The sequence below is a fragment of the Harpegnathos saltator genome, unplaced genomic scaffold (genome assembly GCF_003227715.2).
Source record: "Harpegnathos saltator strain DR-91 unplaced genomic scaffold, Hsal_v8.6 scaffold104, whole genome shotgun sequence".
In the NCBI taxonomy this organism is placed as follows: Eukaryota; Metazoa; Arthropoda; class Insecta; order Hymenoptera; family Formicidae; genus Harpegnathos; species Harpegnathos saltator.
In genome coordinates, this window is record NW_020229878.1 from 1 (window position 1) to 127,500 (window position 127,500).

The window sequence follows — 127,500 nt, forward strand, 5'->3', positions numbered from 1 at the left end:
CGCTATACAACATCTAGAACGGTCAAACCAGGAGCTGATGCAGAGACACCAGCACAATATCGACGCGCCATCCAGGCGTCAAAGACCAGAGGCATTCGTCGATCAACCAGGACCTTCAAGGTGGACGTCGGCCACGAGCACACCCATAGCTCCTAGACATCCGATACAATACGACGAACCGCAACCTGGACCGTCTGGTATGCAACGACCAAAAACCCAGAAGACGATCCACAAACGAACATTGGACACCAGCGAAGAAGAGACACATTCCGAACAGGAACAAATGAAGCCAGCTGAAATAGCAGCGTGGATCAGGCGTCGAAAAATTCCGCCACAATACAAACTGTCGCGCAAAGAGACACACGAAGGCTCAAGATCTGAGCGATTCAAATGCACCGATGACGCCCTACATCGGGCACGCGACGCAACAACGGGACGCTTTACCAAAAACATCCCGAGAAAAACCAAGAAAAGCAAAACTCGCAAAAAGCTCCGGCCACTGCGATACGCAAAGAGCTGGACGACTACTTCGAAGACAAGCAACCGAAGAAAAGAAGAGGATAAGGAAAGTGCCGACGGAATCCTCCGACGCGTCGTCCGATCAAGACCAACAGGTAACTCCTGAAACAACGGGGGCTAAGACTAACAAGAACCTCCATAATATGGTCATCGATGGTAAAATATTAACTATCGATCTTAACGACATAACGCGAGTCCACAAAACAATTTGTCCTAAAAAATTAGCGACACAGGAGCAACCACAACACAACAGCGGCGACGACGATGACAGTCACCACACTGACAGCACTCACGATTCATCCGTCGAGCTACAAATAAACCTCAACACCCCGAAACAAAAAACTAATGAAACAAACGGGGGCTACAAGCCAAGACGAAGCAAATAACAACAATTACAGAATCAACGGCAACGCGGACGGCCCACGAAACACCCATCAGCCACAACACCCGCTTCCGCCCACGACGATTTATCTGCCGACCCGAAAGAATACCAATCTTCGTCGGTTATAAACCGGTCATTACCGATAACACACCAATCTTCGTCGGCTACAAACCGGTCTTTACCGGAAATCAACCAATCATCATCAACCATCAATCAAAGTCCAATAGAAGATAAAACTGACGATACAACGCCAGATACTGGACTTAACTAAAGTCAAAAAGGACAACAACGACAACATATCACTGTCGTCCGTAATAATACTGGATTCATCCAGTGACGAGGCACAGACTGAGGGCTTAACGGCACAAACCTCAACCCAGAGAGACATCCTCAACAAGGAAACCTCACACGATAACACACACCCCCATAACCGACTCGACCGCTATCTTCGGCTCGACAAACGGGGGCAGTGTGACCGCCCGGTTACAAGGAAGCGCAGCCGACAACCAACTGGAGGATGCGCGGGAAGTAGCAGGGGAGCAGCACAACGACGATTTAGCTGCCGAGCTACACACCAAGGCAAGGAAACCCGCGGAGTAACAGAAGACACTCAACGGGGGAACGCCGAAATTCCGTAAGCGGAAAGCTAATTTTAGTTATTTTGTACCGACAACACGGATATTTATGTTTCCTTAAAGGGTAATATATTCACCCGAAATTACATTCCTTATTCTTTTAACGGGAGTAGTGCAAATCAAGGACAACAGGGGCGATAAGACCACCTGTCATAATCTCCCGCTTAACGGGACCTTATTGATCTCGTTTACTTTAGTCTATTTTTGTCGTTTAGTTTTATAAGGCCGTAATAAAGAGACAAGGCCATTTACATATGTATCTTGCACGATACACTTAGGATAAGGTAGCATGTAAGAAACCTGTCACGGTAAAGACGAGAAGGCGCCTCACAGCACTCACGCCTTCGAACAAAATAATATGGGTGGGTAAAAATCAACAGTAAAAACTGGGGTGGGTACGCAAAACAAAAATAACAGCCTAACCCCACCAACCGACGAAAGTCGGGAAAACTAGACAAACACGGCGCAAGTCAAAACTGACTGTGCAGGGAGCAGGAAAAATAATCCTGACCAGACGGGTAGGAAGATACCAGTAGGAACCCATCCTAACTTCCACATTCCTGTCCGACTCCGACAAATGGTCCAGAAGACCCAGAAAAGAACCAAACTTCGGTCCTGTCAAATTCCAATGACAGGACGAACCTAACCGGCTGGAACCCAACTGAGGGACCAGTTTTTCCTGTCAGACAACACTGATAGGACAAACCTGACCAGTCAGGATCCTGTGAGAGGATCCTGTCCCACCTGTCAAAACTTTGCGACAGGCGGACAACTGGTATGACAGGACCCAACTCAGGGCCCAGTATAAACCTGTCAAATACCAATGACAGGATGGCAGGAACCAGCAAGGAGCAAACCAAGGCTCCAGCACTCCTGTACAAGTCCAAGGACTGGATAACCACAAACCTGGGAACCATCATCCACGGGCCCAGCTTCAGACAACCAACTGGTCGTCAGGTATCCGAAGGGACCATCAACTGGCCCAGTATATCCTGTATGAAACCATTTATAGGCGCCTGAGCCCCATGAAGAGACATCCACTGGAAAGCGTGGAGTAAGGGGATGACGCATATTTGATAAACGCGAATTGAAGAACCAGACGCGAAAACTGGCACACAGGTCTGAACCCCTTAAGGGTCGAAATCTGGAGAAAATCTCCCATCACGATCCTACCACTGGGGTTACACGCACATACGATAAAAACATTCACTTAGCGCACCGATGAGTACTGCGAGACGCGCTCTCGATTTAGACCATCGTGCGTATGACTTAACACTGCCTAGACGGTGTTCCCGAGCGTTTACGAACGCCTAGGCTTAAGCTACTGAACCGCGTGGCTCAGCGTATACGCCATCCGAGCGGTTCCTAATATTAAGCGTTTTTATTGTTTGCGTTAGTTATGCGATTTTCCGAGTAGTAAGGAGCTTATGTTTAAGTTATCGCAGCGTACTGGAACATGAAAGCGACACGAGATGCTTGTATAAGTGTAACTCTAAAAGAGGTGAAAAAGGTCCACCGTCGTTATCCATTAACTGGATCTTATAACCAAAATACCCCTGCGAGCAGCAAACGACAGGGTCAAAAAGCGTCTCGGGTCGTCATAGCAACCGGCTGGCGGCTGTGACTGGCTCGAAAGCGTCAAGGGTCGTCATAGCAACCCGCCATGTTGCCCGAGCGGTCACGTGGCCTCACGGTACAAAGGGGACTGCGTGACGAGGCTCGAGGAGAGTCGGACAGCGGCAACCGCCGCGTACAGACCGAACCCGTGCCGCTTATATTCGCGCCGGTGATCGCGTAGTTGCGTCATCCTGTGTAATTGCGCGTAGTGATTAGTGCTTGTACCGACGTGCCTTTACGGATTAGCCGCCATCCCAAGGGGTACGAGACACCGCTGACGGAGGGATTTAGCCCGCGCAGCAGCTCTCAAGAGCTACCTCTACCCCCAGGTAGCGGTAAGCGCGGCGTAGCCGTCTTAATTATCCGGGCCGTTAATTAGCACCGCGGTATCGCGTGGTCTCTGTGTCCTCCTCCCGGCGCGTACCGCGTTCAGTGCGATTGCGTAGCGTCGTTATCATCGCGGACCGCCGTCGCGAGCTGGCGTGAACGTGTCGCGACAGGAACGCCGCCATCTTGTCCTCGTGTTATACGAGGAGGCGGCCATCTTGGACTCGTATCGTACGAGGGAGCCGCCATCTTGGCTACGTCGCGGTGGAAGAAGCCGCCATTTTGGCGAGCTGTCAATCAAACGTCCGCCATCTTGAATCAGCGACCGGAATATACTTTGTCCGCGTGTAGAGTATAGATAGCTCATACTATAGCGTTCACCGTAGCGTAGAGACACACACTATAGCGAGCCGACCTTAGTGTACGTCACTGGTCTTGTAATATTTTTTATAATAAATTTATATTTTTTTTAACTGTCTGGTCTATTCGATCCGGGAACTCAGTGCCTCCTAGTTCGCCGAACGAACCAGCCGATCCCAGTCTTTTTCGGAATTTTACCTGTTTTTCTGAGTTTTTCCAGAATTTGTCCGTGACTGGTAACTCGCTTGTAGTCTCTTGTTGTTCCTACGTGAATATCTAACTCTATAGCGTCTCGCGAAATCGCAGCAACCCAGTCGGTTCGCGAGTTATACTTAAATTGTAACTTTAAGCTACCAGTCTAGTTCCAACTACTGGTGGCCGGTATGAATACCGGAGCCTTCCGCTCATTTCGTAACACCACCTACTGGTGATAAACGCTACAGGTCAATCCGTTTTCTCACGTGTACCGCGTGTGGCCACCCACTGGCCATCAGCCCGGACCCTAAGTCCACAGGCTTACGCGGACGACCATACACCGGACGATGATAGTACGTCCTATACAACTGTACGGTTCAGTGACCGTACCTGCACTTCGGAAAGTGGAATAAGTGGATATTTCCACTTTGTTGGAATCCACTGGGTGTCGCTGCCCATTCCTATAACAGCGACTGGCGACCGTATAGGAGGAGATGTGAGCGAGGACCAGTTCGAAGCCGATCACTGGGTCAAGTTACCAACTTTTGGAAGTCACTGGTCAGGGCCGCCGGGGAGCCCCTTTTTATGGGTCAATCGAAACCCGGTCACAACCTAACCTAACCTAACCTAACCTAACCTAACCTAACCTAACCTAACCTAACCATACTAACCAAACCCAACGCACTGATACCAGGCCTTAAGCCTGAGTTATTCTGAACCTGACCAGCGTCCAGGTAACCAGAAAGATCCTAACCGCTGGGATACGATAGACTTCGGCTAGAAAGATCAGCCGAACCCAGAAGTACCAGTCGGTGTTCGATATGGTGCGAACCACCAGTCGGAGATCGACGAGAATAGGGATACATCGGTCACTGGTCGACTGGATACTCGGAAGTCGGAACGTAATAAATCGACCACCAGTAAAAATGGTGTCGACGGGCCGACTGGATGCGTAAACATCGAGAGTAAGCGACTGGAATAACGACATCCCGGTTAAACAGCGACGACTGGTCGACTGGATGTGCGAGAATAGATCGAAGAGTACAGGTAGCTCGACGCCCGTTAAAAGGTGTCGACAGGATAAAAGCTATAAAAATAGCAATAAACAACATCCCAGAGAATTGGGAGACCCGCCTACGCTTAGCGAGCGATCTGCCGAACAGATCGCTATTTTTGCATGCCTTTTGCGAGCCACGGGGCGAATGTAACACCCTCCGAGTGGCTCATTGCGAGATTATTATAATTTCCGTAATACCCGTGCAATCAGATAGACGCAACTAACGTTTTTCAAGTTCACTGAGTGAGCCATTAACGATCTGATAGCACGCGAAGCGTTTAACATATCGGCGGAAGCGAGAACCCGCCAATTGAACAAACGAGAGAGACCAGTAATTCGGTTACTCACTGGCTTCGCGGGCTAAAAACGGGGATATCCCTACCGAACGAGTGTCACGTGACACCTAAGCTATAAAGGGAACCCCCGGACAATGGATCGAGGAGTCGAGGACAGGCAGTCGCCTCACACGGATCGGAGAGCGTACCGTACTGCCTGCGTTAGATTGCGTCATCCGGCGTAATTCGCCATCGCGTACGTCCGCGACGCGTGTGCTCGGGTGATTAGCGTGTTGAGTGCTTGAGCCTGATTGGGATTACCGTTCAGAGGGTCAAGGGTAGCAGCCGTGAGCGGAGACTTGAACTCGCAGGGCCACGAAGGACAGCGTCCTCCCCTTCCCCGCCGTACGGGCGGTAAGTGCGGCGTAGCCGTTACTCGCATTCCGCGCAATTGCATGCCTTTGCAGCACCGACGCAGTGTCCTCCTCCCGGCGCCCTAATTACCGCGTGAGCGTGTAGCGTCGTTAGCCGAGTGCGGTGTCGGCACGCGTCAAAGATCAAAGGCGGCATCGGGTTTCTCAAAGGCGGCCGCCATTCTTGTCGCGTCATCGGGATATTCCGCCGTCCCCGCGCTTCCTAGTGCCCGCGCCTTTCACTAGAAGTTCGTTAACAATTTTGTAATCACTTTAATCGACCAGCGATAACGTTTTTTAGTTAGTAATGTTCATGTAGCCAGCCACTGGTAAAGTGCAATAAATTTTGTCATTTTTTAATTACGTGTTCATTCGACTCAGCGAATTATTTAATCCCTAATAGTTCGAGCAGTCCACTGAAAACCAGTTGTTTTAAAAGTTTATCCAGTTTTACATAAATAATTAGTGAAAAATACCCAGTCCTGCGGTCATCACTGGTAAATACTGTAGATAGACAAAGACACAACCAGTACAACGGTCATCCCTGGCACACACTGTAGATACGTTACCAGTCCTTCGGCTGCAGCAGGCCGAAACTGTAGATCGCTAGAATAGACTATAGAGACAAGCCCGGTCATTCGGTGACGACTGGTAGAGAGTATAGATACCCCTAGTCATAAAGTCACGACTGGTAGATACAGTATACGTCAAATTCCGGTCATAAGGTCACGTCTGGTAGAAACTGTAGAGGAAACTCCCGCCATTCGGTGGCGACTGGTAGTAACTGTAGAGCGCGTCCAGTCTCGAAGCGACGACAGGTAAAAAGTATAAGTACACGCCCAGGAACACGGTGATCACTGGTCTAGACTGTAGATAGCAATCCGGTCATTCAAAGACAGCTGGTAGAGACTGTAGCAAAGAGCTAGGGATTCCGTCATCGGTATCAACGGTCCGAAGCCAATAGACACGAATAAACGGCCGATAGACGAAGAGCGTAAGTGACTAAGAACGACGTCCAGTATACGTACGGTCCAGTGATACGAACTTGCAATTTCGGATAACAATAGAGTCTTTAACTTTCGAGTAGGCTCATCAGGGTGTCGCTGCCCCTCTTTGAGAATAGCGACTGGCGACCGTGAGCGACGAGGAGGCCCGCGTGAGAATAGGCTAGTTAGTAGAGTAGGCCAGCAATTCGGCACTCACTGGCAAAGGGCCACGCGCGAGTGCATGAGTGAGCCCGTCATCGGGCGCTCACTAGTAGTGATAGGATAAGTGTGGCGAGTGGACCAGGAATCTGGAATCCACCGGTGGGTTAGTCCAGGAGCGGACCGGTTAGCTGAGACCCCCTGGCCGAGAGTCCACCAGTCCCAGTATTCCGACTCCGACTGGAGTGCTGGTTGACAGGATCCAGATTATTACCACGCGATCGAAACACGGTTACAACCTAACCTAACCTAACCTAACCTAACCTAACCTAACCATACTAAAAAACTTAAGTCTTCACTAGAGGTCCGGTTACAACCTAACCTAACCGAACTGACCGATTCGTTTACAGACAAAGGAACCGAAATGGCGACCCAGAGGGAGAGCCGTCCGGAACCGGACCAGCCGCGCGAAAGACCTCCGGAGCCAGACCAGACGCGCAAGAGCGGCCCAGAGCCGGACCTGCCGGTCCTGAGCCCTCCGGAACCGGACCAGCCGCGAAGGAACACCCAGGGACCGGACCGGAAGCGCCCGAACCTGGGAGAGCCAGGACGTGACGGACCGGACCCCCCGGAGATACCGGTCCTCGAGGCCCAGAAGCCCGGGGAACGGGCGGACATATGAAAAAAGAAGAAAGAAGTGAGTCGGGTGATAAGATTCAATTTTTGTTTGCTAAAGATTTTAGTTGACTCGAGAAAGAATTTTCAGAAAAAGAGTTTTTTATGTCAAGCAAAAGATTTGTGATTTTACGTTATCTTAAGAAAAGGATTTTTTAATTTTGAGAAAAAGATTTAATTCGATATTTATCTTAAGCCAAAGACATGTTATTTTATGTTATCTTAAGAAAAGAATTTTTGAATTTTAAGAAAAAGATTTAATTCGATATTTATCTTAAGCAAAAAAGATTGTTTATTTTATGTTAATCTTAAGAAAAAGATTGTTTATTTTAGGTTAATCTTAAGGAAAAGATTTTTTATATTATGTAGCAGCTTAAGAAAAAGAATTTTATTGTACAAAACAAGCAAGGGAGCTGTCTGCGCCGGCGCGTCGGGGTGAATGAGCGAGAGGAATGGAAGAGTGAGAGAGAGAGAGAGGAGTGGAAGAGTGAGAGAGAGAGAGAGAGAGAGGAATGGAAGAGTGAGAGAGAGAGAGAGGAATGAAGAGGAGTTGGCTTCGAGCGTTCGAGGAGACCGGACGTGCCGGCTCGAAAACCCCGAGAGAGGCGACGCAAGGCGACGACGCGGCAGCTGCGTAAAAAGTGTAGTGCGACACGAATAAAGACTGGAAACGATAAAACGTGCAGTGAGTGCCCTCGAGGGTCCCCGTCCATCCTCCAGGGTCCTGATATATACTCCGTTCAGGACGGGTGGCGACCACGATCCGTGCTTAGAAAAGCGTGAACCTGCTATCTTCAACGGTGCGTCCTTGAACGGCGACAGATGAGCTGCGGGAGACGGGACGCCCTTAAGCCCCAATAGAGGTCCGGTTACAACCTAACGTATGATTGGGTGCTGGAAGTGAATCTGGAATCTGACTCCAGACTAACTTGTTATGCGGACGACACAATGTTACTGGTGAGCGGCAGAGACCCTGAGACTACTTGCATTAAGGCATCCATGTATGTAGCAAGAGTGACCAGGCGGATTGAACTCCTGGGTCTAGATATAGCGGAAACAGAGGCGGCCCTATTATGCGGAAAGGCGACGGACGGCTTATGCGTCCACATCAACGGAACGGAAGTACCGGTGACTAACGCTATCAAGAGCCTTGGCGTTATTCTTGACAGGGGTCTGACCTTCAAAAGGCACCTGTGTTACGTGGAAGAGAAAGCGGACCGAGTTCTGCGTGCACTGTGGCGCCTCCTTCCGAACTTAAAGGGGCCAGGGGAGGCAAAGCGAAGATTATACGTTAACATAATACATTCGGTTATGCTATATGCTGCACCCGTATGGGCGGACCAAGTGGCCATATTCAAAACATACCGGACTCCTCTCCTGAGAATCCAGAGGCACATGGCCCTCCGCGTTATTTCTGGCTACAGGACGATCTCCTACGAAGCGGCCCTACTTCTGGCCAGAATCCCCCCGGTGCACTTCCTGGCGTCAAGGCACCGCAGGGCTTACCAGCGCTTACAAATGGTGAGGGAAGCTGGTGAAGATGGGAATGAGACTAGACGCGAAATCGGGCTGGCAGCTGATCTCCTAATGTTTAGGCAATGGGAAGCCTCCCTTGAAGGAGAGGATTTACCGGGGAGAAGGGTCAGGGAAGCGCTTCTCCCGGTCTTCTATGAGTGGATGCACAGGAAAACAGGGGGTCTCCACTACCACCTGACCCAGCTCATGGCAGGGCACGGTTCATTCGGGGATTACTTGACAAGGATTGGAAAGAGACCCAGCCCGGATTGCCCACACTGCGGTGCGGGGGTTGACTCCGCGGACCACACGATTGGGGAGTGCCCTGCATGGGATGTACCCAGGCGTGACATGATTCGGGAGATAGGGGAGAATCTGAGTTGGCCTGCTATAGTGCGTGCCATGGTACAAGGGGGGGAAAAGAAATGGAAAGCGGTGTCCACTTTCGCCACAAAAGTACTTACGGCGAAAGAAGTTGCAGAGAGGGAAAAAGAGAAGAGAAAGAAAGAGGAGGAGGAGGAATCTCTCAGGAGGAGCTGATGAAGAAGAAGGAAAAGGAAAGGAAAGGAAGGAAGGGGATGGGAAGCATGCGTGTGTGTGTGTGGGTAGGCCGGTGCGTACGCGTGTGTGTGTGTGTGTGTGTGTGCGTGTATGGTGGGGAGGAGAAGAATGAGAGGGATGGCAGGATAGGATAGGAGAGGACGGCAAGTGGGCAAGTGTTTTCATGAGGAAGTGGGCGTGTGGCCCTTGCGTCGCTGGAGGGAACCTGATGTGTGGCCGTTAGGAACTTCCGGGTTTCCCCTGGCAGCAGGACGCGAAGAGACACGGCGGGGGTTTTAGTCGGTAAACCCTCCAGAGGAGGTCACCCTTCTCTGGGGGGGAGTCCGACACTACCCCGAGGCCTGATCGTTAGGATCAGGAGCCCACCTCGGGGTGTGCGTAACGCATTTCCCCCGCCTAAAAAAAAAAAAAAAAAAAAAAAAAAGAAAAGTAAGACTTATCAATCTAATCACTTAAGAATCAAGGGGAAATTTTTTGTTGAGACAACGTTCTCAAAAATGATTAAAAAACACATCCGATGCTTGGGACAAAACTAAACGTGACCAAAGAACTTACCTTAGGAAACCAACAGACGTAGACTTAAGAAAAAGGTGACAGCGCTGGGCAACCTGAAAGAGAAAGTAATCAGTATTAGTTGTTATTTCATTTTAGTTGGCACTTACCTAGATTGAGTGGAGAAGTCCCTCGAAGTCCCGCGATGCAGTACCTGAAAGAAAAGAAACAATTAGTATAAGTCAATATTTAAGTTAAACTTACCGAGTATGATCCGCAGCTGCACAGCGTTGTCCACCTTGTACCTGAAAAAAGAAAAAAGAAATTAGTAATAAGTCGCGTATTAATCGTAAGAAGTTTTATTCGGCAAAGATTTTATTTGACTTAAAAAAGGATTTTTTTTTTTCTTATGTTCGTATAATCTTAAGAAAGAGATTTTTTTATGTTTATCTTAAGCAAAAGATTTGTTATTTTATCTTAAGAAAAGGATTTTGTGTCAGTATAATTTTAAGAAAAAGATTTATTTTTATAGTATCTTAAGAATTGGATGTCTTATGTTTATCTTAAGAAAAAGATTTATTTTTATAGTATCTTAAGATTACGATTTTTATGTAGGGTGTTAAGAAAAAGATTTGTTAATTTTGTAATAGCATAAGAAAAAGATACTAGCTTTGTAAAAACGATCACGTGAGCTGTCTGCGCCGGCGCGTCGGAGTGGAAGAGTGAGAGTGAGAGAGAGAGAGAGGAATGGAAGAGTGAGAGAGAGAGGAATGAGAGAATAAAAAGAGGAGTTGGCTTCGAGCGTTCGAGCGGACCGGACGTGCCAGCTCGAACACCCCAGGAGACGCGACGCGAGGCGACGACGCGACGCGACGCGAGGCGACGACGCGGCAGCTGCGTGAGTGTGTAGTGCGAGAACGAATAAAAGCCTTGAAACGATCAAGTGCAGTAAGTGCCCTCGAGGATCCCCGTCCATCTTGCAGGGTCCTGCCGTATACACCATTTCTAGGACGGGTGGCGACCACGATCCGTGCTTCATAAAGCGCGAACCTGCAATCCTCATCCGGTGCGTCCATGAGCGGCGACAGAAGAGCTGCGTAAGACAGGACGCACTTAAGCACCAACTAGAAGTCCGGTTACAACCTCACGTGGCTGAGGCGTCAGCTGCGTGAGGTTAAAGAGGAACGGGATAAAACCAGAGAAAGGGAGCTTCGGTTGCAGAAGCGGGTTCGGAGTCTGGAGGATCACCTGGCGAGGTTGGAGGCAGCGCAGGGCAATGGCTCCGGTGCGCGGACCTCCGTAGCGTCTGATGGTCGACCCGGGTCTGTGGCCTCGGGCTTCACTTTGCCTTCGCTGAGAGGAATTGCAGAGAATGTCATGATGGAGCCCGACGTCTCTGCTCTACTTGCTCTACGTGCGACGAATAACGTGGACGCGGGGAAAACCCGCGCTGGCGAGCGAGCGCGGGAACGAGCGGGTGAACATGCGAGCGAGAAAGAGCGTACGAATGTGGCCGAGGGCGTGCGAGCGGAACCGGGTAGGCGCACGCCTGCGGCGGTGCTGGGATCGGCTACCGTGGCGCCACCCATGGGGGGGCTCCCGGTGATGAGGTCTTCCCCCCTTCACTGGGAGGTCGGCGCGGCGGGACCGACCGCGCTCGGCAGGTGAGATTCTGCGGGACTGCGAGCCCTGGCGTGCCGTACGGGTTGTGGACGTCCGAGGCGGTCGCGGAGGCCCGGGCTGCGGAGGAGCCGCTGGTTCGCCGACAGTGGTTTCTGCAGCTCCGGGCCCCGGGACTGCCGAGTGTTCGTGTACGTGAAGCGATCCTGCCGGAGTTTAATCTCTGACTGGATCGTCCGAATCGTGGCGGCCTGACCTTCCATGTCACGCAGTTGCTGACGGACCACGGGGTGTTCGCGGAGTTTCTCAACAAGATCGGGAAGTACCCATCTCCGCAGTGCCTTCACTGCGGAGACACGCGCGATGACGCGCAGCACACCCTGCAGCACTGCGTGGCGTGGCGGGTGCAGCGCGAGGAGTTGGTGAGGGTGGTGGGCGGGGATCTGTCCCTGCCAGCGGTTGTGCGGGGGAGCCTCCGCTCTCGTCGGGCCTGATCAGCCGTGGCGATATTCGCCGCGGTCGTGCTGGGCTCGGAGAATGCGGAGAGAGCTCGCGAGAGGGCCGCCGACCGCTAGGTCGTGGGCTCTTCCCCCTCTTCCACCTCCCAATCGGGGGACCGGAGTTGGTCCGCTCCCTCCCCCGGCTCCGCGCCTTTGTCCTCGTCTTCCTTGTCGTCGTTGTTGTCCGGGGTGTCGGGTTCGTCATCGTCGTCGTTGTCCGGGGTGTCGGGTTCGTCATCGTCGTCGATCGTCCGTCTCGTCATCTTCGCAGTCCTCGTCGTCGTCGTCGCTGTCCTCGGGGGGGTTTCTTCGGGTCCGGATGATGGCAATGGTCGTCACCATCCGTTTGACCCAGGGGGGCGGGAGTAGGCAGGGAGAGGTGCGGCTCTCCCACCTGAGTCGGGAGTAGCGGCGCGCATGTGTGGCGGGGAGTCCGGATGGCTAAGTGCCGTCTTGCATGGTGTTTCCCGGGCTCTCCGTACTCAGCACGCTGTGGGCCGGGGGAGTTTTAGTGGGTGCAAGCCCCACACTACCCTGGGATCACCCCCAGCACGGGCCCCAGGGTGTGCGTAAGGCATTTCCTCTCCTTAACAAAAAAAAAAAAAAAAAGCTGGACCGTGGAACCAGGTGATCCGTGAAGGACCCCATGTGGTGCATGGTATCCCTTAATCAGACAGGTTTGAAAGACCTTCAAATAGATTAGTAGATAATTTCAACCATCAGTAACCATAAGATTATAACATATATCTAGTATGGTTTGATATGGTACCAAATTACCAATCAAGGAAGCATTGCGATAACCAAGAATGGTAACTGAACCACCTAGCGTGGTCACCAGCGGAAACAAGGTCCTACCATAGTAGGCGACACCCGAGGAGAGTATTAAGATCGTGCTCCGGTCACAATAGGAGACTAGAACTAGATAGACTCGTCTACCATAATAGGGACCATAGTACCATAATAGCGGAAACCCTGGTCGAATCACCATACGACCATAATAGGTACTAAAAACCGCGATAGGCACCTTCTTACCATAATAGGAGAGAGCTCGCATATTTTTTCTGGGCAGTCGTACCCCGGTCACAACCTAACCTATATCTGAGATGCATTCGAATTGGAGCATCTATATCTAGATAAATTTTTGCCTGTCGGATACATTTCACATATATTTTTCAGATAATAAATTATAAAAGGTTTGTCCAGTATATTTTATACATTAACATTATATATTAGTCAAATATTCTGAATACAAATATATTGACGATTTTTAATTCTGAAGATAAAACCCCCATATTACCAGACATGTGTCAAACAATGCTATACAGATTCGAGCAGCGCGCGTAAACATTATTCCTATTAAGTGATGAAACTTTATAATTGACCAGTCGTATGCTACAAAATCTTTATTTCAATTTAAATAGCGGGCGAACAAATATGTTTGTTAAGTTGCGCCCTCAGTCGGCGACTTTGCGACGAACCCACCTGAAGCTACCACTGTACGGGACATTATAAATTTGAACCGCGCGTTAATACTATTAACGTTAAGTAATAAAGCTGTAAAATGGATTAACCGCTTGCTGGAACATCTCTAATTTTAATTTGAAAAGCGCGCGTTAATATATCAAGTATCCAGCAGAAATCCCCCGTCGCCTTCGACACTGTAAAGGCTCGTCTACAAAAGCTGTAAGAGTATGGCTGTAAGGTTGCAAGACACGAAATGAAATATTTTCATTCGCTGACAGCTTACGTTACAGCCTTACAGCCTTAAGGTGCGTTTACATAGGAGTGTCGAACGTCGAGCGTCAGAGCGTCCAACCAATCAGTTTTTCATTTCTTATTTCAGGGATAAAAAAAGGAACTTTGGTTGGATGCTTTGACGCTCGACACTCCCATGTAAAGGCACCTTTACTCTTCCAGCTATTGTAAACGAGCCTTAAGACCCGTTAAACAGTCCCTGAGGCTACACAGCTTGGGGACAATCACGAGTAGGCACAACGTACGTACCGAGACGGCAGTGGCCGGATGGGAGACCCCAGCCAATCAGAAGCCGGGAATTCGTCTCCCGCCGAAAAGCGGCTACATGCTGCGGCGAGGCAAGATGGCCTCCAGTTACACTCGGGCACTCGAGCCGCACGGACCGCGTCATTCTCGAGCAATATACTGCGTCATTGTCGCGGCGTTAGTAATGTTCGAACGCCTAATTAACGCGGACGCGAGGTCCTCTCATTAGCGAGTGTAGTCTGTAATCGACACGCGAGAATTTGCAGCTTCTCGTGTAATTCTGATGACGTGTCTCGACGAAATCGCGAAAAAATATATCGCGATCGGGCACGAATTACAAGCGTACGTGTACGCGGACGCGAAAAGCCTCTTATCCGAACGTCATTAATAGTTTAATTATGCAGTGTTTAATAGTGCAATGACAGTGTCCGTGACAGTGAGCGATCCTAGGGATTACATTCACAGTGAGAGATGAGGCGACGTTCCGAGACACAGGGATTATTTCGGTCGAAGATTACGGTGCCGCGAGTAAAAGATACCAGTAAGAAGACGACAATGTAAGTAAGTCGCATGCATTGAGTACCGCGTATTTATTATTTTCATATTATAATACATCTAAATACGTTGACATGAAATATTATTCAAATTTCTATTTTTATAGAAAATGATATTTAATAATTTACCCAAAAAAAATAAACCAAAATCAAATTATATCATTTTATTTCTATCTTCTACAAAAATAATGATATCACAAATTTTGCGCCAAGTATTACAAAATTTCAAGTTTCTTTACTCTCGTTACGGGATTCAAATTTAAATGTCCATTTGTAAAAGAATATTTTCGAGATCACACAACTGTTGTCTCCGTTTCTTGTTGTCATTTTTTTTCGTCAGCTCTTTCAAGAGCTCCATGTCCTGTCTAGACTTTCAATGTCAATGAAAAAAAACAATCGTAACGAATATTCTCCACTCATTCCGATCAAATATTCTTTCTCTATCGCAGCTTACCAACCAGGAATCTTCAATATTGAAACAAAAATATTCAGATAAAAATCCCATATCAAAATATTTCCGTATTTCCGATTTGTTTCGATCAAAGACATTTTCTCTGTACCGCAGATTATCAACTGGGAAAACTACATTTCTGTTTTAGTTGTTGCGGAAAGTAACAACAATCCGGCAGATGCGGATGCCGTATCGGAGGATCCGGTTCGGGCCAAGCAGAGTCGATCGGAAGGTAAAGTTTACAAGTTCCCTATACATCTGTCTTCAACCCTTTACGATCTTTGCCTTTGCAACTTGTTCCTCATCAGCTCTCTTGAAAGTTTCATGTCTCATTTAAATTTTCAATATTGGAACAAAAATATTGAGATAAAAATCCCATATCAAAATATTTCCGTATTTTCGATTCGCCCGATCCAAGATATTCTCTCTCTACCGCAGGTTATTAACCGGGAAATTATTTTTCTGTTTCAGTTGTGCGGAAAACAACAGCAATTCGGTGGACGCGGGTGCCGCACCGAAGGATTCGGTTCGGGCCAAGCAGAGTCGGCTTGAAGGTAAGTTTACAAATTTACTATAATCCTCTGTTTGACTCTTGGCGATCTAGAGCTGGGATATAATTTCCGACTCGACTTGAATTACGATCGCAAAGGGTAAACTACAATTTTACTCGCCCGCACTCGTTAGTCTGATCTCATGAACGAATGTGAATTTTTTGTTACAGAGTTGAAGCGGAACGTGGCCGGCTCTGACTGCAAGTCGTTTCGGTGAGTAAATGCAAAATAAAAAGAAAAACAAAATTCCGCATGATGGATATAGTGTGACTAGATGAAATATCGTTGAAGTCAATGCGAATTGCAAATAGATTCTTGCATATGTGTGTTTGTGACGTTGAATTCAATACATTGCTCGAAACAATTAGGGAATTATTTGATCGCGATATCCTGCATTACATACGAGATTTAAAATAGTGAATGATTCTCTATTGATATTCAGTCATCTGAATAAGAAATATTCTGTACAACCGCGATGTACAAACACGAAATCGTCATCAGCTGCTTTATTTTTATTTTTCAAGCGGGCCGCAGAATTATTTAACGATATAATTATTTGACAATATTCAATTGTCCGTGTAAAATATATTCATACGCATAAATGTCGATACCGTTGCTGCTTTTCTTTTATTTGCAAAACAGGCTGTAGAATTATTTGGCAATATTGTCCATTCATCACGATCCCTATTGTCTCGAGTAGCGTATAATGCGCGCACAGATTGCGCAAGTGCACGCCGAGCTTGAGATATCCTCGCTCGCGTGCCTTTGAATATCGCGACCGCGGTAATCAAAATACGCATTTTTACCCGTGCTCCAACAAAGAAAACTTAAATTCTCATTTCGCCAAAGTATCGCGAACGTAAACTTCGTCGTGACGGAATTATCATGCGTGAAAACGTTGCCCCGCTTCTCTATTTTTGCGTTCCCTTGAAGCGACCGGTTTTTGATTGTCTAATCTTTCCTCACGTGCATTCGTGAATATTGCACTCGTAGATATCGATAATACCGCATTTTCGTGACTTTTCCGATGCAATCGCGAAAAGCGCCGTAAAAGTCCGATAGACGAGTTGATAAATTTTCACACAGTTTTTGCTCCTTGCCGATCGAGTTTATAAAGTCCGTTTCGCAGCGCGTAAAAAGTTTCCACTGATGTCGACATAAAACGTTCGTAATTTGACGCAAATATCACCGCTCTAATACAAATATCGATTGCGTCATGAAAGTGTAGCAATCACCGTGGGACGCGCTGCAAGATGAATGCTGCGCGACATGGAGAGCGGTAGCGGACATGGAAGAACATTGGTAGACCTGGTTGGACATTGGCAACGGGACATTACCAACATCATCATTGGTGAGCGTTTGACTCAATACTTACAGAGCTCTTTTATTATTATATTGTGCATGCCGCAAATTTGCATTGACATTTATAACGAAAAATATATTCCATGAATTATTGCCATATATTATAGCTATATATTATTGCCATATATTGTTGCGATATATTGTTGCCATATATTGTTGCCGTATATTACTGCTATATATTATTGCCACACATTGCCACGTATTATCCCCATATTATGGCCACCTGAAATCGCGCGAGCAATCGAGAACACTGAATTTATCGGTAATAGCAAAAGCGCGCGGTAGACGTCACAGATTGATGCCAGCAGCCCGCATCAGAGCTATCCGATAACAATACTCTTGCTACAATTTAACTTTAAACTAAAGCGGTCTCCGATCGCAGGAAACTTTCTATCGCGGACTAACCCTTCGAGCAGAATATTCCCGAGAAGCGCTCTTCAGATAAACGCTAGTTATAAGCGAACATGCCCCGTTAGGGCCCCGACGCGGTCTTGTTGTCGCAGAAAATTAGGAAGAAAGGAGCTAAACATCCGACACCGTTGTGAAAAGAAGGACGATGACGTCCCTTCGCGAGTAAAATATTAGGCCCTTGCGAACGCGAACGTCAAATTCCACCACGGCTGCGAACGTCCTCCGACCAGTTTCTTCGCGGAAACTGCTGAAAACCTAGGAACGCGCTTTCGCCACAATATAGTCCTATATTAACCCTATTCACTCCATAAACATCGACTTCCAACTCCAAGTAGAAGCGAAGATATCAACATTAAAATTAAAGAATTAAATTAAAATTTATTTAAATTTAAACATGTAATCTTCGGTATCTCGTAAACGACTCAAAAAACAGGTACACGCTTTTGCCCTAAATCTCGACACTCAATTCACAATAGAAGCAGAGATATTAACGGTACAAGTTGAAAAATTTTAATCTCCGATATCTCCTAAACGGTTAAAGATACAGGCCTGTTTCTAGCACCAAATTAAAGTCCTCTCAAAACCCTACATTTTGCCGTAAATGGCGACTCTACTCCCAGTAGAAGCGGAGATATCAACGGAGAAAGGTTGGAAAACTTTAACCTTCGATATCTCCTAAACGGTTAGATATACAGGCCTAGTTCTGGCACCAAATTAAAGTCCTCTCAAAACCCTACATTTTGCCGTAAATGGCGACTCTCTACTCCCAGTAGAAGCGGAGATATCAACGGAGAAAGGTTGGAAAACTTTAACCTTCGATATCTCCTAAACGGTTAGAGATACAGGCCTAGTTCTGGCACCAAATTAAAGTCCTCTCAAAATCCTACATTTTGCCGTAAATGGCGACTCTACTCCCAGTAGAAGCGGAGATATCAACGGAGAAAGGTTGGAAAACTTTAACCTTCGATATCTCCTAAACGGTTAGAGATACAGGCCTGGTTCTGGCACCAAATTAAAGTCCTCTCAAAACCCTACATTTTGCCGTAAATGGCGACTCTACTCCCAGTAGAAGCGGAGATATCAACGGAGAAAGGTTGGAAAACTTTAACCTTCGATATCTCCTAAACGGTTAAAGATACAGGCCTGGTTCTGGCACCAAATTAAAGTCCTCTCAAAACCCTACATTTTCGACTACATGGACGACTCTCTACTCCCAGTAGAAGCGGAGATATCGACGGAGGAAGGCTGAATATCGACGGAGAAAGCCTGGAAAACTTTAACCTTCGATATCTCCTAAACCGTTAGAGATACAGGCCTGGCTCTGGCACCAAATTAAAGTCCTCTCAAAACCCTACATTTTCGACTACATGGGCGACTCTCTACTCCCAGTAGAAGCGGAGATATCGACGGAGGAAGGCTGGATATCGACGGAGGAAGGCTGGATATCGACGGAGGAAGGCTGGATATCGACGGAGGAAGGCTGGATATCGACGGAGAAAGGCTGGAAAACTTTAACCTTCGATATCTCCTAAACGGTTAGAGATACAGGCCTGGTTCTGGCACCAAATTAAAGTCCTCTCAAAACCCTACATTTTGCCGTAAATGGCGACTCTCTACTCCCAGTAGAAGCGGAGATATCAACGCAGAATGGTTGGAAAATTTTAACCTTCGATATCTCCTAAACGGTTAGAGATACAGGCCTGGTTCTGGCACCAAATTAAAGTCCTCTCAAAACCCTACATTTTGCCGTAGGTGGCGACTCTCTACTCCCAGTAGAAGCGGAGATATCAACGGAGAAATGTTGGAAAACTTTAACCTTCGATATCTCCTAAACGGTTAGAGAGAGGCCTGTGTTTTTTTTTGCCAAATTATAGTCCTGTAAAGACCCTATTCTCACCATAAATTTCGACTCTCAATTCCCAGTAGAAGTGGAGATATCAACGGTACAAGTTGGAAAACTTTAACCTTCGATATCTCCTAAATGGCTAGAGGTACGAGCCTGTTTTTTTGCCAAAATATATTTTTTGCCAATAATAATCTTCTTAGGAAAGGATTAATCGATCTGTATATAAGAGATTCTATATTAAAATAAATAAAATATGCATTGTACATATAACATCCCTCATATAATAATCTCTCTGACTTTAAGAATAACGTGTTTATAATATTTTCCTCTTAATCTTAGGGGAATCCTCTTGAAACCATATATTAGGAGCGCAAAAAAGTTCTGAGCCCTAGATTTCATACTACTGAAACCACAACTTAAATTGCATTAATTTTCCCGCCCTCTTGCGGTTTTAAAGCAGTGACATTTGGTCTTTCGAAACATGGTGCGATTTGGCGTTTGATGCACATTACCTTAAAATCAGCAGTGTTCACGATGGCAATAACAAAAGAGCATATTCGATTTTCCATCCACTTCGCGTTTCATCTGAAGAAAAATGCTGCTGAAGCCACTGAAATGATCTGTGTTGCATATGGAGAGAACGCTGTAAGTTATGCTACGTGTAAAAGGTGGTATCAAAAATTTCGCCAAGGAGATTTCAGTCTTGAAGATGAACCGCGTGCTGGACTCCCTCAAAAGATTGAAACGGACGAACTGCAAGCATTGTTGGATATAAACTCTGCACAAACTGAAAAGGAGCTTGCAGAGCAACTTGGCGTTACGCGACAAGCCATTTCCACACGTTTACATGCAATGAGAAAAGCTCAAAAGGAAGGCAGATGGGTTCCACATGCACTATCCGAAGACAACAAAAATTGACGGCGTGACACGGCACTCATTTTGCTTTCAAGGTTCCGGAAAACGGATTTTCTGCACCAAATCATTACAGGTGATGAAAAGTGGATACTTTATGATAATCCGAAGCGTAAAAAATCATGAGTTGACCCTGGTCAACCTTCGACATCGACGCCAAAGACCAATATCCACGCCAAGAAGGTTTTGCTTTGTATATGGTGGGATTAGAAAGGTGTATTGTATCAGGTGTAGTAAAAAGGAATCCATTATTTTTGCATGAAATTGAAGGCTTTAATTACCATAGTTTGAATGATCCGATTTAGGTCAAATATGCGCCGTTTTGTTCGATAACTTGTTGGCATTTTGAAGGTAATTTCATTATGCCTCTCTCATAGAAGCCCTCGTCCCTATTGGCAAAAAATTGAGAGTCGATTTTCACGAGCCTCTCTTGAAGCGAATTTTTCACCAGCAAAATTGTTCGCCATGGACAGGAACAGATGGTAATCACTTGGTGCCAGGTCCGGACTATAAGGTGGATGCATAAGAACCTTCCAACCAAGCTCCCGGAGTTTCTGGCGAGTCACTATCGATGTGTGTGGCCTGGCGTTATCCTGATGGAACACAATTCCTCTCCTATTGGCCAAAACTGGCCGCTTCTGGGCGATTGCTTCCTTCAGACGGTCCAATTGTTGACAGTACAGTTCCGAGTTAAGAGTTTTGCCGTAGGGGAACAGCTCATAATAGATAATTCCCTGCCAATCCCACCAAACACACAGCAAAACCTTCCTGGCCGTCAATCCTGGCTTGGCCACCGTTTCCGCCGGCTCACCGCGATTCGACCATGACCGTTTTCGCTTGACGTTGTCGTAAGTGATCCACTTTTCATCACCAGTGACCAACCGCTTCAGAAATGGGTCGATTTTGTTGCGATTCAGCAGCGATTCGCAGATAGAAATTCGGTCCATGAGGTTCTTTTGCGTTAACTCGTGTGACACCCATACATCGAGCTTCTTTTTGTATGCAGCCTTATTCAAATGGTTCCAAACGGTTTTTTGTGCAATCTTTAGCTCTTGGGCAATCGAAACAGTGCTTACATGACGGTCGGACTCGACAATGTCCATGATTTTATCGATATTTTCGACAATTGGCCTACCAGTGCGTGGTGCATCTTTGACATCGAAATTACCGGAACGGAATCGACGAAACCAAAATTGCGTGTGATTGGCTGTTACAGTATCAGGACCATAAACACTATTCACATTTTCAGCCGCCTGGCTTGCGTTTTCGCCTTTATCGAAGAAAAACTGTAAAATATAGCGTATTTTCTCTTTGCTAGTGTCCATCTTTGACGCGCGCTCAAACAAAACTGAGTCAACTAATCACAAAACTGTCAGAAAAGTTTTTTTACTACGAAATCTCATCTTTCTAACGCCATCTAGTGGAACCCGATCGGACTTATACAACGCGAGATACAGATAACTAAAGCCATCTATTGGAAAAATAATGGATTTCTTTTTACTACACCTGATATTACGAGTTGTTACAGCCGGGTGAAACAGTAACGGCAGATCGCTATCAGCAACAATTGAGCAATTTGAGCGGTGCGTTTGAAGAAAAGAGGTCATTTACTGGCAAAGGACGTCGTAAAGTGATACTGCTTCATGACAATGCCCGACCACATGTTGCGAAAGTGACTCAGGATATCTTTGCGTTAGGCTGGGAACTTCTCCCGCACGCGGCGTATAGCCCAGACATGGCGCCTTCCGATTACTACCTATTCCGGTCTCTGCAGCATTTCTTGGCTGATAGACATTTTGTGACACTTGAAGAGATACGAAAATGCATTGATGACTTTATCGCCTCGAAGCCGGTGAGCTTCTACCATCAGGGAATTCGCAAGCTGCCCGAAAGATGGCAAAAGGTCATCGATGCAAACGGGGAATATTTCGTTGATTAATATAGTTTTGTTTGTTTTTAAATAAATTTTGAATTTTTCAAAAAAAAAAGGCTCAGAACTTTTTTGCGCTCCTAATATAAGAATAAAATCCTCTATAATTTCGATGATTCCGCTTGTTCTAAAATTGCCTTTTTTGAGGTGTTGAGAGAAAGAGACTCGGGAGACCGAGGGTAGTGTTTATTGATAATAATTTATTATTAATGACGTGATGCATCATCCATACATTTCTCTTAATATCAACGGTTGTCTTAAATAACGTGTAAAGTGGGTGTATACTGCGTACAAAATGCGCACAGTGTCGACAGAGGCGTCCCCCCTACTTCCCTCGTTACTCCTCCTCTACGAAATTTGTGCATCCCTCGCTCTGTGAGTTTGTGTAGTACATATGTCCGAAGAATACGCGGAGGAATCGTTCCTCCGTTCGATCGTGTAAAAAACGTGTGCGTGAGAGAGAGAGAGAGAGAGAGAGAGAGAGAATATATCGTGATAACAAGGGATTGTCGGTCGGAACGCGTCGCGAAAACGCCTCCGACATCTGTAAGCTCACTGTCGGGCCGGTGGTGGTGTTATCTATTCACGTATATCACAAACATCGCAACGTGTATTCACGTGAATATGAATATACATGCTGTCTACTCGTATATTGCGTCCGTTACTCGCGGCGGTCGATCGCATCTGCGCAGGATGTGCCGCGAGAGCTCTCGTCGAGAGGAGTAATTTCGTATTTTCATATCTTGATTCCCTTTCTTCCGCAAAAAAGCCGACGAGAACTCAGCGAAGAGCCACCGATGTCGCCGTGATCGACGCGAAATTCACATCTCCGCTGCCTCTGAACTCTTCTCAAGGCTTCTCGCAAACTTTTATTTTTTCTCGTTTTTAAACGCAATGTTCCGCGAGGTTTGACGAAGCTCGGGGGAAAAAAACCAGGCGATGTTTCGAGTTCCAAGGAGAGACACTTGGTGTTCTGCTGTTTCTCGAATGTAGACCGGCTGACCGATTGAACGCAGGACTGACATACACTGAGAGCCTCGTCTCTCAGCGACCGCGTTGTAAACCAAATGCGAAATAACAATGGGAAATTGCACAGAGCACTTAGCCGGTCGCGTGACCGCCGGCCGGCGGTTCGGCGCAAAAAGGATCCGCTCCAGCGCTGCTGCACGCGACGCTATTACTGGACGGTTTGAAATACGAAGGACAATCCGCCCGACACACGTCGATACGTGGCGGTCGAGCGCGACCGCGAGAACCGAGCCCGACTCTTCGCATTCGTCCACATTGCTACCGGTTTAACCGCGACCGATCGCTATGCGCGCGAACGCACCATTCGCTCTCTGTGTGACGGTAATCATTAAATTATAATTAAATCTAAGACGCGTAGGTAGATAGGTAACTTGGTGTAATCACGGGTGAAAGTTCTACTGAGACGAGTACATGGGAAAAGAAAAACGGACCGATCGCGTTCTGCTTGAGAGAGACAGAATTCTTGGCTCTTGAAACCAAAATTGGTTCGCAAGAGCCAGAACTTCTTCTTCTTCTTGATTGTTGTCTCAGGATTTTTAGTCTCCTTGGAGTCGAATCTGCTCCGCAAGAAGCGGAAATTCTGTCTCCGTTGAGCAAAACACGCGTTTTGCTGGCTCATTCATGCTGTTCCATTAATTCAAACAATCTTTTCTCTTGAACATCAACCGACAGTAACGTTACGTCAATGTTATAAATAAGTTGCATCTGTTCACATATCACGTTCACATGGTCGAGTTGAAAACTGCAATATTGAGATAACGTTACCATTAATCGATGTGTTCACCGGGATAACGCAGCTTAAAATTACTTTCACGAGTATCACCGTGATCGAGGATCGCCTATGTTCAAAACCTAACTTCAATTTCTTGGACGCGTGACGAGCGAATGATACTCAACGTCAACGTGGTCGCTCGTCCAAGTCACGACAGTTATTTTACGATTTTCGCTCTCACAGTAAATGTTATAAAACTTGACGTCGTACGGAGAAGGGGAGTTGGTTGATCCGCCGCGTAAATGAGGATAATGATATGTTGCGTATCTCCTTGAATAAATTTTATACAATTAGACTACAAGAGAGAGAGAGAGAGAGAGAGAGAGAGAGAGAGAGAGAGAGAGAGAGAGAGAGAGAGAGAGAGAGAGAGAGAGACAGAGACAGAGACAGAGACAGAGACAGAGACAGAGACAGAGACAGAGACAGAGACAGAGACAGAGACAGAGACAGAGACAGAGACAGAGACAGAGACAGAGACAGAGACAGAGACAGAGACAGAGACAGAGACAGAAAGAATCTTTTTAGACTCTAGAAAAGGTGTATACACCGCGCTTCGCGCGTATAAAGTTAAAAAAGACGAGAACGACGAACAATCGAAAGAGACGCGCGAATGCACGCCATTTGGAAAAAACGCGCGTCGATGTTCCGCCTCTCCGATATCGGCTCGCATATCGGTATAAGCTCGTTATATTTCTCTCGCCCCCTTTTTTGGTTTGGACCGACAATTGATATTCTGCGTGTGTGTGTGTGTGTGTGTGTGTGTGTGTGTGTGTGCGCGCGCGCGTGTGTGTGTGTGTGTGTGTGTGTGTGTGTGTGTGTGTGTGTGTGTGTGTGTACGTGTGCGTGTGCGTGTGCGTGTGCTGTGCGTATGCGTGTGCGTGTGCGCGTGTACACCAACGCAAATATAATACACATATGCTCGTATATAAACATGCGTACGTATGTACGTAGCCGGTACATACGGCGGGTAAGAGACGTGTTCTTAGAGTAAGCGGAGTATTAGACAATTATTGCGTGAATCAGTGAGCGCGGTGCGACCAGGCACGCAGTCGGCCGACTGGCCAGCAACTTGGAGTGAGTCGCGAGCAAAGAAAATAGCTGTTTGTGATCTACCGCTACGGCGAACCATCATTCATCGTCACCGGGTTTGATGGCGAATTACGTCTTGGGAGTGACTCGTTATCGTTAAGCTCCGCTCGCTCGAGAAAACAACTCGTTGGGACCTTACTTGTTCGGAGAACTTAACTTTTCAACAACGTTACCATTTTAATGACGATGTCATAGTTACTCGACGAGTCGTTACAACTTCCGCTACACCCTTCGCGTCGAATTCTGGCGCTGCCGTCCGTTCCACGCATTCGCAAAGTAACGTCCCGGGTAACGACTACACTCGCTGCCGTTTCCGTCGCTGACGAAACAAATAAGTCGCCGAGTCGTTATTGAAGAAAGTGGCTTGTACTTTGGAATCAGTAACTTATAATTTGCGACTCGTGTAATTTGCAAGTTACAATCCTACAACGGCAATACTTCCTAATCCCGGTCGGTTAAATCAGGAATATGCGGCATGTCCGGTTTACTATAACGTATGGGTGCGAAACAATGCTCGACGAAGCTACCGTCGAGCGTATCGTGTGCGTGGCGTGTGTGCGTGCGTGTGCGTGCGTGCGTGCGTGCGTGCGTGCGTGCGTGCGTGCGTGCGTGCGTGCGTGCGTGCGTGCGTGCGTGCGTGCGTGCGTGCGTGCGTGCGTGCGTGCGTGCGTGCGTGCGTGCGTGCGTGCGTGTGTGCGTGCGTGCGTGCGTGCGTGCGTGCGTGCGTGCGCGTGCCGTGTGCGTGCGTGCGTGCGTGCGTGCGTGCGTGCGTGTGCGTGTGCGTGTGCGCGTGCGCGTGTGCGTGTGCGTGTGCGCGTGTGCGTGTGCGTGTGCGTGTGCGTGTGCGTGTGCGCGTGTGTGTGTGTGTGTGTGTGTGTGTGTGCGGGCGCGCGCGCGCGCGCGTGCGTGTGTATATACGGTGGTTTCCTCGCCATGTCCTCTTCCTCGCGACTCTTCGTTCCCGCGTCAACTCGCCGTCATCGATTACGATCCGCGAAGCCGTTGCCGAGGGAGACGAAGGCTCTCGCCCCGCGCATGACGATTCGCAGCCACTGTCCTCGTAGACGACGTCCCGACGTCCTCGATGAATCAAAGCCGCCTGGCATCTAGCGCCTTGTTGAGGTCACTGACTAGCATACCGAGGACGGATCTGTGCTCGGAATCGTATCTGAACACCGAGTCCAAAAACTTTGGGTACGACAGAAAGTCGAACACTTGATCGCAGCGCTGCGACGACTTGTCGGTGAGGTGCGGCTTTATCAGCTCCTGTATCAGCGCCCGGCAACGCTCCAGAGACCCCGAGAGGAATTCCTGGTCGTAGCTATAGTCCACTTCGTAGAACGAGACGACGGTCATCGCCATCGCTGCCAAGGCCTCCCGGATCTCCTCCAGCTTCTCCGCGTCGCTGGGACGGAATTGGTGGCTGCGTTGCACGAGCCCGATCTGCGAAACGGCGCGGCATAAACGCGCGTTAATAATTAATTATGACACGTACATTGCGTACATTACATCGTTCGTTAATACAATCGCGCTTGGGCAGTTAATTTCCACGAACGACGACGGAGCGATTCGAGCGAATTCTGCCGATCGAGCCGATGTAACATCGAAAATGGAATTATCCCGAATGTCGGAGCATCGATAATTTCCAATAGTAATAAAGATGGGAAATAACATCGACTCCAGATATTTTCCAGATATTTAATTATCTGAGCGAGTCTTTTGTTCGTCGAGCGAAATTGAGGAGAAAATTAGCCGATGCTCTCATCCAAGTATCGATAATTTTTAATATTAAAGAAGAGAGAAGAGGATAACTCTGGTCGACTGGTGGTGTGTGTGTGTGTGTGTGTGTGTGTGTGTGTGTGTGCGTGTGTGTTTCCTTTTTTCCAGATGGCCGGAGAATTTGGCCTCTCGATTTAACGGAATATCTCATGTAGTTGAGCGAAAACGAAAATTTATTACGTTTATTTGAGATTCGGCACTTTGCTGCATCGGCAGAGTTATGGTGGTCACTTGGACACGCGAAAGAATTACCTTGATGGACAGCTTGACGATGTTCTTCAGCACCTTCTCGGGCTCCTTCTTGTCCAGATGCGGGTTACCCTTGGTGATGTTCTCCATCAGTTTGTACAGATTGTCGAGCAACGACGCCGTGGCGTCGTCGATGAGGAGCGACCGGCCGGCCCCGGTGGACACTATGCGGCCCAGCAGCTTCTTCTGAGCGCGCAGCCCCAAGTCGCGAGTGCGACTTCCGGTCCCACCTCCGGCGGTGTACGAGCCGCCGCCGCCTCCGATTCCGTTCGCCGACTGCATCACTGCAATGATTTCCGCACGCAGTGCGATAAGCGATCTTGCGACTGAAAGTTCGCTTTTCGCGATGCGAAAAGCAGGCTTCGAGGCTCGCTGAGACTTGACGATGAAACCGCAGCCGCTGGCCGGCCGAGGTCGGAGGTCGGAGGTTGGATTAAAACATTCGGACTTGTGTGTCATTTATTAACACTGGACGCGAACTTGACACGTTGACACGTCGGGCATGCTGATTTCCGAGGTGGTGAAGTTGTTCCGAGGCTTGGGCAAGTTCGAATGACCGGAATTGCGCGGTGATAGCGCATATTTCATTGAGCGAAATTCCACGCGAGAAGCGGAGCCACTTGAATCGGAGTGACTTTTCGTAACTTTATAATTGATTGCTTGAAAAATTCTGGTCTCACGCCAAGTGTGTCACGCTCGGTGTGTTGGACACGATTAAAAAATGTCGGTTGGCTCAAATAACCAATGCAAGTCAACAATGAAAATTTATCGATCGTTATATACGTATGTCTAAAATAACTACGAATAATTTAGTCAATTGATGAAATTACTCATCGGTGTATTCATCGTCTAATCGACCGAAACAATCATGACCTGTATCACAGGGTATATCAGAAAGACCCGGGAAGACAGGCGCCCCGAGTTAACTTGAAGGGATGACGTTTTTGAAAAAAAATTTAAATACGAAAAAATGACCTGATCTAGGACCTGATAAAATTTTAAGGTCAGCACGACAACGGACAACGACGCGTACTTTCAGGTATGTCAATTATGCCGTTTTACTTCATCGAACGGACGTTTCACGTAGTCACCGAGAGCAGAGAGGAGATAATTGAGGCAACCAGCAGATTGAGAAAACCAGCCGACGGGTCCGCAGTCCGTTTTCTACCAGTTACATGTTCGTCGGACGCAACCGACGTCACACGATCTGTGCGTAAATTAACTATTAATAATAGACGAGACGTGGCGAAATCATCGGGTCGATCACCGGTGACGATCCCTTGGCAATCAACGTGTCAAACTGGCGCGACTGAATTTGAACGTCTCGCTCGATGCTAAATGTTCAGCGGCGATAAGTGGGTCGCCGGTGTATCCTCCGCGGATCTGAGACAGTTTAACAGCCCCCGCGACCGAGAGAAAACAAAAGAATCGTGCGGGCGACGCGAATGTGGCGCGAAGGTGGAAAGTACGGCGACCCGAGCGAAACGCTGCGCGCTGCGATTTCCAGCCTCCTGAGAACGGAGGCGAAAGCGACAGCCGCGGCCCGCGGCTAGGCTAGGCTAGGCCTAGGTTAGGCTAGACTTACCAGATTCGAGATCTTTAGAAAGATCTTGACAGACTTGAGGAAAGAACTGGAGAACTTGTGGTAAGAATTTTTTTTTTCTTTCCGAAGAATATATCAACCCACAAAAAAGTATTGTACTAAGTAAAGTGATTTTTCCCACAGTCTCATATTCTAAGGCTCTAAGCGAAGAAGCCTTTTGCAGGAAACGGATTCCTCTTTCGATCAAGCGATTAAGCTAAAGTGAAGTACTCATCTAAAATTTATTAGATATTTTTCCAACTATTTTTTTCTTGTTTCAAAAGGATTTTCTCTTATCTCAATTAATTTTCGTCTTATCGGAAGAGGAATATGTTGATTTGAATGTCGGCTTCTTTTGTTCAATCATGCTCTACCTCCAGATATGAACGAAAAAATAATCACATCATCTCATGGATCGGAATATTTGGAACGCTTTTTAAAAAAAAGTATATGTGTTGCTGTAACATATAACGAAAATAATTTGCGCCAAAATTTGGTCAAATACTGTTTACAATCTATTGCAAGAAGTTGAATAATATATTCTTTCTTTCAACTATGTTTCATACAATTGGTTATGATGTTGCGGTCTTTGTAGCTACGAAGACCACAACAAAACTGATTGGAAATTTACTTGTTATGATGATCTTGTTTTTGTCATTCGTGCCTACTTATTGTAGAATTTATTGTAGAAGCCAGAAGTACCATCCATATACATATCTTACTTTTCGCTATACACTATAATAACTTTTTCAAATTAACTAGTATAACAAGTAAGAACAAAATACAGTAAGAATAAATAATAATCCTCTTAAAAAGAGATCAAATAATCTGTGTATAAGAGGAGATTTATATTAAAATGAATAAGATTTGCATTATATATGTAACACATAATCCCTCTAACTTTAAGAATAATGTGTTTATAATATTTTCCTCTTGATCTTGGAGAAATCCTCTTGCCATATGTAAGAATAAAATCCTCTAGAATCTAGGCGATTCCACTTGTTCCGAAATTAATTTTTCTTTTTTTTTCTGGGTTAATTGATCGATTGGGGAATATTTAATAGTCTGGATATTTTGGATATTAGCTCGATCGCTGCACGTTAAAATCCGGAGACCGTCCAGCTAAAATCCAAACAAAATCTGGCGACCCTAAGTTGAATCCTTTCTTTAGATAAGGCGTGCGTATGCGTGTGTTAAGTATAAATGTGTTACTCACAAGAAGAACATTCGTCTTGTGTGTCGAACTCACCATCGAACATCGATAGACCGCCGTTTCCTCTGGCTCGTGGCTTGCGGGGATGATGGTAAACAATGAAATGAGAAAGCAGCGAACCGCGTTCGTGCGTTCGTGCGGGTCGGTGCGAGTCGCGACCCAAACTCAGGCAAACGTAACTAAAATCAGCGGACAACTTAAAACAACAACGAATGAGTCGATGATGAGTCGGGATGAGAGCAAACAAACGGCAAATGACATTCGAAGCGCGCGAGGGTGAGCGTCTCTCCTTACCTTGATTGCAGTCGGTGACGGCTACCAGGTGATAGAGTAGCCAGCTCTGCAATTCCATCACGGCCGTGCCCCACGCCACCTACGGAAATTACAATGGAGAACTGTCGGAAAGTCTGGGCGATCTGGGAAAATTACCCTCTCAGTGCATATTCCCAGAATTAATAACGTTTGCAAAAGAAAGAGAGGAGAAAAAATATCCTTGACGAGAACAGGTAGTGTTGGTGAGAGATGTCTGTGAGATTTCACGCGAGTTGCAGATTGGAGATTCGCGTAATAGATAATTTGAGCGACTCATTTCCGTGTGTAACTATATGCTATATGAGAAAATTCCTTGGCCCAAGGAGCATATGAGCTCCCGAATAGACAACAACGCTCCCAAGGAAGAGCAAGGAGGAATGTTTCCTACTCGCCTTCGGCGAAGAGAGATGTTGACGTAACATCGCAACGATCGAAAAGTTTTCGCGCGGGCGCTATCAATTGCGCCTCGTTACCGTCGATTAAGAAGTCGCCGCCGATTAAGAGTCGAGGATACAAATTATTATCCGCATCTGCGATACTCGCGGAGAACTCGCGGAGGAAGAAGTCCTGTTTCTCAGCGGCGGCGGGACGAGATAATTCCGCGAATATCTGCTCGCTCGCTCTCTCGGGGGAAAATAGCCACGGGCCTCGGCTTCACGTTCATTTCGTTCCTCGTAAATATTCTTGTAAAATGCCGCTCGGAATCTTGCATCGCGTCGCCGTCAGCGCCTTGACACCGATAGCTTTCTCAATAAAGTGATACCATCGAGGACATCGGCGACGCCCGCGCTTCTCTCTCTCTCTCTCTCTCTCTCTCTCTCTCGCGCGCGCGCGCGCGCGCGCGCGTTTGTATCAAACCTTCGAAGACGCGCCCGGCCGGTTTTATATATATAAAATTTATATGAAATTTCGTGACAAGGGATAGCCGGAGATCGAAGCGATGCGACGTTTCGACATCGCACCGTGTCGTCGACGAAACTCGCGGCGGCTCGACATGGCACGGTCGCGTATTCGATTGAAAAAAAAAACCCAACTAGAAATTTTTTCTGATTTATCGTCGCACTCACGAGAGAAACGGCTCTGTGTGAAGATGAAACTCGTTACATCACTCAACCTTTGTCTCCTGTTTGTGTTTTTCTTTCATTTCTTCCAACGAAACAGCCGATACAACAGTCCGTCCCGATTGCATTCAGTATTTTCGATTGGTGCAAAAGAATTGGTTTATTAAACGAAAATTTATCTTGCAGCAAGTTGCAGCAAGTTCGGACTGATTAAAAACGAAGCAGGGAAACCTCGTTGGATGTCTGGAAGAAAGGAACAATTATATCCGCTATATTCAGCCGCTAACGGAACAAGATTCCTGTTTTCGGAAAACTGTCTCTTTTGTCGGAAGTTATTATTATTCGGTCATTATGAAAGAGGCAGGAAGATCTCGTTAGGGAACGCGTCTGGTAGCAGAATACAAAAGAGAGTATCGATATCGCTTTTTCATTTTATTCGAAAAATTCAGCGATGCGATATGCTCGTCGGAGGTCGATAATTCCGTCTTCATTTTTATGAACACGACGAACTCTCGAAAACTCTCTCACCGGCTTGGCCTGACGTACGACATACGAACATCTGCGGAAGAGTCATCGAGAAGATGTATTCGCGCATTCTTGCGAGATCTCGCGTTTCGCAGACAGATAGCCCGATTTCGCGCGCGCGTTCTCGGCTGCCCGAACTTCGGCCGGCCTTCGGATTCGCGACGTGCAGAGAGAGGCAGCAGATGGCACGAGCCTCTCCCATATTTGTGCAATTTGTCTCAACGAGCACGAACGCTGTCCTAATGCTGGAAATGAAACGTAATGCGAGCCGACGCGACGCGTTCGTGTCGCACGCCATCCATACTGGCGCGAGCGAGACGCGCGCAGGCACGCACGCACGCACGCACGCACGCACGCACGCACGCCGTCGTCGCCGCGACGGCCGCGTATAAGCAAGCGCTATACCTTTCGCAGTCGGATCGATTTGTCGGAAGGAGCGTCAAGGCGAGCCAGAGACTCTCATTCACCTTTGAACGGGGCGAATGCGACGCGAGTGGCCGCGGCCGGTCGATTAGAGAAAGCCGAGCGACGAAAATTCACCTTCGACCTCGCTGAGGGAAAAATAATCAATCCGCTCCGACCTAACTTACGAATTGTAATTGTTGACGTCAGTCTTTTCTCGGTGTTCTACCGAGAAGGAAAAATTATTATGCTGCAGCGATATGTGTCAATCGTTAGCAATTTTTTAGCAGCGTCTAGAGACCACCAAAGAATATTGGTTGTTCACCTGTGGCTATAATTGTTTCACCATGATCATGTCGTTCGCGCGATCAGTCACAAGTATAAGACTTTCTCCCCGGCGCTACCGGCTTTGTCGCGAAAAGTTCCTCTGTGCCTCGATTTGTGCCTCAGGCGAGATCTCGCTAATTACTACCGACAACCAAGGCCAGTCAACGTCGTCGTACGCAATATCATCGCGCGCGCGCGAGGTGTTGTCGCCGCGCGAACAAGAAAATTTCTCATTTCTGGAAGATTCTCGTTTATACGACAGAGAGAGAGAGAGAGAGAGAGAGAGAGAGAGAGAGAGAGAGGGGGGGGAGAGAGAGAGAGAGAGAATGCGCTGTTGAAAGATTTAGGAAATTAATGACACGAGCGATATAAATTATGCATGAGCAAAGCTTTAAGCAATCAGGACGGAAAAAGAGAGAACAAAAAAGAAAAACGCAGACCTCAGACTGCGAGGAGCGCGGTCCTCCGCGCAGCGCACAAGAATGAAGAAAGAAAAGGAACAAAGAAAGAAGGAAGAAAAAAGAAAGACCCGACGACCCAAAATATATGATTAACATTACTGTTAGAATATTGCATGAAAAATACGACCTTCTACTTTAATTCAATTCTTATCGGAATTTCGATCAACCGCCCGTCCCCCGCCCCGGCCGCACGCGCGTTTCCCTATGCGAGGCTCGACCGTCGGGACTTGGCGCTTATTAATTTCCGTCTATTTTCAGCGATGACTGCCGAAACAGGATGCATTCTTATGTATAATAAAAGCGCGCCTTATCGTGCGCTTCACGCATCCTGGCGATACATGGCACAGCAGCAACACAGCCGAAACCATGAGAGCGATATGAGGAGACACGGGAGAATTCGCGGGGGAGATACGGTGAAAGAGATGAAAATGAAAGGAACGATAACTCGCGTAAGATAAAAATGTCCCAGTATACCCGGTATAACCGGTAACCGGTTGAAGCATAGGTCGTCACAAAAAAATACAATATATAATATTAAGAACAGTTTTGATATAAATATTTGCATTTATTCGAAAACTTAAGATTCCCTTAGAGTAGAGAAAAATTATTTAAACCAATATATATATATGTGTGTGTGTGTGTGTGTGTGTGTGTGTATCTATTATTAATGAAATATTTAAACAAATAATGAAGCGCATTAATGTAGATCAGTGACCGGACAACAGTTGAAATAGGTTATGGATATATTTATCCCCGTGTCTGACCGCAATTAGAAAATTAGTGCTAACGGGAAATTATATAAATACAGATCTGTTATCTGTTAATGAGTTTATCAACGACTGACGACTGACGATTATTTTGCCAAACCATAGGTGCATACTTATTTAATTAATTTTTATTTCAACACAAAAGTATCGAATCGGATGTATTTTTTTCCAACTGATCGTCAAATATTAGAGTTTTTTTACCGCGTTTTATTATAATTATTACTTTCATTCATTACTGTTAAAATAAAGAGAAAATATTTTTTTTCAAAATGGTCGTTCAAAATACTAGGTTGCGTGGCCGGCCCCATTGGGACGTTTACCTTAATCGTCGCCTCCGTCCGAAGCATCGAGTTCATTCCGGGCTTTAGTGTCGTTAATTTTCTCCCCGGGGCCCCGGGGCCACCGGGCGCGAATTTGCAATCTCGCTGATCGGGCGTGTCGCCTGTTAGCCCGACGTAGATAAATACGTAGTATTCTCGACGCTGGCGTGACTATATAATTGCGCGGTGAAATAATTATAGTCGCGGAAACCTATTTTCGCAACGGCCTGTCGCTACAATCTGTCATGCTGATAATAATGTACTCGTATGAATACCGCTGCCGCGAGCGCCTGCTACTTCTCCGCGAAAACGGCGAGAAAGAAACAATGTGGCTCGCGCGCAATGTGACACACGCATGCGCGTCGAAAATAGCGAGAGAATCGCCACTTCCTCCTGCGAGTGTGAGCGAAGGGAGCGGTGAGACACGCGAGAAAATTGCACAAATCCGTCGCCGAATTCGGACTTGCACGGATGCGCGGACTTGCGTCGTGCGTCTCGCGCCTCGCGCCTCGCGCAGGAAACGCTGCAGGAAAGTCCTGCTGAAAAAATTTCACCAAGACCAGTTGGCCAGCTTTTCTCCGCTGTGCGCGCGACGCGCGAGTCGTCGCGCGAGTAGCCGCGCCAGGAAGACGCGCGTTTCGTTACGAATGATCGATCGCGGATCGGGGGCGGACTTTCGCTCTCTCCTTCTCTCTCGTTTCCGTCGACAGATCGGGACTCGGGGGGGCCTCGCTCACGGCTGGCTAGGCGCTGTGCTTTTTAGGAGCACGAGCGCCCAGGCGCACCAGTTAGCACCGCGCCTGCTGCAGGCAGGCCGCGCGTGCTCCTCCTTCAAACGTCGCCGTGACCACGAACGGGGACGCAGACGCAGACGTTTTCGTTTCCGCGAGGTGACACGCCGAGCGCGAGCGCGTCCGCGAGCGCGGTTTTCGATTGTTTTCAGCCTGCTCACCGCCGGCTAAAAACAATCGAGCTATTCTTTCTTTCTCGATTGTCGATCGCCACGGGACGTTTTCGCAAAAGCTATTCTTGCCATCGGCTATCGGCCCGAAAGCAACGTTGCGTAATTTCGCTCGAACGAGCAAGAAATTCGACGGCGTCGAGCGCGTCGAGGTCCGGAGTGACGCGCGAGCGTTCTTTCCCAGCGTTTTATCGCAGCAGCGTCGCTCTATTTTGTCGACAAGATGACTAGGAGGTGGGGAAGGAGGGAGAGAATTCCATGACTAATCCGGAATCGGCTCCTCCTCCACAAAAATGCCAAGGTTCAAGCTCGCCGCTTAGATTTACTCATCGATCTTTCGACCATCAGACCCGCCCCTCTCTCGAGCGGGAAGATCGATGATACGTATTTCCAGCGGCCGATAATTATATTTCTTTTCTCGTCCCTCGTCCCTCGCTGTACAAGGAGATTCTCAGAATTATCGATGCGTTCAAACGTGCATCATCGAACTCGTTATTGGCTTCGAAATTTTGGAAATCGATTTCGAGCTCTTTCTCGCAGATCCCTGATCACCGCGAAATTCTAAAAACGGTCCCAAGCGGGACCGTTCTGAAGCGGCCTCTCTTCCCCTCCCCTTTCCTTTTCCACGATGGCTACTCGCAAGCTCGCGAGCATCCAAAAACAAAATATTCTACTTGTCAAGTGATTTCTCCCATAGTCTGGCGCCCATATTCTAAGCGAAGCCTTTTATAGAAAAAGGATTCCTCTTTTGCGATCAAGCGATTAGACTGAACCGTTCATCTAAAATTTATTAGATATTCTGTTTTCTTCTTCTATTTCAAGAAGATTTCCTCAATCGATTATCGATTAATTTTCCTCATGTAATCAGTAAGAACAAATAATAATCCTGTTAAAACAAGATTAAATAAGATCCGTGTCTATAAGAGGGAATTTATTATATATTAAAATCAAATAAGATTTGCATTATACGTACATACAACATATGATTCCTTTCAGAATAATGTGTTTCAGAATAATATTCTCCTCTTAATTTTATAAAATAAAAAAGGAAACCTCTTGAGGCCTCTATATAAGAATAAAATCCAGTAAAATTTAAATGATTCCGCTAGTTCTGAAATTACTCTTTCTCTAGATGAGACTCTTTTTAGGCGAACTGAATGAGAAAAGTTTCCAATGCGACTTTTCCTCTCTACGCCGCGCGACCTGCGACAGCCGGGCCGGCCGAGTTCGGCCGAGTTCGGCGCTTTCGGCGAAACATTGTCCCCGCCGCACAGTGGATCGAAAGATAGGAAAAAGCGGACATTGTGCTGTTGTGAAAACGAAATGCGACAGCAAAAGCGAAATAATTAGTAATATATAATCGTAAAGTATATACATTATTATTATTGTTGTTGTTGTTATTATTATTATTATTATTATTATTATTATTATTATTATTATTATTAATATTATTATTATATACGTTATTATATTATACATTATTATTTCGCGATCTTATTTCATGAAAACAAAAATTTTCCGAAAACTTACACTACACGGAAAAAGAATTTAGTTGAATTAACCAATTGACTGGTCGAATATGAACGACCCAGGAATTCTGCTTAAGGTAACCAGAACTCTGTTTAAGTTAACAACATTTCTGATTAACTTGAACGGTTGAAAGTAGTGGTTAACCAGAAATCTTGTTAATTTAAACAGAGTTCTGGTTGCTTCAACCGAAATTTCTGGATCGTTCGTATTCGACCAGTCATTCGGTTGATCCAACACAATATTTTTTTCCGCGTACAAAATACTAAATATAAGCAAAATTAATAGAACATTTCCGAGAAAAATATCTTACACAAGTGATTTTTTACGTAACGAAGTAAAATGAGGGAAAGATCTGTAAATTCAACAAATATTCACACATGCTTTATAACTAAAGAATTAATGTTTAAACTGAAACTTATTGCTAAATTTTTATTATATTTCAGATGGAATATGTAAAAAGAAAATGTTTTATGCTTCTCTATAAATTATACACGAATTGTGATATAAAAAGAACGTAATTCTGAAGCTAATTACAATTTTTGAGTAATACTCTACAGAAAAACCTTCATCTATCTTGCAAAGTTGCACCTAGTTGCAGCTACAATGTTTATATTTATCACGTGAATTACTTTTGGAATAAGTTAAAAACAGTTAGAACTTAGACAATGTTAGACATTTTTGTTTACACTAACTAGAAGTTGCGGAAACGATTTTTTATTCATTATTTCTTAGGAAGCTTGTAGATAATACAAAAATACGAAACAAGTCTGTATAATCAGAATTTTTCAAACTTAAAAGATGTGCGAATTATCGGAAAAAGATCATATTTTAATCTGTTGACTTTTGTAAAAGATATCGATATAGAAAATTGTACGGTAAAGGATGTTGGGAAATGATATTGTACGAAGCTCAACTTCTAATATAAATTTTATTTGAAATTTGAAAAGATTTCCACAAAATTCAATTAGTTTCGCATTTTATGATTCATTTACTGATAATAAGTGCAAAGAAAAGTCAAAATTGCATTAAATTATTTTTAAGCCAATGTCCGCTTTTTTATATAGTTCGACCCACTGTGCGCCGCCGCGGGTGGGCTACAGCACACGGGTGCGGCATACGACAAACGTAATTATCATCGGCTCTGCATACGCACGTGGCCCGTGACGCGTTTGCGTCAACGTGCTGTTTGATTTGACACAACCGCCGCGCCGGCGCGGGCGGCTCGAATTTTCGACGTCGACACGTCAGGTTGTCAGGTGGATCAGCTCTCGCCCTCTTCGAGGCCGTTCGAACACTTCCCCTCTTAATTAGCATAGCCGGTGAGTGCGTGGCGATGATGCGATAGCCGGCGAAGACTCTCTCCGTCGCAGACCGTGTTTTCTAAAATTAGTCGTCGGCGTTATTATCTATCTGCCACAATCGCCACGCGTCGAAGCACGCGGACCTGACACAATCAACAACGGTTTTCCCGATAGCCACTCGTGAATTTAGCTCTGCCGTTTCCACGCGAAACATCGCCGCGACGCGTGCGATCGCGTGCTGTGTCAGCTTTTCCGTCTCGCGGGACAGCGAGTTAAGGATACACGGTGCGAATATAGGCGGCGGATTCGCTGGATATTCGTATACACGAAGAAGAGGAAGGAGGCACTTTTCTCGAAAAATTGCTAACCCGAAATTCGAACATATTATCGAACTATTATCGCTACTATTATTATTATTACTATTATTATTATTATTATCATTCTGAGAAAAATTACATTTCGGAAGACTCCGTTTCTGGATTCAGAATTGTGAAAACAATTTTGCCGGGAAATCGTGTAGCCGCAGGACATTCCCTCAGCCGTCGATAATAAATAATTGTCATCATGAAAAATTGCTTATCCCCGCTTATCTTTTCTGAACGAGACGAGATTTTGATTCTTCGGGACGCTGCATCCAAAAAAAGTCATTGTATTCTACTTGAAAAGTGAATTTTCCCATAATCTCATATTCTAAGCGCAGTTTTTTACAGAAAAAGGATTCCTCTTTCGATAAAGCGGTCAAAATAATAAAACGCTTCATCTAAAATTTATTAGATATTGTTCCAACTATTTTCCTCTTACTTCAAGAGGATTTTCTCTTATATCAAAGAAGGACGCTTCTTGGAATTTTTCCTCTTCCATCTATTCACACAAAGACACACACACACACACACACACACACACACACACACACACACACACACACACACTCTCTCTCTCTCTCTCTCTCTCTCTCTCTCTCTCTCTCTCTGTGCATATGACGTGATCGTCGTCACATTTATTTTATGAACAACGTCTAGAGCAAAGGAACGAAGAAGAGAGATCGTTATTCAGTTTGTGTCGTTTTTCCCGTCATGAACGAAGTTGAAGAATTTTGGAGAAAATCAACTTCAAGACATATTATATTTCACATATTATACAGTCCACATTTCAGCGTAAATACATACATATATCCATTTATCGTATCGCGTTGCACACTATATTGAACACCATTTGGAGTATCTAAATTTATATAAAATTTATGTTTTTTTCTACTTTTTCAGCAGAAAGTAAAAAAAGCTTTAACTGAAATTTCCTCCCGGACAGTTTCATAGCAATTTTCTCTTCTTTCCCTGTAGCCTGTAGGAACGTACATATAGTATATAGCCAATAAGAATAAAGTACAGTAAGAATAAATAATAATCCTCTTAAAAAAGATTAAATAATTTGCGTATAGGAGGAAATTTATATTAAAATCAATAAGATTTGCGTTATACATATAACATATAATTCCTCTGAGAATAATGTGTTTATAATAGTTTTCCTCTTAATCCTAAAGAAATCCTCTTGAGGCCGTACATTCCGCGTACAACTCGCTGCGTACGTATCTCGCATCGATCACGGGACGAACGGAGGAGCCGGCCGAAGCGGAAATTCGCCGGTCAGCACCGAACAGCAAGATCGATTAACGAGCCTCAGCCGCCGCAGCCGTTTCCTCGCGCTCGACGAGACTTTCGCCGCTCGCGAAATCGATCGGCGTCGACGACGAGTCGGCCCTGGCAGTCGGCACTCGCGCGCGCGCGCGCGCTCTCCCGAGCCCGAGGTCGCATACACCACTCGGATACGACGCGACCCTGCCGCGAAACTGCCACTGCCCCACTGTTCCAGCTCGTTTTCTTCTTTTCTTTTCTCTTCTTTCCTCTTCCCTCTCGCTCCGACTGCTTGTGCGACTTTCTCACTCGCTCTCACCCCGCGCGGTCGCAGCTGCCGCGCATCGCCGACAGCTGTGCGACCGGGCGCGCGCTCTTACCCCTCCTCGTTAAATTGAGCATCTTTGCTCGGGATAACCACCACCTGCCGCCCCAGCGTGCCTACGCCGTACGCACACGCTCTCTCTCTCTCTCTCTCTCTCTCTCTCTCTCTCTCTCTCTCTCTCTCTCTCTCACACGCGCGTGCACGACCGCGCTGGTATCACGTGGTCGCGTTCGCGCGAGACTTCCCTCTAAACTCCGGACGCTGCGACGTTTTATGTGGAAGCAGCCGGACGGATTGTCTCACTTTCACAAAAACTCCGGCCCACCCGTTAGTCTCTTAAACGCGACTTCCTCACGCGCGAGGATCGTCACGCGCGAGAAGTCACACGGTCTCTGGCTCACCGAACCGGGCCAGCCGGCGATGAAGCCAGCACTCGCGCTCGAAGACGGAGAGTGCGTTTCGTGCACTCTGGGGTGCCGAAAGGTCGTTCCTTCCAAGATCGCCCGTTGGAATTCGATGATTCACACGTCGAGAGTCTGATGATCGACAAAATGCTGTCGAACGTCCCCTTTGGCGAAATCTCTCTCTGGACAAAACACACGCGACCAAACGGGGACTCATACACACACACACACACACACATACTCTCTCTCTCTCTCTCTCTCTCTCTCTCTCTCTCTCTCTCGCTCTCGCTCTATAAACGCGCAATCTTTTCTCTAAGTCATTTTCTTCTCGTGGACGTTGCGCGACTCCCGATGGGCTGTCGCGATGGGTGTTACTCCCTTTACGAGGGCGAGATAATACCCGCCGTCCCGCCGTGTGTGACGGCCAGCCGAGGCGTGGACTTTAAGAAGGAAACAGGACGTGAAAAGCGCCGACTTGCACGGGAGCGCGTTGTAAAACGGCACGGCGCGCTACTAAAAGAGAAAAACAGAATGAGAGATATTTTTACACGTGCTTCGTATGCTTGCTTCGACGGAATGAAAAAGAAAGGAGGGGAGGGGGGGAGCGACCTGCATGGAAGAGGAAAATCCAGGGGAGGAGGGTGATTCGCGAATGCCGGTCGCCGGTCGAAAATGCCTAATGCCTGCTACTCGCGATCCTCGCGAGCTCGTTTGCCAACGAATCGTCGCGAGATACTCCGCCGCCCCTCATTCCCGCGTCTGTTTCGTTGCACGGCCGCGAACGCGGCCTCGTGAGATCCAGCCTGACTAAACGGACCGGAACGCGAACGCCGTGGAAGATGGGAGGAAAATTTTTCCTCACGCCACTCCGACCGCGGTCGCTCGCGAAGCCCGCGCGAGCTCCGAGTTAAAGGTCCCTTCCCAACGCCCGCGTGCCGCGCTCACGTAAGCTACATAAATTAGAGAACAGGAGGCTCAGGAGGCGCAGGAGAGGAACGGGAGGAATTGGCCAATGGCAGCTGATCGCGACTTTTAGTGTCGCGCAAATTCTACGTCGAACGATGAGAAATCGTCCGTGAGGGATATTCAGGATAGTCTGGCTGATAACAGGCCAGGCCGGAATAACGGCCGCGACAACGTTCGTTCAACGACCCGCTCTCGCCACCGTGCCGTTCGTTCGCTCTGTGAAAATGCCGAGCTCTTCTTGCCTTCAGCTCCAGCAACATTCCGCAATCTTATATTACGAATCCGTACCGTTAAACGAAAAAGTGCTGAAAGAAGAACGCAAGCGTCTTGGTCCATGATTTTAGGACGTAATCTGCGTAATCTCAACTTGAAAATCATCGACTTTTTCGAGGCTCGACTACGCGCGATCACGCGTTAAGGGGGGAATTACACAAGGCGAAGCTGGCCGCCTTTTCAAGCAAGATTTTTACCACAATTTCTTTTAACAGAAACAGTCAGGAAGGATCAATGGACTTGAAAGACTTTCGCAGTGTATTCATTGATATCCAAGGTGATATAAAGTAGATTTGTTACTATCAGCATGGAAAGTGCATACAAAACTTTAAACATGTTTATCTAGAAACACCATTTTCCTAAACTGTCGACACGATTATGAACTGAAAAACTGAACTGAACCGAATAACCTGAAATTTTTATACAATACGCAATATACAGTGGACATGTAGTTTTCGCGCCCCTACCTCGAATACAGTTTCATTTTATTCATTTCTTTTTTTCTTAACATGATTACAAGTTGAAAAAAGGTTTCATTTTCGATACTTTTGTTTTTTGTACAGTCATTATTCTTCCAAACTTGATTTCACTGCCTTCATTTTGATACGGTCTATAATGACAACCGTATATATTTTAAAAATCCTTCTCATTTTTTGGTTTCAGAGTAGTGAGAGGCCCGGAATTGTGTCGATAGTCGAACACGAGCAGAGCTCGCAAACTCGGATGACTGCATTTTTATCTATAATTACAAATTGGATCGGTTCTTGTGATTCGATAAAATTCACTCTATACTTTGAATATTAATGAATACACTATGAAAATTTCGAGTTCATTGATCTTACCGCTTCTGTTCAAGAAAATTCATAAAAATAACCTTGAAAACGGCCACACTTCCGAATGTAATTCCTCCCTTTTGCAAAAATTGCAACCGCAAAATTCGCCGGAGATGAGCTCAAAATCTTAAATGGACATCAACATATATATCAAAGCACCGTATTGCGCGTGGTCACCCTGAACGCTGAAACACTTTCAGCGCCGTTCGAGCCGTTTGACATTTTCGCCTTAGGACGAAACGTAATCGAAAGCGAAATGTTATCATATAATGACTACACAAGAGACACGTGTTAAAAGATTGAAAGTCGAAATATGAAAAAATATCTAAAACAAAATTGCCCATCGCGGTGAGCAGCGAGCCACGTGAAATTAGCCCGGCATAAGCACGCATTAAACAGACGAAGTAGTCCCTCCCCTTTTTTCACACACGGGGTGTCCAAGATCTTTCGGAAACCGGAAGAAAAATTGTGAAGATTAATTAGATCAGACTGAGAGGAAAAGTCCCATTCTGCAAAAATCGCGATAGTTATCAGTGATCAGAATAGTTATCAGTGATTGAAGATGACCGCATTTAAACGCTCTTTGAAAATTTGCGTTCTTATTTGCAAAAAATTATTTGCAAAATATAGGAATCTTTTTTGTGTCCAGCGATAGATAGACGAGTATATCGAGCATTGAACTGTGAATCTTGAACGGACGTCATATAATTGTATTGTAGATTAGGTTCTGAACAAAAAAAGTTCTTTACCATTTTAACAAAATAAATACGCAAATCTTCAAGCTACTAATTAATAAAAGTTTCTAGATCTGGTCACTTTCAATCGTTATAATAACTTCAATCACTAATAACTATTGCGCTTCTTGCCAAATGGCACTTGACTTGTGGCTCTCACTTGGATCTGATTAATTTGCACTGATTAATTTTACGTTTCCAAAAGATCTCAGACACCCTGGTACATATAGATATATCTATCGCATATATCGCACACGATATATCGCACACGAGCGTATACGTAGACCCTCTAATTTAATCTGCCGGAATGCGCACGTGTCTGCACTCGGATTCGGAAACGGATTCGGAAACGGATAAAGCGTGTAAAAGGCCCTTAACGCGCGTCGTTTTATATTCCAGATGCGCTCGCGGCTCGCAAACGCGACGCGCAACGGTCGTGCTCGTCGTAGCACGTGTGCGTAGCCGTAGAATTGTGAAAAACCGGCGCATATCGCGTTCTTGCGGCAGTAATTGGAAGCGAGCGTCGGACAACGCGCCAACAACAGCCTCATTCATTCATTGCATAAGCGCGCTTACCCGTTAGCGTCTTCTAATTACCGGAGGAGGCGCACCTCGCAGAGACGCAGGCGCCGAGTGCGCCTGTCTGTGCGACCGCGAGGGATCAAACTTTCCTCGATTTCGCTCGAGATACTTCGCATGCTCCGGATGGAGTCGAAACGAAACCAAGCGGCATTTTTCATTCCGACTGTCGGACGATTGACTGTCGCCTATATGGCTCTCCCTGACGGTGTTAATATTTCCGATACTTTATTTCCCGCCGCTTCAAAATATTCCGATATTTCCCCTCAGCTCTTCGGAGCCAACAATTTTTTGCTTCATCAACCATTCGCCCCCGGCGCCGGACGCCGGGGAGTACCGAATTTATTACGGAATGCAGAAAGCTTCATCGCGTTATCGCCGAGTGCAAATTCGCATGAGACGACGGGTCTTTGAGTCGAGAGAGAGAGAGAGAAAGAAAGAGAGAGAGAGAGAGAGAGAGAGAGAGAGAGACGAGGAAGAGAGCATTTAAAAAAAAAAGAAGAAAAAAGAGATATGTCCTATCGTCCTATCCTGAATGCACAGCCAAGCTAAAATAGGCTCTTCTCGCGAGTTGACCGGAAAAACACGGCTTTGCGCCGTGATCCCAAAAAAAAGTAATTTCGAAATAAGCGGAATTTTAAATCTAAATTTTAGAAACTTTTATTCTTATATCTTATATGAAGATCCTCCTGAAGAGGATTCCTTTCTAACATTAAGAGGAAAATATTATAAACATGTTGTTCTTAAAGTTAGAGGAATTATATGTTATATGTATAATCCAAATCTTATTGATTTTAATATAAATTTCCTCTTAAACACAAATAATATAATCTTAATATAAAGGATTATTATTTATTCTCACTGATTATACACGTTCCTTTGTAAGAAAAGGAGAGAAAATTATTATGAAACTGTCCGAAAAAAATTCCAGTTAAATGTTTTTTCTTTTTACTTTTTGTAGGAAAAAGTAGGAAAAAATATAAATTTGTAATTTCAAGTACTCTAAATGGCACTCAAGTGTCGCAACGCGATACGCGATAAATGGATATATGGATATATGTATGTACTTAACGCTGAAATATAAGCCATTGTATCTTCAAGTTGATTTTATCCAAAAATTCTTCAATTTTTGTTCATGACGAAGCAACCGGGGAAAGCAACACAGACTGAATAATAATCTCTCTTCTTTGTTCCTTTACTCTAAACGTTGTCCATAAAATACGTAAATGTGACGACGATCACGTCATATGCAGAGAGAGAGAGAGAGAGAGAGAGAGAGAGAAGAGAGAGAGAGAGAGAGAGAGAGAGAGAGAGAGAGAGAGAGAGAGAGAGAGAGAGAGAGGAGAGAGAGAGGGGGGAGGGGGGAGGGGGAGAGAGAGGGAGGGAGGGAGAGAGAGAGGGAGAGAGAGGGGGAGGGAAGGAGGGAGAGAGAGAGGGAGGGAGAGAGAGAGAGGGAGAGAGAGAGAGAGAGGGAGGGAGAGAGAGTCTCTGCATGAGTAGATGGAGGAGGAAAAACGCCGATAAGCGTTCCTCTTGATATAAGAGGAAAATTAATTGATAGATAAGATTCAAGAGAAAATCCTCTTAAAATAAGAGGAAATCAACAATTAGAATAATATCTAATAAATTTTAGATGAATAGTTCATTTGAATCGAAAGAGAGCTTTATCGAAAAAGAAAAATCCTTTTCCTATAAAAGGCTTCGCTTAGAATATGAGGCTATGGGGAAAAACACTTTACAAATAGAATACTTTTCTTTGGCTGCCTCGATCAAGAGTAGCGTTAAGCGTCACACGTAGCCTTGCGCTTTCGCCTTTTTTTATCCAAGGCCCTATTACAAAGCACAGCTGAAAAATTTCACGCGATACATCGAGGTATCGAGGGCGCGGAATACACCGTGCACGCGTCCGCACCGATAAAATTCATGCTGTAACGATCATCGATTTCGTCCAGGCGGAGCCACCGGACGAACACAGCTTTCTGGTGTGTTTACCTTGAAATATTTAATTATTCGGCCGTATATGGAGACGCGACGGTGACGCGGCGCTTGAAAAATATAAAATAAAATGGGATAAAATGGGAAGAAATAATAAATGAAAGAAGAAAAACGAACAAAACCGTCGAATACAATACCGGCATCACGGCACGCGTTGCAGCAAACGATTCGATCGCGCGAACGACTCGCGACTTTGTCGTAAACTTCTCGAGCAAACTCCGGCTGCTCGGCCAATCGGCGATAAGCGGCAAAATCGCCAACGGCGACGTTTTAGCTACGTAATTTGTCATTAACGCTTGACTGGTGGAGGGGCCGGGAAGAGGAGAGACGCGGTGACTTTAAGTATAACGTAAAGAGATAAAACAAGAGAGCTTTCCTGCTCGTTTTAACAACCAACACCGCGTTACTTTCATATCAAATTGTCAAATTTGTAAGATAAATAAATACTGTTTCATTTTCCTTCTCGACGATTTCATGACTCGGCCGAGCTAATCGTCGACGATTGTCGTTTAATCGGAATCTGAGAGTAAGAGTCGTCTGGAAGATTCTCTATGCGAACGTGATGAGTGGAGGACGAAGAATGCGCGTGTCGCTTCAGTCGCTTTTATTTGCGCGGCTCACATTTATCGCGCAACTCGCACAATTCAGACTACCTTGCACACAATGACGGCGCGGGGCTATTGTTAATCGCGACGTGAAACTTTTCTACCTAGTGCGACAATTTTTCTCTCTCCTCCCTCTCCTTCTCTCTCTCTCTCTCTCTCTCTCTCTCTCTCTCTCTCTCTCTCTCTCTCTCTCTCTCTCTCTCTCTCTCTCTCTCTCGCTCTCTTTCTTACTGTCAACACGAGTCCCGCACGCTGTCTTCGCGCGCGGATAATGGACATGCATTGCATAATTCCTTTTACCTCCATCTATTATCGTACTGTCTATTATCTACTGATGTGACGTTATTCTCAAGTGAATCATCATCCGGGATCACCCGGGAACCGGTGATCATTCGCGTCGTTTAGCTGGCCTTCTCACCAAGAAGCTGGAAACCAAATCCACGACGCAGAAAGACTCAGGCAGTGCAACGCAAGTAAGTAGCGAGGAAATTGAGACTAATCAAGATTGATTATACTTGCTACGACTGAAAAATGCGCAACTGCGATCCGAGTCCTTACCGTTGCAAAAATGCCGAAGAGAGCGCGCGCCGCCTCGTGTACCGCCTCGGTTGACACTCCGCTTAACGCTCGCGCGCATCGAGGTCACGTGAGGTAATTATAATTTTAATCCCGAAGCGACCGATTTCCGTGTCCCACGCCACTGCTCTTACTATGCAGGTTACGTTCGTTACGCGACCGCGCCGTTACACATTTCCCGCGACTAATCGAGATAATTAATTGGCCGAGAGAGAGAGAGAGAGAGAGAGAGAGAGAGAGAGAGAGAGAGAGAGAGAGAGAGAGAGAGAGAGAGAGAGAGAGAGAGAGAGAGAGAGAGAGAGAGAGAGAGAGAGAGGTGGAGATCCGATCGTGGCGATTTCGCGTGGCGACGACCCGCATGCCCGGGATTTCCATTTGAATCACCCGAGATCTCGCGCACACTAACCTCTGTCGATGTGTGGGTCGCGGCAGCGACCCAATCGCGCACGTTCAAGTTCCCTCACGACGAACGCGAGGACAGCTGTGCGTGGCTCCGCGCGTGGTGGGTTCCCGCTGCTGCCTAAAGCCGTGAATCCGTGCGATTTTAAACTTCACTGATTTGCGCGGCAGAGAGAAAAACGCGGCGGAGAGAAAGAGAGAGACGCGGGACAGAGAGCGCGTTGACACAACACTTGAGCGGCGTAACGATGATATCGTCGGCACACGGCGATCCCGGATAATCCTGCGCGCTGCACGGCTCCGAGACGACTGCGGACTGCGGAGTACAAAGTATGGAGCACTGTGTGAACGACTGTCAACGACTGCAGTGTGTTGCGACGTGCGCGCGAACCCAACCCGGTTGCCATAGTAAAGCAGCGAGGCCCGCGATTGGTAGCGGCTCGACGCCGGCGGCGCGGCGGTCTCCGCTAAGTAGTGCGAATCGACGATTGGCCGGCCGACTTTCTCAGGTGGAACAAGTAACGCAGTAACGCGCGAAAATGACGTTGAAAATAATGGGAGAACGATCGGATCGTGATCGAGCGATCGAACGAGCTTTTCTATGGGTTTTCTATGCGTTTCCTTGTCGTCTGGACTTGTGATTCTTTTTTCCACTTGGACTCCACTTGATGCCTCCTCTTGCCAGGCAGAACAGGAAGTCATCAAACAGGACATCAAAATGACACCAAAATGAATGAGAGAATGATCAAATTATGGTGAAAAATGAATTTTCCTCATTATTTTGACGTCATTTTGATGTCATCATGATTTCCTATTCTGCCTGCATGGGCTCATCTCTTACTGTCAAGAAATAACAACCCGAATAGAAAAATTAATGAGGCTCCGGTAAGGCCCTAATTATTTTTCCCTAACATTAATCGGGCCCTAGTAGGGATAAATAGATAATGGACCCTACGAGATGTATAACGGGTATGGTATGGTTCAACGGGTCGTCATAAGGCAATATTTTTATTATTGCTTGAGTGAAAATATTCCTTCTTTTCATTCCAAGAAATTTAGACTGTAATTCTTAGACTTTATATTTCTTTATAACCTTGTTAGTTAGTATATGCAACAAGAATTTCTTATTTTTAAAATATAGCATACTTTATACAAATATACAAATCCTGCTATTGTTTTTATTAAAGTTTGCTGCATTTCAAAGCGAAGGCAATACTAGAAAAATCCTTAGACGAGACTAATGAATGAATGGTAACTGATAAAATTAATAAAATTTGTCTTTAATTGCGGCATAATTAAAAAATCTTTAAAAGAACCAGATAGAATGTACTTACTAAAACAATACTAAACTATGACAATTTTATTCAACACGATTTAATTCTTATTAATATTCTATAACAACATTTGATTTTGTATATCTAAAGCATCCTCTTAAAAGATCCTTCTAAGGCCTACATCAGTTTTCCATGTTAAAGCGTTATTTCGTAAAATCTAAGGCATCCCTGAGAAATCGTTCCAAGACCCTTCTCAGCTTTTCCCATCAAAGCCTTGTTTATTAAACCTAAGACATCCCTAACAAATTCTTTTAAGGCCCTCGTCAGTTTTCCTTATCAAAATCTTATTTCGTACAATCTAAAAGATCCATCTCGGAGCCTGATGTGACAATAATGAGGCATCCCCTTTTCAGGGCATTCTACTTTCAGCCTTTTCGGGGCCTTATGCTTCATAAGGATGACCCTAATAATTTGTTGCTTGGGATGACACGATTATAAACGATTATAGATAGTCATACGAAACGGGATGTTCAAGGTGGTCGCAGAGCAGTTTCAGTGAAATCCACAAACGTGACATAGAGCACACTTTATTTCTCAATTAATTATAATAATTATTTAGCATTGACCGAAATCGAATATACGTATATATATATCTATATATATATATATATATTTTTTTTTAATATTTATATATATCGTATATTCCTCTTTAATCGGAATTCAATAATCATAATATAGATTAATTTACCAATACAAGTGTAATTAATCGTAATGTATTGTCTGAAAGTATCACTGCGTTGCATCCATTGGTCGCCCCCTTCGCAATTCGTCGCAAAACGGGGATCAACGGAAAACGGCTCGGGGCCGATTGTGCTGCACATGGCGGAAGGGCACATGGAGGATGCGCATAGGGTGGTGAATCGTCGTCGAGAGAGGGCGCCTTTCCTTCGCGGTTTAACGATGTCGTCGTGCGGCGCGTATTTCGTGTCTCCCGCGCGAGTTCCGGATTTTCTGGCGCTTGCAAAATATAAGTGGGCCCGGCACGCCACGGGAGACACGAAATCCGCGACGACGCCTACATGAGTTTACGCGAGAGACGTTGACATAAATGGCGGCGTAGAAGGAAGGAAGGAAGGAAGGAAGGAAGGAAGGAAGGAAGGAAGGAAGGAAGGAAAAAAAAAAGGAAGGAAGGAAGGAAGGAAGGAAGAAGGAAAAGAAAAAAGAAGGAAAAAAAAAAAAAAAAAAAAAAAAAAAAAAAAAAAAAAAAAAAAAAAAAAAAAAAAAAAAAAAAAAAAAAAAAAGGAAGGAAGGAAGGAAGGAAGGAAGGAAGGAAGGAAGGAAGGAAGGAAGGAAGGAAGGAAGGAAGGAAGGAAGGAAGGAAGGAAGGAAGGAAGGAAGGAAGGAAGGAAGGAAGGAAGGAAGGAAGGAAGGAAGGAAGGAAGGAAGGAAGGAAGGAGCGAGAACAATAGAGAGAGTTCCCGAAGGCAGATCGAGAGGAAACAGGTAATATATCAGAAGCTTCTTTCTCCGTGACCAAGGATGCTCAGTGACTCGCAGGGATCGGTAGATCCGGCGTCCGCTCGCGATCCCCAAATAGTTAGATTACAATTAGAACGCGGAGAGTTCGCAGCGCCCGCGTGAGAAGCACGTATTCCGCATAAAGAATGTTGCCCTTCTCTCACTCTCTCTCTCTCTCTCTCTCTCTCTCTCTCTCTCTCTCTCTCTCTCTCTCTCTCCCCCTCTTCCTTCCCTCCCTCTCTCTCTCTCTCTCTCCCTTTCTCTCCCTTTCTCTATCTTTCTCTATCTTTCGCTCTCAATATTTCGAGAATACTACGGTCCGCCATTGCAGAATGAGGAAATCAAGGATTTTTTATTGTCGCGGAAACTATTCGTTCTCAATGAAGCGATTCCACCCATCCCATTTTCTTGGAAGAACCATTTGCGAATTCGCATGTATCAACTTTCGTAAAATTTTCCTCGAGAATCGTCCTCGAGAAACGCTCGGGAGATTAGATTAGACAATAGAAGTTCAATTATTGTCGTGAGGAGTGTCTCCGTTCTTATCGAGTGTCCATTTCCTTTATCGATACCGTCGAACGAAAGTAAAAACTACGCGAGAGGGAAACGTGCTGTCGGGCGGAACGCACGAGCTCTCCGCGGAACAATATTCAACATTTAACAATAGCCAACATTTATAGAGTAAGATACCGATTTGGTATTTATAGTTAAGTTCATTCTCTTGCAATCTCGCCGCCTTTTCTTGCTACTTTTGCTTGCTCTATCTCTCTTTGATCGCGCGAATCGGTCCGTAAACAATCGAACGCAATCGCGAACCGACGCGAAATCGTGTAAATTATTAATATCACACGACAATATAAACTTCCTCCCTACTCTCACTCTCTCTCACACTCTCTCTCTCTCTCTCTCTCTCTCTCTCTCTCTCTCTCTCTCTCTCTCTTTCTCTCTCTCTTCCCAGCGCAGTGTTTCTCAAATCGATTTCCACCCTCTGCCGTCCTGCCGACGAGGACTCTCGATCTCTCGGGAGCAAATTTACACAGAGACGAAAAACTACCCGTAAGCTCCGAGCCCTTGGCTATCGAGCGACCCCAACAATAACGTCGTTCGGCGATATGTATTCATCTTTCAAATCTTTCCAAGTATAACAGAGACCTTCGGGCCGCGAAAACTGCGAGATTTAGTCGTCGATACTTTTACTCTCTGACACATTCGAGTTAGAAAAGTCGCTCCCGTTTGCGTGAAACACGTGAGGAATCGTGTTTTTATTTTTTGTCTATAATATCACGCATCGATGTATTATTATTATATCGCTTCGCCGCGCCGGGGGACCGTCTCGATTAGCTTCGGGCCGCGAAGAGTCGCTATCCGCTCCCTTGTTCCTCTCTCAACGCAAGATAATTAGCGTTTTATTGCTGTCGTACGCACGAGGACGCGAGCCGAGTGTGATCTCGGGTCTCTCTCTTCTTCGCGCGTCGCTCTCGCGCGCTCTCCCTTATATACATCCATCGGGGTGTGTGTTGCATATACGGGGGATGTGTGTGTGTGTGTGCATATATGACGAAGAGGAGATCCGCACACCTCTCGGCGTCCTCCGCGTGCGTTCTAATTGACAAAACTTTACCGATCGTCACCCGACACGTCAGTCGGGAAGCGTTCTTCTTATTGCGATCGAGGAACGTGTAACACGTCCCCGTCCCCCTCCCCCGCCGAAACACGCGTTGAAATCGGCGGAGCCGAAATATCGCGGTTCCTCCCGATCCACGGTGATCGCGCCATCGACCCTCGCTCTTTCCCTTTCTTCCCTTTCTTCCTCACCGCGATGACGATTTGAGAAACACTGTTCTGGCGATGGCCCTCCTACCGGCTCTAAACACGGTGCTGTTAAACTTTTTAATATTGCGCAACATCAATAACACCTCGAGCTTCGAAAAGATTTTCGTTATCTCACAGCGATTATACGTAGGTAGGTTGAAACTCGTGCGGGCTTTTTTTCTCTACACTCCACAGCTTGTCTCCTTTGGTTATATTACTATACTCATCGTCTGTCTGTCTGTCTGTCTGGTAAGGACTTAACTGGCGACGGTGACAGCAGCAAGTGATGATGATGATGATGATGATGATGATGATGATGATGATGATGATGATGATGATGATGATGATGATGATGATGATGATGATGATGATGATGATGATAGTAATAATAATAGTAATAATAATAATATCGGTGGTATATATTAGTCGGTGGTGTGGGATGTGTCGATCGCGATGCAGTAACTTAAAGGGGGGAATTACATACGAAGCAGACCGTTTTCAGGGATATTTTTACGAATTTTTTTAACAAAAACGCTCATGGATCAATGGACTTGAAAGACTTTCACAGTGTATTTGTTAATGTTCAAAGTATAAAATAAATTTGTTACCATCTATATGAAAAGTACATATAAACATACTTTAAACGCATTTATCTGGAAACACCATTTTCTTAGACTGTCAACACGATTACGCAAAAACTACTGAACCGAATAACTTGAAATTTTTACACAATATATAGTATACATGTAGTTTTCGCGCCCCTACGCCGAATACAGTTTCATTTTATTCATTTTTTTTTTTAACATGATTACAAGTTGAAAAAAATTTCATTTTCGATACTTTTGTTTTTTGTACAGTCCTTATTTTTTCCAAACTTGCTTTCACTGCCTTCATTTTACGACGGTACGACAACCTTTGGTAATGGCAACCGTATAGTTTTAAAATCTTTCTCATTTTTTTGGTTTCAGAGTAGTATGAGGCCCGGAATTATGTCGACAGCAAACATAGAGCTCGCAAACTCGGATGACTGCATTTTTATCTGTAATTACAAATTGGATCGGTTCTTGTGATTCAATAACATTTATTTTATACTTTGAACATTAATGAATACACTGTGAAAATTTCAAGTCCATTGATCCTACCGTTTCTGTTAAAAAAAAAGTTCATAAAAATAGCCTTGAAAACGGGCTACTCCGCATATAATTCTCCCCTTAATTGACAAACTTACGAGCGCCTTCGTCACGGTGTATCGCGCTGTTTGACCGCGGGGCATCCTCCGATTTCGGTGCGCGCCCGTCTAGAGTGCATCGTTATCTAGAATGCATCGTTATCTAACGCGAAGAGAATAGAACCATGAGAGGTTGTCGCTACTATTTAAGCCATTTGTGTCTTTCTCCCCCCCCCACTCTCTCTCTCTCTCTCTCTCTCTCTCTCTCTCTCTCTCTCTCTCTCTCTCTGTCTATCGCAATAAGCTACGTAGGAAATTTGTGACTGAATTTGCGAACCCTTGAAGAAGAGAATCCTTTAATCCTACGACTTAGAGTATCTCTATAATTTATATCGGAATTATCGTCTGTGTGTGTGTGTGTGTGTGTGTATGTATAACCCTGAAAAGAATTCAACGACGAGCGAGCGAAATCACGTCGGAGCTTCGTGAAATCAGGATGACACTGTGTACATATTCACTATGTGTACTTCATCTTATTTTTATTAATTGTATAACTCACACTCGAGATCCGGAAGATGCCCACGGTCATCTCAGAATCCGTCGGTTTCAACTGAACTTCGTTCATCGAACTGAATTCGATGCGATCGTATATAGCCGGACGCGAGATCTCACCATCTTCGCGCTCGGCGATTACAAATGAGACAGAGTGAGATGACAATAATCAGTCACGGGAGAACAATGACGATTGAGGAAATGAAAGGTAACGCCGTGTCATGTTCGCCGTCGCCCTTATCGACGATATTATACGTGTAAGTTATTTTAGTCTAGTGTCATTACATTATGCTTAGCAGATATATCGCTCGAAGATTTTTACCTAAAATTCACGTGTGGCAACAAATAACCAAGTTCCTTAATTACTTTCATTGTTCTGGCGGTTGAACTCTCGTACAAAGTCAGAAAGGAGCGCGGGTTCGAAACTGATCGTCGGTGCTGCGCGAAAATATAATTACCGGTCGGGTCTATGTTAGACTATGCACTTAACGTATAAACACTACCGAGGTGCTCGTTCAAGTAGAAAGTCTGTTTGTTTCTCATCCTCGTGTTACTCTTTTGCGCTTGCGCTGTTATTATGCCGATGGGCTAATAATACTAATCGAAATTATTGCGTCTGTTGCGGTGTTATTTTCGTCAGGCGTGTGTAAAAAATGGAAACGCAACGTTTGTGTTCGCGGAATGAATAATTTAAAAAGTTGTTAAAAAAAGGATCAATCTTTAAATAAAAGGAGAAGGCTCGCTACACGCGACAAGCGTCATAAAGTATGTCGGAAAAATTTCGCTCGTTCCTCCAAGAATACAGTAAAACAGAACTCTCTCTTTCTCTCTCTCTCTCTCTCTCTCCCTCTCCCCCCCTCTCTCTCTCTCTCTCGGGAGAATTACGTTCTTCTTGTCCCACGACATGATTCCCCGTGGTTTCATACACACGACATTCTTGAGTCACGTCACTTCTAATATCAAAGGAATAAATTATATCATTGTTCCTCTCTATAAATTACTATCACTTTCCGTTACATAAAGACGCTAATTTTAATTCCACAGACGGGTGTTTTAAAGACAGAAGATACGTCACTTCGGATAGTAAAGACTCGTTGAACTTTTGACGGCCTAAGTGGCTCGCTTATACTCGTTCAACTCGAACGACACGTACGCATAAAATAATTTTAACGCGTACGCTAATTTCGACGTCTCTATACCGAGTATTCTTAGTAGGTATTATCAGCATTGTCACACACACATACACAGCATCAAGTATGAGTCTGCCAGCAGCGGGAACAACGAATCAGTGAATTTTTTCTCATGAGCATTCACAAAGCAATCTTATCTTTTCCATGCCGTCTGTGAATTGAATAGCAATGAGCAAGCTGCTTTCACCATCAAAATAAAAAATTTATCCACTACTGTCCGATCTATCTGTCGGTCTATGTTTATTAGAGATTTTATTTTCGCTTTCAAAGTAACGTATCCTTTTCTAAACACCCTATTCTAAACACTCACTTGCACACGCTTGTTCCGATCCCGAGTTGGGAGCACTTCGGACAATTGGCACAATTGCGAGTCCACCAGTTTGCACGGAAGATTCCGGAAAGTTGCAAGTTTTTTTATTATACTTTCATCTATCAGGTAAGAATATAATAAAGGGTCACTATTTACACCGCGCATTGTCATTCGACTTTTGTCATGACTGATCATCGTACAAGCACGTGAGAACCAGTGGCTCGCAATCGTGACCATTCGATGCGCTTCTAATTTCACTAAACGGATTAAACGAGTGCGAGTGCGTACGAGCACACACTTGGTTTCAATGTGCTTTGGACACTTTTTCTTCGATGCGCAGTCTGGAGCGCAATTCCAGTAGTCCAGCGAGATTAATTCGCACAAGATAATTCGCTCTGTCTCTCTGTCTCTCTCTCTCTCTCTCTCTCTCTCTCTCTCTCTCTCTCTCTCTCTCTCTCTCTCTCTCTCTCTCTCTCCCCCCCCCTCTTTCTCTCTCGTTGAACCATCGGCTGTGTCCCACGCTGTGCTCGGGGGAAAAGATTGCCCAAACCATATCGAGGTTAAGCGTTACATCACATTCGTCGTTCCGGAATTTTTCCGACAACAAATAAATCTCGAGATCATCGTTATCGAAAAACAATTGCCGGGAATTGCCTACAATAATCACTGTAGATCGAGAATAATGACTTCGTGGAAGAGATTCGCCGCCATTTCGAGGTTCGCTTAAATTAAGTAAATCCTAATTTCTAGCTAATGTCATCTAGCAATTAAAAAAGAAACGAAGAGGGAAAGAATGGAGAACGAAGAAAGGAAAACGGTATATGTATATACGGTGTATATGTGTGCGTGTGTGTGTGTGTCTGTGTGGGTATGTGTGCGTGTGGGTGTGGGTGTGTGTGGGCTGTGTGTGTGTGTGTGTGTGTGTGTGTGTGTGTGTGCGTGCGTGCGTGCGTGCATGCGTGCGTGCGTGCGTGCGTGCGTGCGTGCGTGCGTGCGTGCATGCGCGCGTGCGTGCGTGCGTGCGTGCGTGCGTGCGTGCGTGCGTGCGTGCGTGCGTGCGTGCGTGCGTGCGTGCGTGCGTGCGTGCGTGCGTGCGTGCGTGCGTGCGTGCGTGCGTGCGTGCGTGCGTGCGTGCGTGCGTGCGTGCGTGCGTGCGTGCGTGCGTGCGTGCGTGCGTGCGTGCGTGCGTGCGTGCGTGCGTGCGTGCGTGCGTGCGTGCGTGCGTGCGTGCGTGCGTGCGTGCGTGCGTGCGTGCGTGCGTGTGTGCGCGCGCGCGCGCGCTTTTGTGCGTGTGTGCGCGCGCGCGCGCTTTTGTGTGTGTGTGTGTGTGTGTGTGTGTGTGTGTGTGTGTGTGTGTGTGTGTGTGTGTGTGTACGGCCGAAAGAACGGTCAATCGACCGAGAAATGAAAAGGAATCGCTATAATATTATCATACGAGTACATTGCACGAGTTTAACGAGTTTTGCTGCGCCGCATGGACCAACGCAAAAAGAAACATGTGTGTGTACGTACGATTGAGTATGATCGAACCAAAAGTCACGAAGAAAGTCATGCGCTTTTCACGATTAAACGAGCCACAGGAGGAAACCTGCACGATTCGGCGGCCGCGAGTTTCCCCTTATGCGCAACTCGATGCAAAAGATTGCTCCAGCGACATTCACGTTCGGTCACGTGACGATTAAACTATCGCACCGATCAAAGAAAAGAGTTTCAAAATTCGTTTCATCCAACATGCGACGGTGCATGTAAATGTATATGTATACGTATATATATGTGTGTGTGTGTGTGTGTGTAACATATATATATATATATATGTGTGTGTTATATTTGGAAAGTGACGTGAATTTCTTTAGCCTTTACATCAGAAGTTCAATATGTCCAATTGTCTTCTCATAGGGATTAAATTACGACGTTGCTCCAAAGTGAATTAAATAGCTTCGATTAGCAATTTATCTCTCTTTTTTTTGTTCGTTTTAATCGTAAAGCGTCTATCGTATAAGTAGAAGGAAAAAATTCAACTAGGTTTCGAGATGTCGACGGACGACGCGACAACGCGATTGACTAACGTCGTTACTAAAACGTTCAGTGTTGTCGTTCAGTTAGCGAGAGAAATCAAATGTAATGCTGGAACAATCTCACCCCATCCGAATGACCCCATCGCGCAGGCAGGACGATCGCGCGGGCGCGATATCCTGCCTGTGCGGATGAAGTGCTGGATTCGCTAAAATAGGAAACAAACAACACCGAGAGAGCCTCGGCTCGCTTACGAGGAACGAGACGAACAACGCGCGTTGCGCACGTTGAGCGTAACTATAATCGGATCTCAGAGGGGGAACTACGTTTCGGTGAAATTCGCGCTCTGCCATAATCAATCGGCCCATCATGCGTATGCTCGACTCGGCTCGACATTTCTTCTTTCTCCTTTTCCGTGTTTGTTTTTCCCTTCCTTTCTTGTTCTTTCTTGTTTGTGCACTCGAACTGTAAGTAGTGAAAAAAATTTCGAAACTGTGTGTGTGTGGGGGGGGGGAGGGCGAAGCGTAATAAAAAAATGTAAAAAAGAAAAAAGATGAGGAGAGAGCCGCCCTTGACAGTGAACTGCTATCATAGGTACTTTAATGTGTGTGTGTGTGTGTGTGTGTGTGTGTGTCTTATTGAGGTAAGCGGCATGTGTGTCGATGTGTCTTTGTGTATAATACGTCTATATGTATCTATGCACATTTTCTGAGTATGCATGTCGTGTGTGTCTGCGCGCGCGAAGGTCCTTACGTCGATAAAAGACACTATAACATTATATATGTACATTAACATGCGTAATACAGGCTATTCTCGGAGTCGGGAGTCGAAGTAGATATCGAAGTAGATCGTAGGGACACTGCGGAGGGCTGTAACGCAAGTGATAAGTAAGTAGTAGGTAGATAGACTCGTCGATCGAGAACGGGGTAGTAGTTTCGGGTGTCTTTTAGGCTAGCTGAAGAGTAGAATATAATCCCTTGGTAGACGCTAGTGAACGAATGCTGGGTCTTTGGCTTCGAGATGCGCGGCGTCGTTCTAGGGTAATGGCACTACGACCTGCACGTAGGTGACGGGGAAGTAACCGATGCGGCCGTCCAGGCTGCCCTCGAACCAATTCTCGTCGAGCTTCTGGGTCAAGGTGATCGTGTCGTTCTCCTGCGAAGGAAACGCGATCGTTGAGTGATCGGCGAGCGATGTCGTCGATGAGGTTAGGACCCTTCCACCTTGGTCGCGCAAAGCCTTGGCTGCTCCGACGCTCGTCGTCGCTCGACGACGGTCGCAAACGATCGTCATGAAATGCCTGAATTACGACTAACGTAGAAGGGCCTTTAATGCGTGCGTGCGTGCCTTCGAGCGACGAAGTTTCCGAAAATGACGCGCCCGAACGAACGAACGAAGAGAGAAACGAAAAGAGAAACGTCTGCGAAAGCTTACAAGTTTACAAGAAAGCGGACTTTCAATTGAAACTCCATGAGAACGAGAATAGACCGAGCTCTCGAGATAAGGAAGGCTTAAGACGTCTCCCAGTCAGCCTTCGCGCACTTTCAGACCTTCAGTCCAGACGCCTCTCCAACGCAACCGACGCGTGTGATGTAACGTGGGATTTACCTTGAATCCAAGTTCACCGGGATTTTCAGGCTCAAAGTCGTAGAGAGCTGTGCAGCACGGTATTCTGATTATCGGCGTCCTCGCTGGCGATTTGCTCGGTGAGGGCAGAGGTGAAGCTGGAAATAGTCGGCATCGAATGCTAAACTACTGAAAGCCACGCTCGATAAAGAAAAAAAAAAGAAAAAAGAAAAAACAGGAAAGGAAATAAGTCGCCGCGTACGACCACCATGTCTATACTACCGCGTACCCGCGTGTTTCAGCTACGACGACAACATTCAAAACTCTCTCTCTCCCTCTCTCCCTCTCTCTCTCTCTCTCTCTCCCTCTCTCCCTCCCCCTCTCCCTCTCCCTCTCTCCCTCCCCCTCTCCCTCTCCCTCTCCCTCTCCCTCTCCCTCTCCCTCTCCCTCTCCCTCTCCCTCTCCCTCTCCCTCTCCCTCTCCCTCTCCCTCTCTCTCTCTCTCTCTCTCTCTCTCTCTCTCTCTCTCTCTCTCTCTCTCTCTCTCTCTCTCTCTCTCTCTACGCACCGAGCAACAATCACGTCGGGGTGAGCAAAGCGCGCGCGCGACCAGCTGGCAGCGGGCAGCTGCCGGTCTCTGTTCCGATGCGAACAACAAAATAAGTCGACACTCGACGAAAATGAATGAAAGTCAATCTATCGAAATTGACATGTAATTGCCGACATGAGCTAATAATGGTGGTAAGTCGGTGCGACGAGAACGAAGCCGAGTTTTGTGAAATCTGCGTAAAAATCGGAGCAACGAAATAATACAACAGAGTGACAAAAGTGATAAAATAATGTAACTTTTCAAAAGTTACGCCTTATGTTACCAACACAGTTGGACATTAGTCAGACTAAAAACTGATGAATGAAAGCACGAAAGATTTATATCCTCTTAAGCGGAAAGGGGGGAATTATCGTCGGCGGATCAGGCCGCCTTCTCAAACCTATTTTTACGAATTTTTCTTTTTAACAGAAACGATCAAGGGTCAATGGACTTGAAAGACTTTCACAGTGTAATCATTAATTAATGTTCAAAGTATAAAATAAATTTGTTCTACCATCTATATGGAAAGTACACGTAAAACTTTGAACATTTTGCGAACATTCTGGAAACAGCATTTTCTTAAACTGTCGACACGATTGCGCAAAAACTACTGTGAACCGAACCGAATGACTAGAAATGTTTATGCATATGCACAATATACATAGTGGTAGACATTAGTAATTTTCGCACCCCTACCTCGAACACAGTTATATTTTATTTTATTCATTTTTTTTAAACATGATTACATGATTATACGGCCTGCCTGCTCCGCATGCAATTCCCCCCTTAACAGATTTTACTTAACAGGTGTGACTTTGCCTTTGTTGTTACGAGCGAAACCCAAAGTTCAAGCAAAGAAAGAATATGGATCACAAATCATCTGCCGTGATATCTCTCCCAAGCGATCCCTTCCTTCTCATTGCAGAGAGACCGTTCGAAGTGATTACTTAAAGATCACGTAATACAACCTTCTTCTACGACACAGGGTGGCAGGCTACTATCTAACGAACGTGCACTGTGATCAAGTCGTCAGCATCGTCACGGGAAAGCGGTGAAAAAGCCCATTGAAAGAAAAACGAAATACGCGCGGGATCGATCGCAGTAACGATGCCTCGCCGCGATCACCGATGATGACGGTCTAATTTGATTTGCAGCTTGCTTGCTTGCTTGCTCGCTCGCGCGCGCGTGCGCAAGGAACGAAATTCGGTGATCGCGACTCGATCGCGAGAACGCTGCGGCGACCGCTCTGCGCGGCTTGCGACAGGAATCGCGTCTGTCCCTTCGCTTCTCGGACAAAGAAGGAAACCCCCATGCAAAGTTTACCATTGGTAGATTGTGGTGGGTTTCCGGCCGGAAATAGCTCGAGCTGCGAGCGCTTCCCGTCCGCATGAATCGGAGAGCCGGCTCGACTTGCCCCTACATTGTGTCAGAAGGACAGACATTCAGGTATGCCACATTATAGACACAGCACAATCGGAGGAAGACGGTAGTGTGATGGTATAACGAGACGTGTGTGTGTGTGTGTGTGCGCGCGCGCGGGTGTGTACGTTGCACACGAGACCGCGGGGGTCGAATCTTAAAGGATCCCACGTCCGTTGCAGCGGCGCGCGCCTAACTGACAGCGTGATAAATGAACGTACTACGTAGCTGAGTGTGCCACAAACGAGTTCGCGAAGACCCGTTTTTTATCCCTCTTTTTCTCCCCAAGATATCGATCGAACATCGATGTTCCATTAATTTTCGGAATAAAGCAAAAAACGTCTATGCGCCGCTACACCCCCGCCCCAGGACCCAGCCGCCGCTCATCCCCGAGATGAAGCGACGTGAAAAATTCACGACACCTCTCGAGTTTGCGCTCACTTCACTCGCGCACCGTTCGCGCACTTGACGCGCCTACGAGTGAGTTCTGATCAGTCCGGACATCCACGGGAGAGGAACACATCTCTCTCGGAAGGAGACGCGAGGTTTCACCCATGAATCACACTGCTTAGTTTTGACGTTGAGTAATACAGTACAATTAGTATGTGCGAGATAAAGAGGGGAGAGAAAGAGAAGGGGAAAGAGAGAGAGAGAGAGAGAGAGAGAGAGAGAGAGAGAGAGAGGGAGGGAGAGGGGAAGAGGGGAAAAGGGGGAGGGAGAGGGGAGGGGGAGAGAGAGAGAGAGAGAGAGAGAGAGAGAGAGAGAGAGAGAGAGAGAGAGAGAGAGAGAGAGAGAGAGAGAGAGAGAGAGAGAGAGAGAGAGAAACAAGGCACAAAGGATCCCGACCAAATTTTTCGCGAAAGCAGTTTCGCTCCAGGGTGAAACGGAAGAACGCGGTTAGGCTGTCCGGTCAGGTCAGCGCTGCACCCCACGTAAGAGGAACATGTAAAAACACCGGGGCATGACAGTGTTACAAGGAGGGGGAACAGTCAGACAGCCAGACCACCCGAGTGTCGTCGCGTTGTGGCGGATATTTGTGAAATCTGTTTTACCGTGAAGTGAGAAGTTCCCACCGTTCATGTCCGACGCCGACAATCCTTCCACGTGCAGGTCCGCGAGCGTCTTCGGCACGAACTCCATCTTCGGTCTGTTCACCGCCTCTTCTTTCCTGGAGAGAGAGAGAGAGAGATTCGTCCATGATGTTACACGAAAGCGGAAATCAATCGAGGCGCGACTCAACTTCAGGGTTGCGCGAGGGAGGCGCGAGGGTGGCACGAGCCGCGTCTTTTGACGTTTTCAACGGGATTTTCTCGCGTACTTTCACGCGTTCTGTTCGCGTCTGTTCGTTCTAGATGAATCCGGATTGCTCGTGTCGGTCGGACTCCAATTATGCAATTTAGCTCGGCTGCGCGAAGCTTGCGCAACCTTGAGCTTGCGCGGGAAAGTTCCCGGCAACAACAGCGAAGTACGATCGCGAGCGTACTTATCCAGAAGCGTTTCCGTCAGCACCCTGAGGACGTCGGTGCACTGTTGATGATATTCGAGGAGGGCCTCGCTGAAGGTCGCCAACTGCGCCACTTGCTCGACCTGCAAGCAGCGTGGAAAGAGCAATGAGTGTGAGAGTGAGAGCTGGCTTGACGTTAACGTCATCATGACGTTGCACGCGCAAGCATCTCGCATTCGTCGATGAAATAACGACGCGCCGAGACGGCGCGATAACGGTTCGGACTTACGTCGTTCTCCAGCAAATTGAACATGCCCATTTGCGCGAGATGAAGGCTCTCCGCGAACTTCTCCTCGGCCTGACGGATCTCGTCGTCTGAAACGTGAGAACCTGTTCGCAAACGGTCGCCCCGTCGACACGTATTAAAAAAGGTTGCGCACTACTGAGGGGCGGGCGGGGGGAGGTTGCTTGGTCTTCTAAACTAAATGCTTAACAGCAGAGAACTTTACAGCTCGCTCTCGGAAACGAAAGCGCAATTAAATTCTACGCACGCACGCACTACTAATTGACGATTGTGAGAAAGCGTGAAACAGACTGATTTGCTCCGAACGACCGACGGAGTCGTCGCTCTTGCAAAACAAACAGCTGCGTGAGAGGATCCGCCGAGGATTATTACCTAAGCCTAAGCAAAGGTGGCTTGCAAAAGTCGCAAAAGTCTCGATACGAATACGCGCGACTAGAGCTACGACTAAAACTGCTGCTAAAACGCGAAACGCGTAAGTCACCACGTACCAGCAAACGGTGACGAGGTGCTCGATCGCGCTGGACTTCCGAAATGCGGACTGCCGGATCTCTTCCCAGTCACTAATCGTTAAATCGGCCGTCCAATGAGAACATTGCGGATCGCGGACCGGCGAAAAAGCGAAAATTATTCGGGCAATTCAGGGCGCGATGCAAAGAAATCGTGAGTGAGTGAGTGAGTGAGTGAGTGAGTGAGTGAATGAGTGAGTGAGTGAGTGAGTGAGTGAGTGAGTGAGTGAGTGAGTGAGTGAGCGACTCATCGAGGGCGGTAGCTCTCAATCGTCCTATGAGTCTCGCCCGATTAAAACCGAACCAATCGTGCGAACATCTCAGCCCACAATATGGAGAAAAAGAAAATGAAAAAAAAAGAAAAAGAAAAACACTCCGCAGGGAGAATGAAAAAGAGAAAAACATGTTCCGCACATGCGAACATGTAACATTTCTTTCGCTCTACTTTCCACGACGGCGATGTACATATTCGTTTTGTTCGCTTGTGTGTGTGTGTGTGTGTGTTTGCGACACGGCAGTTTATCATTTTATTCGATCATGTTCGTGCAGCGGAGCATGCGCGGACGAGGGATCTTTCCTCCTTTCTAACGCGCACCCAAAAAAAAGTGATTTCAGACCAAGCGGAATCATCGAAATTTTTCAACATTTTATTCTTATATCCTCAAGAGCCTCAAGAGGATCCCTCTAAGATTAAGAGGAAAATATTACAAACACATTATTCGTAAAGTTAGAGGAATTATATGTTATATGTATAATGCAAATCTTATTGATTTATATCTTATTGAATATAATAATTTTTAATATAAACTTTTTTCGGATGCGTCGTTCGTGCATTTGTTCGTGCAACAATCTCATGTGACATCGCGCACGTTCGCGATAAAACGCGCCGCTCCACTGCGACAGCCAATCGTCATCTTACGGCGCGCGGCAGAAAGAAGGAGGAGAAGATCCGTTTGATTCTACTTTCTCATGCCGGCAATAGGGGAGGAACGAAATCAGCCCCGTAAGAAGCTTCAAAGTGTCCCGCGACGTGTCGTTAGGCTGAAAAAGAGGAGGACGGAGGGCGGAGGGCGGAGGAAATGGAAACCATCTCGAGGTATCGAGCCGAGGTATCACCGCGAAACGCGATATAAAACAAACGTCATATATAGAGATTCTCGCGTTCACCGACCGTATCTTTTTGTTGTCCTGACAAACAAAAAGCGGAGTCCTCGCGGAGTTATTTTTCCTCGGGAGCACAATTGTCATTCTAACGAAAAGACCGCAATGCGCGCTTGTCGCCAACGACGTTTGTCGGCAACGTTCCCCGTAAGAAGTGTCCCCCCCTCCCGTCGCGTAATCATTCGGCCAATCGCAGTCGCAGTCGCAGTCGCACGAAAGCACCGACAACATTTCTCCCTCGGTGTGCGATATCTCGAGCTCGAAACAGCGAGCTTTGGACACGCTCGGACACGCCAACTCTTCAAAGTCGCCATCCTCTCTTCTTATCGGATCGAGCTCCCACCGTCCCCTTTTACGTCGCCGTAATATCGAAATTTACATTTCCCCTCCCGCGCAACCCGAGCTTCTGTTCTGCAACTCGAGCCACGAGGATGATGCTGCGCGATCTACACCGGCGACGTCGCGATCCCGATTAGAGTCTCACCCACCGGGCGAAAGTGATTTTTATTTTTCGATCCTTCGAAATCGCGAATGTTCCCTCTACGTATTTGCGTTTTCGCGCACTGCAAGGACACGTGCGGTTGCGGCGTCGCTCGTGCCTGAATAAATCAATAAGAACGCGTACGCGAGAAAGAGCGAGAGAGAGAGAGAGAGAGAGAGAGAGAGAGAGAGAGAGAGAGAGAGAGAGAGAGAGAGAGAGAGAGAGAGAGAGAGAGAGAGAGAGCGAGAGAGAGAGAGGGGGGAGGGAGGGGGAGAGCGTACGGTAGCATGCTCGCGTACCTTTCGCCTGACGTCTTCGTTTGCAATCAAAGTCCAGTCTACGACCTTGCAGTTTCTTCCGGTGATGCTGGAACGAAATTAATAGCGAAAAATATAAGATGGCGCAAGATGATGGGGCGTAAGGTGAGAGAGTATAGCGAACGCGCGACAGAGAATATTGCGGCCGCGGCGCGCAACTTTTCTAATAAGCGTACCATCACTTCCTTGAGATCCTTGGTCTGCAAGTGGTGTAGCGGCTCGAGGAAGTTCTGCTTGATGTTATCGTCCAAAGAATATTTCACGTCGGCCATCTGCTTCATGGCTTCGCCCATCTCGATGAGAGCCTGGGCTGCAGGAATCGATAGAAAAGAGAAAGCTTGAGGGCCGAGGAATTATGCGGTACGTCCTGTCGTATCGATCGATTCTCAACCCTTAGGGCGCGCGCGGGAGGGGGGCCAGCCTAAAGCCTAAAGGCGTCCGGCGAAAGTCTTCACCGCGTGCGAATAGCACGTTCTTGAGTCTCCTCATTTGTTGATATTTTAGAGCGCGGAAATAAGGCATATCGCGACATAACCCCAGCGCTCTCAGCAGTTGACAGCTCTGAAGCGACTTATTAACTCGACTCGACTTAACTTTCTTCACTCTCTCGCGGATTTTTTCTCGCGCGCAATCTCTCGAAGTCAGAAGTCATCTCATCTGAGTTTTATCTCTTCTTCAGATTCTCATGCGACCCCGAGCATTGTCACTCTTTCCTCCCTCGTATCCCCCCGACTCCTCCCGACCGAATCTTAAATTTCGCCGCTTTCGTTCGTAAACGTAGGCATACGCGAATTTAATCCGCAAAACGCAAACGAAATCGAACGCAGGACGAATAATCGGACGTAATTCGCCGAGTTATCTCTGCCGTTTGAGACGTCCATTTATTTCCCCGGCTTGAAGACAAGCAAACGGGAAGAGAATTTTCGCCGCGACAAATTGCCCTGGAGAGGGCAACTTGAGTAGAAGAGAGATTGCCATCGCGCTGGCGAAGGGAGGGCAACGGGAACCGGTTAACGGTTAACTCGTAAATCGCATATACCGAAAATGCTGTCCTCGCCCATTTTCTTGCCGTAGGTGAGCATGCATTCGCCGAGTACACCCTCCGGCTGAGGGTAGGTCGAGGCCTTCGCCTGACCGCTGAGCTTACTGATCCCCTTCACCGCGGCCATCTTCGCTCTCGCGGTTGGATTCGGCTGGAGGAATTCTTTCGTCTTTATCTGCAACTCCTCCACGAGCTCGCAGGTGACGTCTGTTTTCTGCGTGTAACGTTTGCATGTGAAAAACATTTATTGCCGGTTAAGTCGCTCCGCTCCGCTTCGCGGGATCACGTCGAGAGAGATGCCACGGCTAAAACACGGCTGCGACAGCTCAAAACGAAGTCCCGCGAAAGAGAGAGAGAGAGAGAGAGAGAGAGAGAGAGAGAGAGAGAGAGAGAGAGAGAGAGAGAGAGATTTCATTGTCGAGGGGGGCCGGGGGGTATCGAATCGTACCGTGGTACGAGCAAAGCGAAATATCCCGATCGCGCGCGAAGACCGGCTATCATAACTTTTTCAAAGGCTCGTCTTACAACACGCATTTCGCGGGACTTCCCTCCGAAAAGCGCAACGCGCTCTTTGAAGGATGACGCTAAATTGAGAAAATTCACACGGGCTGGGAAAGGGGAGGGAGGAAAGGAAGAGAGATCCGGGAGTAAATATTTGAGCTTAACTCAGCAATAACCTAACCTAACACCGGCGCGGAATGCACGAGTCATTCGCTTTTCGCGACGACCTCGTGAAGAACCGCGCGCGCAGAGCACGCGCGCGGATGTGTAAAAAGTAGCACTTTACGACACACAAAATTCACCCTCAAACTCACCCTTTCCATATCCACGAAGTCGACGTCGAGCTTCGTCCCCTCAGCCCCGCCCATCTTCTCCGTCATATACTGCAAGGAAAATCCATCATTCGGTTACAGTCTAACATAAGCGGAGCACGTCGAGTGCACAACGCGATATTCGTCGACTTCGTTCTCGGAGTGCCCTCGCGTGTCCACGCGATGAGACGCCTAGCTGTTTCAATCGATTAGAAAAATTACATAATGGAAGAATTTTTCAATTACATTATTATTTTTTTATAATTATATCATATATGTACATCTACTACTGCTTTTTTTTTCTTTTCTTTTTTTAGTTAGAAGAAAAACAAGAAGATACAACTGAGGGGAGGACAAAAAAGTCATTATTTTTAGTAAGAATGTTTACAACAACGCTGTTTTCTTCTCGCAACGCATACTCAATTATTGAGCGAGCGCAAAACTTTGGGTGGATCTCGAGATAAAAAAATGAGCCGAGCAAGTTGATCAAGAACCCTGCCCCCCGGCCCCCATTCTACCGAGTGATCGCCATTGTTTTCTATTATCCGTGATATATTGTATATAAGTGCTGTCGCACTGAAACTGGATCGCATCTTTGAGGAAGCAATCAAAACTTTTGTGCTCATTCAATATTTACCCGGGCGTGGCGGCCGGAATTCCCGATAATCAGAAGAATGTCCGATTAATATGCGACACCGTGTTCTATTAAATCGACTTCCTCGAATGTGAGAGCGATGCTGAGAGAACGGCAATGGCATAATCCGAGCTAAGACCGCGCGATCAATGGCGCGCGTGCGGGCCGCGGGAGCGAAGGAAAGAAGAGAAGAGAAGGGAAGAGAAGAGAAGAGAAGAGAAGAGAAGAGAAGAGAAGAGAAGAGAAGAGAAGAGAAGAGAAGAGAAGAGAAGAGAAAGAAGAGAAGAGAAAGAGAAGAGAAGAGAACAGAGAAGAGAAGAGAAGAGAACAGAGAAGAGAAGAGAAGAGAACAGAGAAGAGAAGAGAAGAGAACAGAGAAGAGAAGAGAAGAGAAGAGAACAGAGAAGAGAAGAGAAGAGAAGAGAACAGAGAAGAGAAGAGAAGAGAACAGAGAAGAGAAGAGAAAGAGAAGAGAAGAGAAGAGAAGAGAAGAGAAGAAAGAGAAGAGAAGAGAAAGAAAGAAAAAAAAAAAGAGAAGAGAAGAGAAGAGAACAGAGAAGAGAAGAGAAGAGAAGAGAACAGAGAAGAGAAGAGAAGAGAAGAGAACAGAGAAGAGAAGAGAAGAGAAGAGAACAGAGAAGAGAAGAGAAGAGAACAGAGAAGAGAAGAGAAGAGAAGAGAACAGAGAAGAGAAGAGAAGAGAAGAGAAGAGAAGAGAAGAGAAGAGAAGAGAAGAGAAGAGAATGAAAGAAAGAAGAAGGCAGGAGAGCACGCGCGCGCGGATGCGCGAAGATGGTATCGCGCGCGGATAATCGCGCCGAGGCTCCTCGCAAAGCGGGAGCTCGCTCGCGGTAGAGAGCGAAGGCTCCAGACAAAGAGACGACCCTGACCCATATTTAACGACGACCCACTTTCACGGGGGTGCGCGCAGGGACGTAGCCGTCAGCTCGATAAACGTCATCTCGGGGTAAATTTGACCCACATCGAACGGCTCTCGAGCAATGTGACGCTTCGCACCGGCGAGCCTCGCGTACGAAATGTCGTCCTCGTCCTCGTCCTCGTCCTCGTGCTCGTCCTCGTCCTCGTCGTCAACAAGCGAGGGAGTGGATTATTTCATCGGCGATTCTTCCGTATCGCCCATTAAGAGTGCCTCTATTCCCGGACTCGCAGTAAATCGTGGTAAATTTCACGGTAAGCGTAGCTCACGTAAAAATACAATCGGAAGCCGGCGCCAGCAGCAGCAGCAGCAAACGCGCCGGGAGGAGATTGGAAAACCGATTCGCCGCTCGACGTCGGCGTATTAATAACCGATTCATAATTCTTGCAACGAGAACGGGGAGAGGGACAGGGCTACAAACTCGCCCAACTTGCTCGAGTGGAACTTAAATCCGGAGCGCTCTTGACACACATCGGCTTTAAAGCGCGTCGCCGCGAGCCCCTTTAAACCGAGAAGCAGCGCTGCGCTTTAGCCGATTCAATTCAGGTGTCGATCTAAAGGCAAGGACTAATTGCTCGGCGTCCGGCGCGACCGGCGCGAGGCACCGGAGAACATTGGCGCGATTCTCGCATTCAAATCGAAACTGCCCGCCGAGCGAGCGGGCGCGGGCGCGCTCCTCCGCTCCTCCGCAGGGAGGAAAATTGTTTCCAAATGTTCGCGACTGTAGCTTCATGGCGGGACGGTTGCAGGTCGGGAGAACCATTTTCCTACGTACGTTACTGTACAATGTTGACGGTGATAATTTTACGTGCATATTGGTACGCGCCACCTTTTGTTAGAAAAACGAAGGGGGAACAAGAGGAACAACCCGAGTAACAAAAAATTGTTAGGGCCATCTCCTCACGAAGCCCCCGTAAGGCCCCGTAAGATGAAGCTGAAGGTATAAGGATGCCCTACCACGCCAGACCCCGAGATGGATTTTCTTTAGGAATACCTTTGATTTTACGAAATAACGCTTTAACATGGAAAACTGATGTGGGCGGCCTTAAGGAAAAGGATCTTTCAAGAGGATGCTTCAGATATACAAAATCAGGTTTTGTCATAAAAAAATTCTTCTGTCGTGTACTAACAAGGTTATAAAGAAATCAAGAAATTACGGTCTAAATTTCTTAGAATAAGAAGAACAAATATTTTTACACAAACACAAAATAATAAAAATATTTTACTTGTAAAGCCCTATTAATATTATAAGGTCCCTTATAAGGGACCCCGTTGATATTGCCTTACAATCCGAGAAAGGATCCGTTAAACCATTTGTTACACATCCTTGTCTTTCTATCCCTATACCAAGGCCCGATTAATGTTAGGGAAAAATAATCAGCAGGCCCTGTACCAGTGCTCCATTAATTTTTCTATACTCGGGAAGAAGGACAATGAGACTTTTAGGCTAGATACGATACGAGTTGGAGAATGTCTGTAATTACGGTGACACTATTTGTTCCTCAGTCGAGTCGACTCGCCTCGCAGCCACAGCGTGTGCGACAGCAGCAGGTTGAGGCTGATTGGGATTGCTCGTCCGCAGCGCGCACACGATTATATCCCGCGCTGCGCGCTGCGAAAAGTTCGCGCCGAGGTCGAGGTACTCGCAGCAGGGAAAAATTCGACAGCAAGTCGAAATACCTGGCGAGGAGGGAATTCGGAGGAGATTTCGGATAAATCAGATTGTAGTTTGGAGAAATAATAACGCTGCGAAGTCGGAATATCGGTTTGCTACTGATGAAAGAAGTGCGTAAATGGAGCGCGCTTTAATGTATAAAAATTGCGTAGGATAAATCAAACACACAATGAAGCATCGTGAACGGATGACACCTGATCGACACATATGTGCGTTACAAACCGTATTCATTTATCTGGCGCTTTTCTCTGGTTATTCGGTTATGGAACTTTTGTCGAGCTCTGAAGCGGCCGCTTCAGGAACGTTGTCGCGCGCCGACGCCGACGCAGACGCGAACTTTTACAAGTCTCAATTTTATTCGATCTCTCCGCTTTATTTACGACCGTTCTCCAATTAAATTACGATCAAGTTATCAAGTTTTGTTAGAGGTCGGCACGGAAGTTGGTCCAGCGCGTTTTTCGCCTCGTGTTTTTGGCCTCGTGATTGATAGTAACAAAATAGCGAAGAAGCACGTCGCGCTCTGCGAAAAGATATTGTTAACCTGGAAAGTGGGAGGGAAAGTGGAAGAAAACATACTATAAACATAAAGCAAAAATATCCATGTTAATACCGAGTTAACACTATTTTTATTGGCTGAGAACTACACGGTCGCTGCGATGCGCGTTTCCAAAGCGCGTGTCGAAATCAATCGTACTTTCCGTTGACTCGTTGGATACTGTCGTGAGTACAGTGAGTACAGTGTGCTGAAGTGATAAAAGTGATGAAGATGTAAAGTGTATGAAATGCAGTAATCGATGCGGTGGTGGACGACTGGACTAGCTGTGGAGGCTGGACATTAAATGGGGGGGGGGGGGAGCGTCAATGCCGGGCGAGTGTGCAATTTGATCGTCACGTAAAGCGTCTCGCAAAGTTTGTGTACTCTCGGCAGGCTATCAAAAAAAGAAAAGAAAAGAAAAAGAAACGTGAGAAAAATATGGAGGCGTCGACGACGTCGATGACGCGTCCAGCGCGTGCATAATTATTAATTATTAATATTAATGAAATCATTATTCGTAAAGTATAACAATTACCACTCTACAGTTATCGACAATTGCAAACGCCCCGAATTGATCATCGCCGATCAACAGAGTAGAATCGCTAATTAATACGTACGTCATTCATACGGCGTTCACAGCACACACAGAGAATAGGTCCGGGCGACCGGCTGTGTGTGTGTGTGTGTGTGTGTGTGTGTGTGTGTGTGTGTGTGTGTGTGTGTGTGTGTGTGTGTGTGTGTGTGTGTGTGTGTGTGTGATTACCTCAGTCACGAGCAACAAAATGCGAATGTGTCGAATTATAGGCCGTCTAAGCTCAAACGGGCGAACGGGCCGAACAACTTTCTTCTCTGTGTATGTTTTATCTGCCGTCGCTCTCCGGTGCGGTAGATAATGTTATTTTAATTGTTAATCGTCGAACTCCGCGGCCGCGCTCCTCGCGCGGATGATTCATCTGCCGAGTGGTGGAAATGAGATCACTGCGGCGATCCAACGAATTTTCGCGAGTCCCCAATAAAACACAAGCACTTAAATATCCCTCGACGACGAGCGGTAGTAGTGACTACACGCGTAGGCGTAGGCGATGCAGCGGCGGCGGCGGAGGTTGTTATCAAGAGCCGAGGGAGGACGCGACCTTTGTTAAGCGTATCGCGCGCGCACAAACAGGACCGCATTTCAGGCGCACACGGGAGAGGTAGGTAGGTAGGTAGGTAGGTAGGTAGGTAGGTAGGTAGGTAGGTAGGTAGGTAGGTAGGTAGGTAGGTAGGTAGGAGGATGCGGAAAAGCGAGCGTACTCTCCGTATGAACCGCGCACACGGTCGATCGGCCTCTACATCATCGGCGAGTTTCCCGACGTCGGGGAAGCGTCGTGTAAAAATATCCGTTCGTCGATAACGACGATGAACAGGACATCCGCGATATTGCGAACCGCGGCGCGGCGCGGGCCCGTTCGCACTTGGAAAGGCGACTTGGAGAGGCCGCTTACATCTCTTATTTATGTTATGTTATATAAAGCGAGAGCGCGCAATTACAGCGCGGAAAGAGCGAATAACGTTGCGCTCGGTTTGCCGGCTCTTCGAGCGCGAAATATGGAATACGCGCACGCGGAAACAGAAAATCGGTTGAATTAATGCCGTGTAACTTTGAGTAGTTATCTACCGCGATACACCTCGATATTTTCAATTTAAATTATACACGCGTATACGGCTATTGTATTCCATTTACCTTTCTCTCAATTCAATAACCTTTCAGTTCCGTTAAACTTTTCATTGATTCACAATAAATTCCGTAACTTTTCAATTCAAACGGTTGACTTCAAACCGCGGTCTCTTTTTTTCTTTTTTGTTTTTTTTTGTTCTTTATAAAATCTTTAGGAACTGTAAATTTGTTATTCATTGTTCATTTCACACATCTGAAGGTTTCATGTTACGTAATCTTGTTACTCTCGCGAAAAAAATTGAACTATAGAGGGTTAATAATGCGACAAATGGACGAACCAATCGCGTCTCGGTCGAGGGAAACGGAGAACTTGTTTCTATGAGTTAGACTCGGTCCTAAGAAGCGGATGTTCTATTTCTGTGTCAGCGCGTACATGCACTGCACGAGACATGTTCTGCTTGAGAAAAGAGAATAGAATTTCGGTATCTTACAAATCAAATTTTATCCTAAGAACGGGAAATCCTGTTTTCGAATTAACGCGACAATAAACGAGCGCATTCTGATTGAAGAAAAAAAGAAGAAGAAGAAGAAGAAGAGAACAGAATTTCCTATTCTGATGAAAGTTCCAAGTTGGATCGTAAAGCAGTAGGAATTTTACGTCTTCGGATAACGAATTTCCGGCTCGGCTTCGTTGGCAACATCCGAAATAAATCCACAGAAATAAAAACAAGATTCAGCTCCTCCGCGGAAGCCGGAAGCCAAACTCAGCATTTCCCCGCGCATAGCGTGGAAGCTTGCGAATATCAGGCGACACACACGATACGGAAGTTTCCGACAGTATTTAGTACAGTATTACGTACAATGAGAATATGCGGAGAGCGAAGGGAGCGAAATGTCACCCCTGTAGCATATTTCATTTGAAGTGAAATGATAGCCGGAAGTGTGCTGAGTACGATTTACACGTCTCACCGGACACCGGTCCGGTGTCCGGTGAGAGTGCGCGGAAAGCTCGAATCAGACGATCCAATTGTCGAAGATCACGTCGTCGCACGCAACGCGACGTTGCGTCGTGTATTTTTCGTGCCGCTTTGTCCAGTGCGGCCCAATGTGGCCGTACAATCGATTTTTCAAATGCAATTAACCGTAGTACCTTATACGTAATTCAATGGGGACGCGGTAGTATCGGGCGTCGCTGCTCACGTCGCGGGCGGCATACGTCCAACGTGCTAAAGGTCAAACCCATCGTCGTCGCCGTCGCGAATTTTCGGTGGGGGGCGCGGAGCTCGTGGCGAAGCCGACGGCGCGGCGGGGGTTGATCGATAGCTTACAGATATAAAATCGGCCGCTACACAATGGGCGAGCTCCCGCGAGCAACAATTCGCATTGTTGGCCCACGCTCGCGCGCGTCGCTCGCACTTCTCGCAGAGAGCGAACTTTCGCCGCTCGACTCGAGCCGCGCGCATTTGGCATTTGGCATTTGGCGAGCAGGCTCCGGTGAGCGGCGGCGGCAGCGGCGGCGGCGGCGGCGGCGGTGGCGGCGGCAATTAAGCCCATGAGAACATGAACCGCCATTGCGGCGGCTGATAGGAAGCGCACTCGTTAGGAAGCTTATTAAAGCCTGCACGATGTCCACGTTCCGCCACGCTCACATTCGGTGTGAGGAAGTCGCGAGAAACGGGGCAACGTGACAACGTTCGACAATCGCGGTTCGAACCCGAGCAAAAAATTGTTAGGGCTATCCTCATGAAACATAAGGCTCCGGATAAGGTTGAAAAGTAGGATGCCCTAAAAAGGGATGCGCTTCATTATATATATATATATATATGTATACACATGCCACATCAGCCCCAAGATGGATCTTTTAGGGATACCTCAGATTTTACAAAATAAGGCTTTGATAAGGAAAACTGATGAGAGCCTTAGGAGGATCTTTTAAGAGGGTGCTTTACAGATATACAAAATCAAGTTTTGTTATAGAAAATTAATAAGATATGAATCGTGTTGAGTGTAAAATTGTCATAGTTTGGTATTGTTTTAGTAGGTACATTCTCTATCTGTTTCTTTTGAAGATTTTTTAATTATACCGCAATTAAAAATAAATTTTATTAGTTTTATTAGTTGCCATATTCATTGGTCTCTTCCAAGGATTTCTCTAGTATTGTCTTCGTTTTGAGATGCAGCAAACTTCAATAAAAATAGCAGCAGGATTTTTATGTGTAAAGAATGCTATGCCCATATTTCCTTGTGAAGTATACTTTTAAAATAAAAGATTCTTGTTGTATACTAACAAGGTTATAAAGAACTAAAGAAATAAAGAAAATCTAAATTTCTTGGAATGAAAAGAAGGAATATTTTCACTCGAGCAATAATAAAAGTATATTGCCTTATAATGAAAGTATGAGTACCCGTTGAAGGGCCATTTTGTTAGGACATCTTGTAGTAGCCCTTGTCTTTCTATCCTGTATAGCCCTTAGAGACCTATGTGAAGTTAGCCCCCGACTTAAAAAAAAAAATTTTTTTTTTAATAAAATTGCGCCAAATCGTTTGTAGAAATATGTAGTGAAAGACTTTTCGTTTGTAGTTAAAAAATAAAAGAGTTACGAGGGGTTGAAAAAATGGTCAGCCCCCCAAAATGGGGGGCTGACTTAAAACCTGACCTAATCAAAGCCAAATCGTTTGTAGAAATATGTAGTGACAGAATTTTCGTTTGCAGTTGACCAGGAAAAAAGTTACAACCCCTTAAGTTCTAAGGGTAGCTATTCCCGCCCCGTCGTGGGGACTGACTTGAAACCGGTCCTAATCGACGCTAATAGGTTTGTAGAAATATGTAGTGAAAGAATTTTCGTTTGTAGTTGTCCAGTATAGAAATGGCAGCAATTTTTGTAATAGGGGTGTTTGTATTTTCAACCCTATCAGGGGGGCTGCGTTCTAAACCGACTAAATCGAAGCCACATAATGCGTAGACGTTTGTAGTGAAGGAATTTTCGTTTGTAGTTGTCTAAAATAGAAATGGCAGCAATTATAGTGTGAAGGGTGGATGTTTCTTCAACCCCATCGGGGGGGGCTGCGTCCTAAACCGACTAAGTCGCATGTTTATCGCGGACTCATTTCGCGCACCATGTGCGCGTGTGTCCAGCCGATTCGTCGAGTGCGTTTCCCTCAACAATTAACAATCGCTCGCTTAATCAGCCCACTCTCGCCAGCCGCTGAGCGCACCGCTGGAACATTGCTCGTCATCCTGAGATTAAATGCCGCAGGACGACATAGGTCGCTGATACCAGAGTATGTTGGACGCTTTGGTCCAGCGATAACTGCTATCAGCTGCATTGCCGGTTCCAATTTTTATCACGATGATACTTCACCGAGTGGACTTTCCGAAAGTCCGTTGTCCGCGTCAGCCCAAGTAAGTATAATATTTCACGCGAGCGCCTATTATTATATAGACGAAACACACTGATCTCTAATTTCATGTAATAAAATATAAACTGAGCAGCTGGGTAATGACGCGATCGAACAGAACTTCGGGAGCGGAATTTCAGAGAAATCTAGCCGGCAAAGAATTTCGTCATAATCTCGTCGCCGAGCCGACGAAATTCACCCACCCACTCGCGCTCGCGCGTTCGCTCTCGAATCTCGCGACGGAGAACGAGCGATCATTGCGAAACATGAGCCCGATGACCCGCCGGAGAGAATCCGATCGCATTAGGCGGACGTGCGTGTACAATATCTAGGCGCTATCTAGGCGGCGTGTAATTCCATTAGGGCGCCGTGCATTCCGCGGCGCGGCGCGACGCGGCGCGGCGCGGCCGAAAGTTCGCGACGCCCGCGCCGCGGCTGGATTCGCTCCAAGTAGTAACGCATCGCCGGTAATTGGCGTATAATGCAGCCTAATATACGAGCGCCGTCGTAATGCGGTCGATTAAACTTTCAACGATACAACAGAACTCGCTCGCAGCTATCGCGTGAATCGCGCGTGAATCCAGCATCCATTTGCCGACGCGACGCGGTGTTCCCTTTCGCGCTCGATTACGCGCGTAAGCGTAATCGAATCGATGGCGCACGACAGGCGTAGACACAGCCAGGAGAGACATAAGCACGCGCGATCGCGATATCGCGACGTCGACGTCGACGTCGACGGAGGCGAAGGCGAAGGCGAAGGCGAAGAGAGATCTCGCACCTGCTCTCTGAATCTGTCAGGCGACGAGATCTCTCGCTCGAAAGGGGCCCACTCGAAAGAATGCTCCACTGGGAATTCGCTGGGAACGTATGCAAAAATTCGGAATCGCATGAGCGAATGTTTCGCTCAAATTTAAAAGTAACAGTTTCAGTCGATTAGAATGAATTTGCTTCCAGACTTGGTTCGCGCCGAATATCGCGCGCGAATTTCCCGAAGTAGAGAATAGAGAAATAAGACTCTGGCCTGATCTTAACGGCCTGATTATTTTTCCCTAACATTAATCGGGGGCCCTGGTAGAAATAGAAAGAGGACAAAGACCCTACAAGATGTGTAGCAAGCAAATGGTTGAACGGGTTCTTATAAGGCAGTATTATAAGTTAATATCTATTAATATTAATGGGGCCTTATAAGGAGATATTTTTTAAAATATTATTATTATTATCGCTTGAATAAAAATATCTTCCTTCTGTTTTAATTCCACGAAATAAATTCAGACTGTAATTTCTTTGTAATCTTGTTAGTGTATACAACAAGAATTTTTTTTTAAATATAGCATACTTTACTTTAATAAAATACAGCACTCTTTACTCACATACAAATCCCGCTGCTGTTTTGCGTACCAAAGTTTGCTGCATTTTGCAAAACGAAGGCAATACTATCCTCGGATAGTAAATCCTCGGAAGAGACTAATGAATATGGCAACTGATAAAATTAATAAAATTTGTCTTTAATTGTGGTATAATTAAAAAATCTTTAAAAGAATCAGATAGAGAGCGTACCTACCTACTAAAGCAATACTAAACTATGACGTACGTTTTTATCGCACGCTTCAGATCTTATTAATTTTCTATAGCAGAACTTGATTTTGTATATCTAAGGCATACTTAAAAGGCATCTTAAAAGGCCGCTCACTTCAGTTTTCCATGTCAAATTATTTCGTTATTTCGTAAAATCTAAGGCATCCCTAAAAAATCCTGAGGCTCTTCTCTGAGCTTTCCTTGTCAAAAGCTTATTATTTCGTGAAATCTAACTAAGGTGTCCCTAAAAGATCCATCTCGCAGCCTGATGTGGTAATAATGAGGGATCTACTTTTTAAGTAGGCATCCTACTTTCGGCCTTATCGGGGCCTTATGCTTCGCAAGGATGGCCCTAACTTTTTTGCCCTAATTTTTGCTCGGCTCACTCTTCAACTTTGAATAAAAATATTCGCACGACATTCCAGAGTGGAAGAATTAGTGCTGGGTACGAACAGTCGCCCGAAGGAATCGCACTCGAAGCTTCCTTCGTCGGCTGTGTCACCAGCTCGCCAACAACTTTACTTGGAAGAATTCAGAGACTACAAGACGGAGGAGAAAGATGGCTTGAACGAACGTGACTAGGTAAATGAATCGACCGTGTTTTGGTCGAAGGCAAAGGTCCTGACTCCTGCGAGCGAAATTCTGCTGAGAATCGCGTCCGATCCGAGCAATCGAAGCGTTTTTCCTCCGCGAACATCTTCCGAGTGGCGATTGGTTGCGATCGCGCGACCAGCATGTGGGACCCAAGTGGAGATCCACGGTCAGCTGGATGGTCAGCCTTACCTGATTCGCCTTGTTGATCTGCTTCTTGAGCCCGGCGAACGCCATGGTGTCGTGCTGTCGTGCTGTCTCACCGCTTGGCTGGATCACGCTGGATCGAATCTCGCCCCGCAACTGCAACAAGCGCAAACAGAGAAACGCGAGAGATAAAATAAAAATGTTAGATCGGCTGAGAAAACGAGCGCAAGTGGGGAGAGAAGTACGCGCGCCGGGAAGGAAAATGAGCGAAGAAGAGCGATTCCCGGTAAACAGGAGGACGCCGCGGATGCCGGATTTATGATATCGCGTCGTGCGCGACTCGAACGACCAGCGCGGCAGCACGGCTGGCCGTTCGCCAAGGCAAACGGATGATTTTCAATGTTATCGATCGCCCGTGTTTTCTAGCATCGTGAGACTCGGCCGCTCTGATGTAACTCGGCCGGCTCTACATCGCTCCGCGTGCGGCTGCTAGCGTGCGCAGCGAGTACGCTTTCGCGTGCGCGCCCGCGCCCGCGCCCGCGCCTGTGATCTCATACACACGAAGCCATATCGCGACGTATGCGACGCGATGACCTCTCTTAACAGGCTCTAATGAGAGCAAATAATGCGTACTCTCTCTCTTATTAGTGGCGGCCGACGTGAACATCGATCGGGGGGTGGTTCTAGCTCGCGCGAGCCTCCAGAGTGCGCGACGAGCAAAACGCGAATTCTCTGGCTCTGTGAGAAGCGCGAAAGCAGATGATCCGCGCGCAGGACGAGTCTGCGAAGATTCGCGAGATTGTGCAAATTTTGGGCCGGTTGTTCCAACCACCCGGCAAGCCAAATCATACGTCTGTCTTTGTCCAAGTTGAAGGAAAAACAAAGACAAACGATAATAAATAAATATATATATATATGATTCAACTATGAGTTAACTTACCAAAAAGTTGGAACAACCGGCCTTTTGCCGTTGGATTTCTTCACGTTTGTTAGACTCCTCTCTCTCTCTCTCTCTCTCTCTCTCTCTCTCACTCTCTCTCTCACACTCTCTCCCTCTCTCCCACACTCTCCCACACTCTCCCACACCCTCTCTCCACACTCTCTCTCACACTCTCTCTCACACTCTCTCTCACACTCTCTCTCACACTCTCTCTCACACTCTCTCTCACACTCTCTCTCACCCACTCTCTGCTCACACTCTCTCTCACACACTCTCTCTCACACTCTCTCTCTCACACTCTCTACTCACACACTCTCTCTCACACTCTCTCTCACACTCTCTCTCACACCTCTCTCTCACCACTCTCTCTCACACTCTCTCTCACACTCTCTCTCACACTCTCTCTCACACTCTCTCTCACCACTCTCTCTCACACTCTCTCTCACACTCTCTCTCACACTCTTCTCCACACTCTCTCTCACACTCTCTCTCCACACTCTCTCTCACACTCTCTCTCACACTCTCTCTCACACTCTCTCTCACACTCTCTCTCACACTCTCTCTCACCACTCTCTCTCTCACAACACTCTCTCTCACCACTCTCTCTCACATCTTCTCTCTCACACTCTCTCTCACACTCTCTCTCACACTCTCTCTCACACTCTCTCTCACACTCTCTCTCACACTCTCTCTCACACTCTCTCCTCACACTCTCTCTCACACTCTCTCTCACACTCTCTCTCACACTCTCTCTCACACTCTCTCTCTTCACACTCCTCTCACATCTCTCTCACACTCTCTCTCACACTCTCTCTCACACTCTCTCTCCCACTCTCTCTCCCACTCTCTCTCACACTCTCTCTCACACTCTCTCTCACACTCTCTCTCACACTCTCTCTCACACTCTCTCTCACATCTCTCTCCTCACCACTCTCTCTCACACTCTCTCTCACACTCTCTCTCACACTCCTCTCTCCACCACCTCTCTCTCACACTCTCTCTCCACACTCCTCTCTCACAACTCTCTCTCACACTCTCTCTCACACTCTCTCTCACACTCTCTCTCACACTCTCTCTCACACTCTCTCTCACACTCTCTCTCACCACTCTCTCTCACCACTCCTCTCACACTCTCTCTCACACTCTCTCTCACACTCTCTCTCACCACTCTCTCTCACACTCTCTCTCTCACCTCTCTTCTCACACTCTCTCTCACACTCTCTCTCACACTCTCTCTCACACTCTCTCTCACACTCTCTCTCACACTCTCTCTCACACTCCTCTCTCACACTCTCTCTCACACTCTCTCCACCACTCTCTCTCCACCCTCTCTCTCACACTCTCTCTCACACTCTCTCTCACACTCTCTCTCACACTCTCTCTCACACTCTCTCTCACACTCTCTCTCTCTCTCTCTCTCTCTCTCTCTCTCTCTCTCTCTCTCTCTCTCTCTCTCTCTCTCTCTCTCTCTCTCTCTCTCTCTCTCTCTCTCTCTCTCTCTTCTCTCCTCTCTCTCTCTCTCTCTCTCTCTCTCTCTCTCTCTCTCTCTCTCTCTCCTCTCTCTCTCTTCTCTCTCTCTCTCTCTCTCTCTCTCTCTCTCTCTCTCTCTCTCTCTCTCTCTCTCTCTCTCTCTCTCTCTCTCTCTCTCTCTCTCTCTCTCCTCTCTCTCTCTCTCTCTCTCTCTCTCTCTCTCTCTCTCTCTCTCTCTCTCTCTCTCTCTCTCTCTCTCTCTCTCTCTCTCTCTCTCTCTCTCTCCTCTCTCTTCTCTCTCTCTCTCTCTCTCTCTCTCTCTCTCTCTCTCTCTCTCTCTCTCCTCTCTCTCTCTCTCTCTCCTCTCTCTCTCTCTCTCTCTCTCTCTCTCTCTCTCTCTCTCTCTCCCGATGCCCGATTCGCGTGTCTCTCGCTGAAAGTCGAAGCCGAGAGTCCGTTCCAAGGTTGTCACATGTTTCTTCCAACTTTCGTCGAACGGAACGTACGAGAGAGGAGGAACTGTGCGTGTTGAAGCACGTCATGAAGCATGGACGCGGGGGTACGTTAATTACGCCGGCGGGTTTAATCCGCAAAGAGCCGACGCGAAGAGCACGGTTCGGTTACGCCATCGGCCATCGGCCATCGATCGCCAAAGTGTCAGGCGACCGAGAGGATGACTTTCGGAGCGAGCTCCGACTAAACCGATTAACCGGCGGAACTTCCAACCAACTACTACTACTAATTTGTCGACCAATAATGAGCAAAAAGTTGACGATTTTGCAGAGCCGCCGCATTGGCAGAGCGGAACTGGGCGGTCAACGGTCAATTTCGAGTCAACGGAGAGCGCGAGAGAATCCGCTTCGCGCGCTATCCCGACAACTCGTCCCGACAACACGACGCATACCGTCTCTCCTGTTCTCCACGTCGGCGACGTCCGCCGGCTTAAAATTAATAATCATCGCCGATCGCGCCGAATGAATTAATAATCAGAATTTAACGAAAGTCACTTCGACTTAATGAGAGCGAGAGCGGCGACGTTGTCTTATTAATGTGAGGCGAGCGGCGCGCACCGATCGATTAATGGAATAATAAAAGAGTTCTCTATCAGACGGTCGCGAGATCTGACGTATATATAACTGACGTGCTCGCGAGGATATAGCGAGCGAGGCTGGGCTCCATCGATGGTGAGCGCCTGGATGGAAAATAAGCGACAACGACTGAATTTCGCGAGCGACAGTCTCGGAATCCGCGATCGATCGATCCGCCATCGCGTGTGTCGCGACGCGATCAAATGCAAATAACATATTAAATATATTACCGTGAATGACCGACAGATGCCTCTCGCGGAAGAAGCGACGACGCGGTCTCTCTGGTGAATCCCCGAACGCGCACGCGAGCTCAGGGAAGATAGAAGAAACGGCGAGGAGAGGAAGCGCTCTACATGCAAGCATGGAGTCCATAATTGATCCGACGCGAGTTCCCGTCGACGGTGTCGCAAAGGTCGCCGGAATCTGCGGTAATTAATTGCTCATCCCAGCGTATCCCAGAGTCAAAGGTAAGAGCCACGCCGCGCCGCGGCGACTGCGAGGCTTTTCGTCGTGACCTGCGCGAGGAGCCGCCGATCGACGACAGACCTCCTCCCCTGAATGGCCGAGCCTCGCGCAATTGAGGTTTCTGTTAACGAGCCGACTCCCTCTCTCTTTATGTGTGTATGTGTGTGTGTATGTGTTCTCTTTCCCTCTGTCATCGTCCTCGAAACAGGCGCAAACGAATTCCGGTAACGAGGACAAGCACGGCGCGCGGCGGCGCGGCGCACACGACGAGATTCTCGGCGCGCCCTGGAGTGCCGTCCGTGCTCGTCCGTCGCTCGTGCGACGTAACATCGGGATGCAACCGGTAGGTAAGGCGCGCGCGCACACTAATTAACGCGCGGCCTGGGTCCCACGGCGCTAATGACCACCACCGCGCGGAGGCTAGCCCAGCTACGAGCGTAATGATCGCTGTGGGCGCTATATATATATATATATATATATATATATATATATATATATAAGAAGGTCGACGATTTGATTGCGAGCCGATCGCGTGCGAGGCCGAGGAAGGGGAGGCGAGTCGGGCACTCCGAAAACGAGGCTCGAGAGCGCTCACGAGAAGAGATGCATGGAGATCACCGATAGCTACGAACGCTATAGCGACGCTATAAGTATAGCGCTGATTATTCGCCGCGACAATTGGCGGCTTTGCGCCCGCGCCGGTTGAAGCCGACCTGAAGAAGACAATCAATTCCGATCTAAGCGGAAAAGGAACATTAATAGCGAACTAAATCTGAACGAAGAGATGAGAAAGACGGCGCGGGCGCAGCGCTACGCCATCGGCCATCGGCCGCCGAAATGTCAAGACTGACTGATTGTGAATCGAGGCGGCGCGCGCGCGCGGGCGGGCGGGCGGGCGACGAGGAGCTCTCTTCAAACGGGGCGACCGACGCCGACGACGGCCCCGTATATCGATCGATTGATACGTTACAACGACAGAAGGGCTCTGCGGAATCTACGAGGGTGATGCGACTCCGCGGAGTCGGCGGAGTCATCGCGAGTGCGCGTCGCAGCAGTTGCCATTCTACGCCTACTCGAGTTCCGCGCCGAGTTCCGGCGACTGCGATAACGATGGTGCTTTACCACGTCAAGCTACGATAGGAAACACTATCGCTGAGGAAGCGGCCAAGAGAGATAATTGTCGGCGAAGAGTAACGGAGGTGGAGGATATTATCGCGTCGTCGAATTCGACTGGGGATCGCGGTCGATAACGCGGTCCCGGGCGCTTCGTGAGAAAAAAGGAAGGCGGGATGGGAGGGAGGGAGGGAGGGAGGGAGGGAGGGAGGGGGGAGAGAGAGAGAGAGAGAGAGAGAGAGAGAGAGAGAGAGAGAGAGAATCGATCGCCAGTCGGCAGCATCCAGCAGCACCGCATCATCCCCGTCGTGCGCGAATGTGCCGAGGACGGGTTGCCGACGAACGATCGCATCTCGTTGTCTCGCTCTTCGGGGATGACGCGACTCGTCGCGTCACGGCTTCTCTGTCGCGAGGCGGAGGAGAAGAGCGGCTAAATAATCACGAATACAAGGGGATGCGCGTGATCGGTCGGCCCTCTCACTTCTGGCTGCGAACACGGAGAGCCCCAGCAACTGGCAAACCGGATGCACCCCCTAAAACGATCTCTCTCTCTTTGCCTGCTCGTTCGCACCGACGTCGCTCACGACGTGAACGACGGTCGCGTCGATGAGAGGAACGAGGAACACGACGAGCAGCGAGTACGGGGTGCGTGTGTATGTGATCGCTTGCTTGCTTGCTTGCTTGCTTGCTTGCTTGCTTGCTTGCTTGCTTGCTTGCTTGCTTGCTTGCTTGCTTGCTTGCTTGCTTGCTTGCTTGCTTGCTTGCGTGCGTGCGTTGCGTGCGTGCGTGCGTGCGTGCGTGCGTGCGTGCGTGGGCGTGCGTGGCGTGCGTGCGTGCGTGCGTGCGTGCGTGCGTGCGTGGCGTGCGTGCGTGGCGTGCGTGCGTGGCGTGCGTGGCGTGCGTGCGTGCGTGCGTGGCGTGGGCGTGGCGTGCGTGGGGGGGGTGGGCGTGGCGTGCGTGCGTGCGTGGCGTGCGTGCGTGGCGTGGCGTGCGTGGCGTGCGTGCGTGCGTGGCGGTGCGTGCGTGCGTGCCGTGCGTGCGTGCGTGCGTGGCGTGCGGTGCGTGCGTGCGTGCGTTGCGTGCGTGGCGTGCGTGCGTGGCCGTGCGTGGCGTGCGTGCGTGCGTGCGTGCGTGGCGTGCGTGCGTGCGTGCGTGCGTGCCGTGGCGTGCGTGCGTGCGTGCGTTGCGTGCGTGCGTGCGTGCGTGCGTGCGTGGGCGTGCGTGCGTGGCGTGCGTGCGTGCGTGCGTGCGTGCGTGCGTGCGTGCGTGCGTGCGTGCGTGCGTGCGTGCGTGCGTGCGTGCGTGCGTGACAACGGAGAACGAGAGCGTGCCAGGGATCCGCGTGGGTCGCGAGCATCACAAGAGCACCACCGACTCGTACGTAGTCAGTCTCGTACACTGCGAGGTCTCCTTCTAGGGGGTAATTTTCTACTGGCCGATCGATACGCGGCTATAGCTCCCTCTCTCTCTCTCTCTCTCTCTCTCTCTCTCTCTCTCTCTATTTCCCCTCTCGCTCCCCACCCGGATGCCCTCCCATCCTCCTGCTCCGCCACTTCTAGTTCTGATATAATTCCCTCCCCGTTTCCAAGCCTGATAGCCGCTTCTCCGTCGCTCTCTCTCTCTCTCTCTCTCTCTCTCTCTCTCTCTCTCTCAGGGCTCTCCTCGCGACTGTCTCTCTCCTTCAGGGGCGGACCCGCGGAGGAATCTGTATTCGGGGCTTGAATTTTTCTGCCTCTCGTGCACGTTTGACAACGTATACGTAGGACGTATCCCTGGTGACTCGGCGAGTCATCGCCTCGATGACGTGCGACGGCGACAAGAGACTCTAACGATAATAATAATTCAGCTCATCAGGATACGATTTTATCTTTTGTTTCTTAGCCTCGCGCCCTCTCCTCTCGGGAGCTGAGGGTCTTCTTGACTCGTCATTATCAGCCCTTTCCCTGTCGCCCTCTCTTTGTCCCGCCACCGCACGCGTGCCCGCAACCCCTCGACTTTATTCGCACGCGCGCGCGCCTCTGCTCCCTTCACGCGTATACCGGGTGTCCACAATGAGAAGTCAATGTAGCGACCGGACAATTAGTTCCAGAATACAGGAGAGATGGGATCGTAGAGATGAATAATATCTTCAATCAAAATAATATCTTCTTTCACTCTTGAGACACTTGTGCGCGCCCTCGCAAACGGGTAATTCATTGACATTTGGATCTTTGCCCGATTGGGTCTCTCTCGAAACTTCTCGCAACGCTACGCTCTGCACTGCGACGAGAGAAACGTTTTTGTTTTCGTTGGTACTGGAATCATTGTCACGCTGCTTTTCTGCTTCGCTCTAACGAGAAGAAGTAGCACCGACGATACGAGTGTAAAACTGCTCTCTAAATTTCACGGAGTGAAATCTCACTCGAAGCGAGTGAAAACTCACTCGACGAAGTGAGTATACCGCTACTCGAAGTCGCAAGGATGAGAATGTCTCGCTTCGAAACTTCAAATGGATTTTTGCCTCATACGAATGAACGTGTTTCACTCAAGCCTAGACTGGATTCTTACTTCGCACGAATGAATATCGATTAGGGTGAACTAGCTCCCCCCTCCCTCCCTCCCTCCCCCCGTGGAGCGCAACTCACGCGGATCTGGTTATATCCGATCCGAGTGAGCAGTTAATTTTTAATCCATGGAAAAATGAGCCGCGCCACAAATTCACTCTTGTGAATGTTGAATGAGAACGACGTTCACTCGACTATTCGAAATGGGTAGTTCACCGCGGCGCCGGGTGGAAAGTCAAATCACCCAAAACAAAAGTAATTTCAGAACAAGCGGAATCGTCTAAATTTTAGAGGATCTTATTCTTATACGTATATGACTTCCTGAAGAGGATTCCTCTGAGATTAAGAGGAAATTATAAACACATTATTCTTAAAAAGTTGGAGGGATTATATGTTATATGTATCTTTATAGTAAAATCTTATTGATTTTAATATAAATCTCCTCTTATATTATATAAGATTGTTTAACCTTTTTTCAAGAGGATTATTATTTATTCTTACTGGTTATACTAGTTAATTTAAAAAAGTTATTATAATGTATAGCGAAAAGTGTATAATACGTGTATATAATATATAGATGTACTTCTGGCTCCAGATCTACAATAAGTAGACAAGAATGAAATAAGATTGTCACAACAGATAAATTTCCAATATGAATTATATTTGAGCAAATATGGGTAAATTATCTTTGTTACATGTTACATGTTACATGTTACAGCAATAACACACACATTCCTTTTTTGAGAAGGTATATTCCAAATATTCTGGCCCATGAGGATATTTTTATATGCTCTTTATTTCTTCGTTCATGTCTGAAGGCAGGTGGATGACTTACGAAGAAGAAAAGAAGCCGACATTCAAATCAACATATTCCTCTTCATATAAGAGGAAAATTAATTGATATAAGAGGAAATCCTCTTGAAATAAGAGAAGAAAATAGTTTGATCGCTTGATGAATCGAAAGAGGAATCCTCTTTCTGTAAAAGACTTCGCTTAAAATACGAGACTATGAGAAAAATCACTTAACAAATACGTAGAATACTTTTTTCCAGTGATGGAAATTCGAGTGTGAAACTCGGCGGCCCCTCCGAGCGAAATTTCACTCGCAGGCAAGTTCGCCAGTTCGCAAGGTGTTTCTCTCAACTGCAATCGTCCCGCAAGTTGTGTCTAACGCAAGTCGCAAAAATCCCGAGCACTTTTCCACCGCGGGAAGCGAACACCGCGCGACTCTCCCGATGTTTTATTGAATATTCTTCCGAGTCAATGACCGAGCACGGCCGGCGTATACATTGTCCTAGAAGCGGCCGGCGGCTCGCTATTTCATAGGATGGAAATTATAAGGATATTAAAGAATCCTCCAGAGAAGAGGGTCGAGAGAGATCCGGCCGGCACCGGCCGGCGGTTGGCAGCGGCGCGAATCGATTTTACGATTTATTAATACCGTCCCGTTTCAAAAGGATCCTTCCTGCCTCGTCTGTAGATGTCTGCGAGAGTGCATGTCACAATAGCGACGGAGGATCAACTCAACAACCTATCGATTATGAATATAATCGCTACTTTCCTCGCTCTGTCTCTGATCGTGTAATGTTATTCAGCCACGGCAATATGCGATTTGTCCACGGGCGCCCGCAATCGACGATTCTCTCTCTCTCTCTCTCTCTCTCTCTCTCTCTCTCTCTCTCTCTCTCTCTCTCTCTCTCTCTCTCTCTCTCTCTCTCTCTCTCTCTCTCTCTCTCTCTCTCTCTCTCTCTCTCTCTCTCTCTCTCTCTCTCTCTCTCTCTCTCTCTCTCTCTCTCTCTCTCTCTCTCTCTCTCTCTCTCTCTCTCTTCCGTTTCCGTTCCCATCGAGTTATTCATCTGGAGCTTTTCATGGCGACGAGCCGCGAGTTTAAGTGGCGCGGTATATTCGCGGAATAATCTCTTTACCATTCTTGTTTAATGTAAGGCGCACCCTGGTTCCCATGGTCCGAGCCGTCCGCCCGCCCGCCCGCGCCGCCTCTAGCGCGCGTTTAATTCCCCCGGGGGCTGTTAATTAGCATTAGAGGCGCGAGTCCTGGGTGAAAACGCCCCTTTTAATCACGACTCTGGCAAGATGCGCGAGCATTAAATCCGCGCGTCTGGCGGTTTGTCTAAATGAATAACACCGTCGATGGTACGGCGGCGTCGCGCCGCGAGAAGGCGCGCGCGCGTAGTTATTCGCCGTAGTTGTTCTTTTGCAAATGTGAAAACCGCTTTACCGCTTGTAATCTTCTGCTTAAATTCCGCCGATCTCGCTCTTGATGAGTTATCATTATTGTAAATTAGTTTTCTATGCGTGCACGATGAGAGTGTACGCGCTTGCTTAATATAACCGGAGAATTTCCATCTGCTCAATCAAGTAAATAAAAGTGTTGGAACGTACCGTTGTAACTTGTTAAGCGTGCGAGAAGCGCGAAGAAGCCGCGAAAGAAAGATGTCTCATATAATTGAGAAAAAAAATCGATCCGGCAAACACGACGAATCTAAGGGAGGACGCTTTGAGGGTTTAAAGGGCAACGGTACTGGCTGAGCTGGCGTGAGAAAGCTGGCTTTTCCACCTACGCGCAGAAGCGCTCTCGTATGATAACACGCACGCTCTTTTTGCGCAAAACAGGAGGGTGGTGGTGCCCGGCAACTATTAAAATGATCGATCCAAGCAGCAACGGGATCCGACCGAACGCGGCATGAAGTTAGCCGCAACGACGAATGTCCTCTGATTCGCGCGCAATTATCCTTACGGAGGAGATTTCAGCGTAGCGGCGCGGCGCGGCGCGGCGAACCTTCCGCGATTTCAACGAATTCGAAATTTCAAGCGCGCGATTAATTTTAACGCGATTAATTCCCGTGTTTATTTCCCGCAACTAATAAAACACGCGAGTAACTCCCACGATTAATGTCCCACCTTCAACAGAGCGATAATGACGCGACTTAGCAGTAACGGGACATGAGCGGACAAATGGAAAATACACCACTGATACGAGTAATTCGCACAAAGACAATGAAACGTCGACTGTCTCGTTTCTATTGGGTGAGTGCGATGAGCTCTATTGATGAGCAAAGGCTGCTTCTCAAAGGCGCCGTGAGTGATCCGGTTTTATGGCATTACATTTACAAACATGCGGACGCGTGCAATATACATCCGATGAAAAGTATTCTACTTGTAAAGTGATTTTTCCTATAGTCTCATATTCTAAGCGAATTTCCTCTTGCAGAAAAGAGAATTCCTCTTTTGCGATAAAGCGATTAAAATGAACGATCCATCCAAAATTTATTAGATATTATTCTCTAACTGTTCTCCTCCCTTATTTCAGACGAAGCTCTGAAATAAGAGAGCATCTGTACATGTACATTTTCTTCCATCGTGAGAGAGGTATTATTCACCCCCTGCCTCCTCCTCTCTGCCCTCTCCTCCGTTCTAACAAAATTCTGCAAAGTACATCGGAGCAGGGGGGAAAGACAACGACTGCTGGTCGCTGGACGATCCCGCTTCGTGTTTCGTGATAAATCAGCGAAAACGAACCATTTTCCCCGAGCGGGCGCTGATTTGTCCGCCGCGAAAGTTTCTTCAAGAAATTGACGAAACTTGGCGCGAGAGCCGGCGCGCAAACGGAGGGTGAGCAAAGCCGGTTGCCGGCGCGGTTGCTAAGAAACCGTCCCGAGAGGAGTACGTGTACGCGACTGGGTCATGGTGCCGCTATCACTCGATAAGATCCGCTCCCCTCGCTCCCCTTGCCCCCTGCTCGCCGGCCGCGGCCGCGGCGTACGACAGGCCGCGTCCGCCGTGTACGAAGACGCCGCGCAGCCTCGCGTCTCGTGGAAAATTTCTAAAAATACGCGACGCGCCGGCAGGAGGCGACGACAATTCGCCACACGGCCAGGACGGCTCGCGACGCGCCGCGCCGCGCCACGGAATTATTTCGTCCGCTGAGATAACTGAGATCTGATAATCTCATGTTCGCACCTCGGACGCGAGCAAATAGTCGCTCGCGCGATTCCTGCGCGCTGAATCTCAACAAAGTCTTCGCTCGCATTCGCCGGGTCGAATCTAATTAGCCCGCCTCGCACGCCGTGCCACGCACAGTTTGTGACTGACCACAAGCTCTTTTGCCCGCTGACAATTGATAATTGCGCGTGCAGCGCACGGGAGCGCGAGCAAGCAGCGAACAAAGTAGACAAAGTCGCAAGCAATTGTCGCACGGAGTCACCCACCCACCCACGAATTAAGCGCGATAAGTGTACATCGAATTTTAATCAAGTCGCGCTTATTTTTAGTCGCGCGCGCGCGCGCGCAGTGACTAAACTTACACACGCTGCACGCTACACATTTCTCGCGCGATAATCGCCGATAATCGCGCCTGATCCCTGATATCGAACTTATCGCGCGTTCAGCGTTCGAGATCGATGCAATCGCTACCTCCCGACTAGAAATGGCCGATGTTCGAAAATACGATCGATGTTTAAAATGTCGATTAATAAAAGGAACATTGAAGTGACATGGAATTATTTTCTAAAACAAAGGTCGATTTACCGATTAATCGATTAAATTTGCTAAGTAAATTAAATTTAAACTGATCAGCACCGGATTAAACAGTGCTAGAGAGCTGCGTTCGGATGCTCTCCTTGCTTACATGTTGGATGCGTTCTTAAATTCACAACAGATGTAGCCGGCCTTATTCAATCCTCTTTTTTCTTCACTGAATGTGAAACAAGGATAGAATGACACCCGCCGCAGTATTCTCAGTATTACCAGAAATCCTCCTAGAGGATCTTGCACATTGGATGCGACTGCAATATAGCGATTGGATGCTATGAGCACGATATCTAATGGGAGTTCTGTTCTCGTGTCGAAGAAGAAAGAGCTTTCATTTCTTCTTTAAAACAGAACACTCTCACTTGGATATCGCTTCGCCGATGGTTCGTCAGTGTGCAAGACTTTTTTTAACTCGGTATCTCATTTGATGTATTTTCCATGATGATAAGAGAACTAATTTTCGGAAGATAAGTGCTCTCATCGGACCATTTCGGCAACGTTTCTCGAAACTTATCGATAAAAACCGGACAAATGGACCTACCCATGTCTATGACTGTACGATGGATGTAATAAACTTTAAACCTTAAGAAATTAACCAATCCCAACTTCCCTACTTTTACAAGAATAATTGACTGCGGTTGGCCACTTTCATAAGACCTAAAGCTTACTATATCTGTCGTAGATCCGGACTTAACGTTCTTGAATTTCATTCATACCGTGTCTGAAAGACGGTATTACAAAAATCCTCTATTTAAAAGAAAAAATAAAAATCGGTCGCGAGATGTTGACAAAAGATCATTAAATATCGTTTAAGTAAAAATAAAATCATGTGAAAACATCGATTAATTGAATCGATAAACTATCGGTTCTTTCGATTGATCGATGAAATCGCGCCCATCCCTACTCCCGACGTTCCCGGAAGCTATCTCGCATACGTCACCACCTTATTTTCATGAATAGCGAACTTGCAACGATCGTCGCGAATTGTTTGCTTTCCGTGTCTCGTACGTGTATATGTGTGTGTGTGTGTAAAGGGGGGGGAGGAAAAAAGGGAGCAGGTGTGTTATGAAATTTTATCGGATCATTATCTTCCAGCGAAGGACACGTCCATGATCTTGATATGAGGATCGAGGAAAATCCAAGCGCGAGTATATGCAGAATTTCCCGTTGGAACAATAATAACAATAAGGCGAAAAGCAGCCGCGCGTATCGCGCGCGTCACAACGGCGTACAGCGTAAATTCCCGGCAAACTGCCGCGAAATCGAGTTACGCGCGAATTTCTGGCCGCTCTGGTCGCTTCTGGTCGTGCGCGCGCGCGAGTCCGCTGTCGTTCGTCCAGATGTTAATTAATACCAAAATTTCATCGCGCCGGATTATACGTACACACACACCGGATCGCGGCGCGGCGCGGTCCCGCATTCTATTTCGGCGCGCGGGCGTTTTTTACTTGATATTATTTCCTCTTTCCTCGCCGGGTAGTTATTTTGTCCGTCATTCGTCGCATAGAGAAACACCGGGACGCAGGAAAGCCCCGCGGCGCGGACTCCATCGCAACGACTTCCGACGTCGCCGCGTCGAAGGGCGACGCGAGACCTCCCCGTCGCTCGCAATTTTCCGTCGTTACACATTTATCAATCCCGACGCATGCTTCCCGAGGATTAGCGCTATAATATACCGTCGTTCTAATCCCCGTCACATCAGAGTGCCGTTACGTTACTCCGCTGCGTTACCGGGCGCGCTGCTGATCAATGCGACGCGACATTGGCGACCCGTCGCGTAGTACGATATCTCTCTCTCTCTCTCTCTCTCTCTCTCTCTCTCTCTCTCTCTCTCCTCTCTCTCTCTCTCTCTCTCTCTCTCTCTCCCCCTCCCTCTCCCTCTCCCTCTCCCCCCCCTCTCTCTCTCTCTCTCCCTCTCTCTCTCTCTCTCTCTCTCTCTCTCTCTCTCTCTCTCTCTCTCTTTCTCTCTCGCGCGCGCGCGCCAATCCAGGTAACTCGCGATTTATTATTACATTTCATCACAGCACTAACAATGATGTATCCCTCCCTCCTCCCCGATGGTGTCGTCGCCACGGCCGCGGGCGAGTTTAAACCCATCGAGAGCTATCCCCCACAGCATGAACAGACGGGATGCGCAATTCGCGGCCGTGAAACGCGAATGCAACGACGTGACACGCGGTAAAAGTCGGAGGTCAAAGCAGATGCAGCGGCGGTCGCAATAAAAAGAGGCGCGCACGCGAGGGATCTCAAACGCCGGAGCGTTTTTCCGCCGCGTCGCTGGCGGCATCGATTCTCTCTTTCCTCTCTCTCCCTCCCCTCCCCCCCCTCTCTCTCTCTCTCTCTCTCTCTCTATCTCTCTCTTTCGCCATATAAAATATGCATGCGTGCGGTTCATTAAATTTCTGGAATACACGAGTTTCACGGCAAGCGACCTCGTTTCGGACACCAAGTTCGACAACGAGCGAGTTCCGTCTCGCTCGTTCGAGCGTCGCGGTCAGCAATATTTCTTGCCCAATGTCCTGCCGTCCTACCCGACTGAAGGATTGCTCCCGCTGGACCGGGCGGATTTCGAAACTCACGCGAAAATTGCGAACATATTTCCGTCCACGAGAGAGCACACAACGTGCTCTGAGTCTGAGGATCAGAAGGACTCTAGAGCACGGCTCCGTGAGCGAATCTGCGATCTCGAGGAAGAGGAGGAGAAGGGGAAATCGCTGACTCTGGTGAATTCTCGCTACCGGCCGTGTCACCGCGCGCCGCCGAGGAAAAAAATCATCAATGGTTTTCCCAGAAGGAGGCCGGACCCCGACTGCGGGTACTACGATCGGTCACGTGGTACTACGCCTACGCTCGTGCACGATCATTCAAAAATCCGCCGGGCTGCAATCGCAGCTGGAGGGGGAGACGGGAGACGCGCGAGGCAACGCGAGGCTAAGCGACCGGACCTACCGCTAAGCGCGATAATCACCCGAGGCGACGCCAGGCGAAAACACGAGTGTTATCGCGCCGCGCCGGCGATACTGCGGCGCGCGATGGCCCCGAAAACACCGACAGGTGTTTTCGATCGAGGCGAGCGAGTGGCCGAGAGGCGAGAGAGAGAGAGAAAGAAAGAGAGAGGGGGAGGAGGAGGGGAGAGAGGGGGAGGGGAGGGAGGGAGGGGAGAGGGGGGGAGAGGGGGGGGGAGGGAGGGAGGGGGGGAGAGAGAGAGAGAGAGAGAGAGAGAGAGAGAGAGAGAGAGAGAGAGAGAGAGAGAGAGAGAGAGAGAGAGAGAGAGAGAGAGAGAGAGAGAGAGAGAGAGAGAGAGAGGAGGCTGGTGCCCGCGACAGTGTTCGCGACCCGAGTTCGGCGACGAATCGATCGAGCGCGCTCCTCGCGCGACGGACGCTAATGTCGGCGTAGCGTCGCGAGTATGCTGACACACGTAATCGTCGCGCGAGAGGCGCGCCCGAACGCGTCGTCCTCGACGGCTACGTGGAACTATGTCAGTCTCACTCACCGTGGTCAAATCGGCCTTGCTGGACGCCGTTGGGACGCGCACCGCAAACCGGAGCGGAACTCGGCTAACCCCCTATGCCAAGCTCTGCCACACAGACGCACACTGCCGACACAGCTGTTCGCCGCCGCCGCCGTCACCGCCACCGCCGCCACCGCCGCCGCCGCCGCCGCTGCCGCCGCCGCCGCCGCCGCCGCTGCCGCCGCCCGCTGACACTACGGCTTCTCATGGCCGCCAGACTGCGCGAGCGTCGCCGAGAGGCCGAGGACCAACGGAGAGAGCGACTTGGCCGCGATTGGTCGCAGGAAGGAGCATCGAGACACGATATCGGATGTCGATACGTCGATCGATCGAGTGGCGAGACGTCGACTTGCGACGGTTTCGTATAAAATTTTTTTCTTGCAATTGATACTTGGTAACGCACGTGTAGACACTTTAAGGTATGTTTTTTTATTTATTTATATATACGGATAATATACGGATCTCTGACTTCTTTGGTGCACAGAGATTGAGGCAATCGAAAAATATCGAGTAAGAAAATTCTCGTACGATAAAAAGGGAAAAGTAGAAAGAAAATAACAAGAACATTATTTATTATTAATGTGTTTTATTATTTATGTTATGAGATATATAGGGCAACGACTCATAATAAGGCGCAGTGACTTGATATTTTGAGGAGCATAATCAATTTTAGCTGATCTGATGATTAGCGAATCTCACCAATCCCAGGAGCCTTTTTAATCTGCTAACCAAAAAATTAGCTGACTTTTTTAACCAAATATATGATTTTATAAATGACAATTTAATCTTTAAAAATTATACACACCCTCTCTTTCTTTTCTCTGATATAGCAGGTTCTTCGTATCGCTTGAAAAACAAGCTTGTAATGACGGAAATAAAATCAGAGAAGTGATACTAAAGTGATAATAAAGCGAGATCATTTGAGAAAGGAATTGTCGAATGGCGTTGCGGTACCTTTTATTATCAACATTATTAATACAGTGAAACAGGTGGTAGTATCATACAATAAAATAGTGCCGTTTTACAATGGAGCGCTGTAAAGCTTCTTTCATACGTTTACATTTCATATAGCATTTGTCCGACATGTCCTAATTCTGTGTTTTGATCTTACTTCTTCCTCACAGGGATATAAAGTCCTTGAGTTGTTCCTCAATGTCGGGACTAAGTGTAAGCATCAATTGATCGAACTGATTGTCACCGACCATTCTTCGCAACGCGACCAACTGGCAATGTCGAGAATTCGTTTTCAATTTTCGAGCAAGAGTAAACTATTTCGCGAGAACTCGCGACAGATTTTCTCACCTGTTGCTGCACCGTGTCTTTCAAGGATACATTGTGTACAGGGTCGGTGAAGGCGAGTTTCTTTTGCCGCTGAGCGTGCTCGGTTTCATAATCCACTTCCTCGTATTGCGACGGACTGGGTTGATCACCAATCAACAAGGAACTATCAACAAGTACAATTTTCGATTTCAACGCAACTTTCAATCTCGGGACGAACAAGCGTGTAAAACAGAAGACGTTTCGGATCTTACTCGAAAGCATAGCCCATATCGTCAACCTTGGTAATGTCGTGGAGCGCCTCAACGATCATCGCCATTATATGTGGAAAGTGCTCGAGGACCGTGGGAGGGCAATTTGCTCCTAGGAGGGAGCAAAGTGCGAGGGCTAATAATTTACTCCTTTCATGCTGCGACACCAAGGCCATGCCGCATAGCCACACGTGTAAAATCTTGCCAAACACAACCTCCTCCCTCGTATCGTTTCCTTTACTACGCGCTAAATCGCTGATCACCTGCGAGAGAGAGAGAGAGAGAGAGAGAGAGAGAGAGAGAGAGAGAGAGAGAGAGAGAGAGAGAGAGAGAGAGAGAGAGAGAGAGAGAGAGAGAGAGGGAGAGAGAGAGAGGGAGAGAGAGAGGGGGAAAGAGAGAGAGAGAGAGAGAGAGAGAAGGAGAGAGAGAGAGAGAGATTATTTTTCATCCCGAGAGCGGATTTCACCAACAAATACAAACAATATCAAATACACAGACTGACAAAGTAGCCTTGACACATGAAATCGCGATGCTTTAGAATTTTCCATAAGATACATAAGAGAAAGATATACTAAGAAAGATACACATCAGAATACACAAATTAGAATAGTCTTAACACAATGTAGCTAGTAGATTATTAGAACTTTCTAACCATATGAACAAACACATACATTATCTAACCTTTCATTGATTATTCAAGGAAATAGGGACCAATTATATCACATGTTAAGACTAATACAAACAATATATCAGTATATAATGTGCTCTGAGAGAGTATAGTTTCACATCTTGAGGCCATTATGCTTTAAACTACGGCACGAAACTTGTGGCTGTCCTGCAACAGCTTTCAACGACATTGCCGTTAAAAGACAATACAGAACAGACACAGAACCCAGAGCTGATGCGCGTTACTTTTCTTACCTGTACAAAAATATCTCGAGAAACTAGCAAAACTCTCGCGACAATGGACAGATACATGGTCATGACCATCGGATATTCCTCGCCGATGTAAACGGTTCTGGAAACATATCGCATCAAGTGTACCAAGTGTCTCCGCGCGTGTGCAACAATCTGCTTTCCCGCCGTGAAGAAAGTTTACTTACTCAAATATCTTCGGTAAAACAGGCTTGATCAATTCTGTGCCTTGTTGGGGCGATGCTCTGAGACAGGTCTCGAATACCTTCATCGCCATCACTAAGCCATCCGACCGTAAGTCACTCAGAAGCTCCTTCAGTATCTCGATGACTACCGAACCCCACTGCGTAAAGAAGTCTTGCGGGCTCAGCAGTACATACGCTTGAATTATATACAAACACAAACGCAGGTTATCCGCCGACTGATCTGAAAAGCGTAACCGTCAGTTGTGCAACATCCTTCAATATGCGAGAATTCTTCATGATTATTATCGACGTAGAGGCTCTGCTGCTCTGCTAACCTAATAACGCCGGCATATTCCTGAAGAGGCCCAATATACCCGGCGTCGGCGCCGGTGAGTTCTCCAATAAAGCCAACCACAGTTCCAAACCATCGTCTAATAGGTAAACATGTCCCTCTTGGTTAACGTCGCAACTAAGAGCCACGACGTTAACCACCAGCGGCTCCAAAGTTACGCTGTCAGATCCTAGAGCCTTGGGAGAGAGATTTAGAGGAACGATCGTCTATGATCAATATTAAATCGGCAATTAGGCAATTAGACGCATATATACACATGTTATTTACCTTCTCCAAATGTATCAGGGTCGATACTATGGCGCACCTCAACATATTAAATACCTCCGATTGCTGCCAAAGTACAGGTAGATACGTGCTGAGTGCAGCGACGTAAGGCTTAATTTTGCTGCCGACGCGCTCAATGATAAACGACAGCACGAACAATACATGCATCTGAAAAACAGAACAATTCTTGAGAGCGTCGTATTATTACCGCGTCTTACCGCAAATGAATGAGTGAGATTCAATTAGTGTTCTAGGTCAAGGGGTTCAAGATTCTTTTAGAATATATAATATAAATATGTTGAGAAAAAATGAAAATGTTGAGCGGCATAAAACAATCATAGTTAGTTAGCATATGGTAATTCATGGTTTCATTTCATTAGTATTTTAACTTGTTGGTTGCAATATCCAATAGACACACATTCAGAGTATAACGTATCGTCGTTGTCGCAAAGCTTCAAAGTTTTTTATCTATCCTAGTGTTTGTCTTTTTTTCTTCATTGTTTCCTCATTGTTTCTTATGTACTCTAGTGCTTGATTTATTTAACAGTGGAGCTAATGGAGAAAAGATTGTTTCAAAAAGTAGAAGAAAATATTGGTGAATTAGGGTGTCTGTAAGGTACATCGCGACCATTCATGGATAAAAAATATATCATAAATATTATTAACCCTCCGACTAACCGACTAACGGAGGTTTAACAAAAACAGAGTTACAAACTATTATAGATTATTACAGATGGCTTGTATAATTAATCGCATCTATAAATTTAGGGCGGTATTCACATAATCGGATATTACATATTTAAGACTATCCTAAATTTATCTTCAAATGCTTCACAGCGATATAACGATCCGAGAAACATCTGAGAATAAATTGGAGGATCTGAAATATGCGACCCGACTATACACGAGTATCGTCCTTAGATGCGCCAATGAAACGAAAAGTCAAGCTTTATACGTACCTTTGTATCACACTCATTCACTTCCTTAAGGAGAGCGAACAACAGCGAAAATGTCGGTTCCAAGAAAATGGCGAATTCTTCCGGATTAAATTGGAAGTCGTCGATCGCCTTTTTCAAGGCGTCGCTCGCGGCTAATCGAACGCCCAAGTCTTCTGTGGGACTTAGCGCCTCCACCATTAGCATGTAAACATCCGGTCTCAATTCCGCGCTTAATTTTATACCTGCGAAAAATCAAATTCACATATATGCATCTGAAGCGCAAGCGATTTTCTTTTTATACTTCCAATGAAAAATTCGCGTCATACTCGTCCATTGTCCGATCAACCAGCATACACGTCTCCTGATAATTCTATAATTATTATTTCGAATCTTTAATTCCTCCTTCAGAGTCGTCGAAAACCACTGATCAAAGTTCACCTGTAGCATAAAAAATATGTTGGCTAGATCAATTAAAATGTTTACGCAGGACTCTTGACAACACTATCCACTTACCTCGTCGTACAGATCGAATGCAGCCAGGCCAACTGCACGATAAACTGCGTCTTTCACTAAGATTGCGTGCAAATTATTGGGATCGACAGGCTGATGATGCTGTCGCATCAGGTCAACTAGAACCGACGAGAGAACGTCTCTAAAGTTATGGAATATCGCCATAAATACGGATTCGGTGCAGGGCTGCAATATAATACACGCCTGCGTAAATAATTAATTATAGCACATTTATGTAATAATTACGTGACCTTTCACACAGTGGTTTTTACAGCTTATGGTTCAATTACATCTTCAATCACTCACCCTGAGACTGTACTTCCATGATTCTCCGCCACCGTCATCGATAGCTGCAACAAGCATTATTCTCTGTGAGAGACTTTTAATTTGAGACTTAGAGTAATATCACCGGTAGTGATTTATAGTTGTAGTAACTTGTACGAGTAACATAAAAAATATGTATAACGTAAATTACGTTTATAAGTCAGTTTCTAATCTGTTACAGTCCGCGTTTACAAGAACGATATAAAGAACGATATAAAGGTTTAATCATTTGCTGCAACTACTGATGTTTATATATATATATATATATATATATATATATATATATATATATGGTATAATTATAACTATATTACAACATTATACATTATTATATGCACTGAAGCATTTGCAATATCGAGAATTAGAAAATCAGGTTTACATTTATAACGTGCATATAAATGTAAGCAAGTCGGTTTTAGGCTAGTGTGTGTGTGTGTGTGTGTTACAGTGACGCTAATACCCACCGAAATTTTCCGGCTCGGTGTCCCATAATTCCAAGTCCGTGGGAGTTAAAAGGAAATAATGCGTGACAAGTCTGGAGCAAATCTCCGTCAACGTGTCCGGTGTGAAAAATTCTTGCCTTAATTGGTACGCTCTTAACGCTATCGGGTCCTTCGTATCTGTTTCGATAAAAGAAGACATTCTGACGTGCTGATGTCGCTTGAACGAGCGTAAGAGTTACATATATACACATGAAGGAAGAAACGCACCTTCGACAATCTTAGCTGGTCTATAGTACGTCGATGTTAAAATATTCTTCACTAGATTTAGACATTGGATAATAAATCTCTCAAATGCTAATGTCTGACCAGCCTCCGTGAAGCAGTAAAAAACGGAGAATTCTAAGGAAGTCGGTATAAGCTCCACGTAACAAAACGGGTGCATCTCTAGTACTCCCATTAAAACTTTGGTCAAATGTATTATAAACTTCTCGCACATGTCCACCGGTATGCCTCTAGACGCTAAAGTTTTCCCTGAAAACGAACGCAATGTTAACGACACATGTTAAGGGCGCATGGAAACTTTAAGCGAGAGTACCGCTCGTGTACGTCACGCGCACGAAGCGACTCTCTCGAAAGAAATTTTAGAGAGAAAGTACTAACGGCACTCGAGAGCGGCTCTCGCACGCTCGAAAACAACTTTCAAAAATAACATGGCATCCTGAGATTCGGAAGGGTTGGTAAAACCGTTTACAATCAGTTGCCTGAGTATTCTCAGCAACAGCAGAGCTTTCTCCAATGCTTCTTGTATTTGCCGGACGTCGGCGCCGTTCGACGCTAATATTAGGAAGGATTCCGTAAAAGTATTCCACAGGGTCAGGATGAAACTGAACATGCTCGCAGCTACCTCACGGAAAATCCTCTGGGATTCACTCAGGCGTTTAGACGCTAAAGCTTTAATGACATGAAGCAATGTTAATAACGCTTGACGTTGTGCCAAAGGGCTCTCCCGTCTTATAACTTCTAACAAAGTTGGTACTAGTGTACTCCATTCCCTGGGGTAGTCAAGCCTGTATGTAAAACGATAATTAATATATTACTTTAGTAAAAGTATCGGTACAAATGGGTTAGGTATCTCCATGTCATAAGTATTACCTTCCTATCTTTGCAATAAGAATTGCTAATTGTACAGCTAATGGATTCACAGGTTCCTCCAGGTTTGTCAGCAAATGCTGGCGTAAAAATTCTTTTTCATCAGCCCGAATTGCACTAGAATAATGGAGTATATTAAATAAAAATTGTCAATAATACTTCACTTGAGATCAATCCTTATTTATTTAACAATTTCTTACTTTGGGGCATTTATCCTCCAATATTTATCAACTCCAATTTTTAGATACACTATAGCCATCCATCTAACTTCAACAGCCAAGGAATGATTTGATAGAACATTCTAAAAAAATCACATTTAAAATAAGATTATCTTATCTTATCTCTTTCAGTATTAAAGAATTTTATACTTATATTTATGTAAGCTGAAAAGAGAGAGAGAGAGAGAGAGAGAGAGAGAAACTATTATATTTATCTTATATCTGAATATATTTTTAATTTATAGACTCATGTTACGTTCCATAGATGCAGTACGTACATGAAAAATATTGTCATAAAAGCCTATCTTTGTGAATAAGTCTCATTGTTAACAAGGTAATACTTACATATAATGCTATATAAAACCCCTGTTGAGTCTCCCATTGTTTCAGAGTTTGCTCCGCCGATTTCAGGATATTAGGATCTTGGCTGACTGCCTGTTGCAGAACCTCTATCACCCTGGCATCCATGTCTTCCTACTGAGCAGAGTTATGCGTATATTACACAACAAGGTTCTCTCTAACTTTTAATACCTGAGAACTTATCAGATTCCAATATGTAATATCTTTAAATTTGTATACTATCGATATATCCCAATATCGCGCTGCCTCAACATTATCTGACGCCGCGAAACGCGAAACACGATTATATCACCCATGCGTAATTCATCGTTTCGCGAATAAATTCGTGAAAACGCACCGAGCCGTCCGTTCGAGTGCAATTCTCGAACGACCACTCGGTCAAGATCGAGCATGTGGCTGCCGAATGACCGAGGCTCCTCGTCGCGGATTTGCACGACGGTGCAACGTCAGTGCACCGCGTTGCATCAACGCGAGCGTTGAGCGAAAAAACGGACATCTACGCGAGTGTTCATCGGGGCTCACGTCATTCCTCATTCGTCAGTCGCGCGAATCATTTATCGTCGTCCACTCACTGTGCACCGTTCCGGTGCGCGAGATGCCCTCTAACCTGTACAACCTGTACAACGCGCGCTGCTACAAGCAAGAGGAGAGTACGCCGTCCAGACCGAGCACCGAGCGTATGCGCACGCGGGTGCTCGTTACCTGTCTCGCAATCGGTGCCGCAGACTCTCATTCCGTGTGTCCCATTTGTCTCGAGGGCGAGAGTATTTACGTAGTAAATCGATACATAACGAAAACTCTCCAGTTGATCCTCCTAGTCCGCTCCGCTCCGCAGGCCCACTGTGTGTCGCACAACACGCGTGCGTACGTGTGAGTGTGGCACCTTTGGAAGCACACCGTTCTCCACCCCTCCGACCGACGTCGTTGAATACTATCCTTTCTTCCTTTTCTCACTCTCACTCTCTCTCTCTCTCCTCTCTCTCTCTCTCTCTCTCTCTCTTCACACCTCGTTTCGCGTACCGTTGTAGCGCGATGATGGCAATAGTGACAATTGATTGCCGCTGATTATCGCGCGCCGCACAGCGTGCAGCGCCAGGAAATCGCTGGTCTGTTCTTTGTGATTGCGCGTTTTGAATCGTTTTCGGCCACTGCTGATCTTTCTGTTTCCTTTTTTCTCGTTCAATCGGTGCCGGATGCGGCTTACTTTTCATTCGCGCAACTTACGTTGAGACACGAGGCCTGTTCCGAAATTGGTTATGGAAATTTTTCCTCCGTTCTCCGAAGATAGCTGCGGCTGCTGCCAGTAAAGAGGATAAAATTGGCAGCAGTGAAAATTATAATTATTAATTTTAAATTAATTAATTTTTTAGGATCAATTAATTGTTCAGAATCATTATTGCATTAACTCAGGATCACTATTACATCAGCGCTTTACTGATGCGAGGAACGGAACGCAGCACTAGTAACTTTCACTGCTACCAACTTTGTTTTCATTAGTGACAGCAGCCACAACCATTTCCAAACGTAGAACGTGTGACGTAAATCGGACATAGCTCCCCACCGCGTTTCTTCGTCATTCGGCTCCTCCAATAGGAGTCAAGCTGAACAAAGATAGATTGTCATCACGTATTGTTGTTCTCTACAGCTGCACTTCCTGAGCTATCTCGCAATCGCATTGTTTCCTTCTCTCTTCCACCGAGCGTCAAATATACATCTACTTCATCTCGAATGCAGATGGTACAACCAAGCGCAGCCGAAAGGATAGATCCCTCAGAGCCGACCGACCACCAACACCGTCCGTCTCTTTCTAAGCAAGTCTTCGTAGATAGTCTCTCGCGATAGTTCTCAGTCTACTAGAGATGGGCTTCGTCGAAGGAAAGCATCGTCTTTTGATTCGTAATCGATTATCAGAAAAATCGTTTTTGCATAATCGATATTTTCTTAAAAATATCGATAATAATCGATAAGATGTTTTCCTAGTTTATTTTAAATTAATGTGAAAAGTTATATGTTGCAACAATAAATTAATATATTATTATTAAAACCTTAAAGACCCTTTTGCAATGGCTGCAAGCATAAGCTTATATAAGAATAAGGCTATAAGCGTAAGCTACAAGAAATAAACCAATTAAAGTCGGTTGTTCTTATAATAGTCGACTGTTGTTGGTTTATTTTTTACTGTTTACTGTTACAGCGCTTTATTTTTGCAGCTATTATAAACGGGCCTTAATAGTAGTAAACAAATTCCCTAGTGTCCTAAAAATTTAGCAACAAATCTAGTAATATAATCGACGAAAAAAATAATCGATCTAGGGAATAATCGGTTCCAAAAATATCAGTCTCATAATCAATTTTTCAAGAAAATAAGATTCGATGCTTGCTTCATCGATCGATATTTCCCCCTCATTACTCAGGGGCTGCGTTCCGAAATTCACTGCCAGTACTGAAAATACATAGTTTGTGTCACGTATACTATAGATTTTCAGTACTGGCAGTGAATTTTGGAACGCAGCCAGGGTGTTTACGGTAAATCGAGTTCGAGTTAGTTCCACTAGGACTGAAAGATATGATAGGCACGACCATCTACTATCTTCGTGATTTGATGACGACAACTCTCATAGGGCCGGTTGTTCCAATTTCTTGGTAAGTTAAAGCCCTAGACACAATGCCAGGCACAGGCAATAAGAATAAAAATAGACCAATCACAATAGATTATTCTTGTAATAATCGATTGTAATTGGTCTATTTTTATTCTTATTGCCTGGTATTGTGTTTAGGGCTTAAAGGCCATTGCACGTAAAAAAATTTTAGTCGTAACCGTAAGACCGTAAGCAAATTGACCAATCACAATCCAGCATCTCGAAATATACGAATTGTGATTGGTCAATTTGCTTACGGACTTACGGTTACGACTAAAACTTTTGTACGTGCATGGCCTTTACTGATAGTTAAATCATACGTTTGTCTTCGTTTTTCCTTCAACTTAGACAAAAACAGAGATATGATTTAACTATCAGTTAACTTACCACGAAGTTGGAACAATTGGCCCATAGACATATAGAGTATATCTAGACTGCGCGTTCTCCCAAATTTCAAGAGTAGGGTTATAACTCTCGGAGAAAAGGAAGCACTCTGTTTTTACTGTTCGTTCTCTCTCGCACAGTCCCGATGGAAGCGGAATAGGGGGCGGTAGTTGCTATACACCAACTGCCTCCCTTAAGCCAGCGGCACACGGTGCTTGTTTTCGTGCTGGATTGCTTGCTGGATGAAAATACTGCGTTTTGATTGGTACATTTCCGAAGATGGATGGAAATGCACCAATCAGAACGCAGTATTTTCATCCAGCAAGCAATCCAGCACGAAAATAAGCATCGTGTGCCGCTGGCTTAAGTTAGAATCCTCACCTCGTAACCGAGCGTGCGCGCATGAGCGAACGAACAAGCAAGCGCGAGCGCGTCCGCGTCCGCGACCAGAGTTGCGATTTGCGATCGGAGACTCGATTCTCGGTCGATCGTTATCAATGGCTCGCTCGTCATCGTCGCCACCACTTCGAGATCTTCCGCGCGCGCGCGCGTTTTAAGGCGTATCCTCAATCCGCACGGAAATATGGCACAAAGCAACGTCTCCGTCCCCCGTCCCGTCACAGGTCAGGTGACTCGACAGACTCGGTCGAGCATCGCCGAGTGGAGATAATCGTTCGTTGAAGTTGAGGTTAGGACGCCTCAGAACCGATTAACTGCCAGAGCTTCTTCGCGACTTTGTCCCGCGATAGCCGATCCGGTCGCTCCGCGCGAGATCGCCCACGGAGGAGGTCGACCTTGCCAACGACATCGCGACACGATCGCGGACACTGATGACGTCGAGGGTGCGTTGCGCCGTAGCCGCTACACGTACGACTCTGACGTAGTCGGTCGGGAAGTGTCCCGCAGCCAGCGCAGGTCCGAGAGGTAGAGAGATGCTCGTCGTGAATAACGTTACGCGGCGATAGGCTCCGCGCGCTCTCTCGTGCCGCCGATCTTGCGCTCGATCTTCGTCGCCCAGCGACGAATTCCGCGCGAGTCGTGACATTGACTTGACGGCTCAACCGTGTCTGATGCTCCAGTTTTCTACACCTCGTCATTTTCCCCCGTTGTATGTTCCACAACAGTGTATGTGACGATCTCTCGCATTGCGATTGCCAGGATTGCGATCGCTCTCGCGGCTCTTTTTTGCGTTTCCCACGGTATATTCTTTACGCGTGACATGAACATGTTGTATACTTGTCGCGTCATATGATACATGTATGCATATATGTATTCGCGCGCGCGCGCGCGCACACACACACACACACACACACACACACACACACACACACACACGACGCTCGAGACGAAAGTCAATTTTCTCGCATATTTATTACAAACGCATTTACCATTTATCTCTTGGTCTGCCGCGTGTGTTTTGCACAATGTATTAATGCCATATGTATCAATTGCAAAAATAGTAATGACGGAGGAATGCCTAATTGCATTTTTTAAAATCAGATTCGATGATCAGATTATTCATCAGAGTCGCGAACGCTTCTTACATACACTCACTCATCCTGGAATTTCACTTCATGAACGATTAATTGACAATGGAGAATAATAATGAGGACCGTCTGTTTCTTTTTGGGTGTGTTTCGCAAGGTGCGTACATTGTAAGAAAACATGCCTCTGTTTGGAAAGTCCCAGAAGAGTCCGGCGGAAGTGGTGAAGGCTCTGAAGGAGGCGGTAAACGCATTGGAACGCGGCGACAAGAAGGTAGAGAAGGTACGTTGTTGTGGATACGCGTCGGTTTCTACGATGAAATACATCCCGTTTTAGGCGCAAGAAGACGTAAGCAAGAACCTTGTGCACATTAAAAATATGCTATACGGCACGGCCGAGACGGAGCCGCAGGCGGACATCGTGGTGGCACAGTTGGCGCAGGAGTTGTACAACAGCAACCTGTTACTTCTGCTTGTGCAAAATCTGAGTCGTATCGACTTCGAGGTACGTCAGTCTTGCATCATCCTAGGCGCAATTATGTATCTGTATATGGGGGGCAAGTTGTTGCAACTTCTTGATAAGTTAACTGATTGCTAGTAAACCATATGTCTGCCTTCGTTTTTCTTTCACTTTCACAGAAAAAAAAAACAGATTTGATTTATGATTTAACTGCCAGTTAACTTACCAAGGAGTTGAAACAACTGCCTCTAAACACAGTTCGACATTTTGCCAATGATACATTACTCATTGTGCACAAAGGATGCAGAATCAGATTAGTACACTTGTTAGAATGAAAGTCCGCATCTCGTCCGTAACTCAGCGAAGCTTTAGTCAGAGAGCTTATTTTTGAGCTTCTCTGAAAGTATACAAATTATCAGTGATAATTTTTACTCTTCTCCTCTGTTTCCGATTAAGGGCAAGAAGGATGTCGCGCAGGTCTTCAACAACATTCTGCGGAGGCAAATTGGAACCAGATCGCCCACGGTGGAGTACATATGTACCAAACCCGAAATTCTCTTTACACTTATGTCTGGGTGAGTCCCCACTGTTTCTCTTTCTCTTGAATGTCAGTAAAGCAAAATGATAAAGTTCTGTGTCCGCTGATGCTCACGGATGTTCCTTTTTTTGCAGTTACGAACACCAAGACATCGCGCTCAATTGTGGCACTATGTTACGGGAGTGTGCGAGATACGAGGCATTGGCTAAGATTATGATTTATTCGGACGATTTCTACAATTTCTTCAGATACGTCGAAGTTTCTACGTTCGATATCGCATCCGATGCTTTCTCTACGTTCAAAGTACGTCCCGCTCTATCTGCGAAGCACGAGAAGCACGAGAGAGGAGTTTTATTCGAATTTCTTGTTATCACGATACCGTTTATATCAAGTTCAATAAAAATCTCTCGTTACATATTCTCAATGGAATATTTCTCGAGCATTAACGCGTTGCCGGTACTGTGTCTTGCTATGCGTATAATTCGATTCACTGTTTCTTCTTCAGGAATTACTTACGAGGCACAAGATACTCAGCGCCGAATTCTTAGAGATAAATTACGATAAAGTTTTCTCACACTATCAGAGGTTACTCAATTCGGAAAACTATGTAACACGACGACAGAGTTTAAAGCTACTGGGCGAACTACTGCTCGACAGACACAATTTTACTGTAAGTATCCAGCGACGCGTGCAACATTATCATCAATGTAATTCACACTGGAGAGAAATGTCAAAACATTTCTCTCTACATGTGCATACAAAAGTCTCTGTTGTCTTTTGTGTTTTTAAATATAAATTTATTACGATGTTATAATATAATATACGAAAAACTTTCAGGGAAAAGAAAAAGAACATTTATTTATGTAATTCATTTTATGTAGATTCATTTATTTGTTACTTTAAATATAAACTTATTACAGTGTTAATATACAAAAAAATTTTCAAAAATTTTTATGTAATTCATTTTATGTACATTCATTTATTATTTTAAATATAAATTTATTACAATGTTAGTATACAAAAAATTTAAAAAAAAGGACATTTATTTATGTAATTCATTTTATATTACATTCGTTTATAATTCATTTGTGTAAGAAAGAACAAGAAAGTTCTACTAGTAGGTATGATCTATGGTGTTGTTCTAGACCTAATGTTAGATACGCGCTTATATCATGGCAAATTGATCGCTAAGTGGCTAGGTGAGATTGCTCAATTTGTCGACAATTAGAAACATGCAAGTAATATATTACAAAACATACAATAGCATACAATAGTAGACGATCTTTGATGAGGCTTAATCACAGTAAGAAAATATCGGAGAATATTTGTATACAAATGTATGGCTGCGCGTGATCGCATTATCGGAGACGTAATCTTTATGCTGAAAATGTTCCAGGTCATGACACGATATATATCGAATCCAGATAACTTAAAGCTGATGATGAACATGCTGAAGGAGAAGTCTCGCAATATACAGTTCGAGGCTTTCCACGTTTTCAAGGTATGCAATCTAGTCTATGCGGTCCAAATTGAATTTGTAACTCATTATTCATGTAGAGTCATCGATGCATACTTTGACTTCGACTATAAAATTTTGTAGTCATGTAGTGTAAAAAAAATTACGTATGCGTGTGTGTGCATACATACATATTGCGCTGATTCCGATCTTGGATCAACTCCTCCCGTGCGACGATCCGCAATTTCTCAATATACTTTGTACCGCGACCTTGCTATATACAGTCTCTTCTTCTTCGGTCCTTGCAATTATATCCTGACACATGCGAAAGAAACAATCCATTTGTATAACGCTAACGAAGAGTTAACGATGCTCTTCTTCTGGTTGTGCTCAGGTATTTGTCGCGAATCCGAACAAACCGAAACCCATCCTGGATATATTGCTCCGCAATCAGGAAAAGCTGATAGAGTTCCTGACGCGCTTCCATACGGACCGTTCTGAGGACGAGCAGTTCAACGATGAGAAGGCGTATCTGATTAAACAGATCAAAGAACTTAAGTCTGTACATGATAATTAAGTCAAAGAAAATACAATTATTGCTACCGCTATGACTAACTACCACTATAATTATTATTACTATCGAGTCTACTGCTGCTGTTGCTAATTGCGGTTTTATTACTATTACATAGTTATAATTTATCGTCATCACTCTCATCGTTATTAATATCATTATCGCCAACATCATCATTCTCATCATCATCATCATCATCATCATCATCATCATCATCATCATCATCATCATCATTATTATTATTATTATATTATTAATTTTATTTGCGAGTAGCACTGTAAATAAAGATTAAATTTATCTTTTATTGTATTATACGCACACAAATCAAATTATCATCGTTGTCAGTGTTCTGCCACGTTTTTAGGAATGAGTCGATTATTAAAGCAGAATGAAAACTTAATCGTTTTGACTTTTTTGCGGCTTCCTGCACAGGATCGCCAGTTTTTCAATTTGTATCTTTTCGGAGGGTGTTTTTAAATTCATCGCTACAAGTGATGGACAAGTGAGAACATATTTTTCGAGAAGGCAAAACTTTGGTAACGCGTTCATCAGAAGATTACTCTTACTAACCTTGTAAATTATTAATATATATTAGTCCTATCGATAATAGCTAAAATGGCGGCATTCATATTACTGAACTGGAGCGTGCTGCTTCGATCAGAATCATAGCTGGAATATAATCTCTCGAGATTCTTTGATTTTTGAAGTTTAGCCATTGTCGTGGCCGTCGAGACCTTTTGCTGAATGTTTCGCAGCAGCCAGCTTATGTCCGAACGCATTGTCATAGTCTGAAAAAGTCGGAAAACTTCGACAGAAGTAAAAAGAGAATATAGAAGCATGTACACACGTGAAATCTCATATAAATGCCTCAAAATATCAAGAATTATGAAGAATCGAAAAATCCGCTTCAACGGAAATACATCTTCGAATTACGAAATCTGCAGCTACTGCAAGAGCCTAAGAGTATCTAGTCTGCGAACTTTCATCCAATTAACTAGAACATACCTTCGAGTAGTCTTCATCGTGACAAAGGAGCCATATTAAAGTGGCACAATGCAGGAATACATCCTTGTCCTTCGTCGCGTCACTCAGAAGCTTCACTAACAACAGCGCATGTTCTTGCTGGAATCGATGGAAAAGTTTCTCTTGGTTTCTTTTTTTTTTTTTTTCCAGACAGTGCAACGGATTAAATAAAGAACGATAAGATCATCGGCCCCGGGGCATCGGTGAGCTCACCTTAACGATACATTTCCTCGTGTAAGGGTATTTCGCAAGGGTGATGAGAATACTGCACGCTCGCTGGCAGACGATCATCCACGGTTGCGACCTGTTGCGCTGGCTTATCGTTTTGTAAATCTCGTCGACCAGGTTCAGCTGGCAGAGGGTCACACAAACCGTAGGTGAAAACTTCGTTATGGTATCTACGCATGATGAGTATAATGAATACATATTCATATTATCCGCACTCTTCAGTCTGTTCAGACTACTATTAACTACTTGTTCGTGGAACGATACCGCATAATTTAGATGAATCTGACACTTCCGACACCGATATTCATCCGAGAGTTGGAACAAAGTAAATATTTCATTCCTACATTCATCCACGCGCAATTCTTCTACAGAAGCAACTTGAAAGTACTGCTTTGAGTACTGCTCGTGGACTTACACCCACTTTTTATCCATCTTACCAATCTGAGATAATAGAGAACTAATTTCTTACTTCATTGCTTTACTCTCGAAACTTCATCGTCGCTCTCCCTCACGGAGAATAAATGATGCAGCTAAGAACGTGAATTATGCAGTATCGCTTGTCGAACGAGACGATACAACGAGCTCACCCAGACTGCTGAGGCAGGTGAGCAAGGTCCCGACATTATTACAAGTACGCAGTATGTCGATCGTCTGATGCCAATAGTTGTCGCTGGGAAGTATGGCGCTGCCAAGCGGCTGATCCGACGGAGCACCCTCGCATTCGTTCTGAAGATTCAGAACGACCAAGACGAGGTCCTCTTGGTGCCGCCTCCTCAGCGACTCCGCTTCGATCCTCTTCCGCTTACAACGCCAATATACCTGGATCGTCAAAACGGCTCGCCTCACATCGTCGTATCGTCTCATCGCGAGCCTCATCCTGTAATACGATTGAATGACGATCGCGGCCCGCCGACAACGGAGGAACCGCCTCCTCGCCACGAAAGCCCTCCAACGGCTCTGCACGACGATGACGCTCGCCCGGATGTCCTCGTACTCCCTCCTCGCGATGCGACCGGCTAGGGCCGCGCGCCACCTCCTTTGCAGTATAATCACGCAGCTCCTGCGTCGTTCGTAGCACCTTCTCACTTGGATCATTCGCCGCCAATAAGATTGCAGGCAAACGCATGCTTTCCTCTTGACCAAAAACTGCCGACGATCCCGACGAGCCGAGGCACGTCGCCGCCAATAAGTCTGCACGATAACGATGCTCTGACGAAGCTGTTGGTATCTACGGTGGTCTTCGCGCGCGATCATCACCGAGCGCCACCAGGTCTGCACTCGCGTCGCGGCGTCCTTCATCCGCAAGTAGTCTTCTCGAGCGGTTCTGCCGGCCTTCGTGCAAAGGTACCAGGATTCTATCAGAGACACCGCTCGCCGTTGCGCCCGGTAACGCTGCCGTTCTCGCCACCATCGCTGTATCTTCACACAGGAGGACCTCCGCAGCTGATACCTGCGCGAACACGAGGTCGCCCTCCACCATGTCTGTATCCTCAACAAGCAGGCGTCTCGCTTTCGTCGCTGCCGCGCTTGGTACATCTTCCATACCCTCTGGATGACGAGCGCGCTCCTCCTGCAGCGGAGGAACCATTCGCGTTTCTCTCGCGCGAGCCTGCTGGATCGCCACCAGGACCGTATCCGCGTCGCGGCGTTCTTCATGTCGCGATAACGTTCTCGGTGTGTTCTCATCAGCAACGCCGCTCGCCATCTCCTCTGCAACACGAGCACCGCATTCCGGCGTTTGTCTTCCAGCTCACGGCGATTCTTCACGCGCACGCTCTCCCGCGCCAGCCTCCACCATCGCTGCAGCCGTATCGCGGCTTCCTTGGCGCGCAGGAGGCTCACTCGTTCTTCGCTGACTTTCGTCTCGCAGTGTTGCAGTCTCCATGCGCGCTGAATCACGTAAGCGGCGTAATTCCTGCGCTCGTGCAGGTAATTCCTCACGCGAGTCTGCCACATTCGCGAGCGCCACCACTTCTGAATCGTGCGGGCCGCTCGGTCGAACCTCGGCGCCTGGATCTTGCGAACGATCTGCCATAAGAGCGACAAGGTCTTCATGCGGTCGCCATAGGCGACGTACTTGGCCTCCACGTCGTCCGCGAGAACACCACCGATCTGGCGCAACGCGCTCAGCGCCACCTCCACGTTGTGCACCTTCTGCAGGCGCGATATCGCCGGCGCTCTGCACTGCTGAGTGAGTCCGTCGACGCCGGTGATCAGCTCGACGACGCGACACAGCCGTACGCCGTCGCGCAAGTCCTGCCGGATGTCCGTCACCTCATACTCGTACTCGTCGATGTGGGTCTGCCGGTGCGTCAACACGTAGTCGTAGACGCGTAGGATCTTCGTCACGTCACCGACCCCGGCGAGGAGGTCGCGCGAGAAGCGCAGCAGGATCTCGCGACTTGTCTTCCACGCGGCCTGCTTGCGGAACAGGCACGGGTCGTGGGTGATCAGCTTGCGCTGCTTCGCGTAGTCCAGGAAGTACACCAGCAGGAGAAACTTCTTCAGCATGAATTGATTGAGCGCTTTGAGGAACTTCTTGCTTGGGTCGGCCCTGTGGTAACCCGGAGTCCTCGTCAGCTGCGGGTTCGTGAAGAACCGCTCCGTGATGAAGCGGCTGAGGCCGAACAGGTCGTTATTGTTGCGCAGGGGAATGCTCTCGTTGTACACGGCCTCCAGGCCGATGCGTAGCCACAGCGGATTGTAGCACAAGAACACGCTCAGCACATCTTTCTGCAGACCTGCCACGGCACGCATACGGCAACGTTAGACACGACTTCAGGCGCGTGGAGCGTTTTCTCCTGACACTTTGCACGTGTAACGTGCACAGCTACGTGGATTAGGCAGTAGTTAGGTGGAAGACGTTAGAATTACTAGAGCGATCGGAGATGGTCGGTTTGCAATTTCTTATAAAAATTACTCGGACTCTCATACAACGATATACGTCTGATATCTGCAACGAATGTCGCATGAAACTAAGAGACACGGATCGTTGATGATGTTTTGTTATTTTGTTCTTCGTAGTAACGAACAAAGCTCTCGAAGGAGCACATGATCTCACTCACCAAAGTCCCGATGTAGATCACGATCTGGTCTGACGTACAACATCCCCTCGGTGATGCATCTGTCGATGCGCGTTTTCATTCCCGTCATCTCGGCGCGGTGAAGCATGGCGTACGCGTCTCTCCGCAAGACTTGCAGCTTCTTCGTCGTGTGACAACTGCAGATAATTAATCAGTCGTTGAGTTAGACCTCGGCTACGCCTGGGACCTGACTGTTTTTGTCGCGTCTTTCCGTTTTACATCTATCATTGATACAATGTCTACCTGGTGGATGCGGTTCTCAGAATCGCAGCACATGGCGCATTAACATCGATCCCTTCGTCGCGGTCCTTTCGTGACTGCCACTTGTCGATGGTGTCTGTGATCGCGTTGTCGATGTTGACACGCAAGTCCTTCGGCGTGGACAGCACACTGTTCAGCCACAGTGTGAACACCAGTTCCTGCCGCAACAACCACTTCTCGTTGGAGACGCTTGCCGTGCTGTCACGACAGGATTAACGAGATTAACGAGATCAAGGATATTATCGCACCGAGCGATTTCGCGCGCGACGGTACATGAAACTAACTTACAACTTATCAATGTGTAATTAGATGCGGGAAAATTGAAATTATTCCGTGGGTCATGTTTAAAAAAAACCTAACGCGTTAGTGTGAAGTTAAGTTAGTGAACAAGGTATAGATTGCAACTTGTGATGTACTTTTTAAGAAAAGGATTTTCCGTCATGGACGATGTGAAGGGACTCGGCATGAACACTTCATAGATGGAGATTTCCTCGGTGTGCGGCCTCGATTCCCGGGTAACCGGTGTAATCGGGTAAGCCTTCTTCATTTGGCGCAAGGTGCAGAGAGACTTGTTTATCTTGACGGTTGATGCATTCTTCTTCGTGCCTTTTTTCGCTATCGTGATAGCGCCACGTTAGAGAGAAGCTCGATATTACTGAGAAAACTAGCTTTGGAAAACTCACATGACTCACCTGTAACAGGTACAAACAGTTGGAGTCCTTTTGCGTTTCTGCCATTGTGGAGATTTTTTTCCTTCGTGACTCTGCCGGCTTTTGTACTAAACAGTGGTGAACACGCCTTAGAGAGGTATTTCTTTGGCGGGGAGATCTCGATATATACATCTTTTGCATTCTTCACCGTCCCGATATCCTCGGGGATAGTCGTGCAACTAAAGTATCCATGATTTACTTTACCGCTGTAATCTACATTATCTACAAGATGTCCGGAGTGCTCAGTTTTTGATATTTCGATGCGTGATCGCTGAACAATCGGCGACGATGCGATCAAATTGTTCACACCATCTTTGAAGGACAACTCGCAACATTCCAGCGGTCGCGGTGCCGGCGACAAGATGTTACTATTCGTCTCTTGGACGGAAATGGTGGGTATTTCGTAAGTTCGGTGACCGACAGCGAAGGTCTTGTTCCTCTCATCGCAAGTTTCCTCGTTCAATGAGCTCGTGAATTCTGCTGATTCCTTCTTCACAGGCTGCGGAGAAACCGTGATCACGTCCGTAGTTGTAAATTTTAGCTCATTTATCAGCATAGAGAAATTCGACTTGGATCGATCTCCGATACACGCCACATCTTCAGTTACCTCCTCACTGCGTCCATATATCGTCGTAGTGCCATTATAGTGTCTTTTCTCCTTGACGTACGTGGCCCTTCGTATCTCTTGCGGCTTACTCCAAGTAAGAAAGGCTTGAGACACCACACTGCCGTCATTCCACACATTCGAATTCTGCTCGGATAAAATACTTGTTGATTCATGATAGTCATAACGACGGGATTTCATTCTGTCTTCTTGCGTTGTGTAAATTTTCACCTCATATTTGCTCAGGACATTCTCTTTGTTCAAACTGTTCTCATGCTTTGTCTGCTCATCTGCTCTCATTTGTTTACTCAAATTGAGACACAATGACTGACTGCCTTTATTCGGAACACTCAACGACACATCTCCGCAAAGTTGTTTATTTACAGTTGGTACAGAAAGAACAGGTAGTTTCGATAATATTGCTTTCTTTGATAACTTTTTTTGTATCTTTTCTTTATTTGTCTTAGCAGTTGTTGTTATAGCAATGTCATATTTAATCCGTCTGCTATCAGTAAATTGTAGAACATCTCGCCAGCATCCTGTTTCTTTAGGGGACCATTTAATGGATATTGTGCTACTACTCTGTCCAGAAATTTCTAATTTGTCTGTATTTACAATGATTTGACGTTTTGCATCTGGTACTTTTGTTACAGTCACCTGAAAATCATTACTACATATAAAGCAAATCATGCAAAGTGTCAGGTGAAAATTTTTAATAGCCAATCATTGTCCTATGGTGGAATTTGTCTGCACATGATACTACATCAGCTTCTTATGTGAAACAATAAAATAATGTTTTAAGCAATATATTCCTCTTACATTTAATGTCTTGTTGGAAGGATTTTTAACATCCAAGTAACATTCCACGATATTATTTACATAAGCCTCTAGTTCAATCCTTGTCATCGCTTGAAATGGAGCAAGTAACAACGTAAATCGTATCTGTTTGTCCACAGACTGAAATAATTCCATCCTGTACAACTTTCTGAAAGGATGCAAGTCAAATACATAACTATACAATTATTTATAACGAGCATTATGTATACAACGTAAGAAATACATTTAGAAGGAAAATTATATCAGAAACGAAATATATACCACTCAAATGATTCATGAACCAAAATTTACATGTACCTTACTTTGAAGTAATCCTACTCTGAAGCACTTTTATGAAGATAATTTTCTACGCCAATTACAAGGAAATGTAACATAAGAAAAAATACACATCAATTATATCACAGATTTCACGTTGCACTTGTTTTTATAACTTCTCGAGAATAGAATAGAATATCACACTCCTGTCGTATTTTCTGCTAACCGAAAATTATAACGAACTTCTCAATCTTCTCTCATGTAATTTGTAGTTACCTGAACCGGCCTGCTGAACCGACATCCAACGTCCCACGTTCGTAACGAACTCCTTTAATTCAAATTAACATATGTGGGAAATGTTACGCGCATGCGCGGCGGATTCTTTGGACAAGCTCGATCAAAAGTTAAAGCCAGCGGCACACGGTGCTTGTTTTCGTGCTGGATTGCTTGCTGGATGAAAATATTGCGTTCTAATTGGTGCATTGCCATCCATCTTCGGTAATGTACGAATCAGAACGCAGTATTTTCATCCAGCAAGCAATCCAACACCGTGAAAACAAGCACCGTATGCCGCTAGCTTTAAGAGACGGAGCCAATGGCTGCATTCAGCAGACTCAACAGTTGGACAACATTACTAGATTTTCCATTGAATCTCATTCCTGATTGGTAAATACTTCTGGGTCTATGAAGAATCTAAAAGAATGCTCCAATCACAGACAATAGTCACTAAGCGCTCTCTGATCACTTTGTTCTGCTGAACGCGGCCATTGATGTGTATAAAGGCTCGTCTACATTAGCTGTAAGAGTAAGGCTGTAAGGTTGTGTAAAGCGTCGTCTACAATGGCAGTAAGCAGTAAGAAGTAAGCGTAAGCGATAAGAAATAAACCAATCACAGTCGATTATGACAAAAATAATCAACTGTGGTTGGTCCATTTCTTACTGTTCATGCTTACTTCTTACTGCTTGCGGCCATTGTAGACCATGCTTGAGGGAATGCTTGGTCTAGTTATATACGTCATTGGTCAGTCATACAAGCGAAGATACAAGCGAATTGACCAACCACAGTCGACAATTTTTTTTAGAATTTTAGACTGTGGTTAAACTGTGGTTGGTCAATTTGCTTTCGTCTTATGACAAATAGCTTATTGTAGAAGGCCTAAAGCGAGGTCCACAATAAAACTCGTATGGTCCTAAGTCGTAAGGCCATAAAAAAATTGACCAATCACAATTGGTTATTCTCCGACCGCAAGGAAAATAGTCGACTATGATTGGTTAATTTCCTTACGACCTTATGACTTCGGAATTTACGACTTCTATTGTAGACCCCGCTAGAATCTAAATTGTTTGGTGTCGCCACTGCGAGGAGTTCGCTTCCGTGGCGTTTGGATATGGTGTTTCTGTAGCTACGCATACTTTTTTATCGTGGGGACTGTGTACGCATTGTCCCAATTTTTCTTTTATCTTCATAATCGTTGACTGGCGTAGGGGGTAGAGTGTAACAGCTCTGCTCAAAGCCATTTATTGGACCAGAACCAGAACCAGCCACTGCGAGGAGGCAAGACGATTTTCGGAGTAATCGCGAGTATCCCGCCTCCTGCCAGCACGAGGATCAGTTTTGCATCATTTTATTGAAGGTGGGATCCCACGTGCTTTTTTTTTTCCGGTCAAATGCGTCGATTACAACGACTACAACAGTGAGGCGTTGAGACACGACTGTGGTCGGTAGTTTGTAAGTGTTGTACATGCACACAACCTTACCTTAAAATATTCACTTCGTTCTTATTTTCGTCCTTTGTACGCTTATCCGATAGCTACATGACAGTTTATTATCTCTACGTCACTAAAGCTGCAAGAACCCATTGATAAGCGCAAAGCTGCCTTTTCTGGTAAGAAAACCTTCAAACCAGTCTTTCACCGGCACTGTACGATGGCCGATTCTAGTGACTTGGATCGGCAAATCGAACAACTGAAGAAATGTGAGATCATCAAGGAAGCCGAGGTTAAAGCTTTATGTGCCAAAGCACGCGAAATCCTTATCGAAGAAAGCAACGTCCAACGTGTCGACTCGCCTGTGACAGTAATTATTTCTATTCCTTATAAGTAGTAGTAATAATTCTATCATAAGAAATAAACCATTAAAGATATTGGAGAAATTGCACTTCTGTCGTTTTTAGGTTTGTGGAGACATTCATGGACAGTTTTATGATTTAAAAGAGTTATTCAAAGTAGGTGGCGATGTACCGGAAACAAATTACCTTTTTATGGGTGATTTTGTAGACAGAGGATTTTATAGTGTTGAAACATTTCTCCTCCTTCTTGCATTAAAGGTATGTCAACTAAAGGACTGCAATTAATTGGAATTTAGGTAAAAACAAACACCTTGTTTGCTTTGTTTTTACATTGAAATAGAAATTGGTTAAAAAGAACAAACCAGAAATGTTGATACAGCTCCTAAGAGTCTACTTTTACACGAATGTATTACACATGCAAAATATATGCTGATACTGGGAATTATCTCAAAATATTCTTAAGAATTCATTATTAATGGATTACATGTAGGGGTTTGAAAAATCCTGCATAGGAACTTTATTATTATTACTATTACGTGTTCTGTCTGTCATTGTCTTATATCTGCTCAAAACACTTATCTATGACTGTATGTCTATACGTATGTAAACAGGTTCGTTATCCTGACAGAATCACATTGATAAGAGGAAATCATGAATCTCGACAAATAACACAAGTTTATGGTTTTTATGACGAATGCTTACGCAAATATGGAAGTATAACAGTATGGCGGTATTGCACAGAGATATTTGACTATCTATCACTATCTGCTATCATTGATGGCAAGATTTTCTGTGTTCATGGTGGATTGTCACCTAGTATTCAAACATTGGATCAAATCCGAACTATAGATAGAAAACAAGAAGTAAGTAGATTATTGTTTATTGTTTATTATGATTCTTCTTCAGCGATTTCCATATAAAGCTAATCCAGGAGTATATTTTCAAATTTAAAAATTGGTTATTGTTCCTCAAAAGTATTGTGTATCTGTATAATAAATTTGTAAATTGGTAAATATATAATATACAAGGCAGCTGAAATTTTTTTAATCGGTTTGTTGGATTTCACTGTATCGTCTACCTTTATCAAAATTATATATATTGAACCTTTACTTTACTACTTTTTTAATTATATTTTCTCAATTTAATCCTACAGGTTCCTCACGATGGGCCAATGTGTGACTTATTGTGGTCAGATCCTGAGGACACCCAGGGTTGGGGTGTGTCACCTCGTGGGGCGGGTTACCTATTTGGCAGCGACGTTGTTGCTCAATTTAATTCTGCGAACGATATTGACATGATATGCAGAGCTCATCAGCTGGTGATGGAAGGTTACAAATGGCATTTTAATGAAACTGTGTTGACAGTCTGGTCTGCACCAAATTATTGTTACAGGTGTGTGATTTTTATGGTTGTAATATATTTTTTCCTTTTTTCTTTTCTAATGGAAGTTATTCCATGTAATCTTAAGTACACTATTTTATATCTTGGAGGCTTTGATAGCTCTATTTTAACATATCTAATATATCTTTTTTTCTTTTCATACAGATGCGGTAATGTTGCCGCGATATTGGAGCTCAATGAACATTTGCAAAGAGACTTTACGATATTCGAAGCGGCGCCACAAGAAAGCCGTGGTATTCCCAGTAAAAAGCCACAGGCCGATTACTTTTTATAATCAGATCATTTTTAGAGTACAAAAAGAAATCTTCGGCGTTGAACCAGCTTGCGATTGTCTTCTGTTTCTTCTCTACCTCTCCTACTTTATCTTATTCCCATTCTCCCCTCTCAAGCGGTTTACGTCAATGATGAAGAAAACTGAAAGGCTTGCTATTTTTTTTTTATGGCATTGTAACATTTGTGATTGAATCATTGATGATAATCACAAAAGTATTCGAATAGAATTATAATAATATATGTAAGTAACTGATGTAAGATAAAATAAAATTTGTTCCAATTTAATAGAATATAGTATATTGTCATAAACTGAGTGCTGCTAAAGAAATTAAATTTTAGTAAGTAATGGTTTAAGATATTTTGATCATCAGAAAGCAAATTTATACTTTTAATCCGAAAATAACTTCTATTAAGTTTTTTTCATCAAATATAAGGAATTGTTTTCTAAAAAATGGTTCACAATTAATGATTCTTTCAAAATTGTTTCATAATAAGTGTACAATTTTACAGCTCGCACAAGTTTTATCAGATAGAGTTCCCAAATCTAAACCTGAAATTTAGAAATGAGCAAATTATTAAATATACAAATAAATTCTTAAACCTCGTCAAATAACACCTGTAAATTATTTATGCAGAATGCTCACTGTTCCTTCATATTAAAATCACTTTGTTGCAAACGTTTCAATTAATATACTCATACAACATACAATACAGATATTACCAAGATCAAAACAAATCAAATCGTATATGCTTCTGTAGTTCTCTTTCTTAGTTGGAATAAAAAATACAGTATTGAACGTAAAATTTATTTGATATCACTTTCTCATTTTACTGTTATAATGAATTATATTTTGGATTACGTTTATCGCGCCACTAAAGGCCGTATCCCACTATAGATTGCGAGCTAAAGCCACAGTCTTCTATAGTATAACTAGACTGCTAACTCCGACTCAATACATGACCCCGAAAAGTATGTGCCGTCCTGGTGTCCGACATTCACGTCTGATTGGTTGAATCAAAACACATTTCTTCTAATTGGATGGGCCATGTTACTTATGTAGCCCCTCTCCTTGTGGACGTAGGGCCAGAGCACGGACTTCTGCATAACGCATAATACACAACGCATAAGAGAATCAACCAATCAGAGTTCTTTATTTCTATCCTGAGGAGGGAAATGAAGAAAACTAATTGGTTTATTCTCTTATGTGTTATGTATTATGCGTTATGCAGAAGTCTGTGCTTTGGCTCTAACAATTCACAACAATCCCTAACAATGCGCAAATGTTTGATTCCCTTATGTAATACATATTTTTTGGGGTCAATTTTGTGCTACAGTATACAAGAGAGTTAGCAGTTTAGTTATACTACAGAAGTCTGTGGCTAAAGCCCGGTCCAAAATAGATTACAAACATGCAATTGCGAGTTGCGAACGATGGCAACTACTAGTTACAAAATGCTATTTCAGTTGTGAAGGCTCGTCTACAATAGCTGTAAGAGTAAGGCTGTAAGTCTGCAACGTAAGCTGTCAGCGAATGAAAATATTTCATTTCGTGTCTTGCAACCTTACAGCCTTACTCTTACAGCTAATGTAGACGAGCCTTTACAGCTAATGTAGACGAGCCTTAAAAGCGTCGTCTACAATGGCAGTAAGCAGTAAAGCCCGGTTCCACAACTTACTGTAAACGAAGTTTAACTCGTTAACCCTAGTTTAGACGAAAAATTGCGTTCCACAACTGCCTTAAACCATGGTTAACGTTGCTTTCTCACAGTTAAAGTTAAACCCAAAACTTTGGGCGTTTAATGAATTTAAACGAAGTTTAACACTGCAGTACCATCAATTTGAGAAAAAAATTTATGACTATCCCGGTTTTGGAGTTCAGTTGACAAATATTTTGAACGTTTGAACACCAAAGAGGTTTGGCTTTAGAATACATATTATCTTCATCTAAGGCCCAGTTCCACAAAATCAAGTTTAAACCGTGATTATCTGAACTGACGTTACATTTAACGGCATGTTTAACGGTGTCAATTCCGTCGACACACGTCTCCAACAAGTTGTTGCACGCCAAGGGCATTGGACGGATTATTAAAACGGTTCTTTTCAGAACCAAACATCAAACGGCTCTTTTCAGAGCCATCCAAATATTAACAAAGGAATACTTCCGTGTGTGCGCATAATTATTTGATTAATAAAAAAATTCAATTTGCTTGCAATCAACGTCACATATATGCACCGCACCAATCTCTCACTTAGATCCAATATCGCGTATGTGTGACGGTATAAAATTTTTTTCTATGTTTATCTATTTAATATTATTACGTAAATAATAACACGATTTACATTGTAACAAAAGTTCTCCAAATAAAAGTGGCAGACTTTATATTCTCCCGATTTCTCACATACATGTCTTTATCGACGCAACAATTATTCTTTCGCTGCTCGTGTTACCATTGCAGTGTCGGTAAAGTCGTCGATAAGTTGGGCTCTCGGGCGGCCGGCCGCCGAGAGCTGGCACACAATAGCATGCCAGAGAGGGGGACCTCCATTTCCCCTCTCGCGGAACGAATCGATGCAACACAGTGTATGTTTAGGGCCAGAGCACAGACTTTTGCATAACGCATAATACACAACGCATAAGAGAATCAACCAATCAGAGTTCTTCATTTCGGTCCTGAGGAGGGAAATGAAGAAAACTAATTGGTTTATTCTCTTATGTGTTATGTATTATGTGTTATGCAAAAGCCTGTGCTCTTGCCCTATGCCTTTTCACCAAATGACTTTAAGTTACTACATCAATGTAATAACTTCGTCGTAAAGGAGCGTTTACATGGCATCTAACGTCAGTAGTTATAACATCGATGTTATAACTTTGGCGTAAATTGGGCTGTGTAAACGTAGTCTATGAGCCCAAGTCTATTTTTGACTCGTTTGTTGTAAAAATCATTTAGGCCGGTATTCATAGTCAGATCTTATATTTAAGACCGTCTTAAGTTCATTTTCAGATGTTGTATAAATATTTTCATTGGCTAGGGGGTATCCGAAAGCTGTATGTCGTTTTTGCAGGGAAAATTTCAGAAAATGTTTGCACACTTGATAATTTCAAAACTTAAACAATTAATTTTAAGAATATTTATTGAAGAACCAATGTATCTCGATAGCATTCTGTCGCAATATCCGACATTCATCGCGGGATACAATGGGATAGTTTGTATTTTAGAGACAAAGGCTGCGTTCCGATATTCATTGCTAGTACTGCAAATATATAATTTGTGTCACATATACTATAGATTTTCAGCACTGGCTGAATATCTGAATATCAGAGCGCATCCTGTAATTCAAGAAAAAGGAAATTGATCTGTTCTTTCTAGTTGCATTGCGGAACTAGTGCAATAAGTTAGAATGAGACAACTTGATTTTTCCTCACTTTAACTTATTGCACCAGTTCAGTAGTGCAGCTAAAAATAACAGATCAAATGTCTAACCGAAATCACTAGAAAATAAGTTTTCTCGACAGAGGATGACCAATCACATGCGTCGACGACTGCCAACATTTCTATCTCGGTCGCCAATTAGCATGCTTAGGCCCAGTTCCACAACTTGTTTTAAACGGAGTTTAAAGCTAAACCGATGGTTAAAAGTAATAGTATATGCGCATATACTATTGCTTTTAACCACCGGTTTAGCTTTAAACTCCGTTTAAAGCAAGTTGTGGAACTAGGCCTTAGACATTACCCCAACATTCCTACCTTGGTCGCCAATAGCGTGCGTCGATATCACCTTTAGGAACGCGGAGGCGCGCGCGCGCAACCCCACCCATCACCCCGTGACAAATGCAACTTTTACTTCCGGCCTGCGTATACGACCATCGCGCTTGATTTCGTGGGATCGTTCCGTTCGTTCTCCGCAGTGTCCGCGCATCGTACCACTGTTGTCGCAGCGTTATTCCAACGTCTTGCCAGACTATCGCCTGCGCTTCGCAGCTGTATACCATCCGAGGGATCTCTTTTGTTTGTCGTATGTCCATCCAGAATCTTAACACATTCGGTGAGTACGGGATAAGACATTATCGGACTTATTCATATACCTCTACCTATCTCTTTCTCTCTTTCCTCCTCTCTCTCTCTCTCTCTCTCTCTCTCTCTCTTTCTCTTTCTCTTTCTCTTTCTCTTTCTCATCCATCCACCCACCCACCCTCTCTCCCTTGGACCATCCCATCTTCTTTCCTCTCTCTTTCTCTTTGTCTTTCTCTTCTCCATCTATTTGTCCCTTCATTCTTCGTAGACGGGGACGGTGACGGCGATGGCACGGCACCGTTGTCTCGCGATCAAAATGGCGGTTGTAACAGTCTTTCGCTTGCATTACTATGCATCTTGCGTAATTATGCGCAACCCGACACAATGGTGATGGCTTTTCGTTTTTCCTTCCCGCAGACCCCTTTGCAGATGCAATTAAGGGTTCAGACGATGACGTCCAAGACGGCCTTGTGCATATAAGGATCCAGCAGCGGAATGGTCGTAAGACCTTAACAACGGTGCAAGGACTCTCCTCTGAATATGACTTGAAGAAAATCGTGAGAGCATGTAAAAAGGTGAGCATCCTTTCTTATACGCAATTGGGAATTTCCGTCGATCCCTTATTTCATCTGCCCTCTCTGCTTGTACTACCTCTTCCTCCTTGCTCCTCCTGCCCCTCCACCTGTTCTCTTTCTCTCTTTCTTGTTCCCTCCCTTTTCCATCACCTCCCACCATAAGCTAGTGAAGCAGAACTCTAAAAATAAGTCTGATGCAAACAACTGTATGGTATACAGCAAGCAGTTGCAGTTTGGAAATATTTTGCAAGTATAGTATAAGTGTATCTCTATAAGTGGTTTGACATAGGTGAGATATTCTTTGTTTAAAATCTAGGTCATCATCGGTACCTTGTCATATTGCCTCTGGTTGAATTTTAATCATATTTAACTTTAATGATCTCAATGTTTGATGTTCTTTCTTTAATGTTATTTTTTTGTTCCTATGCTTGATAAGTTGAACAGTGAGAAACATTCTGTTCTATTTTTTAAAAATTAATTTTTTTATATATTCTTATTTTTAAATCTATATGATTGTGGTAAAGTATATAAATTATTAGAAAGAATTTTTAAAATGAAAAGCATGTGAAAAAAGTTATATTGATTGTCCCTTAGGTTATAAGAATCAATTGTATGTCCTGATATTTTATATAATATTAATTATAATCACTGATGTTATTTCTGAAAACTTAAATCATATAATTCCAAGATTAAACTATTTATTGATTTTATCTGCCTGCTATTTTGCTATGGGTTTCACTTTTTGTTAATCGATCTTGGAAAATTGTTTTTAAATAGAATCCTTCAGCTTGCTTGGAATTTCTCTGGAAAAGAGATATTAACATTTCTTACAAATGAATCGCCAAAAGGACCAGATTTAGATATTTAGTCTAAGATATCTGGACTAACAGGTCATTGAAATATTTGGCCTAATTGATCATTAAAATATACATTCTAATGGGTCAAAACTTGATGTATCTACACATATCTGATGATCTATAGGAGTTTGCGTGCAATGGGACAGTAATAGAGCACCCGGAGTACGGGGAGGTGCTGCAGCTGCAGGGGGACCAGCGAGAGAATATATGCCAGTGGCTGACAAAATCAGGTCTGGCAAAACCCGACCAGCTGAAGGTTCATGGTTTTTAATCGACAAGCCAGCAACAATAGTCATCATCCATGCCACTACCTACAAGAACAGCAGCAGCAACAACAACGGACAGCTCCGCCCCTTGTCAGCGCTTTATCATCCTCTCAAATTGAACCTGTATATCAGTCACTAATTCCTCATCGGACACTCCGATTATAATATTAAATACAAAAAAATATATATATATATACAAATATATACATATATATATATACATATACACGTGCATATATGTATATATGTATATTTATATATATATACATACATAAATATCAATAAAAAAAGAAACGGAAGAAAGACGCGTACGAAACGAACAGAGAAAAAGAGAAAACAAGTAGTAGTAAATAAAAGTTTATAAAAAGAGAAAAAAAGGGGAAAGGAAGAAGATACAGCGAAGAGAGAAAGGATTACAAGCAAATCGACGCAGGCAATACATCATTAATTGGATCTTTTCTTGAGAAAAGCAATACGTTTCACACACAATACACGCAAAACGTGCAAGGTCACGCACGCACACGTACATACGTAAACACTCTGTAAGCCTTATGTTAGGTGTTAATAATTGCTGAGGTGATTACCTCAGTAACAGCAGTAGCAGCAACCACAGTAGCAGTAACAAGACACATCATTTTGATAATCATCATCGAGGAGGAGGCATAGACGAGCGAGCGGTAATTAGCAGCGCCGGATGGATGTTCGTTCTTGCGTTAGGTAGTATGTATCTGGACGCAATAGACGTGTTCCGAGAAGGCAGCAAGGCGTAACTATAGGTTCCCAATTGAATCCGGCTTCCTTTTCTCTTTCTCTCTCTCGCGCGCGCGCGCGCGCTCGCTCGCGCGCTCGCTCGCTTGCTTGCTTGCTTGCTCGCTCGCTCGCTCGTTCATCGTCTATTCCTTTATAGTGATAATAATCCGAAATCTCAATTTTCCTCTATGTTGTTGATGTTTGGAGAGCAAAATTGTCTCGTGCCTAACTTTTGTTGATTTTTTTTTTTTATAGAGCGATTTAATACTTTGATAGAGAGAATCTCCTTGTCCTCTTTCGACTATCCTCGGTGCCTCGAATCTGCTTTTTCTTGCTTTTCCCCTTTTTTTTTTTAAAGCAATAACGAAAATTGTTTTGAAGTGATGAGATTTAATGATGACTTCTAGATAAATAAATTAATTAATACACGGAACAAAGGAGGTTCTTATTGTGAGAATTTGATCATATTCCTCTTCCTTTTTGTATTTCAAACCAGACAGAGTTATAAGTTACTCGCGCTGAATTATTTGATAATGAATAAGAAGTGTTTTAGAGGAGAAACTTTTGATTTTTTCATTATATGTTATAGATTATTATTTTACAACTAAGAAAGGAACTTCCGATCTTTTTGTCAGTATGCAATGGAATTTTGTATTTCCTAATGTTTGTGTAACATGAAAGAGCAAAGAAGTAATAATACAATTTAAATTATGGAATTCGCAGATATATCGTGGCAGATATCCGCCGCTGCGTTCGATTGCGAATGTACACGTGCTCGTCGTACAAGTGCAACATGTACTTCATCGAGGAAAAAAATTGTCAGATACACTATCGCTGTTTATTGATTTCGTTTGCTATACTTACTACAATCGTGCTTCGTGGAATTGCAATTATATCGATTTAATATAACATACTGCGAGGTGTAATAGCGGAAAATAAAATCTAGAATTTGGTGGCTACGAAAGAGCATTTCTTCTGTGTGTTTTGCGCATATCTCAGATGGTGGATACTTTTCAATTTACTTGAGAACTGAGCAAGGTATATTTTATAGAGCAAGGAACAAAAGGAAGTATCCAGATGCGAGGTTCTCGGAAATACGAGTAATCACTGTTACTCGGTAACTGGATATTTTTATTCGGGAAGAGCAGATTTGCTTCTTTGCGAAAATAGCGATTGGACGTCAACAGCGAAAGATAAGGATAAAATAAACATTGCAATTGACTCGGAATTAAATTTTTTATTAAATTTCTTGTTACTCTGTCTTAAGACGAACGGAAGATTGGACCTCGGTTGAACATTCGTCATTCGTCGAGCGACGAAATCTTCGATACAAGGAACCGGTGGAAAAAGAACAGTGATATTTCCATATCGTTTTCTGCTCCGCTCTTTCGTCGGAAATTCCAACAGAATCGAAAAGTTCCACGCGATCTGGTCTTTATCGGCTTTTTAACGTACGCACACAAAAGTGGCGCGCGGCGGCGCCGATGCCGCCGACCGACAGGGGGCGCTGCGATGAATGGGCTGCACAGCGCACCACCGGATCCCAGAATGCATCGCGCGCCACGGCATGTGCCTTTCCGCGTCGGCCATTTTGTAGTTTCCTCGAGAGATTGTGTTGAGTTCGATTCTTCCACCTCGGTAAGAAAATCCCGTCGTGTGAAACGGTCGTGCGTCGATCCGCTCGGCGCGGTGGCTCGCATCACGCACGGGCGGATCGTTACGCGTACGTCGCGAATTCGTGCGAGATTTCGTGCTATCTCGCTGCCGCCTGTCGCCAGTCGTGCTGTGTCGTGAATTTCGTTGCATGCACGCGAACGTGTGCGTGCGAACGTGTACAAGCTAATAAGTGAGCGAGCAAACGAACGGACGAACGAACGAACGAGCGAGCGAACGGGCGAACGATTGTCGTGTGAGCGATCAACTTAGTGATCGAGTCCGACTGGTTGTCTGTCTGCCTCTCTACC

At 45.8% G+C, this 127,500-nt stretch overlaps 9 protein-coding genes and 1 long non-coding RNA gene across 38 annotated transcripts in view; 5 read left to right on the plus strand and 5 right to left on the minus strand.

Annotated features, from left to right (window-relative positions):
- Positions 1–8,548: 8,548 nt before the first annotated feature.
- On the plus strand, positions 8,549–9,655 carry LOC112588879 (uncharacterized). Its single transcript, XM_025300162.1, has one exon. The coding sequence runs from the start codon at positions 8,549–8,551 to the stop codon at positions 9,653–9,655; it is 1,107 nt and encodes a 368-aa protein (XP_025155947.1).
- A 16,401-nt stretch (positions 9,656–26,056) lies between these two features.
- On the minus strand, positions 26,057–47,831 carry sigmar (Tumor necrosis factor alpha-induced protein 8-like protein sigmar). 4 transcript variants are annotated; one of them, XM_025299438.1, is made up of 5 exons: positions 47,311–47,831; positions 30,314–30,392; positions 30,056–30,198; positions 27,228–27,508; positions 26,057–26,639 (listed from the first exon to the last, which is right to left on the minus strand). In XM_025299438.1, the coding sequence occupies exons 3-5, from the start codon at positions 30,063–30,065 to the stop codon at positions 26,286–26,288; spliced, it is 645 nt and encodes a 214-aa protein (XP_025155223.1). In that variant the 5' UTR covers positions 30,066–30,198; positions 30,314–30,392; positions 47,311–47,831; the 3' UTR covers positions 26,057–26,285. The 4 variants fall into 4 exon arrangements, with proteins under 4 accessions (XP_025155223.1, XP_019696581.1, XP_025155229.1 ...); XM_019841022.2 differs by lacking the exon at positions 30,056–30,198 and having other exon boundaries at positions 47,311–47,762; XM_025299444.1 differs by lacking the exons at positions 30,056–30,198; positions 30,314–30,392 and having other exon boundaries at positions 47,311–47,769.
- An 8,670-nt stretch (positions 47,832–56,501) lies between these two features.
- Positions 56,502–93,739, minus strand: EndoA (SH3 domain containing GRB2 like, endophilin-A). Of its 9 annotated transcripts, none has more exons than XM_025299476.1 (13): positions 93,594–93,739; positions 77,976–78,086; positions 66,784–66,852; positions 65,966–66,182; positions 65,103–65,236; positions 64,909–64,975; positions 62,950–63,021; positions 62,447–62,547; positions 62,197–62,300; positions 61,766–61,881; positions 60,618–60,710; positions 58,749–58,864; positions 56,502–58,295 (listed from the first exon to the last, which is right to left on the minus strand). In XM_025299476.1, exons 2-13 carry the CDS (start codon positions 78,018–78,020, stop codon positions 58,176–58,178), a joined length of 1,254 nt encoding a protein of 417 aa, XP_025155261.1. In that variant the 5' UTR covers positions 78,021–78,086; positions 93,594–93,739; the 3' UTR covers positions 56,502–58,175. The 9 variants fall into 9 exon arrangements, with proteins under 9 accessions (XP_025155261.1, XP_025155265.1, XP_019696569.1 ...); XM_025299480.1 differs by lacking the exon at positions 93,594–93,739 and adding an exon at positions 81,659–82,305; XM_019841010.2 differs by lacking the exon at positions 93,594–93,739 and adding an exon at positions 81,659–81,851 and having other exon boundaries at positions 62,447–62,532.
- Positions 93,740–94,530: 791 nt separating this feature from the next.
- Impbeta11 (importin beta11) lies at positions 94,531–102,016 on the minus strand. 3 transcript variants are annotated; one of them, XM_019841027.2, is made up of 18 exons: positions 101,501–102,016; positions 100,784–100,912; positions 100,421–100,521; positions 100,224–100,337; positions 99,732–100,138; positions 99,339–99,602; positions 99,093–99,248; positions 98,611–98,654; positions 98,308–98,490; positions 98,121–98,232; positions 97,816–98,036; positions 96,860–97,024; positions 96,576–96,768; positions 96,244–96,481; positions 96,062–96,158; positions 95,144–95,403; positions 94,914–95,055; positions 94,531–94,834 (listed from the first exon to the last, which is right to left on the minus strand). In XM_019841027.2, the coding sequence occupies exons 2-18, from the start codon at positions 100,904–100,906 to the stop codon at positions 94,730–94,732; spliced, it is 2,925 nt and encodes a 974-aa protein (XP_019696586.1). In that variant the 5' UTR covers positions 100,907–100,912; positions 101,501–102,016; the 3' UTR covers positions 94,531–94,729. The 3 variants fall into 3 exon arrangements, with proteins under 3 accessions (XP_019696586.1, XP_011138110.1, XP_011138109.1); XM_011139808.3 differs by having other exon boundaries at positions 100,784–100,915; XM_011139807.3 differs by lacking the exon at positions 101,501–102,016 and adding an exon at positions 101,136–101,350.
- A 2,341-nt stretch (positions 102,017–104,357) lies between these two features.
- Positions 104,358–108,377, plus strand: Mo25 (calcium binding protein Mo25). 10 transcript variants are annotated; one of them, XM_025299559.1, is made up of 8 exons: positions 104,358–105,020; positions 105,466–105,579; positions 105,643–105,810; positions 106,222–106,340; positions 106,438–106,606; positions 106,809–106,973; positions 107,700–107,804; positions 108,154–108,377. In XM_025299559.1, exons 2-8 carry the CDS (start codon positions 105,487–105,489, stop codon positions 108,334–108,336), a joined length of 1,002 nt encoding a protein of 333 aa, XP_025155344.1. In that variant the 5' UTR covers positions 104,358–105,020; positions 105,466–105,486; the 3' UTR covers positions 108,337–108,377. The 10 variants fall into 10 exon arrangements, with proteins under 10 accessions (XP_025155344.1, XP_025155347.1, XP_025155350.1 ...); XM_025299562.1 differs by having other exon boundaries at positions 104,358–104,929; XM_025299565.1 differs by having other exon boundaries at positions 104,358–104,736.
- On the minus strand, positions 107,700–108,160 carry LOC112588760 (uncharacterized). Its single transcript, XR_003113028.1, has 2 exons — positions 107,951–108,160; positions 107,700–107,887 (listed from the first exon to the last, which is right to left on the minus strand). It is a non-coding gene; the product is annotated as an uncharacterized LOC112588760 (long non-coding RNA).
- Positions 108,378–108,395: 18 nt separating the features above from the next.
- LOC105182402 (abnormal spindle-like microcephaly-associated protein homolog) lies at positions 108,396–115,674 on the minus strand. Of its 6 annotated transcripts, none has more exons than XM_025299510.1 (11): positions 115,608–115,652; positions 115,374–115,422; positions 115,059–115,224; positions 113,618–114,896; positions 113,342–113,540; positions 112,908–113,123; positions 112,647–112,801; positions 110,169–112,322; positions 109,567–109,751; positions 109,336–109,452; positions 108,396–109,118 (listed from the first exon to the last, which is right to left on the minus strand). In XM_025299510.1, the coding sequence occupies exons 3-11, from the start codon at positions 115,209–115,211 to the stop codon at positions 108,912–108,914; spliced, it is 4,665 nt and encodes a 1,554-aa protein (XP_025155295.1). In that variant the 5' UTR covers positions 115,212–115,224; positions 115,374–115,422; positions 115,608–115,652; the 3' UTR covers positions 108,396–108,911. The 6 variants fall into 6 exon arrangements, with proteins under 6 accessions (XP_025155295.1, XP_011138106.1, XP_011138105.1 ...); XM_011139804.3 differs by lacking the exon at positions 115,608–115,652 and having other exon boundaries at positions 108,396–108,605; positions 108,901–109,118; positions 115,374–115,579; XM_011139803.3 differs by lacking the exon at positions 115,608–115,652 and having other exon boundaries at positions 108,396–108,815; positions 108,901–109,118; positions 115,374–115,579.
- A 977-nt stretch (positions 115,675–116,651) lies between these two features.
- Positions 116,652–119,123, plus strand: Pp4-19C (protein phosphatase 19C). Its single transcript, XM_011139793.3, has 6 exons — positions 116,652–117,060; positions 117,143–117,408; positions 117,506–117,658; positions 118,012–118,263; positions 118,554–118,792; positions 118,946–119,123. The coding sequence occupies exons 2-6, from the start codon at positions 117,259–117,261 to the stop codon at positions 119,073–119,075; spliced, it is 924 nt and encodes a 307-aa protein (XP_011138095.1). The 5' UTR covers positions 116,652–117,060; positions 117,143–117,258; the 3' UTR covers positions 119,076–119,123.
- Positions 119,124–122,907: 3,784 nt separating this feature from the next.
- Positions 122,908–124,865, plus strand: eIF1 (eukaryotic translation initiation factor eIF1). Its single transcript, XM_011139792.3, has 3 exons — positions 122,908–123,119; positions 123,506–123,663; positions 124,645–124,865. The coding sequence occupies exons 1-3, from the start codon at positions 123,092–123,094 to the stop codon at positions 124,789–124,791; spliced, it is 333 nt and encodes a 110-aa protein (XP_011138094.1). The 5' UTR covers positions 122,908–123,091; the 3' UTR covers positions 124,792–124,865.
- Positions 124,866–126,819: 1,954 nt separating this feature from the next.
- The window catches only part of Larp4B (La-related protein 4B), a 15,991-nt gene continuing 15,310 nt past the window's right edge, over positions 126,820–127,500 (plus strand). The window contains exon 1 of one of the 2 annotated variants that reach the window (XM_025299591.1): positions 126,820–127,174. The gene's annotated coding sequence lies outside the window, so the exon portion shown is untranslated. Of the gene's footprint in view, positions 127,175–127,237; positions 127,383–127,500 lie in introns of those variants that run through there. The other variant, XM_025299599.1, reaches the window with a different exon arrangement.

What these genes read in the sequence shown, in the direction of transcription:
- LOC112588879 (XM_025300162.1), top strand. Translation starts at nt 8,549, where the DNA reads ATGTTACTGGTGAGCGGCAGAGACCCTGAGACTACTTGCATTAAGGCA.
- sigmar (XM_019841022.2), bottom strand. Translation starts at nt 30,371, where the DNA reads ATGGAATTGCAGAGCTGGCTACTCTATCACCTGGTAGCCGTCACCGAC. An exon ending in CGTCACCGACTGCAATCAAG is followed by an intron (nt 27,509 to 30,313) that starts GTAAGGAGAGAC and finishes AAATCATTGCAG; the next exon opens with TGATGCAGTCGGCGAACGGA. An exon ending in TCGTCAAGCTGTCCATCAAG is followed by an intron (nt 26,640 to 27,227) that starts GTAATTCTTTCG and finishes GCCGTTTCGCAG; the next exon opens with ATCGGGCTCGTGCAACGCAG.
- EndoA (XM_025299476.1), bottom strand. Translation starts at nt 78,020, where the DNA reads ATGGCGTTCGCCGGGCTCAAGAAGCAGATCAACAAGGCGAATCAG. An exon ending in ACGAAGACGTCAGGCGAAAG is followed by an intron (nt 63,022 to 64,908) that starts GTACGCGAGCAT and finishes TTTAACGATTAG; the next exon opens with TGACTGGGAAGAGATCCGGC. An exon ending in ACGGAAACGCTTCTGGATAA is followed by an intron (nt 61,882 to 62,196) that starts GTACGCTCGCGA and finishes CTCTCTCTCCAG; the next exon opens with GAAAGAAGAGGCGGTGAACA.
- Impbeta11 (XM_011139807.3), bottom strand. Translation starts at nt 101,294, where the DNA reads ATGTCCGTTTTTTCGCTCAACGCTCGCGTTGATGCAACGCGGTGCACT. An exon ending in TGGAGGATAAATGCCCCAAA is followed by an intron (nt 100,338 to 100,420) that starts GTAAGAAATTGT and finishes CCATTATTCTAG; the next exon opens with TGCAATTCGGGCTGATGAAA. An exon ending in TGAATGAGTGTGATACAAAG is followed by an intron (nt 97,025 to 97,815) that starts GTACGTATAAAG and finishes TCTGTTTTTCAG; the next exon opens with ATGCATGTATTGTTCGTGCT.
- Mo25 (XM_011139800.3), top strand. Translation starts at nt 105,487, where the DNA reads ATGCCTCTGTTTGGAAAGTCCCAGAAGAGTCCGGCGGAAGTGGTGAAG. An exon ending in GCGACAAGAAGGTAGAGAAG is followed by an intron (nt 105,589 to 105,642) that starts GTACGTTGTTGT and finishes ATCCCGTTTTAG; the next exon opens with GCGCAAGAAGACGTAAGCAA. An exon ending in CTCTTTACACTTATGTCTGG is followed by an intron (nt 106,341 to 106,437) that starts GTGAGTCCCCAC and finishes CTTTTTTTGCAG; the next exon opens with TTACGAACACCAAGACATCG.
- LOC105182402 (XM_025299516.1), bottom strand. Translation starts at nt 115,211, where the DNA reads ATGGAATTATTTCAGTCTGTGGACAAACAGATACGATTTACGTTGTTA. An exon ending in TGATCTACATCGGGACTTTG is followed by an intron (nt 112,323 to 112,646) that starts GTGAGTGAGATC and finishes GTGCCGTGGCAG; the next exon opens with GTCTGCAGAAAGATGTGCTG. An exon ending in CGAGGAAATGTATCGTTAAG is followed by an intron (nt 109,453 to 109,566) that starts GTGAGCTCACCG and finishes CATCGATTCCAG; the next exon opens with CAAGAACATGCGCTGTTGTT.
- Pp4-19C (XM_011139793.3), top strand. Translation starts at nt 117,259, where the DNA reads ATGGCCGATTCTAGTGACTTGGATCGGCAAATCGAACAACTGAAGAAA. An exon ending in GTGTCGACTCGCCTGTGACA is followed by an intron (nt 117,409 to 117,505) that starts GTAATTATTTCT and finishes TGTCGTTTTTAG; the next exon opens with GTTTGTGGAGACATTCATGG. An exon ending in TCCTCCTTCTTGCATTAAAG is followed by an intron (nt 117,659 to 118,011) that starts GTATGTCAACTA and finishes GTATGTAAACAG; the next exon opens with GTTCGTTATCCTGACAGAAT.
- eIF1 (XM_011139792.3), top strand. Translation starts at nt 123,092, where the DNA reads ATGTCCATCCAGAATCTTAACACATTCG. An exon ending in CCAGAATCTTAACACATTCG is followed by an intron (nt 123,120 to 123,505) that starts GTGAGTACGGGA and finishes TCCTTCCCGCAG; the next exon opens with ACCCCTTTGCAGATGCAATT. An exon ending in TCGTGAGAGCATGTAAAAAG is followed by an intron (nt 123,664 to 124,644) that starts GTGAGCATCCTT and finishes GATGATCTATAG; the next exon opens with GAGTTTGCGTGCAATGGGAC.